Genomic DNA, 144,179 nt, shown 5'->3' with positions numbered 1-144,179 from the left:
GGTGGGAGACTTTGTCCCTTGTTTCACTTCTTTGGCTGGACTATTTAAATCCATATCCATAGCATTTTTCATTGTCTCCTCTTCACGAGAGCACTCCTTCGCTGTTTTATTCAGCCTTTCGGCAAGTTCCATTAATGCTTTATCCGGTGTAAAAACCTGTGTCATGAATGGATTGTTAGTAAAATTTTGAAAATTAGGATCTTCCCTATGTTGTTTTTCTATGCTTCTCATAATCTCCAAAATTTGTTGTTCTTCCATCTTCATCTCTTGGCTAGTTTGAACAATTTTCTTGCTCTCTACACTTGAGGGATGTTTTGTCGCTCCCTTAACTGCATATTTTCCCACTGGTTTTTTCTTAATTGTGTTATGCGTGGTGATTTTTATTTCCCGCTTTTGCGTGTTTTTGCCTCCTGTATTGTTCCGGACTCGTTCAGTAGTAGCATGTGCGCGTTCATTCGGTTGAAAACAAGCTTTTACTGCACTGTCATTTGAAGAGTGCATTTTGGAGGAATTAATTTCCTTATTTTTCTCTTGAGGTAAGTGCTTGTCACTTGATTTGATCTTCTAAGTGACTTTCCAGTTGTTAATTAATCCCGTAAAAAATTATAAAGTTAACTAATTACTATTTTTTCTTTTGCAATGGTAGCTCAAACTATTAATTTTGGTAAAACATTTTTCTAGATAGATTTAATTTATTTTGTGTGTAAATTTTTCATATTTTTGTAAACTGTGTTAATTTTAAGTGGTTTTCAATAAAACTTGCTTGTTAAAAAAAATGCTAACTAGATAAAAGATTTTTTAAAACAAAATATTTTTAAAGGTAAAAATGTAAAATGATCTGCTCCCCCGCTTGAGGTTCCATATACGCCACTGTCGACTATAAATATATATATAAAAATATTTGTGACATTTCATAATAATATACATCTTGAATATCATATACAAAATAAAAAATAAAATTTGATGAGATGATTTTAATTATTTAATTCTTCTCAAACTATGATTGATTAAATCATATATTTCCAATGCCAAATATTATCGCCAATTTTAAAATGTACGTGTGTGTGGACACATATACATATACGTAAACATACTTGAAGATTGGTATATGTTCAGAAAACCTTTGCTAATCAAAAATATTTGAGTACACGTTATTGTTTCCGACAAAGTTCCAATGACGTAACAGTTAGATTTTTATGATATGAATTTCAGTTAGATTTTTATGATATAAACTAGTAATAGATCCGTGCTATCGCAATAGTCGTAACGTTACGCTGATATTTTTTGCAGTTACACTTTGCTAATTAAAATTGAAACAATAATAATTTATTTAATCAGTATTATGAATCAGTAGTATAATTTGTCTCATGTATGATAGTTATTCAAGTTTATGATAGTTAAAATTTATGTCGGTTAGAATTGCCCCATATATCATAGTTAGTTTGAAATTCATATTAGTTAGAATTTATCCCGTATAAAATAGTTTTTTTATGAAATTTTTATTAGTTATAACTTGTGTCGCATATGATAATTATTTTGAATTTTTTATCAGTGATAATTTATCTCGTATACGATAGTTCAAATTTAGGCATCATAATTTATCCCGTGTAAAAGAGTTTTTTTAAATTTTTTATTATTTATAACTTGTCTCACATATGATAATTATTTTGAATTTTTTATCAATGATATTTTGTCTCATATACGATAGTTAAAATATTTGTTTAGAGACATTCAATTGAATAGAATTTTGAATAAGTGAAGAGAGGGAAAAAAAATTGAATTTGAAATTTGGTGTCATACATTGGAAACCGAAATTGGAAGAAGTTAAAATAGTCAAAACCAGTGATGTTACATGTCATATGGTTCATTTATAACTTGAAGTGTCATTTTCATGTGGTTGGCTTAGATGGTTTGGTCCAATCTCAATGATACCTTTCTTTTTCACTTACAAAAATGTCATATGGCTTAGATGGCTTGGTTAGTTTTGTACTTTTAGTTTAGTTACCAAATTTTTGGACACCAATTGCTCTTACTTTGAACACATGACAGCATCTTAAATAAGGGCAATTGAGAGTTTTCCAAAACAATCAACTTTCTTATATAGATTAGATTTCACGCCTTAATACAAAAGAATACATTAAAGATTATCGCTTTTGAAAGCATGGAAGTTCGAGAGATAGAGAGGAGTAAGGAAGACAATGTTCGTGAGATAAATTATTCAACTTTCCGATACCGAAGCCAGCAAGAATTTGAGCCAAATATTATCACGGTATTACCAATTTTCTTTCTATATCTTATGAAAGTATCGGTGAATATGTTTATTTTCTATAACTTGCGATTATTCTCTGCTGACTGATTGGTTTTTAACTTACAACGCATTGAGACAATTTTATTGGTACTCGAGTCTTTTCAAGCCACCTTTATTATTATTATTATCCTTGTTTAACCACTTTGACAGTAAATAAATATATATATATATATATATATATATATATATATATATATATATATATATATATATATATATATATATATATATTTCCTTTCGGTGACAAACCACATAATAAGTCTAAGACCTGAAAAATAAATACTCCTATGTTTACACTCCTTGGAGTTAGGTAGAAATTTTAGTTATCTTGTCTTGGCATCATTATATGTTTGGGGTTCTCATGGGAGTAACAACATCTAAGTTTGAGGTAGTATACAAGAGAATTGTCACAAAAAAAAAAAAAAAAAGAGACAAAATTCGTCAAAAAAATTAAAAAATATTATGTCTCTTCAAAAAATAAAATAAAATAAAATAAAAAAGAGCAAAAGAGCAAAATTTGTGATAGACAAGGACCACAAAAAGACACACCACGTTATTTCAAAGAAAACATTTCTCTTGTATAATATATTATCAAAGGTATACAGGTAAAAGGTTGCACACTTAAGAAAGAGTAGTAATACCTAACTCCACTTTTAGCCTACATTCCCAAATATATCCCACACATTTACACAAGTCACGTTACGATCCTTAAAGACCTCCAAAAATGCGTGTTTGTTTTTAACTTTGATTGGTTACTTAGAATATTTTCAAGCCTATGGTAAAATGACATGTTACACGTTGATTGAGAGAACAACCTTTCAATATTAATGAGCGGATATTGTACTTGCTATTATTGACGTCTCTTGAGCCAAGTGTTGATTGAGCATAATCGTTGCAGTGAAGATCAGTGGTACATTACGGACAAAAGACAAGGTTGCGAAATTCCTATCATCTAAGTTTAATTGTTAATTCACTGACGATTTTGTTTGACAGACGTGTTATTTGAGGACAAGCAACAATTTAAGTTTGGGGTTGTGATGACAAGAATTTATATGATGTACTTAGTTAGTTTTTAAGTTAGTTTTTATTAGTTTTAGTAGTTTTCAAGACCAAAACGCAAGCAAAACACCTAAGGAACAAAGTTACATGACCAAGAAATAACGAGTAAAAGAAAATACATCAAAAAGAGCAAAAATTAAAGAAATTTGATCAATGATTGTGCCACAATAGAGATGCATCATGCCACGATGGACAGGTTATTTATTTGAAGAAAATCTGTGAAATTTGTGAATAAAATCTGAGCCATTGTGCCACGATAATTGGCATCGTGCCACAATACAACATTGTGAGACATAATGCCACAATGGGAAAGTCAAAGTCCAAGAAAAAAAGCTATAAATAGAGTCATTCACCAATCACCACAACAATTAAATATCTCAAAACACTCAAAGCTATAAGCAGTTGAAACAACTTATGCAAATAAATAAATTTTTATGTATTATTATAAATTTCAAAATTTGTCAAAGTAGTTTATGATAAAAATAGCTTATCAAAATACAATTTTCAATAGTGGGAACTTATAAAATAGTATAAAATGTAATTTATATTGCGTAAGTTATTTGCATAAACCATGAGTACTAAAAAAGTATGATTATTTACGCATTTGGATATGTCATAACTCATAAGGTTCAAACGGTTAGAAATTTTCTTTGTAAAATCCTTAATTTAATTGGACATTACAAATTTCATTTTCATATATCATACAACTTTAAAGGAATGCTAGAGGACCAAGAACAGCTTTGCATTGTGGGTTTGATATCAGTTTAATTGTCAATGGCAATTATAGGGTTCATCCTGACATCATAGATAGTAAAGAACAACAGTATTACATTAGCTTGGTCCTTGTTTGAAACCGGAAAGCTAAGGTAAGGTAGCCATCGGTTATATTGCAACTGCGACAGCTTGACCAACTAGGAACACATGTGCCATTGGTTATCTAATTTGTGTTATCATTGCAAAACAAAAACACAGTGAAAGGTTTGTTTAAGAGAAAACATAACTAAGGATCATCTCATACATGAAGCAATAAGCAACAAAACTGAATAATTAAAACCTTTCACTGCAATGCAGCCAGTGAACTAAATATCTCGGATAAGTTCACCATTCAAAATAGCACCATAAAAATCTTGTAAAACAAAACTGGAATTAACAAATACAATGTCTTAAGCTGGATAAATAATCTTAAACAACTCCGATATTCAAAAACCTAATTCATCCTTCTAATGAGTTCATTGATTTTGTCCTCCCTGTTTCCAGCGTCGCCGCCTTCAACGTAATGGTTTCTCTTCTTCTTCAAACCACCCAAAGGAGCTTTCAGCTTGAAAGGCCATAGAAAGTTGTTTGCCTCTCTGAAGTGAGGTCCAACGGTCAAGATCTCATGAATCAGATCTTCAATGCAAATAATGTCGTGTTTCCCAAGAACCTGCAATTGAATATTATGTCAGACAGCAACACAAACATTCAACAATAAGATGAAGAAAAACACAACACAGGACATCAAAAGCTCGAAAAATCACACATTAGACAGTCAAAAAATCTGAACTGTCTTGTCAAGTATAAACAACTCGCATTTTGACTTTAGCAAATTGAGTAAAATACAAAGTCGGAATTAGGAGTGACTGATATTGTGTGAATGCATGAAATCCAAATAAAAGACAGACCTGTTCAATGATAGAGTTGTCGGTCAAAGGAATTCTCTGCCTATCAACCTTTCCATAGCCTCTCTTGTAGATCAATTCCCGGACACTCTTCAGATTAGGATACCTGGAATAAATTGGCAATTATTAAGAACCCAAGCTGTGTACAAATGACCAGTGGTAATATGAACTTATAATTTGAGATTTGGGATACCCGTATGTAACATAAGGCTCTACCCTGTGAAGCATGTTCACAGTGGCTTTGTTAACTTTGAGAAACACACCATTGAAGACCTGCATTCAAAAGAAATGAAAGAATAAGGCTACACTAATATATAGCATGGACTCTAGCAGATAGATTTGATGAAATGGACAAAAGAGATTCAGAAGCCAAAAAATAGACACATCACAACTTAACTCTAAGCTAAAATTCAACATCTTTATCCAGAAAAAAGAGAATGTCAGGGATGGGGATCTAAATCACTTGGTTATAATCGGTCGAACAAGTATCTATTCTATAAAAAGATTAGTAGTCAAGTGCAAGGTTATCGTGCATGCAAACCATAACTAGTATCAAATAATTAGTATAGACACACAAAGAATATAAAAAAGATCATAAGTCAATGCATAAGGTCTTACATATTAACTTATATTCATTTCAATAATATGTATCATATACACATGTACAACCTAAATAACACAAATAAGCAAAAACAACTTTAACCTCTCTCATGTATTAAACATTTAGATTTAGATAGTGGAGTAATTTTGCAGAGCTTATTATTTACTAGTTTATCACACAAAATAAACAATAACATATTGTTGGATACACTTAGCCAATAGCTGAAAGCCTAATTCAACAAGCTCAGCATTTTAACTTGTATGCTTCCTAGAATAACTCAATAAATAACACGTAAATCAGAAGTGCATTGCATGATATCTGAAACAACATATTCAATAACAGAACTAATCACTTAAACACTTGCAAAGTGCATCCACAATCGCAGCACATTCGAATACATGGTAACAAAACAAGTATATATATATATATATGTTTTCCTATATACCAAATGTGAAACACAGCAACAACACAAGTTTATATGTTTTTCTATGAAGTAAAAACGAACATGTGACTATAACTTTATAACTTTAAATGGTACGCAAATAGCCCTAATCTTTACCTGTCTCAAACGCAACAGCTGCAAAATCTTCCTTGATTTTGGGTCCATACCATTGATACTGAAATTATAAATATTAAAAAGTCCCCATTAATAAAAACAACAATAAAAAATGACCCACAAAACATAGTATACATAGATAAGTAATAGTGTACAACAAATTTTCTAGTCCTACCAAAAATTCACATTTTTCTAATACTTTATATAAATTGAATTAAAAAACTAAATAAACCACAGTTTTGTAACATTTTTCAGTCCTTAAAAAAAATGAAATCACCCAAGTAGTTTACTATAATTAAAAAGATAAATTACCCTCTGATCCTGACAATGAACAAAAGCTTAGCTTCAGGATTAACATAAAATCCACCCTTAAGCTTAGCTTCACGTTTCAAGCTAATCAACTCCTTTTGCTGAAAGGAAATTAAACAAAAATAATCAATTAACTATACAAATAAATGATTAAATGAAATTAACTTAAAACTAATTTGCTTAAAATTACAAAACCTGATCATGATATTCCTTATCATACTGTTTAGCTCTACTCCAACTGAGTTTCCTTGTTTCAGATCTCTTCTTCTTGGCTACTGCTTGTTCCTGTTTCTTCACCAAAGCCCATTCTTCATTCCTTTTCTGCTTCTTCAAAACGGATTCAGGAACAACGGTTTTCACTTCCTCTTTGGCCATTCTACATAAACAATGAAATTGATTTTGATTAACGAAATGAAAATCGGAAAATGAAAATGAAAATCGATCGAAATTTCAGAGAGAGAGAGAGAATTACTCACTGGTTGTTGTGATGGTGAACGGCGGAGGAAGATGAATGCGGAATGAAATTGGAGTGTGATTTATGGTTTTAGGGTTTTCTTATTCTTATGGATTTGTGTTGTGGGTTTGTGGGCTTTTGGGTTTTGTATTGGGCTTTTATGAATCTATTGTAGGTTACTACTTTTCTACTATCCACATCCCCTCTTTTTGCATTTACAACAAATATATATAAGAGAAGTGATTGCAATTCAAGGTTCAAATGCTTGGACTAAGGTTCAAAGTTACATTTTCAACTAAATACTAGATTCGTGCATCTGCACGGGTCAATTGATTTTTATTTGATATTTGAATTTGTCAATATATTAATGTAGAAAATTAATTTAAAATTAAATATTTAAAAATTTGTTATATAATATTGTTAAAATATAAATGAAATTATTGTGTTATTTATTTCTTGTAAACCTATTTATTCAATTTTTTATGTTTTAGTGACAAATAATGATCCCATGTATATTCTTAATAAAAAATTAGAAATTTTGTTAGGAATATTTAGTGTAATTTAGTAAGTTTGATACTAATTAACTTAATTATATTATTATTAACGGTTAGTAGTAAACTTTGTAGTAATATTGTTTATGTTTCGTTTATAAAAAAAAAAATTATGTTTCTTTTTTTATAGAGTAATTTTTTTTATTCCTATTTTAATACGGTTTCTTCTTTTTTTTCTATATTCTTTCAATAATTTTTTTTATTGACTAAATTTTCTATACTTTTTATTGTTTTCTTTTCTTCCTATTATAGATTGTTCTGTTTTGTTCCTATCAATGATCTATTTTGTTCCTATTTTTAAGCATATCATCTTTCTATATTTTTTTAATTTACTACCTCCGTCCCTAATTATAAGACATGTTTGACCATTGCACGTACGCCAATACACAATTTTGATCGCTAATATCTTTAATTGTATATTAGTAAAAATTATAAAAATTTAATATTTTGAAAATACTCATCAAAACAAATTGAACAATATCTTATATGCTAATATTTACATTTATATATTATTTAAAAAATACGGTCAAAACAAGATAAATCAATAGTACATTTTTGTCAAATAGTGTCTTATAATTAGGGACAGAGATAGTATTTTTTAGTGAAATTACAATGAAGGATATAAAACTTGCAACGTGGTTAAAAGTAATAAGGATAAATTAGTAACTCTAATGATAATTGATTTTAATATATTAGTAATAGATATATATTTTTAAACAATACATAAATAAAAATAAATAATAAATTGGTTAATATTTATAGTTTTACACTATTAAAAAGATTCTTACAAAAAAAAAAAAACTAGTAAAAAGATTAAATGTTACTCCGTATATATATGTATTAGATATAAAAGTTGAACTTAAACTCATTATCAAAAAAAAAAAGTTGAACTCAAACCAAATTAAAAATTGCATTATAACTAAGTTCAACAACATAATATCCTGAGTATTACATTCAGAGTATTACATTTAGTTAAAACACATATTGAATGTTACGGTTTACGCGTTATTATTAACTTAAATAATTAAATGACAAACATTAAGAGTATTACATTTAATTAAAACATATACCATATGCATGCACAATTCATGTATTAGCAGTTTAGAAAACAAACAAAATATCATATATTCAAGCTGAATTTTATACCTTTCTATCCTCTCCATTATATACCCAAATCATTCAATTGAGATTTTCTATGTTAATAAAAAATAGTGATATGTAGATGTAAATAAGGTGTTGAATGAATTTTGGGGTGTGTATGTTTTGGATTCCAAACCAAAGGAATGAGCCTAGACCATCAAAATGGAAGTTACAATTTAAGACAACTGAGCAGTGCCATTGGTCTTATATATTTCAGGGACTTGGATTGGATCGCGATACGGGATTTTCGCTTTATGGCCTCCAGGTTGTGGTAAAACACTAATAGCCAAAGTTGTTGCCAATGAGGCAGGAGCTAATTTCATTTATATTAAGGTCGTCTAAATATTCCTTCCATTTCTCATTAGTTTTGGCTTATAGGATGTTGTTTTGTCTCAAATGATGAATTAATTTTGAATAATTGCCTTCTTTGGTTTTTTAGGGTCCTGAGCTTCTAAATAAATTTGTTGGAGAAAGCGAGCGTGAAGTTCGAAAATTATTTTATCGTGCAAGGGCATGTGCACCATGTATACTTTTTTTTGACGAGGTTTGTAGTTCTCTCTTAACAAAAAAGCAAGCAAAAATTCCTTTATAAAATGTCGGAAAAGTTGTAATACATAAATGATCCATTTGTCCTAGGTTCTCAAGCTGGGTTAGTTTATTATGTCAAGAATAATGACAGTGAAAATTGGTATACTGTGGTAAAAGTCAAATCAAGAAATGTATTTGATTTTCCACAAGATGAAGATGACTCAAAGCCGTATCAATTGAATGAGTTCAACAATACATATATAGCAGGTGAAGCTTCATCAGTGGACCAAGTTGAGATTCTAAATAGAGTTGATATAGATGGAACATACTTAGATGAACATATTGTTAGCCAAGAAGAGAAGCTCAAAGAATCAGACGATGCAAGTGACTTTGATACTGATGATGATTATGAAGATGAATCTTCTACATACGGGGATGATTATGTAGAGAATGTAGACTCTGACTTAGAATAAAATGATGTTTTTAGTACTATTGCTTATGTAATATATTTTGCTTAATTTTATCTAATTAAATAATTGAATTTTATCTTAGAATAAAAGAATTGGATGATTCTATTCCTATACCTGTGAATGGCAGTCTGAATAAATTCTTTGTAGTGGCATATTGTGGCATTGTGGTTGTATCTCAAAATCCATATCACGTTGAGTGTGGATCTGCAGAAATTGTTATGAATTTCTACTTGCAGTCAGCTTAGCCATACGTTTTTTGGACCAGAGGGATTCAGTCTATTATTAAGTGTCGTACTGCAGATGTGATTATTCTGGAGCTAGTATGCTTGCTTGCCTGGGCATGGAACAAAAAGATTAAGGATTGAATCTTTCTTTTATGCAGTTTGGCAGACGCATGTCTGTATTCAGTTTTTTTTTTTTTCTGTTATGCAGGATTGTAGAGAGGTGCTGGTGCGCAACTTGCTTGAAGTCGTCCGGTGTTTATTTTCATCTCAGTTGAGCTAGTATGAGGTAGGTGAACTTATATTTATTTTTCCTGTTTTCCTTGGCATAACTTATGCCTCAAGATCAATAAAATTTTCTTTCTTTTGCTGTTAAAAAAAAAGTAAGCATTACCTCTGAGGTAATATATTAATTCTTTATCTTTTAATTATTCCAACACTTTGTAAAATAATTGAGATTGATATTTCCAAACATCAAAATGACAATAAAAATTAAGAGTGCCAAAATTCTATTTGATGGAAAAAAATTATGATTTCATTATCCAAAAATAAAAAAATATATGATTTAGATTGGCTGTTCAAAAAAAAATTCTCTTTAGAAAAAAACATTTTTTCAAGAATTTAGATTTAGATATCTCTTTAGAAATTTTAGGATTAGTTTGTTGTTTTTAAAATATATGATTTAGAAGTTTGTTATTTAATGATTTAGATATCTTTTAATATAACAATCTCATGAGAGTCTTCTCCATATAAATATATCTCACAAAGTTCCGCAATACAAAAAGATAAAAAAAAAAAATCATATTAAGAAAGCGCCGGAGGAATCAGATCATTAAGCCCTTTTAATTTCTTTCAAAATCAGATAAATTAGCGATTATATTGTTTATCGACGGGTTAGTGCAAGCTTTGATTTTGCTGTGTTTTTGCTTGATCAGTTTTGGTTAAATGTTTGATTGAATGAATCATCTCTTTATGAGGTTTGTTAGGAACTAGTCTTTAAACCCGTGCTATCGCACGGATGTATTTTATATTTTTTTTGAAACCATTTTAATTTTTTTTACTAACATTGTCTTTAAGTGCTAACTATTCATGTGACCCAATAAATAAACTCAACCCATCAATCGTTAGTTGGTTCAGTGATGATTGACGCTGAACTTGATAGGGAGAACCACGGTTCGATCCCCCGCAACTGCGATCGAAAAATGGCTGGAACCACTTAATGCCAGAACTGACCACCGAACCAGATTAAACTGGTGGTGAAAGGAAAAAAAAAACCCAACCCCATCATACATGATAATTCAGCAACAATACATAGAAATGATTACTCTTGCTTAGCATGCCAATACATTATAAATACAACCATGAGAAACTGAATATTTTATTCAAATTTTCTGAAAAACTTCATGTTACACAACATCTACGGTCGACGTCTTTGTTTTCTCATTATCATGTGATAATAATTTGAAGGCTTAATTAGTAAAATGGTCCCTTAAAGACATTTTTTGTTTCACATTGGTCCCTTAAAGAAAAAAAAGACCAAATAGGTCCCTTAAAGAAAAAAAGGTCCGAATAGGTCCCTTAAAGATATCTCCGTTAATCAGTTTGAATAAAATATTTATAAAGTTCGTATCCGCAGGGATTGTTTCAATCTCGACAAAACAATTGAATTGTATTTAGGTCGTAAATATAAGGGGGTATGCTTGGCATATATTTGGTTTATAAAATAATTAAAATAAAAATTGCAATAAATTGACGAAGACTTTTTAATGGAGTGAAGCGATTAAGGATTGTTTCGAATCCTCTCTGTATCCCTATTTGGTACTCTAGGTTCTAATTCTCAACAACCAAACTCTAATAGTTACGATAATTTAACAAAATAGATTAAGTCCAATTCCTTGGCTCATGATCCCTTTTATCTAATAAAGTACCCTAATTCCTTAGGCGAAACTAATATTATCAAAAGCGTTATTGAACGTTAAATTCTCAATCATACCAACTAATTCTTTATTCCTAAAGCAATTACGATTGGCAAACAATTAATTTAGTTCTAGTAATAAAACCTAGGGTCAGTAGTGGATTATTTCTTGAAATCAATTCGATATTGGCCAAATAAAGAAAAGCATTAAACACAAAATTAACTGAATAACTATTAGTTTTGATTGCATAAATAAGAACACGTAGTTACATGGTTCAAATAGTTCTACAGAGAATCATCTAAAATCCCTAATCTGATGAGATTAGTTACTCATAATAATAATTGACATAACAATTAATAATAAATCAATGATAAAGCACCTTGAAATAAGACTAAGAATTCTTCTCTCCTTTTGGTCAAAGCCGTAATCCTTTTTTCTTCCCGTGATGCCTCTGCGTGAATAGTCCCCCTTAGGTTAAAAAGCTCATCTATATATATCCTCCCAAAGAACAATCACGTGCAATTAAAAAGGGATCCAGCCATTAGTGCACTGACACATCATCAAGGAATAAAGTAAAATGCTGTACGCGGCACTGTAGCACACGTTTTGATCTATCTGGCATTGGCAAAATCGCGCTGCGATTGAGATAAGTAGCCCCACGAAAAATACAGTAGCTCCAGACATAAAATGCTTCAAAACTTCCCATTTTTTCTAAGTATTTTTCTTCTTTTCAACTTTTGTCTTCAAACTTCTTGCTATGTCAATTTCTTTAAATATTCTTCTCTTTGACCATGAATTACTACTAAAAACTAATTAAAAACACTAAAATTGGAATTAAAATTAGCAAATGACTGTTGTCATCACAACCCCAAACTTGAACTGTTACTTGTCCTCAAGTGACATGTCTGTCAAAACAAAATTGTCAGGGAATTAACAAATTAATTTGAATGATAAAAATCTCATAAACCTTATTCTCTTCATCCGGCAATAGACCACCGGTCTTAACTTCAGTGATTTTGCTCAATCAACACTCTGGCTTCTAAGACTTCAATCAGATTAAGTCCAAATGACCATTCCACACGATGTCCAAAGTTCAACCTTATCTCTCACTCACCATTTCACTCAATTTGACAGGGTATTCACTCCATCAACATGCAAATGCTATTTTACCATAAGCTTGAAAAAATTCTAAATGTCAATCAAAGTAAATACATCACACACATTTTTGAGGTCTTAAGGGTTATAACTTGGCTTGGATAAATGGTGGGATAATTTTGGGAAAAGTAGGCTAAATTGGAGTTAGGTGTCCACTACTATTCCTTATTGAAAAATCACCATTATCGGGGCTCGCTTCATTGTTAATAAGGTACTTAGAGAACTTATCTTTCAAAAATTTTTTCTTTTTTTTTTGAAGACGCCACTATTTTTCATGATTAATGGCTCTTTATTATTATTTTTTTTAAGAAACTCCATTATTTTTGTGAGTCTCTATTATTCTCTTTTTTTTTTTTTTTTCAAGTTCTCTAGTACCCTACCCCAAACTTAAGATGTTGCTAATTCCAAAAGCAACCCCAAACGTAAAATGTTGCCATGACAAGAAAATTGAAAGCTTCTACCTAACTCCAAGGAGGGCAAACAAATAAAAAAATTTAGGTCTAAAAGGCTTATAATTTGGTATGTCACCGAAAGAAAAGGGAAATTTTTTTTTTAGGCTCAAAATGGTTTAGCAACGGATAAATAATAAACAGGGTAGCTTGAAAAAGGCTCAGAGTACCAAACAAATGTGCCTCTATGTGTGAAAATGTAAAACCAATCAACAGTAGAGAATAGTTGCAAGTTCTAGAAAATATACAAAGCATGGATACACTCATAAGATCTGAAAGGAAAAGTATACCATGGAATTTATTTGGCTCAATATGCTCACCAGCTGAGGTATCTGAAGATCGAACTAGTACACCGTGCAAAACTCCATCTTTCTTATTCGTCTCTTTGTCTCTTGAACCATCGCACTTTCATGAGCAGTCACACGTTAGTTATTCTTTTATGTGCAAGTCTAAGAGATTCTCATCATGCAAATTCAGGTGTTAACACACTGACAATTCTGAAAAGACATAAAAACATTCAACTTGATAATAAACAAAGTAACATAAGGATGAAACATAGGGGATTGTCAGCAAACAACAACCATGACTGACTCTTTTTTTTTTTTTTTTTTTTTGAAAAATTAAAGACTGAAAAAAAAAATAAAAAAAAAATAAAAACATATCTGATGGGTTGCCTCCCATTAAGCGCTTCTTTACAGTCATTAGCTTGACTCATCACCAATCGTTAGGGTGGCATATATGACAAAAAGAACACATCATCCTTCTTCTTCCTCTTGTTTGGTAGGAATTCCATGAACTTGACATAAAGAGTCAAGTGCTCCCATCCTCTAACAGCCAAGCCTTGGTAATATGTGCTCTTCCACTTTAGAGAAGAATAATGCTCCTTTTTCAAGTGACATTTCTTTTTACTTTCCATTGGTGGAGACTCATATGTCGCATAGAGATCAACATTCTTCACTCTTGAATTCTCTTTCATGCCATTATTTTTGTTTTTCGAATTTCCTTCTTCTACCACAATGGCATGATGTTTCATCTCCATCTCAACCAACTTCTCACACTTATTTGCCTTTTCAACAAGATTACCACATTCAACTTCAAATCCATCAAATGAACCTTGAATTGACCTCAAAAATTCATCCAAAATCTTTTCGAGTTGAGAGTTGAAATCAACCTTAATCTCTTGATGTTCTTCTTCCTTTAAGCAAGACTCCTCACAATAGCCATTGTGATGATTCACCCCGCAAAAATCACTTCTCACCTTCAATCTTGAAATCTTTGCATCCAACCTCTCTTGCTCATAAGATAGTAAACATAGTTGATAACAAATGATAGCTATTTCTTCGGAATCAACCAAACTATTATCAATCAATTTCATTGCTACAAAACTTGGAGAAATTTTTTAGTAGCAAAGCAAACTAAAGAAGACATAAAGAGAAGATTTTATATATACAAGAATAAAATGAAAATAACAAGAAAAATAAAATAAAAATCCTAAGTAAAATAAATTGTCTTGTCAAAATTAATCAACAATCCCCGGCAACGGCGCCAAAAACTTGATGACAAAATTAGCAAGTGTACTAACTTATCGTTAAGTAATAATATTTATAAAGTTCGTATCCGCATGGATTGTTTCAATCTCGACAAAACAATTGAATTGTATTTAGGTCGTAAATATAAGGGGGTATGCTTGGCATATATTTGGTTTATAAAATAATTAAAATAAAAATTGCAATAAATTGACGAAGACTTTTTAATGGAGTGAAGCGATTAAGGATTGTTTCGAATCCTCTCTGTATCCCTATTTGGTACTCTAGGTTCTAATTCTCAACAACCAAACTCTAATAGTTACGATAATTTAACAAAATAGATTAAGTCCAATTCCTTGGCTCATGATCCCTTTTATCTAATAAAGTACCCTAATTCCTTAGGCGAAACTAATATTATCAAAAGCGTTATTGAACGTTAAATTCTCAATCATACCAACTAATTCTTTATTCCTAAAGCAATTACGATTGGCAAACAATTAATTTAGTTCTAGTAATAAAACCTAGGGTCAGTAGTGGATTATTTCTTGAAATCAATTCGATATTGGCCAAATAAAGAAAAGCATTAAACACAAAATTAACTGAATAACTATTAGTTTTGATTGCATAAATAAGAACACGTAGTTACATGGTTCAAATAGTTCTACAGAGAATCATCTAAAATCCCTAATCTGATGAGATTAGTTACTCATAATAATAATTGACATAACAATTAATAATAAATCAATGATAAAGCACCTTGAAATAAGACTAAGAATTCTTCTCTCCTTTTGGTCAAAGCCGTAATCCTTTTTTCTTCCCGTGATGCCTCTGCGTGAATAGTCCCCCTTAGGTTAAAAAGCTCATCTATATATATCCTCCCAAAGAACAATCACGTGCAATTAAAAAGGGATCCAGCCATTAGTGCACTGACACATCATCAAGGAATAAAGTAAAATGCTGTACGCGGCACTGTAGCACACGTTTTGATCTATCTGGCATTGGCAAAATCGCGCTGCGATTGAGATAAGTAGCCCCACGAAAAATACAGTAGCTCCAGACATAAAATGCTTCAAAACTTCCCATTTTTTCTAAGTATTTTTCTTCTTTTCAACTTTTGTCTTCAAACTTCTTGCTATGTCAATTTCTTTAAATATTCTTCTCTTTGACCATGAATTACTACTAAAAACTAATTAAAAACACTAAAATTGGAATTAAAATTAGCAAATGACTGTTGTCATCACAACCCCAAACTTGAACTGTTACTTGTCCTCAAGTGACATGTCTGTCAAAACAAAATTGTCAGGGAATTAACAAATTAATTTGAATGATAAAAATCTCATAAACCTTATTCTCTTCATCCGGCAATAGACCACCGGTCTTAACTTCAGTGATTTTGCTCAATCAACACTCTGGCTTCTAAGACTTCAATCAGATTAAGTCCAAATGACCATTCCACACGATGTCCAAAGTTCAACCTTATCTCTCACTCACCATTTCACTCAATTTGACAGGGTATTCACTCCATCAACATGCAAATGCTATTTTACCATAAGCTTGAAAAAATTCTAAATGTCAATCAAAGTAAATACATCACACACATTTTTGAGGTCTTAAGGGTTATAACTTGGCTTGGATAAATGGTGGGATAATTTTGGGAAAAGTAGGCTAAATTGGAGTTAGGTGTCCACTACTATTCCTTATTGAAAAATCACCATTATCGGGGCTCGCTTCATTGTTAATAAGGTACTTAGAGAACTTATCTTTCAAAAAATTTTTCTTTTTTTTTTGAAGACGCCACTATTTTTCATGATTAATGGCTCTTTATTATTATTTTTTTTAAGAAACTCCATTATTTTTGTGAGTCTCTATTATTCTCTTTTTTTTTTTTTTTTCAAGTTCTCTAGTACCCTACCCCAAACTTAAGATGTTGCTAATTCCAAAAGCAACCCCAAACGTAAAATGTTGCCATGACAAGAAAATTGAAAGCTTCTACCTAACTCCAAGGAGGGCAAACAAATAAAAAAATTTAGGTCTAAAAGGCTTATAATTTGGTATGTCACCGAAAGAAAAGGGAAATTTTTTTTTTAGGCTCAAAATGGTTTAGCAACGGATAAATAATAAACAGGGTAGCTTGAAAAAGGCTCAGAGTACCAAACAAATGTGCCTCTATGTGTGAAAATGTAAAACCAATCAACAGTAGAGAATAGTTGCAAGTTCTAGAAAATATACAAAGCATGGATACACTCATAAGATGTGAAAGGAAAAGTATACCATGGAATTTATTTGGCTCAATATGCTCACCAGCTGAGGTATCTGAAGATCGAACTAGTACACCGTGCAAAACTCCATCTTTCTTATTCGTCTCTTTGTCTCTTGAACCATCGCACTTTCATGAGCAGTCACACGTTAGTTATTCTTTTATGTGCAAGTCTAAGAGATTCTCATCATGCAAATTCAGGTGTTAACACACTGACAATTCTGAAAAGACATAAAAACATTCAACTTGATAATAAACAAAGTAACATAAGGATGAAACATAGGGGATTGTCAGCAAACAACAACCATGACTGACTCTTTTTTTTTTTTTTTTTTTTTTGAAAAATTAAAGACTGAAAAAAAAAATAAAAAAAAAATAAAAACATATCTGATGGGTTGCCTCCCATTAAGCGCTTCTTTACAGTCATTAGCTTGACTCATCACCAATCGTTAGGGTGGCATATATGACAAAAAGAACACATCATCCTTCTTCTTCCTCTTGTTTGGTAGGAATTCCATGAACTTGACATAAAGAGTCAAGTGCTCCCATCCTCTAACAGCCAAGCCTTGGTAATATGTGCTCTTCCACTTTAGAGAAGAATAATGCTCCTTTTTCAAGTGACATTTCTTTTTACTTTCCATTGGTGGAGACTCATATGTCGCATAGAGATCAACATTCTTCACTCTTGAATTCTCTTTCATGCCATTATTTTTGTTTTTCGAATTTCCTTCTTCTACCACAATGGCATGATGTTTCATCTCCATCTCAACCAACTTCTCACACTTATTTGCCTTTTCAACAAGATTACCACATTCAACTTCAAATCCATCAAATGAACCTTGAATTGACCTCAAAAATTCATCCAAAATCTTTTCGAGTTGAGAGTTGAAATCAACCTTAATCTCTTGATGTTCTTCTTCCTTTAAGCAAGACTCCTCACAATAGCCATTGTGATGATTCACCCCGCAAAAATCACTTCTCACCTTCAATCTTGAAATCTTTGCATCCAACCTCTCTTGCTCATAAGATAGTAAACATAGTTGATAACAAATGATAGCTATTTCTTCGGAATCAACCAAACTATTATCAATCAATTTCATTGCTACAAAACTTGGAGAAATTTTTTAGTAGCAAAGCAAACTAAAGAAGACATAAAGAGAAGATTTTATATATACAAGAATAAAATGAAAATAACAAGAAAAATAAAATAAAAATCCTAAGTAAAATAAATTGTCTTGTCAAAATTAATCAACAATCCCCGGCAACGGCGCCAAAAACTTGATGACAAAATTAGCAAGTGTACTAACTTATCGTTAAGTAATAATATTTATAAAGTTCGTATCCGCATGGATTGTTTCAATCTCGACAAAACAATTGAATTGTATTTAGGTCGTAAATATAAGGGGGTATGCTTGGCATATATTTGGTTTATAAAATAATTAAAATAAAAATTGCAATAAATTGACGAAGACTTTTTAATGGAGTGAAGCGATTAAGGATTGTTTCGAATCCTCTCTGTATCCCTATTTGGTACTCTAGGTTCTAATTCTCAACAACCAAACTCTAATAGTTACGATAATTTAACAAAATAGATTAAGTCCAATTCCTTGGCTCATGATCCCTTTTATCTAATAAAGTACCCTAATTCCTTAGGCGAAACTAATATTATCAAAAGCGTTATTGAACGTTAAATTCTCAATCATACCAACTAATTCTTTATTCCTAAAGCAATTACGATTGGCAAACAATTAATTTAGTTCTAGTAATAAAACCTAGGGTCAGTAGTGGATTATTTCTTGAAATCAATTCGATATTGGCCAAATAAAGAAAAGCATTAAACACAAAATTAACTGAATAACTATTAGTTTTGATTGCATAAATAAGAACACGTAGTTACATGGTTCAAATAGTTCTACAGAGAATCATCTAAAATCCCTAATCTGATGAGATTAGTTACTCATAATAATAATTGACATAACAATTAATAATAAATCAATGATAAAGCACCTTGAAATAAGACTAAGAATTCTTCTCTCCTTTTGGTCAAAGCCGTAATCCTTTTTTCTTCCCGTGATGCCTCTGCGTGAATAGTCCCCCTTAGGTTAAAAAGCTCATCTATATATATCCTCCCAAAGAACAATCACGTGCAATTAAAAAGGGATCCAGCCATTAGTGAACTGACACATCATCAAGGAATAAAGTAAAATGCTGTACGCGGCACTGTAGCACACGTTTTGATCTATCTGGCATTGGCAAAATCGCGCTGCGATTGAGATAAGTAGCCCCACGAAAAATACAGTAGCTCCAGACATAAAATGCTTCAAAACTTCCCATTTTTTCTAAGTATTTTTCTTCTTTTCAACTTTTGTCTTCAAACTTCTTGCTATGTCAATTTCTTTAAATATTCTTCTCTTTGACCATGAATTACTACTAAAAACTAATTAAAAACACTAAAATTGGAATTAAAATTAGCAAATGACTGCTGTCATCAAAAAGTATTTGGACCCACTTAATATCATATTTTTACATTTGTATTCCCAAAACTATATAATAATGGAGGAAATGGAAAGAATGAGAAATGGAGAGTATCCTAACTCAATGCTATATACATGTTTTATAAGAAAATAAACAATATCAGTGTAGAGTAGTTAGAAGCTAATTATCATAAGAGTGACAAATTATTTGTCTATAACTTGTATCACAAGCAGCAAGAGTGATATCCCAAGCGATTATCTGAAATAAGTATATTAATTAGATGGAATAGATACCCATGTATGCTCGGTCATACTGAATGCAAAACCTTTCAAAGCTTATATTTAAGTTGTCGAACAATATCTAAATTACTACTTATCCTTATTATGATGTCTAACCTAATGTGAAAGCCTATAGACTCACCATGTTATTGGACTATCAAACTTTGTTCAGATTTCAGATTGGATGCACAACTTAACAATAATGAAATAAAACACCAAATTGTCCTAACAGGAAAAATTCACACTGATATTGAACATAATTGACAGCAAAGTAAGTTTCAAAACAAACCAAAACTGCAGTCTAATAATCACACCAAACATCTGAAATTGAACTATGAAATAAATGGCCAACACATATACAACATGCCCAAAGATCTATAATAAGGAAAAGAAATCATACCTCTTATATACACTATCATCAATGCACCATGAGCCTATATTTTTTGCAAACTTTCTCAATCTTCTTCAAACACAAACCTGCAATACAAATCTGTTAGCTGAAGTCTAGAAATAGAGTTGGATTATAAGATAAAACAACCTGTCGCTTTCTGCAACATAACATGTACACATGAAAATTGAAGATTCAGTACATCAAATCCTAATTCAAACATGTTAAAAAAGTTCTAATTCAAACAAATTGATGAGAATCCACAAAAAAAATTATCAAACACATGGTGGGCATGTACAAAATTGAAATAGATGAGTAATTAAATTATAAGACAACAAAGAAACTAAGAAGAAGAAGAACAACAACAATGCAAGAAATAGCATACACGAGAAGAAATTGGAAGCGATGACAAATTTACGGTCCTCTTACCTTCCATCCTCAACCCAAATTTATAGATGATGAAACTGTTTATGAAGGGAAAATTGGAGCACCAGATAAAGCATACATGACGACAAGAGCATATATGAGGAAGGTGTATTATAGAAACACAAAGGCATCCAAGTTCTGCGGGTCTTGTAAAACCAAGGAACGAAAAAAAAAAAAATCAAAACGGATCGACTTGGCACGAATGATTACAACCTACAGTGCCCAAATCCCGTTATCTATGTGTCAAGTGTATAGATATCACCCATAAATCCTGATACATCATTCCCAATTTTGTGGAAAAAGAGACATAAATCAAGATGAAGCTACTATGAATAAGAAAGAAAAACTACATAAATGAAAAATAGAATGAAATAGGAAACAAATTAATCATCCCTCACCAGTTCTTTCTCAATTGTTCTCAAAGCCACTGTGAAACTCCCCCAATACATTCTTGCTGCCTTTTGGTTCAAACCTGCAAGCCAAACAACCTGTTGTCGAGCTAATAAACAAATTAGTGATAAATAATCCCAAATAGAAACCCTCATCACAAAACTAAATTTGTGAAAATTTTTTCAATTAAGAAAATCAATAAAGAAGTTAAAGCAAAAATTAGGGATTACAAATACAAATGAAGAAAAATAGGTATTAAAGGAAAGAAAGTTAAGGGAAAAGAATCATTGACGAAAAATTTGTTGGTGAACCATCCTGTCAAAGCCAAACTATAATTTGTTGGTCCAAATTTCTCCATCCTTAATTTATAGACAACTGGATACCAAGAAATTCAATCGGGGAAAATTATACTACAGATTTCAAAATTCAAAACCAAAGAAACTTTGTTTAGCCAGGAAAATAAGACACCATATATAACCTACTACACCAGATGAAAACAATCAAGAACAACCTAGCTCTGTCTAGGAGGGAAAATAAGAAGAGCACATATCACCCACAACAGATGCATCCACACCAGTTGAATATAACATAAATTAATCAGTATAAACCATGAATACGTGCATGATATCAAAATAAGAACTTAAAACTGAGAAGCTACAATCAAAACTATATTTTACCTTGGACAAGAACCATCTCAACTCAATAGAGCCAGATTCATTTGGATTGAGAAAAGCAGGAACCTTCCACAACCGAACAATCCTGGCCTTAATCCGAACCCTTTCTTTGCCAGGAACGAGATCATCGATATCATCAAACGCATAAGACACCAAACCTTTCTCCATATGTGCGATCACCAGCTAGATGAGTGACACAACCGTGGCTGAATAAATATGAACAATTATGTCGAATTTATAGAACCCTAAAAATTTCAAATTAGGGAATTTCAATTGAGAGGGAAAATCTCACCACTAGTTAACACCCACACCAGAAAAACCCACAAAGAATCAGGTAACACCCACATCATATAAACCGAGGCAAAAATCTGTACCAGAAAACTATAATAGAACCAGATTCAAAGAACAAAAAAAAAAAAGCTATCTTGCAGAGGAAGCGTGGAGAAGAAGAGTCAATACTGTTACAAACAGTACCACAAAAGGACAAAAACAAGACACGATCGATAAAAAACAAAAACACCAGTTAATAAAAGAAATTTTATTAATTAAGTAATTAAATTAAATTAAATTAATTATGATTAACGTGGACGAAGGATTGCAATGAACAGTGCTAAAAACGCTGTTACGCTTTGTTAGGTGTATAGATTTTTCTAGGGTTTTTTTATTTATTATATTGTTTGTTGATGTTTTGTTATTATTGGTTTGTATACCATGCACGTTGTTGTTGGTTTTGGCCTATTTGTAGTGTTGTATTTGAATCTCTATCCTGCTATATTGTGCATGTTTTGTTAACTTCCAAAGCACTACTAACTTACATCTTATTGAACTTACATTCCATGATATTCTTCCTACTCTACTTAAAACTCTCTAATTCCAAATATTCTACTCAACTTGCATTCCATGGTACTGTTTTGAGTTGTAATTCTTGTGTGGATTGGATTTAACTAGTCTCGTCTTGTGTTTTTGCTGCTGTTACATGCCAGATTTGCTACTTTCTTATTTTGTTATGACACGCCCAAACCGTGGTCCAGATTTACAACTTTCAATTTCTTCAAATACTACTATAAGTTAACAACAATGTACTTGTTTGATTGCTTAACTTTAACTTTTCTTATTCATATACTATTTGTCAAGGTTGTCAGAACCGGACCGGTCATCGAACCGGCGAGCTCACCGGTTCAAGGTTCAATTGGTCGGACCGGGTTCAATCGGGGTCGAACCGTTTTTAATTAAATATATATTTTAATTAATATATAAATAAATATATATGAATAATTGTTGAATATTTCATAATTTCACATATTAAAAAGATAAAATGTCACAAGTCAAAATAAAATAAAATTTATAATTCAAACAAAATGAAAAATAGATGAAAAACAAAAACATTTCCTATTCCTACAACGTCGTTGTTTTGTTTCAGATTTTTTTAAAAAAAAAAAATTAAAACGACGTCGTTTTGCCTTTTTTTTAAAAATAAAAATAAAAATCTGCAAAACCGCTTGAACCGCCCGGCCGGTTCGCCGGTTCGACCCCGATTCACGCGTTTTTTTGCCGGTCGGTTTCCTATCCGTTTTTTGCTCAAAACCGAACCGTTTTCATGACCGGTTCACGGTCCGACCGGTCCGACCGGCCGGTTCGGTCCGGTTTTGATAACCTTGTTCTTTTCTTATCTTAAAGTTTCACATTATACTTTTCATAAATTTCTCATTTAGGTCAAAATGCAATAGAAAGCACAAATACAAGAAAAAATAGAAGAGGACGAACTATTGGCTTAGGTGTCGCAAAAAAGAAAAAGAAGAATGCTACTAGAAAATTGAATGTTCATATTCCAATTGATAAAATGGTAGCTGTTGGACCAGGAGCTGCGGATTTTGTGACTGGGATCTCAACCATTGTCCTAAAGGATGCTCTTTTTAATGTCAAAAATTGGAGAAAAATACCAGAACCTATATTTGACAGGATTGTTTTCCAAAGTTTTGGTAAATTATAATCTTGTACAATTTTATTTTATTTCTTATTTTATTTTATTTATTCTATGGAGAACTTACAATAGTTTCATTTTTACAACAGTTTCATTCTTCTATGGAGAACCTATATCTGACATTGATAAGACAACACATAATAGTGAAGTTATTCTTGATACTGCTAAAAGACTCTATCGAAATCATAGATGTAGATTTCATCGACATTTTAGGCAATACAAAACAAATTAGAAGTTCTTGGTAGATTATTTTTCAAGTCTAACTATACGGTATGTTTGTATTAAATCTACTATAAATATAGATGATTTATGTAAACAATTACTATATTTTATATTTGTATTATTTTTAGGCAATCGGTAAAAGGAACAAATTAAATAAAGCAATACAAGTTATTGGGATGTTACATTATTAATCATAGATGTGGAAGAAAGTCATTTCAAGCTTTGAGCTATGATGTGGTAATCAATAACATTATGAACTATTTTTATTTTATTTTTTATGTATATTGTTCATTGAATTGACAACTTATATGTTTTGTGATGATGTAAATTTGTTTATAGAGAGATCCTGAAACTCAAAAAGAGTCCAACTTTCAAGACTTGTGACGAATGACTCACACAAATAGCAATGGAGAATATATAAATGATGCTTTTAGGGAAGTTCATGTATGTCATGTTTAAGTGCTAAGTAATTTGCAAAACATATATAATTGTGGTTAATTTGTTATTTCTAATTATAAAACATTTTTTATAGACAAAGGTTCAAGAAAAATATTCATATCTTGTAGAAGCTGAACACGTGGACAAAGATAAATACAAGCTTACAAATATTGCTTTTAAAGTAGTTGTAGGAGAGAGATTGGGATATAGTCGTGGGTTAAGTGCTGGAATTAAACCACAAAATAGAAAAGCTACTACATGTTTACATGAAGAATTGAAAACTGAGTGTGAAAAGAAGCATGATATAGAAATGAAACTAAAAGATGTAGACTCAACTCCAAGAAGAACGAAAAATGAGGGAAGAAATGATGTAGAGTCAAAGACAATTCAGAGAAAAAAATGGAGAAACAAGTTGAAGCAAAATGACAACTATGTTACGTCAAATGCTGAATATTTCAGTAAGTTGAAGCAGATTTTTGGATTTTGTCTAGTGTTGGCTTTAGTTTTTGAGGTCTTTGGTTTATCTGTTATTAATGGTGTTTTGTGTTTCACTACTTGTGTGGCTTGTTTGGGTATTAATTTTCAGTTATTTTTATTTATTTATTTTTTTTTTGAACCAAACAAACTTAATTCATATCATTAACTAATAAATGTTCAATACATAAGGGAATAATCTCAAATCTATGAAAACTAGCTTAAACATTGGCCGCCCTAGAAAGAGTATGAACAACCAAATTCGCTTGTCTCCTAACAAACTTAACCTCAAAGTTTACAGAAGATGACATATGAATAATAATGTCGTTAACAATTAAAATAAACTCCGAATTGCCCCGTCTTCTCGAATGGATGGCGTCAACCAACAATTTTGAGTCACTTTCAAATTGGACTCGCTCAAATCCACGATGAATAGCCTCTTTCATTGCATGTAATAGTGACAATGCTTCGCCTTCCACTACGGAATAAAAAGTCTGTTGTCATTGAGTCAAGCCAGCCACAAAATGCCCATTGGTATCACGAAAGCAAAGACCTATAAATGTAACACCGGACCCACCTACAAACGCAGCATCAACATTACACTTTATCCATCCCGCTTCTGGTTTCTCCCACCGAACCGACCTAGGATCCTCAATAGGAACAACATTATGACGCTCCAGTTGGTGGACAGTAAACCATTCATTCCAGACGACGAACACCATATTTCCAACTTGGCCCGGGGACTGAATAATGTCATTCCAAATCTTTTCGTTTCGATTATGCCAAATGCACCAAAATAACAATGCAACCCGTCCTATCATTGCACTGTCCTCGTTTCTGCACATTCGAAATACCCTGTATGCGACAGTCCCATGCTGGTAAGTTGCATTATGCAGCAACTGTGACAGGCCTGCGACCGCCCAACATTCGCGCGTTGCTTCGCATCCAAAAAACACATGAATATCATCTTCGACCTCAACATTGCACACAAGACAACTTAGTTCACATTCTACATAACGTTGTCTCAAGAGAACTCGCGTCGGCAAACACCCCTACACAACCTCCATAGTAAGTGACGTGTTTTGTGAGGAGATTGAGCTTTCCAAATATCATTCCAACTGCCCTCTACATGGTGCCTATCGCTTCGAATAATACATCTCATGGCTAGATTGTAACCAGATTTAACTGAATAACACCCATTCCTTTCCTCCTCCCAAACCACGTTATCCTCTTTAACCGAACTAATAAGAGGGGTTGCAATAATCTCGTCCACTACCCGACCTGTAAACAAGTTACGAATCTTAGCTATATCCCACGCTTTATAATTCTCAAGTAACAGGTCTTTAACAACTAAATGATAAACATCTTCCACTTGAGGTGAGGACACCCATCGATCAACCTTTCCAGGCAGCCATGGATCATACATAACACGGGTTCTGTCGCCACTACCAATCCGCCACCGACACCCGTGTAAAAGAATTTGTCTAGCCTTCCAAATGCTACGCCACGCAAAGCTAGGATTATAACCCAAAGATGCTTCGAGTAATGATGAGCGTGGAAAATACCTTGCTTTAACTAGTTTAGCCGCCAACGAGTCCGGATGTTGAATGATGTTTCATGCTTGTTTAGCCACCATAGTCATATTGAACGCTTCAAAATTACGAAAGCCTAAACCACCCTTCGCTTTAGGGCATGCAAATCCGTCCCAAGCTAACCAGTGGATCCCTTTATTGTTGTTACCTCCGCCTCCCCACCAAAAGGCATTCAACATTTTCTCGATATCATCAATGAGTGAGGAAGGAAGGATAAACATACTCATAACATATGATGGGATGGCTTGAAGCACAAATTTTATCATAACCTCGTTACCGGCCTTAGACAATGCTCTTCCCCTCCAAGAATTCATTTTCTTCCAGATACGATCCTTGATGTAAGAGAATATTGCTTTCTTGCTCCTTCCTATCATTGACGGAAGACCAAGATATATACCTGTTCCTAAAACATGACGGACACCAAGTATACGAGATAGGTCTTCTTTATCGACAGGGGACAAATTGCGACTAAAAAATACTTCGGATTTGGCCAAATTAATTTCCTGACCAGAGGCTAGTTCATAAGTATGAAGAATGCTCATAAGCTGATTTACCTCTGCTACACTTGCCCATCAAAACAAGAAACAATCATCCGCAATTAGTTATTTTTATTAGAACAAGATAATTTGTAATTTTTTCATTTTTGATATTGACAAGGATAATTTATGACATTTTATATTTTGATGTTTATATTAATGTATTTATTCTTGGTACATTTTTTAATGTTATATTAATTTGTGTTTGTTTCTTGATTTAAAATATTACAATAAAAAAAACAATAAAATTACAACGTAAAAGAATTATTTTTGTATACTTATGATAATTTAAATTAAGTGATTCATTCTCCACAAAAAAATTCCACAAAAAAAAATTAAGTGATTGGTGCTAATTATTTTTTATAAAAAATAAAAAAATATATAATTACATTTATAGTTGGGAAATCTAATTTATTGAAAAAAAAATATTTTTGCAGCGACTTTAGTTGGTGACAAAAATACATTTTTCTAGCGACTTTAGTTGTTGACTGCAGCAACTTTAGTTGTTGGCAAAAATACATTTTTGCAGCGACTTTAGCTGTTGACAAAAATACATTTTGCAGCGACAATAGTCAGCATACGACAGCAATCTTTGTTGTTGCGAAAACATTAGTTATGGCAGCGACATTGATTGTCCTTACAAAACTTTTCGCAACGGCACGTATGCCAATGACATGCAGCAACAATTTTGTTGCTGCGAAAAATACATTTCGCAGCAATTTTGTCTTTTTCTCAACAAGATTTGTCGCTGCCAAAAACCTTTTTTCTTGTAGAGTGTGCAATCTATGCAAAGTAAGAAAGGTTGTAGCAAATCTTGTGACTCAATTTCTAACCAACTCACTTTTCATATGTGTCACGGGATCCACTTCGACTCTAGTTACTAACAAAATATGTGGTCATTCATATATGAAAGTTTATAAATAAGCAGAGACAATAACGGATAATAACTAAATAGTAATTGTATATAGTCTTGTTCGAACCAAATTACATGCCTGAGCGTTCATAATGGAGTTCATCTACTCGACCTAACCTAAAGGGACTTAGCTACTATTAAGCATATTGAACAATAAAGAAAACATGCATAAAAATAACATCGATTCCTTGCGGAGGAAGTTTCGTCTCCCGATGGTGGGGGAGAGTCTCCTTCCCTTGAGAGCTCCGTAGCCCTCCTTTGCTCCTCCTCCTTTGCTCCTTAGAGGCTTATAGCTCTCTAAACTTCTGAATGAATGATTGTGAAGTAGGAGAGCTATATTTATAGTGTTTTTGGGCTTGGGCTGTACGCACCATCGTACCGCAATGATATCCATCGTGGCGCGATGAGATTTTAACTTGGCGCACAAGATTTTCTGATTCTGCGCAGATTTTCAGCATTTTCATTGTGGCTCGATGTAACCCAGCGTGGCGCGATGTCGTGCATAATTAGATTTTTGCTCCAACACAAAAGTTGTAGCTCATTGTCTTACCTATTCATAGAACTTACTATTTCACTGAAAATTTAAATATCTTGTGTTTGGTGGAAATTGATAACCTCCTTCGCCACAATGGTAAATCACTAAAGGATTATGAGTGCTTGCCAAAAGTCAGCTATAATGATGAATTCCATGAAAAATATTTTACTTGCGATCAAGATAAAATGAAGTTGTTGCATGCACAACACCTTCAAAATTCTTAAGTTCAAAAACTTATTTTTTACTATTGGACCAAACCCTTGAAATTTTAGTTAACTATCTCACTACTATTGCTTTCACCCACTTTAATTAGCAATATCCACATTATTAAAAAATTAGCGAATTTTGATTTTTACCTCTATAAAAAAATTACATATTCTTATCTCATAACAATTACGGTTTAATTATTAATTTATGTTCATTTTAATATCAATGTCATGAGCATTTTATGTTGCAAATGTGTCTATTTTATATCTATATATTACTAAAAGTTTGTATTATGTTCAAAACATATCAAAATTTTATCTATTATAAATTTTAAAAAAAATGATATTTTTTAATTTTTATAGAGACAAAAACCAAAATTTGTTAATCTTATAGACACGAAAAATATATCTAACCCAAAAATACACTTATAAGTTATAACAGAATGGAAGTATTTTTTTTAATGGAGCTAAAGATCGAACCTACGGCCTCCAGCATACTACTCATCAAACCCCTCACCATTAGACCAAACATAGTCGGTAACTTGTTTTATGTGTTTTTTATTAAGATAATTATATTTATATTCGGTCTACCTTTTCATTTGGAGTTACATAGTATCGGTCCATTGGGGACACTAATTACTAGTTGGTTTACATTGGTCCATAGGCGCGTGAGCATAGTTCAAACAAACCCACTTAAAATCTTTACTAAACTTTGACCGGCCATCATATTAGCAAATAAACGTATTGCTAAGATAAGGCGCTAATGACGGTGGGACTCACGAAAAATATATCTAACCCAAAAAATACACTTATAACAACACTGAAGTGTTATATATTTTTTTATTAAGATAAATAAAATAAATAAAACCGAAGTGGTATGATTCATCATTGTTGTTTTTTATAACAAACAAATTTATTAAGAAAAATAGCAAAATCCCTTAAAAATGAAAAGGTGCAAATTCCGGAAGAAAAAAAGTCCAGTCGAACAAAGTTGGGCTTATGAAGAGCTCTTTAGCATGGCCATAGACAACCCAATTATATATAGACGGTTAACAAATTTAATGTGAGATTTACTTTTGCCACCTACTTATTTTTTTGCGCGCCTTATGAATTTACCAAAATATTCCCAACTGCTACTAAGGTAGCGGATACTCCTAAAAACACCATACTTTTATAACGTCCACTACTTAAGTAGCAGAAGTCTATTATATATAGACGATTTTTATACCATTAAACATAAGCTATGATAAAAGAAATACAATAATTTTAAAAAAAATATATGAATACAATTGATGCTAATAATAACGTAGTGCAAAATATGTTAGTATTATTTTTAAAATAAAAAAAAAACCATACACATGATGAGTCATGCATGGTCTAGAGAGTCATTCAAATTGAGCGAAGAGCAATCATATAAATTAGTTGATATTAAATTTATAGATACTCCACTTATAAAATACTTAATATCCATTTTTTTAATCAATATGAAACTTAACTCATCTTACACTACCACAACAATCTCGTGGTTATTTGTCCCACTTAGTGATTTGTCGATCTTCGTTGCATCGATCGCAACACCAACAATCACATGTTGTATATTCATCAATGATTTGACACCGTTTCTCACCCGTATGAATTCTTATTTGTATCACTCTAGCATACTTTATTATCATGAAATCTTGTCTCCTTGATTTTAGCATCAATTGTTCGTTAATGCAAGGAGACTATGTTTGACTTTATCAATCCCAGATATTGTCTAACTCATCAAACAGTATTAAATTTCTATCGAGATTTAACGATGTTTAGTCTCAGTTGGATAACTTGAGGAGTACACATTATGTGTTCTTCCACTCTCAATCAAATTTTCTCTATAAGTAAGAGTTAATTAGAGTCGAACCTCTAACCACTTACTTAAAAGTTCAAAATTCTTACAACTTAAATGAATCCATGGTTGGTGCCTCTGTTTGTTTCTAGCAAGATATTCCCTTTTCACAAAACCACGAAAAAATTACCTCTTTAAACCACCATACACTTACCAATAAAAAAACACCACCATACACACGTCTCTTGCTACTGAACATGCAACCAAGACTATTTAAAAGTCTTTATAATAAGTACGACAAATCTTTTACCACATTGAATCAATAAGTATCATCATTTGATCTAATATTTGATCCAATTGATCAAATATTAATTCAATAGTAATAATAAACTTTTGCGTGATAAAAGTCTTATTTCACTTATTGTAAAAAAAAAAGAAGTCTTATTTCACTTATATACCATTAGAGCTGTCAAATGGACTGACCTGACCCAGTCAATCCCGGCTCATCCCATCTCGTTGGGTTGGGCATAAATATGGGCTAGACCGGCCCAACTATTATTGGGCTACACATTTGTGAGCCCGACCCAGCTCGTATGGGCCATGTGAGCTAATGGGTCTGGCCCGACCCATTTCATGTTATTTTTTCCCATTTATTCAATATTTTTTTACATGACTTTGATCTATTAGTTCCTCATAATTATCAATTTTATTGAGATATAATTGTATGCAAGTGTAAATAATTTTTACATCAACACTAAATATCAATTAAACTCAAGCTTGATTCTTATAAAAGAAATTAAATCAAATTAATAAATTATAAACTTAAGTTTTTAAAGAGTTTTAGGTAAATATGACCATTTTTATCATGCTTACACATTTAACTATATTTTTTATAATAACTTGTCAATTAGATGATAATTTTTTATGTTTTAATTAATATTATTTTGACAAAAATGACATAAATTTTTCGATAATGGGCCGACCCAAAGTCCAATAGGCTAGCCCAGCCTAGCCCAATTTTCATTCGGGCTACATGAGCTTGGGCCAAAAAAATTCGATTTCATTGAGCTAGATTTTTTGAGGCCCGATCCGCTCAAGCCCGTAGGCTACCCCGATTTTGACTGCTCTATATACCATTGAAAGGTATGATGTTATCAGTTTATCACAAATGATATAGATTCGTAGATTGGGGTACCAGTACCATAATGAGTTTCCACGAAATTTCGTGGTACCAAAACTTTGCATCACTGGTGGTACTACTACATGTACTACAGTACATGTTATGCTGCCTTATGATTATGAGTGGAGTAATAACGTCGACCAAATTTGCGCGTTAATACATTATTATTACATAAGCATATATTCTAAACTTTAGCAAATGGTAATACTAATAACAAACCCATTGATGTGGATATGTAGTATTTGATTTAAAGCTTTAATAATGGCGTTAGTTGTGGTTGTTTAATGGTCACATATCCATTTTCTCTTTATAGTTTATTAGTTTATGGTGGTGTGCCCATGACGTACTATATATGAAATTATGTACACCATTACTTCCAAGAAGACTACTCCTACCGTGGCTAACAAGCTACTTAGTACTAATATTAGGGCTCGTTTGACTCAGTCTTTTTTAGAGCTTAGACAAACAACTTATGCAATTTTATATATTATTATAAGTTTGTTAAGGTAATTTATGATAAAATAACTTATAAAATTACAATTTTCACTAGTGTGAACTTATAAAATAGTATAAAATCTAATTTATATTGTATAAGCTGTTTGCATAAGCTCTAAAAAAATGGGCCAAACGAGCCCTTAATACTCTATAATTACAGATTTAGGAGTACATTTTTTTAGGGATAACACTTTAGTCAATTAATCAATTAATTATAGGAAAAACTCTTACTAGCCGGTAAATTAATCCTAATACTTATTGGTAGTTGATTAATCTTTTTTTTTGACACATGTAGTTGATTAATCCTAATAATTATTCTCAACTATAAAAAAAAAACTATGATAAAGTTATTTTTTTAACAGCAAAAGAATATATTAATTAATATAAAAGAGGTAACCGTACAAGACGGACTTAACCTACTCCTCTAGATAAGATATAGTACTACACCCAATCAATACAAGAAAAATCAGTGCTAATAATCTCTATCCCCACCAAAATGACATTACCTAACATACAGTCGAAAGGATAAACACACCATTCGCAAAATAAACATGGTGACTTAGCTTTTTTTGATAAAAGTCATTTTCAAGAAACTAATTGTATATTTTCAAAATTGTCCTCCGGCGATCGAACCTTTGCCTTAAAAATCCTTTCATTTTGTGCACGCCAAATAATTGAATGCCAAACCAACAAAACGCCTTCAAAGTCTTTCTTACCTTTTTCTATATATTGAAAAGAAGCCTTCCAATAAAGACGGAATGGAATCCGACAATACCTTAGACAAACCAAACCATTACGGATACGTTAACATATTTATAACTTTGATTTATGTGTTATAAGTAAATAAATAAGCTATATAGTGCTAAGTGTGTATATCAACCAACTTATGTTGTACATATTATGTCAGGTTAACATATACTCCCTCCGTCCCAAAACTTTAGTCTTTTTAGAGTTTTGCACGGAGATTAAAAAAATGATAAGTAAAGTCATTTTTATCTTTACAAATATATTTAATTAATGCTTTAACTTTTGTAAAGGTACAAATGGTAAAGTATCACTAAATGTGCATTGGTTTTTTAAAAAGACTAAAGTTTTGGACAAAATTAAAAAGCTAAAAAGACTAAAGATTTGGGACGGAGGGAGTACGATGTTTCTTATTTGGCATTTTACTCTTTAAATATATTTTTAAGCAGTCAATTTTAAGTTGTTAAAAAAAAATTAAGTTTCATACATAACATTACTGTTAAAAGAGACACTAAAGATATTTGTAATTTTGATACATTGAATAAGTCATAGATGATTAAAATGACTATATGTACGTCCATATATTTTCATAAGTTAAAAGACCAAATTTACATAAATTAAGAATTTTTTTTTAACCGCAAAAGTATATATACATAAATTCTCAAAACGAGAATAAGTAGAAGTACAAGTAATACTAGACCCACAATTGGGTAGAAGTACAAAAAGTACTCAACCAGTATATAAAAACGCACAAAAAAAAACATCTTAGGTCCTAAAATAAAACACCCAAGATACCACCACTCCAAGAAAAACAAGCCTACATAAATTAAGAACTAAATTGACCAATTTTAAAGTTAAATGATCAAATTACATTAACTTGCATAAATTAAAAAAATCAAATTGACCAAATTTGAGAATTAAGAGACCAACTAAACATGTAAAATAAAGAATTTAATTTATATGCACAGTCAGTATAAAGTTATTTTACACATACATATTCAATAATATACTGACACATTATGTATGTAATTTAAAAACACATGATGTGTCACATTCATTAAATGATGTGGCAACACATCATTAGATGTATGTATAAAAAATCTTTATACCGACAGTTAGGGGTGTACATGGGTTGGGCAAATCCGGTCGACCCGGTCAAACCCACCCAACCCAACCCAAAAAAGTGGGTTGGGTCGGGCAAGTGGGTGGATATGGATTTCAAAAATGAAAAACCCATTAAAAAAATTGGGTTTCGGGTAAAACCGGACCCAACCCAAAAAACCCACTAACCCACTAGTGCTATGTTTCTTGAAATTTTTTTATGAAAATACTAAAGATTTTTTCATTTGATTATTAAATATTTTTTATATTGAAAATGAGTTATACTATTTTTTACGAAAATAAAAAAGATTGAATAATTTTTATAAACAAATATGATAAGTTTTCGCATTTTTTTTTAAAAATTTAAAAAATTTGAATAATTTTCATAAATAAATATAGTGATTCATGGTTTAGTCATTTGATATTAAAAAAAGCAAAAAAATCATTTGGATAACACGCTATCCAACCCGTAAATTAGTAGATTTACACACAAAAATGAGTGATTATTTTTTATAGTGAAAAAAAGTTACCCTATTTTTCAAGAAGATACATTGATTGAGTTATTTTTTATGAGAAAATATGATGATTCAATATTTAGATATTTAATAAAAAAAATAGAAAAATAATTTGGGTAACCCACAACCCAACCCAATCCAACCCGGAAATTAGTGGATTTACCCAACCCGGCCCAATGTTATAACGGGTTGTTATTTTATTAAACCCAACCCGGAGTACCATATGTGGTTTGGGTTTTGGTTTTGGCCAAACCCAACCCAATCCGGCCCACGTACACCCCTACCGACAGTACACAACAATTAAACTCTAAAATAAATTAATAGACCAAACACGTATTACACCAATATCATTTCTGCCATAGTATATGATGTTTGGCACTGGCATAAAATATTTTCAAATATTAATTAAGGTAAATTTTAATCCATGGTGGACTAATATTTAAAAAATATTTAAAATATTTTTGATAATATACACTTTTTTTTACGATTTCGATAATATACATGTATATATATATATATATATATATATATATATATATTTGAAAGTATAATTTAATGGTTATTTTTATTTTTATGATTAAAATAAATACTTAATTGACATCGATTTTTTTTTTTTGGTATTCAACGGGGCCTAAGCTCAAAGGAAGAAAATTGCATTGAAATTAAGCCGGGAAAGAGACACCCCTATAATCATCGTCAACAATATGAATCATCTCAGAAAGGGGGTGCTAAAAAATCACGGTACTACCATCGCCTTCACAACCTATATTAGCAAGCATATCTGCACATCGATTGACCTCTCGAAATACATGGTTAATTTTCACCTACTGAAAGTCTTCAAGGAGTTTACAAATCTTCTTCATGAGGTTACCTCCCATAATGCTTCCATTTTTGTTGTCTTGTAAATTCCTCACTATCACTTTTGTGACTTGTGAGTCTACCCTCAACTCTAGCCTGCTCACTCCTCATCTTTTAGCAAGAAGAAAACCTTCAAAAATAACATATATAATAAAGATATCACTCGTACTGAGTTGACATTAATAATATTATTTTTGTAACCGTAAAAATGAGAAGGGTCCTAATTTTTATCTTTTAAAAACATCATAGACGGTCGTTAGAATTTCTGATGATTTTAATCATTGGTCCATGGTGGATGTAATGAACAACTTTTTAGTTGTTCATTAATTTACTAATTTACTCTACTTCGAGGGTAGAGAAACCTCCTAAAACAAAATAAAAACTAAAGACTAATTTTTCATTGATTTGATTGATAATTATTACATTCACTACTACTCAATATATAGGATAGATAATTAGGGGTGTGCAACAAATTTGGCTATTCTTAACCAAATTACTAACCAATCCATATACAATCTTAGTTTGCAAAATCCATTTAAAAAAAACCCACACCACTCTAATAAAAAAACACCAATTATAAACCATAACCATATTTTATAATAGTTTTTCGACTCGTTCGATCTCCTCCGAGTTAACTCACCTCTCTAAGAGTAAAGGAATAGCAGAAATCACGATTTCAATGCAACATACCAGCTCCGATTTCTGACCTAACTCTCACGATCTCGATTACAATCGCTGCCAAGAAGTGAGTTCGGTTCTCATCAGCTGTTGGTCGCCGTCATCACTGATTTGGTCGCCGTCGAGCCGAATTTTCTCTCTGTAATCATCAAGTCCTCCTCCGCATTTATTCACGGTATTATCATGCCTCTCAAGTTTTAATTTTGTTATTACGGTCGTCGCTCCTGAGTTACTCTATTAGGGTTCTTCTGTGAGTGTTTTGGTCGTCGATTCGACAGGATTCCTTTTCTCTTGTGATCCGATTCCTGTTGTGGTCGCTTGATTTCTGTCTTAATTGACTGTTAGTGTATTCAATTCATGGTTGATTTGCTTACTGTTGGAAGTTACATGTGGGTGGGATTTGTCTTCTTTTCACATTTTGGCAATTATCCCAATCGTGTTTGATACCAATTCAAGGAATGGTGAGGATGAAGGGGATAAAATATTGTAGCTAATTTTTTTTTCATTTGAAGAGGAGTTTGTTGACTATGAAACAGATTGTGTAACCAAGGTGTGTCTATGAATACCACTACTTTGCTTTGTGAAACGGTAATGACAGAAGGTTTCCAAGTTGTTGAAGAAGATGAGTATCATTAGCTGGAATTGTCGAGGCTTGGGCAATCTAAGCTCAATCCCAAAATTTAAGTACCTCATTCGGTACTATAATCCGGATGCAATCTTCTTATGTGAGACCCTAGTCCACCGTAATAAAATTGAAGAGTTACGCATTCTACTGGGTTTTGACAATTGTTTTGCTGTTGATAGAGAAGGTAGAGGAGGTGGTGTTGCTTTACTTTGGAAATCCACAATTCACTGCAATATTACTAATTATTCGTCCAATCATATAAATGTTGAGATTGATGATGCTCATAGAGGTACTTGGAGACTCACAGGATTCTATGGTTACCCCGGTGGTAGTAGACGACGAGACTCGTGGAATTTCCTTCGAAGACTCTCCCAAAGCTCTCAACTTCCGTGGTGTATAATTGGAGATTTTAATGACATCTTGGATGCTATTGAAAAGAAAGGTAGAAGTGAGAGACCAAATTGGCTGATCAGCGGTTTTCGTCAGGCTGTTTTAGATACTGGTTTATCAGATGTTCATATGGAAGGGTACCCATTCACTTGGTTTAAGAGTCTAGGCACCCCTCGTGCGGTGGAAGAAAGGTTAGATCGTGCTTTAGCTAATGAAGCTTGGTTTCAGCTCTTTCCAAATGCAAAATTAGAGAATTTGGTTGCCCTTGCCTCAGATCGTTATCCTATACTTCTTGACCGTGATCCTATAATAAGAAGTTGTAGGGCCCGACGCAAATTCAAATTTGAAAATGCTTGGTGCATTGAAACCGAGCTGGATGATGTTGTTCATAGGAGCTGGTTGTCAACTTTGGAGAGGCCAATCATGCCACGATTAGAAGTGTGTGCGGAAGATTTGTCCCAATGGAGCAAAAATCATTGTCACAACCTCAAAAAAGAAATTGAAGATTGCCGAAAGAAGCTACAACATGCTCGTGACCAAGGTAGTGTGAGTAATGCTAATTATGTTAATGCTTTGCGGAAACGAATGACACATTTGTTGGTTCAAGATGATCTCTTTTGGCGTCAACGTGCAAAAAATCATTGGTATAGAGATGGTGACCTTAACACTCGCTTCTTTCATGCTTCAGCCACCTCTCGTAGGAAGGTAAATCGTATTTCTTATTTGAAAGATGATAGTGGCTTAAGGACTACTGATATTTCTGGAATGTGTAATTTGGCCAAAAATTATTTTGATGAGTTATTCCAAAAACAAGCTAGCACTCGTGGTCCTGTAATTAGTACCATAATGCCTACTATCTTTGATGATGACAATGAGAAGCTTACTTCCCCTTTTAAAATAGAGGAGTTTAAAGAGACTTTATTTTCTATGCATTCTGATAAGTGTCCCAGTCCCGATGGGTTCAATCCTGGGTTTTATCAGCATTTTTGGAATTTATGTAGTCAAGACATTTTTCATGAGTGTTGCTCTTGGCTTCATTCAGGACAGTTTCCCCCTACTTTAAATATGACCAATATTTCTCTCATTCCTAAAGGTGAAGTTCAAAGTACTATGGAAGATTGGAGACCGATTGCTTTATGTAATGTTCTTTACAAGTTGGTTTCTAAAGTTCTTGCTAATCGGCTTAAGAGGGTCCTAGATAAGTGTATCTCAGACAATCAATCAGCCTTTGTGCCTGATCGGTCTATTCTTGACAATGCTATGGTGGCTATAGAGGTGGTCCACTTCATGAAATCCAAAACTAGAGGTAAACTGGGTAATGTTGCTCTCAAGTTGGACATCAGCAAAGCTTATGACCGCATTGATTGGGACTATCTCAAAGAGGTGATGATTAAAATGGGCTTCTCACACCAATGGGTGAAGTGGGTGATGATGTGTGTGGAATCGGTGGATTACTCTGTGATTGTAAACGATGATATGGTTGGTCCCATTATTCCGGGGAGAGGTTTAAGACAAGGTGACCCTTTATCACCGTATCTTTTTATCATATGTGCGGAAGGGCTCTCATCTCTTATCAAACAAGCAGAAGCTAGAGGCGATATTCATGGCATCAAGATATGCAAAAATGCTCCTATTATATCTCACCTATTATTTGCAGATGATTGTTTTTTGTTTTTCAGGGCTGATGAGCATGAGGCTTATATTATGAAGAATATTTTGTCCACTTATGAAGCTGCATCGGGACAAGCTATTAGCCTTCCCAAATCAGAGATCTTTTGTAGCAGGAATGTATCACAGGTTGTCCAAAATTCCATTACCAATATCCTAGGTGTTCAAGCAGTCTTGGGAACAGGTAAATATCTTGGATTACCGTCGATGGTTGGAAGAAGCAAGAAACAAACTTTTAATTATATTAAAGACAGAGTCTGGCGCAAAATTAATTCTTGGAGTAGCAAGTGTCTGTCTAAAGCAGGGCGTGAAGTTTTGATCAAATCAGTTCTTCAAGCTATTCCATCATATGTCATGAGTATTTTTCTAATTCCCAGTTCTCTCATTGATGCCATTGAGAAAATGATGAATTCCTTCTGGTGGGGCCACGATGGGTCTAATAACAAAGGTATACACTGGTTGGCTTGGGACAAACTCTCGGTGCACAAAAATAAAGGAGGTATGGGGTTTAAAGATCTTACTGCGTTCAACATTGCCATGCTTGGTAAACAAGGGTGGAAATTTCAATCTTCTCCGAATAGTCTTGTATCACGCTTATTCAAAGCTAGATATTTTCCCCATAGCAATTTCTTGGCATCATCACTTGGTCACAATCCAAGTTATGTTTGGAGGAGCATATCAAGTGCTAAATTCCTTGTTCGTGAAGGCGCTCGATGGTGTATCGGCTCAGGCGAAAATATCGCTATACTTGGGGAACCATGGATTCAAGGTGGCACGCCGATCTCAGCTTCTAATCCAAGTGTCATGCATTTACAAAATATTAAAGTGAAGCACCTTATTAGCAACACCACAAAGGAGTGGGATAGTCATGTCATAAATAATTTATTTGATCAAGGTACAGCTGATGCTATTTTGAGAACACCTTTGTTTCAGCAAGTTACTTCGGATAAATTGGTTTGGAAAGCGGAGAAAAAAGGGAATTACACGGTCAAGAGTGCATATAGGTTGTGTGTTGAAGAACTTCTTGATACCTCTCATCTTAGTCGTCCCGGGTTTTGGTCCGGCATTTGGCGTCTCAAAGTTCCTCCCAAGGTGAAGAACCTCCTTTGGCGAATTTGTCGAGGGTGTTTTCCAACACTTGCTCGGTTGAGAAACAAAGGTATACAATGTCCATCAAATTGTGTGGTGTGTGATGACAATTATGAAGATACTGGCCATATTTTTTTTTATTGTCCTTTGTCTATTCGAGCTTGGCAATCCATTGGCTTGTGGGAAAAGGTGGAGGCAGCTGTGAAAACCACAACTACTGCGGCAACCTCCATTTTTCTATTGCTGCAACAACTCGATGAGCAGCAAGCAACACACATGGCTGCACTTATGTGGAGTATATGGAAGCATAGAAACTTAAAGCTTTGGCAAGATGTAACAGAGACAAGTTCTCAAGTGGTGGCCAGAGCAATTAAGTTGATTGAGGACTGGATCAATGCGCACAAAGCAGCGGCGAGGCAGCAACCAGAGGGTACTCGGTCTGACAACAGTAACGCTTCTGAATTAAGGTCTATTAACAGGTCGGTACAAGCTCCTATTTGATGGAGGAAACCGACAACAGGGAGATATAAGTGTAACATTGATGCGTCATTTTCATCTCACAGCAACCGGGTGGGTATTGGAATCTGTATTCGTGACGACGAAGGCCGGTATGTGCTTGCTAAGTCTATGTGGTTATCACCTATATGCAATGTGGATATTGGAGAAGCTTTGGGTTTGCTTCATGCAATCAAATGGGTTAGTGAGTTACAACTTGATGCAGTAGACTTTGCTCTAGATTCAAAGTTAGTAGTGGACTATTTCAATAAAGGGGGATGTGATATCAGGGGCGTCTTCGAGTTTTAGGAGGCTCTGTGCAAAATATAAAAGTGACCCCTTAATAAAAAAAATTAAAAAAAATTATCGATTTAAATTGCATATAATATAAAAAAAACATTCTTGTAAACATATAAATTATCAATATTAAATCTTACATTAAATTAAATGGAACAAGAAATACAAAATAATTATCTTTGAATATAACGTCAAAAAGGAACATCATAATCTAAGATTAAATTTTATGCAAAGATTAAAATGGACTAGAACTATATTTACGAGTATAGATAACTAATATATTGATACTCATGATATTTATGAACATTAACAATATATAACTATTATTTTAGGGCCTAAAAATTAATCTATTAATATACATCTGATATTTTATAGGTATAAATAATATATAAGTAATATTATAGGACCTCAAAATTTTGAGTTGAGACCCTTAAAATTTTGAGGCCCTATGCCGTCGCACACCTCGCACATGCATGCGAGCCTCCTCTGTGTGATATTACGGAATTTGGAGACATTATAGGTGAATGTAAACGCTATTTTTCATTATTTTTTACAAACTCTCATGTTGAGTTTAATAGGAGACAAGCAAATGAGGTAGCTCATGCTTTGGCAAGGGTAGCCACATCTCTAGCTAGCTCCAATATCTTTACTGATGTACCGACATGTATAAGTCAATTGATTATGAATGAAATGTTATAAGCATCTTTTTCTCAAAAAACCATATTTTATAATTTAGTTTGGAATTAGTTTGAAAATTCAGGCCCAATAGCTAATTCAGACCCAATCTCCAATTTTTTAAATTTTTTTAAATTGTTTATTATATAATAAAATAATTAATTAAAAGAGGTGGTGGAGGACCGGTGGTCAACGTCGGACCACCGGGGCCAGCGCGGCGGCGCTCTGACCGGCACAACGGCGGGCGGCGGTTTCCGGCGGACGTCCGGTGACTTTCACGGCGGTCGGTGGTGGTGCTCCGGCGGCCGGCCACCACCAACCACCCATACTATTTTATTATTATTTTATTTTAAAAATAATTAAAAAATCAGTTTTTAATGTTTTTAGTTTTTAAAAAAAATCAGTTTTTTTAAAAAATAATTAAAAAAAATCAGTTTTTTTTTTAAAAATAATTAAAAAAATCAGTTTTTTTAAAAAATAATTAAAAAATCAGTTTTAAATGTTTTTAGTTTTTCAAAAGTTTAGTATTTTAATTTTTTTCCTATAATAAATATTAGTTTCTTTTGTATATAAAAATCATATTTTTTAATTTTAAAAATTACTCTTTTTTTAAATAATAAAAAATATTTTTAAAACAATATAAAAAACAAGTCTTCGGCTAAGTAAAAAATAATTTGGGTTTAGAAAAAAAACTTTGTGGGTTGATTATAAACCAATTCAATCATAAAATTAATGAAAAATTATGTTTTTAAAATAATTAATAAATCTATTTTTTTTAATCAACTAATAAGAAAAATTAGTTTAAGTAAAAAACCTATTTAAAATTGAATCATGTGAATAACCTAAAATTTATTACAAACCGGTTATAAATTGGTTTCGATCCGGTTAATAATCAAATCCAAATTAGTTTTAAAAAATAATCGGTTTATCATTGAAATGGTTTTGGTTTAGAACCAAAACCATCAATTAGGTGTGGTGTGGTTTCCAAACCATACACACCCTTATAGATAATTGGCATATTCCCTAGCATGTTTCATCCTTATCCTAAAGACTTATCTAGAAGATTCTAGAAAATAAATGACTCACTATAATAGAAGAAGGATCTAGAATCCATTTTCAAATGACTCACCATAATCTAAACTATGGGGCTATTCTCTTGAACCTATAATAATTCATTACAGGGGACCACTTGTTAAATTGGTCCACCATAACATTATGCTGTTAATTAGATGACCGATTTCATATAAAAACCTGTGAGCATGTGTGATCCCATTTTTTTTTGGGTACAATGTGTGATCCCAATTCTTACCAAGCAACCAACTACTCATTACTAGACCTAATACAATAATTGAAAGTGAACTTACAGGTACTTTCCTTTGCATTTTCATGTTAAGAGAAGTCGTTGTAAATTCCTTGCTTGATCCTCTAGCACAGTACGTGGAGCCAACAAACAAAGTTAAAACTGGACCCATGCATATGTTTATGTCATCTTGTATATTTAATTAATATCTATCACTTTTATTAAAATAATATGTTAACACCAACGATATATATGTAAATGTAAAAAAAAATTTAGCACCTCTCGGCGCCGGGTCTCAAACCGAATTCCTCCAGGTTGAAGAATGATTCATCAACCAAATGACCTCTCGGGAAACAGACAAAGATTTTAGGACCTTATAATTAATAAATAATTATGAGTTCGATATATTACATTTGCATAGGATCAAATGACACTAAGGTGTTGAATATCCCTTAATTTTATTTTAATCCAAATGTTTTAAAATAATCACTAAAAAATTACACAAAATAATTTTTTTTATTTATTTATCTAACCATATATTTCTTTAAATAGAAGATTTGTCCTCTTTTTTGGTACAAGATTTTTTCCTCTATAAATGTTTACAACTTGGAAGGGACTATAGGGATGGTAATTGACCTCATATTTATTGGGTACACGTAAAAAATACTCACAATGGGTAGGGTAAAAACTCGCATTTTGGGTACAGACCGGGGACGGGTATGAGTAATTACCCGCAAAAATAAACGAGTATGGATGCAGGTACGAGTACCTTAGTACCCACCCCGCCCCACACCCATATAGTATATATTTATTTATTTTATTTATATTATTATATAGTAATATATGTATGATCAATTTTTAAAAAATACAACACTATAAAACTATTACACATTTTTAATAAAAATGTTTATTTATAATATAACGCAAACACAATATGAGCATGTCAATAAGGATATGAACTTTAGCACGAGATTAGTAATAATTTTATTTATAATTTTCATGAGTCAACACTAAAATCTTTGAATCTTTATTAATTCTATTAAAATGATATGATATTTTATAATTGATCGATTTATTTTTAGCAAAAATGCGGGTAACGGGTACGGGTATGGGTACTTGAATACCCATAGGGTATGAGCACGGGTACAAAGATTGTTACCCACGCGAGTATGAGGATGAGTACGGTATTTTTTAAAATTACGGGTACAGGGATGAGTACTATAGTACCCTACCCATACCATATCCATTGTCATCCCTAAGGGAGTAGCAGTAAACAAGAACTACGAAAAATTGCTTGAAATTCGATCATTGATGTTCTGAATTTTAATTTGATTTTGACATAATTAATTAATTTTAAATTAAATTGCATGCCTTTGTAGAAGATAAAAAATATTCACCATAGCCTCTATGGTGCTCTTCCAAACATGATAGATTGAGGGGGGAAATTGATGGACATTGTGGCACGAACAAGAATAAACTAGTGATAGTGATGATGAAATTATGACACTTGGTTTGGTTTAGATAATAAAGACCAATATATGCTATATTTGGAAATATTGTGAGACAAATTTAAAGATCCATTTGATCCGTAAAATATAAGTATTGAACATAACAGTATAAAATAGAACAACACGAGATAAAATTTAAGATGTTAAATAAATTTTGTCTTTGTATGATATTTGATCAACAAAAAGTTATTTAGATGTTTTAGACAACTTATACATAGCAAACAATTTATATAGTATCGAAGTCAACAAAGAAAAGTCCATTTTAATTATGTAACAAAAGTATGAATAATTATATGGTCAATTGAACACAAATCTTTAAAAAACATTTAAAATGGACTCTTATTAATCTTTTTTTTTTATGAATCTTTTTTTGGCATGTAAGAGCATCCTTTATAAGTTGCAATCCCTAGCGTCTTGAATACTCTTAATATTCATTTGCAATAAGGAAAAAAATGAAATAAAGATAGTAAGAAAATAAAATATAGGCGAGCAGATGATATGATGCATGAGTGGGTAGTAGGTAAGCATACATGTGTAAATTTTTTTTTTAATAAGTCAAAATGAGATATATTAACAAACAAGCCTCCTTAGTACAAGATGTGTCAAGATAGACTACCAAAGTTTACAAATAGTGACAGAAAGAAATAAACAATCATACAATGCCCAATCATAATAAAAGACTAGACCACCAACTATGGTAGTTTGAGACTAAAGTAATACTTGTCGTCTTCAACCACCTATAGGAGAAAATCTTGATTTTGTCCAACAACTGATAAATAGTACTGATTGCGTCCGATACTAGCAATTTCAACATTTCTACTATAGTTGAACTAGAATTTGTGGACAAAAAAAGAACTCATTCTATTGTTTGAAAATAGGCCAAAAGGTCTCTGCACTTACGGGTCATTTGAGTTTTAGTCATTGCATTTTAAAAACCTTTCATTTTGTCACCGTACTTTCTTTTTATTTTAAAATAGTCCCTGAACTGACTTTTGTGTTGACGTGTCATATATTTTAACAGGTGTCACCGATGAATGGGATCGGAGGATGTTGGACTCACTAAAAAATAATGTGGAAGGACAAAATTGCCCTTAAATACCATGAGAACAAACGAAGGGCAAAAGTGACATTTTGTCAATTCCAATATTAAGGAAAATTTCGTCGTTCCATGGTATGTTTTTATGAGCCAGCATCCTTTAAGCCCAGTCATCAATGTCACATGTCAAAAACTATGACACATCAACTAAAAAATGGTCTCGGGGATTATTTTTAAAATAAAGTGAAAGTGCAATAGCAAAATGAAAAGGTTTTTAAAATTCAGCGACTAAAACTCAAATGATCCATAAAGAATTGGACCTTTTGCGTATTTAAGCCTTGAAAATATGAGAGACATGAGATTCTAAAAAGTTCATATATAAATATACTTGTGATTATCATCTACTACGTACATTTTTTAAAACTTTTTCAGAATACAAATTAAATTTAGTTTTTTTTTTAATGCAAAATTTACTAAAAATATTTTCTTAATCAAACTCATGTGGTTAATCAGTTGATGAATTCCGATTATCCGAACCACTTTCCTTTTAAAATTGAGTAAACTATCAAATTAATCTTTTTACTTTGTAAAATATTTTTAAACAAGTCCTTTTATGAATATTTCAAGAAGTTCTCTAACTATATTAAATTGTGAAGTTAGTCTGTATAATTAACCACTCCACTATCAATTTGATTCTTAAGTTTATTCATTTGTTCTCAATTTAGTCCATAATATATTTTTTGGAAGATTAATTTGAATATAATTTACCAGTCAGAGACCTTTTGAAATATTTATAAAGTTAGAGATTTGAGAGTATATTGCAAAGTGGAAACTCATGGTTTACTCTCTTAAAATTTGATGGTTAAATTTAAAAAGTAAACACTGTTTTTCTTTTTCAAAACATATATTCTTCCTTTATGTTAGAAGTCCCACATTGGATAGAGATATGGCAAAGATAGCCTTTATAAGTGTAGTGCAAACCTCAACTCTCAAGCTAGCTTTTATGGTTGGGTATAGGCCTCACAAATTCTAATATGGTATCAGAGTCTATCCTAAATCCATTTGTTGTTTGTTGTGGAGACCTCCCATATTTGGGGCACCCGTTGTTGTTGATTCCACGTTCCAGCTTGTTCAGTCCTGGACGTGAGGGGGTGTGTTAGAAGTCTCACATTGGCTAGAGATACATTGGCTAGAGATATGGCAAAGAGATAGCCTTTATAAGTGTAGTGCAAACCTCAACTCTCAAGCTAGCTTTTGTAGTTGAGTATAGGCCTCACAAATTCTAATACTTTAGTCAAAAATAAAAACACATATATATATTCTTGGTTTATTGTGTTACCATTCAGTCAAAAGATCAAAGCGACTTTTAGATGAATTCAGCTTTAAGTTAAGAATCAAGCAATGAAACTACCTCTCAACTACTATTTCATATTCTTGCTCTCTTTCCACGACATTTACATATTTATATATCTGCATCTATACCTTCAATTCACATGCAATAACCATCATTCATTTTTGTTACATTCAAGTATCGAGGAAATTAAGATATATACTTGAAGCAATATATCCTTTGTGGCTTCTGCAAAGACAATTAACTATCAAGGTTAGTCATCTCTTGTCTTGACTCTTAACTCGCCTTTTACTATATTGTTGTCGGAAACTGATATATCATATATCCAGTTACTGCGTTAACACAGTGAGCGTATTTTACCGTTCAATCAGAAATGAACGACTGAGATCGAAACTGTGTAAAGCTGTACTGAATGAATCAAAATTGTTTGATCACTTTTCAATGGTTGAGATTAACTACTGTGTGAAACTGCGTGCAACTTTTACGACAAATGATCCGTTGGAATAAATACCTTTATGAAAAGCGATCCTAAAAAATGTGATTAAGAACAAAATATATACTTAAAAGATTTATTTTGTATTGGATTATTAGAAAGGTGTGGAATTGAAAACAATTGTGAAGTTTCACCATATGCTTGTTTGTTCTTATCCCTCTCATTCATTGTTCCAAATGATGCAATTCCTTCTTAAGTTCAAGCTACTACTTGAATCATCCCTCTTGTGTGAATTAAAAGAGGGAATATCCAATTTAGTGATTGAATCATTATGCACTTTAAAAGTGCAGAGCAGAGGTTCAGCATTTTCAATGTGCTAACACATTTTAATTGTCTAAAAATGTGTGGTGAAGTTAGTGTAAAAAATTTATGCTTGTCACACATATGTTGAATTTTTAGATTAAATAAGTTTATGTTCCTTCAAAAATTAGAGCCATGATGTATCACATAGTAGTATTTTTAAATAACCTTCTTAATTAATGGCCTAATTCAGATACATGCCTTTAATTATTTAAATAAATCTTCCAACATGCTTAGAGGCATGAGATATGGGGCTACTTAATAAAGGACATTTGGATTAACTTATTTTTGAGTTTATGTAAAATAACTTATGCAAATAATAAATAATATTTTATGTTAATTTATAAGTTTCCATTAATGAAAATCGTATTTTTATAAGATATTTGATAATAAACTACCTTGAACTTATAATAATATATAAAAATTTATTTATTTACATAAGTTAAAAAAATAAGTTAATTCAAACGGACTCAAAATGTTGAAATGCTGATATGGATGACATTAGACTCATATTTTGTGGATATCTGGAAAAAAAAACCATCTACACGCAAAAATAAGCTACAAGTACAAACATGAATAAATCCACATGCAAAAATAAGCTGATAAGGATTTGGGTACGGCTATCTTAGTACACCATGTCCCATACTCACATGATATATATATTGACATTATTTTATTTATATTATATATATACAATTTTTTTTAGATAAACTAAAGGAATAGCGGACATCAAATAATATTTAGAGATATCAATTAGGTTGTAAGTTCAAAACCATCATTCTCTACTATATTCTCATAATAATATATATATATATATATATATAAAAGAAAAAATTACAAAAAGTAAAAAAATGGCGGAACACAAAATCTAACGCAGTAACACCACACAAGTATAGGTCAACCCAAAATTGTAATAAAACATTCACTACAAGAAATTCGATTTTTGTCAGCGCCTGTTTTTGTTATAAGTCGTTGGCAAAAAATACCTTTCTAGAATAAATTTGGACAAAAAAAAAACTAAGAATGATCCATTCCACACACATCCTTCAAATCTTGTTCAAACCATCATCTTCAATCTTCATCAACGTTTTTGAAAATAGTTATCAAGATGATGATTGATGAAAGTTCAAAGAGAAGAGAGCGATTGATTTAGGGTTTTAATTTGAGGGTGATTTTGATGTTAATTTTCAATCTGATGGTCTATCTCGTCGTTTTAGTCTAACTCATTGTTCTTCACTTTCATTTCGGTCCCTCAATGTTACTCTTCAATTACTGTGCTTCCTTTTCATTTGGGTCCCCGCCTATCTGGACTTGGTTTTTGAATTAGAATTGCCACATCATGATAAAATTAGTCAACTAATGGTACATCTAATCAAGAACAAACGATTTTTTGATCAAAGATAACATCAAGGACAATTTTGACTAGTAGAATTGAAGTAACATTTAGGGACTTTAAAATATATTTTGATGATTCAGGGATTACTATAACAGCGAGTGACACTTTCAAGAACTAAAATGACTATTTACTCATAACTATGCTATGTGTTTTGGTGTAAGGGTATGGTGAATACCCTTGTACTCATTTTCTAATACCATCCATTGCTTATAAAAATATACTAATTATATATTTAAGAGTTAGAAGTTCGAACTCAAAAATCTTCACTTATGAATCTGAAATTTTTAGTCACTAAATTATTTTAAAAAAAAAAAAAGAAATTTAAACTCTAATAGAAGGAAAAGAAAAAAAAACTAAGACAAGAAGTCATTTGAAAACACCTTTGTCAATAATTTATAAGTTGAATATATTAGTTTCTTTTTTGGACTTATACCAGGTTGTATTTGTTGGTGTGAAATGTTGATATGTTGATATTGATTGACACACATTATTTAATTTCTCCTAAGAGCAGATTGTTCACATTATTAAGTCTAATTCATGCATCTGGCCAATTTTGATGCTATATCATTGATCACAAGACATTGTTGCATTTGCACCGTATTCTCAATTAATTTTGATGCTATATCTGGTCAAAATAAAAAATCATTCACAAGACACATGTACTCACGTAGGGACTTGTTGCATTTGCACCGTATTCTCAATTAATTTTTCATTGCTCAATTTAATTTAATCGGTAGAAATATTAGATTTTATATATAGATTTTAAAGTTTGAATTTCAGACACTTCTTTTATTCACGTTTAAAAGTGAAACTTTTAGCCACTATATTACTTGATAAAAATGAGAGTGTAGACCACATCATAGTGAAAACAAGAGAACAAAAATTACAATTAAACCTAATATGTTTAAATATAAATCACTCTTGTAAATTTTATAAAATCAATGTTTATCTCACCAAAACCAACGAAAGTCCTTTTGAATTGACTTACTTTTAATCTTATTGTAAAAATAAATAAATTTTATGTATTATTTATAAGCATTGTCAAAATAATTTATGAAAGACTTTTAGAATTTAGAAGTGGGTCTAACTTGTTTCTACAAAATCGACTATAAGGTGATGATTGTCTCTATATAAATTCATACATAGGCCATCTCACATTTGATGCGGGCAATCATACATCCGATGTGAGACTTTTTAACGCACTTTCTCACGTCTAACACTATTAGGTCTGATGCGTGTGTATAATGATGGGTGGTCCGAGTGCGAAAACTTGATAACATGTGACCTAACGGATTTCAGAAGGTTTTGATATACCATTTTAAAATTGAAAGTTGACTAATTCAATCTTACAAAACTATTTTGTAAAATGAATGATGTCTCTTACTTATAAATCCTTTTCTAAAGCGGTAAATATACTACTCCAAAGGGCCTCTAAATTGAATTTCACATTTGCTCTTGTAGACCAAATGAATCTTTCACTTTTCAATATATTCATTCCCTCGTAATCATCTCAGGTATTATTGATACTCCTTTACAATTAATTAGTCAAAAGTTAATGTCACTTGTAAAAAAAGCAATCTCTTGACTTATCTTACAAATTATGATTATTATTATTGTGATTATTATCAAAAGTTTCGAATTCACATCGTATGCCTTTTTTAGCTACACCTACAAAAAAAACTCCGACTCATGTCGACAGTCGACATAAAAATTAAAACCATTGTAAAGGGTTTAACGTGCTTAAGACAAATCATCATGCATGTGGGTGTACAACTGTCGTTACGTGGTAGTGACACATAAAAGCTATAGAAGAATAAAGCAAATAAGCACTTATTTAAATAAACCAAAAATGATACTACACAAAGAAGCAAAGAAAGGAAGCCAACACATAGAAGCAATTAAAATGCACGTTACACCCGTCCAATATATAGGACACCAAACCCACCCTCCGCTTACTGCTGTTCCACTCTCCTATTTTCACGCTTAAAATCAAAATAAAATCACACCGATTTTTTATTTTTCTTTTTGGTTTTCACCCTCTAGTTTAAAGAGAAAGAGAATCCCGTTAATTTACGGTTTTGATTTTCACTATCATTTTAATCTGATTTCATCAGTTCTGACATCAAGTAGTTTCAATTTTCATCCGATTGCAGCAATCGAATCGTGATCCTCTCTATCAAGTTCAGTATCAATCACTACTAAATCAACTAACGATTGGTTTGCTAATTTACGGTTTGACTATAAAGTAAGTGAAATTTGATTAAAATTGTTTCCATTATATATTAAACTTAAATTCTTTCGAACAAATCTAAGAGGACATCAAACACTATTTATTTTTCTTATATTAATTCTTTGGTTCTTTGCTTCTAGGATCTTTCACACTTATATATATACTCATGCCCACTCTCTTTATTATTTTTGCAGGTTTTTAGGATTTAATTCAGGTAACCAAACACAACAATTACGGAATTTTTTTTTTTTTTTTTCATTTCTTTGGTAAGTTAAGTTACTCTTTCACGCTCACTGTGCCTCTTTGATTCTTTCCCTTATCACACGGCAATTAGTCAAATAAAAAAATCTTTTTATTTTTTGACGGTGAGATATTTTATTTTCCCTTTGTTACTTTTTCTCCCTTTTCTTTTCTTTTTCAAAATCATTTCAAGAAAATTAATTTTTTAACAAAAATCGAAAACCGTGTTATAGTGTAGCGAGGCAATTATTCCGTGATTGGTTATTGCTTAAATTGAAACTAAAAAACTCAAATAATTTACTTTCTTTCCAAACATGGCCCAGCGTTAATTTTCAAACATTTTTTCTCTTCATCTATATATATTAACAGAGTGTGATAGGGTGAAAAAAATTTGAGTGATTATTTTATGATTTGGTGCGAAGAAACTTTATCACTGTAGTGTGAGTGACGGTTTCATCTCTCCTGCGACAGTTATTTTCCGATGAGTTTCCAGAACGGTTCTTCTCCTCGCCGGACTCCGCTGCCGGAGAATACTGATATTGAAGCTGGTCCGTTGTCTCGCCGTTCTTCTGACGTTGATGACGACGGTGAAATTTCCGATCCGTTTGATATTGTTAGAACAAAGCACGCTTCTATTGATCGACTTCGCCGCTGGAGAGTACGTTTTCTCTTCTTTCTCACTCATGATTTTTTTGTTGTTGTTGTTTTGCTTTGTTTTTGTTTAGTTTATCTTTATCTTTTATCATTTTGCTTGTTTTTGAAGTGTTTGTTCACTGATTTTACTGATTTTTGTTGTTGTTTCTATTTATGGAAATTTATGGAAGATTTAGGGTTTATGAGACTGATTTTTTTGTATTTCGTGATAACAATTTGTTGCTTAGGGTTTCTTTTTAGTTTCGTTGCGAGGTAACAATGGAATAGTGTAATGTGTTTGTTTGATGAATATTGATATAATCTATGAAATAGATGAAATAGTGTTGGTTCTTGGATTAGGATGAAGTTTCTTGAAGAAACTCAAGCGGTTTACGGATATTTTGTTCATTTATGGAATTTATTTGAAGTGTTGTGGAGGAAGTTTCGACGAAATAATGATGTTGGTTTCTAGTAGATAAGGATTTTTGTTGTGGTTGAGTTGAAGTGAGTTAATGGTGAGAGGAAAAATGGGAACAAAATTAAAAGGAAAAAAATAAAAAGGTTGAATAATTTAATATTTTCTTTATTGTTGAAGCAAACATTATAGAAAAAAAGTTCAAAAATAAGTTATAAAGTAATTTCCTAATTTACATTGTATGTACATTGTTGTTAAACTTTTTTTGACATAACACTCTTGTTAAACTTATTTATCAAAACATTTGTAATTGCTCTAACCACATTATAGTACATATTTTCATCTTGACACTAATAAAATGTAGTTTAAATGTCAAACTCTAAAATTATAATATTCAATAAATAAGTGAAGTAGTAAGATAATAAATAATAGATAGGAAAACCTATTTTGTTTCTTAATAGTACAACTTTATTTATTTTTTTAGCCCTATGAATCTTGTTTTCTTATTTACTGATTTCAGACAATAGTTAATTTCATTTTATTATTCTGTATTGCTATTACTGACGTGGGAGCAATCCCTTTTATGTCTTTAGCAAGCAGCGCTTGTGCTGAATGCTTCCCGTCGATTTCGTTATACCTTGGACTTGAAGAAAGAAGAAGAGAAGAAGCAAATACTGAGAAAGATTAGAGCGCATGCACAAGCCATTAGAGTACAGTTCCTTCATTGGACTTTCTTTGTTATGGTTTACTGCATATGTGAAGTGCACTACTTAATTATTCATTTTGCCCTAACAGGCAGCATATCTTTTCAAAGCAGCTGGGGGGCAAGCACAACCAAATAGGGAACGGCAAGGGCAAGTGGGTGGTGAGTAATTTGATGATGCTCATTTGTAAATATATTTGCTTTACTATTTGGTATAATTAGTCATTCTGTAACCAATGTTATTGTCTCTTTTAATTGTTAACATTTTCTGCTTATAACTTATTGCTCTGTTTTTGACTGATAAAGTTTGAGAGAAAACATAATTTGAGAGAGTTTATGGTAACTGAATTTTCATTACCTGACTGTATGTTACTGAAATAGGTAATGTGCTAAGCAGTGAAGATTCTAAAATTGGCAATGTTTGCTATAACACCTACTCATAACTAACTGATGGCTACTTAGCAACTATTTATAACCTTTTTAGCACTGATACTTAGGTTGAAGGTGTGTCTCACACGCGTCGAAGTCCCACACCTGTACTACCTTTACATGTGATTACATTCAATCACTTCTATTTTCTCTTATTGTTATCTGTGTCGGTGTTGGTTGGGAAGATTACATTCAATCACTTATTATCTTCTGTACTCAGAGACTTCGCATGTAAGTATTGATACTGTTATCATTCCCCCCTCAAACTCAGAGCGGTGATGATGATAGCATAACCTTGAGTTTGATATGAGTGAACCAGAGAGTGAACAGAGGCTTGGTGAGTGATAGCATCTGCAAGTTGATAATGTGCTGGTAAGTACAGGACAATGAGCGACTTAGTTAGAACTCGTTCTCGAACAAAGTAAAGGTCTAGTTTCATGTGTTTTTTCCTTGAGTGAAGCACCGAGTTGTATACTGATTGCAACTGCACTTTGACTGTCACAGTAGGCTACATGAGTTGTGCACTGAATTTGCAATTCAGAAAGAAGAGACTGAATTCCAATAAAATTTATAGCCATGAGAGCAAGACTACGAAACTCTTCGTTGCACAAAAATGAACAACAATTTCTTGTGTTTGTGTTCACAAGGACACCAAGTTTGGCCAAAGAAAATGCTAAAGCCTGAAGTTGATTGTCTGTCCTCAACATTTGAGGCCCAATAGTATCATATAACGCGTTTTAACAATTTTCCATTGCTCCAAACACGGGCACATTTTTTCTGTATTGAATATGTAAAATAGAAATATTGTATTGATTTATTATCTTGCTAACTTGATGACTTTTTCTGTTTTTCCTTATTCAATATTAATAATCAATTCATTTAACTGTTAGAAGCTATAAAACCCCCTTCAACAACCTCTACTGGTGAATTTCCAATTGGACCAGAGCAACTTGCTTCGATTTCAAGGGAGCATGATACTGCTTCTTTGCAGCAATATGGAGGGGTATGGTTGCGCCAAGAACATTTTTTTTTAACTAGGTGTAATATTATTGATGAAAGTCATAAAATTCATGTGTTTTTTCTGAATCACTATCAGGTTGCAGGGGTATCGAATTTATTGAAAACTGATTTAGAGAAGGGAATTAATGGTGATGACGCTGACTTGCTGAAACGGAGGAATGCGTTTGGTTCCAACAATTACCCTCGAAAGAAAGGAAGAAGTTTTATGGTAAACAAGTTTGACTCATCCGCTCAACGCATAACAAGTCATTTTTGGGGGATTGGATTTCATTACATATATTACTGACTTATTTCTAAATAGTGTCAACCTGCCAATTTTTATGGGTTGGTGATTGGGCTGAGTCAACTTGCATTGCAGCGACCTCATTATGTTTTACTAATGGAATCTTGTAGTGACCTCTTTGTTTTTTATGCCTTATCAGATGTTTATGTGGGATGCTTGCAAGGACCTGACCTTGGTTATTTTAATGGTAGCTGCAGCAGCTTCATTGGCATTGGGGATAAAATCTGAGGTGAGGTTGACTAAGACAGTATAGCACAATTCTTGGCGCTTAGTTTGGGACAGTGACTTTTTTTTGCTTCCATTTATAATTTAGGATTAATGGTATATTTGTATTAATTTTGAAAATTGTCTCCATACCATTCAAAAATTTATGTTGCAGGGTATTAAGGAAGGTTGGTATGATGGAGGCAGCATTGCTTTTGCGGTTGTTCTTGTTATTGTTGTTACAGGTATCATATTATCTTTTTTGGGTACTAAGGTTTATGATGGATGCAACATGGAATTGGATCCCTTAAGACGAGCCTTCACTTTAGAGGGGAAAATAATGTAATTCAGTTGTTGGTGACAATCTCATTGATTGATATCTACATACACATGTAACAAATCATTGACATGTTAAAATATCAACAGTTGGTTTTCTTATCAACAGTTTGGATTTTTTCTTTCCCCTCAAAAGTGCATGAATCATCTGAGAGGTGATAAATTCACAATGCACAAATGTTCCCTCCTAAACCAACAAGCCACCTTATCTCTTATTTCATTAATCATATCTCCCTCATTTTGTAGCTGTAAGTGATTATAAGCAGTCTCTTCAGTTTCGAGACCTAAATGAAGAGAAGAGAAATATACACCTGGAGGTTTGTCTTTTTTGAGACTTATTTTGTTTGGATGCTTGGTTAGACTTTTTTATATTTTATTATGTTTTTCTTACAATTTCTGTCACATTTTTAACTTCATATCTGAAATTGTGCATGAGAAGGTTGTTAGAGGTGGTAGAAGGGTTGAGATCTCAATATACGATCTTGTTGTTGGGGATGTTATACCTCTTAATATTGGTAACCAGGTACATGATCTTTTCATTTGGTGTTTTGCTTTCTATTCCTGGCAATCTTTTTGTTTTTAATTTTTCTGTTATTTCTAGGTCCCTGCTGATGGAATTGTGATCACTGGTCACTCTCTTTCAATTGATGAATCAAGCATGACAGGGGAGAGCAAAATTGTAAGTACTTCTTTCAACATTGTCAGAATTTTAAAATATTCCTTTATTGTAATAATTTTTTTTTTGCAGGTCCATAAGGATTCCAAGGATCCCTTTATGATGTCTGGTTGTAAGGTTGCAGATGGCAGTGGCACTATGCTGGTAAGTTAGACTTCATTTTTAGTTTCTCCTCAATTTCATGCTGTCCTAATTTAATTTATGTCAGTTTTGAAAGGATCATTTAGGTAGTTATGGGCATGTAATAGTTGCCTTGCTAGAAGTGTAGGTGGTAATTTTCAAAGGGAAAAACAATTGTGCACTAACTTGTTTCTGTGTTTTTGCAGGTAACGGGTGTTGGAATTAATACTGAGTGGGGCCTTCTAATGGCTAGCATTTCAGAAGATACCGGTGAAGAAACACCTTTACAGGTCTTCTTCTTAGCTGTGGTTTCTGGCTGTGTTCTTCTGTTTCTTATAATTCAATCACCCTTATAAATTCTCATTACAGGTCCGCTTGAATGGGGTAGCCACCTTCATTGGTATAGTCGGACTCTCTGTTGCTGTTCTTGTCCTGATTGTGCTACTAGCCCGGTAATTAGTGGGTTGCTCATGTTTGCCATATTTTTCTTAGCGTGAGTCATCAATAGTGTTGTTTTGCATGGTTCTGAAGTGGAAACTTGTGATCAGATATTTCTCTGGGCATACGAAGAATGCTGATGGGACAAAACAATTTACAGCAGGCAGGACTAAAATTGGGGATGCTGTTGATGGAGCAATTAAGATCATAACTGTTGCGGTAGGTGTCTTGATAAATACTAGATTACTAGAGTATGAATGGTGAAGTGAAAGTCGCACACCCATATTTATTAGTTGATTGGTTTTCAACTTTAGTATGTATATATTATGGTTGTAATTTGTAACCCATTGAATATGAATATTTAGGTCACCATTGTAGTTGTTGCAGTGCCTGAGGGGCTTCCACTTGCAGTTACTTTAACGTAAGTAATCTAGTTCTTGTCCAAGCATCTTGTTTTACTTTGTTTGTTGTTGTGAAGTCTTACTAGTGTGTGTTTTAACATTGCTGCCATTGCAGTTTGTGATAAATTTGCCATGGTTCTTGTCCTTCATTATGATTTGAATTTGCTCTGTTAATTCTTTCAGTGGTATTTTGGTAAACAATAACCCAATGGCCAACGCTGGGTCCAATATATAGAATATATGTTTGCTGCTTAATATCTTCAGTAGTATTTTATTTTTCTTATTTTTCTATCAATTGTGATCTGCATTCATCTTAGAATATAGAGATGCTCTTTCAGATCTGTAATATATTTGTTTTCTATTCTTCCTCAATCCTCCTCTCATATTTTTAAAATATACTAACACATTTTTCTTGTCAATTTTGTTATAGACTTGCCTACTCGATGCGGAAAATGATGGCAGATAAAGCTTTGGTATGAGAATTGATGTTTGTGCTTTGACAGACTTTTGATATGATTATATGAGTAACATAACATTGAATTATAGGTGAGGAGGCTTTCTGCCTGTGAGACAATGGGCTCTGCTACAACCATATGCAGTGATAAGACTGGCACATTGACTATGAATCAGGTTGGTTGTGCTGCAGTATTTGAGCCATTGACAAGTCACTTAAACTAGTTGCAGGGTACTTCTTGCAAATGTTTTTCACTTTAGTGGCTTGCTTGCCATCTTATACGATAAATCACAATAAATGAAGAGTTTTACATGTCAACTATTTTATCAATATGATGTGATATCCAATAAAACTTTGTTTAAATCTTGATTGGCATACATTTATGTCGGCTTTGGTTGGCATACATTTATGTTTTTACAGAAGGTTCTCACGGATTCTTGATTTTTATGAATTGTTACAGATGACTGTGGTCGAGGTTTATGCCGGGGGAAGTAAGATTGATCCTCCTCACCAGTTGGAGAGCTCTCCTAAGCTACGGTCTCTACTCATTGAAGCTGTTGCACAGAACACTAATGGCAGTGTTTTTGTCCCTGAGGTTTGCTTGAATTGATTTTCACGAGCTGGCTTCCCTCCCAAGAAATATTCTTCTCAGCAGAAAATTAGCTGGTTCAATTACTTATTGCATAATATTGTCCTGTATAGGGTGCTAATGATGTCGAGGTTTCTGGATCACCAACAGAAAAGGCAATTTTACATTGGGGAATTAAGGTCTGTTTTGGAAAATCAGTTTCTTTCTGTTTTTGTCAGGGTTATTTTTGTGCTTACAACTACTTGTGACTGTTGTATTGGAATCTTAGGTTGGGATGAATTTTGCGACTGATCGGTCAGAATCATCAATTATACATGTCTTTCCATTTAACTCTGAGAAAAAAAGAGGCGGAGTTGCAATACAGACGGTACTGTCTTATTGGCATTTTAGTTCAATTATGTAGATATTTTACTTCTTTGAAGATACACTGTTACACTATTAGGTAGCTAATTCATTGCTTAATGATACACTATCTGCCAAATGATATAGTTTTATACTTCTTTACAGGATGACTCCGATGTTCATATACATTGGAAAGGTGCTGCTGAGATTGTTCTAGCCTGCTGTACAGGAGGGTATATTGATGCAAATGACCGGTTGGTGGAGATGAGTGAGGATAAGGTTTGACAAACTAATTATGCATTATTGGAGTATATTGAATATTGATCTTTGGTTAATGCAATTTCTTCTGTTTCTATTTCACAACATTGTAAATCTGATTTTCTGTTTAGTTGGTCATTTTTACTGGTGACACCAGATGCATTACCATAAACTAACTGAAATACAATCATTAGTGATAGTTATCTCTGAGGTTGAACCTCAATATATGAGCTTCTTCTCATACAATTTTTTTGACGGTAACTAACTCAGTTAGGCTAAACAGAAAGCTAACTACTTATTACAATAACTAACTAGAAGCTTCTTAGCTCTAACGCTATATACTCTAACACAGATGATTTTCAAAGTTGACATTTATAGCACAGGAAACAAGCACAAACAAATTAGTGTATATTAAGATGTTTTGACGACCTCTTTGATGCGCTTACCAGTTATTTTTGCTAAATTTGAGTATAATTTTCTGGGCTTGCAGATGAATTTTTTCAAAAAAGCTATTGAAGACATGGCTGCCGAAAGTCTACGTTGTGTTGCCATTGCATATAGATCATATGAGAAGGAGAAAGTTCCAGATAACGAGGAACAACTTGCTCACTGGTCTTTGCCAGATGATGACCTTGTTTTACTAGCTATTGTTGGTATCAAGGTTTGTATTTTCTTTAAAAACATGCCTATCATTGTCATATTTTTTATTCTTTTTAAATTTATGTATGATATTATACTTGTGGTTTTGTTTTTCTCTAACTTAAAGGTGAAGCTCCTTATCTACCGCTCATTCATTCCTGAATGGCATTTGTACTCTTGTTGCATAATTTCTGTACTTGGGACTTGGGAGGCTGCAGGGAATTTTTATTGTGATTATTTGTTGTGTCTTTCTCCTTGCTCTTGACATTAGTATATACTCGGAAAATTTTCTACCTATAATTTATGAAGGAGTTGTCTATCTGTAAATTTCTCACACAAAGAAATGTTGAAAATTATAGTTTCTTTCTGACAGCATGTCTCTGGAATATGCTTCCACCGGTTAAATATACATGGCTTTTGAATTTTTTTTTTTAATATTGTGTTAAAATACAGGACCCTTGTCGACCTGGTGTCAAGGATTCAGTACAGCTTTGCCAAAAAGCCGGGGTTAAGGTATTATAAATCTCTGGTTTTGAATGTTTTTTAGTGTCCCAAAAGGCTCTTATTGTTGAATGAACATGTTTAGTTTTTTCATTTCGAAGTGTCATCGTTGTCATGATGCTGGTGCAGTGATCGTAGACAATATGCAAGTTATGTTAAAATTGTGAAACGTACAATAGGACTGGCATACTAATATAACTCTAGCCACTTAAATTGAAAACTGTCAATTTTGGGTATTTGTGAGGACATTGCTCCTGTGGACCATCATTTGATGGACTGTGTCAACATATGCATTGTATTTTCTTTCTAATTTGACCCCAAAGATTTTAAGGATCCAAATTCATATTATTAAACTCATTTGGTTTTCAATGGCTTGTAAATTGATCATCTGAAATTTCCTTATGCAGTTTTTATATATAATTTTTTAATTTCACCGTTTGGATTTCTGATCCCAGGTAAAGATGGTCACGGGTGACAATGTGAAAACTGCAAAGGCAATTGCTGTGGAATGTGGAATACTTAGTTCACTTGCTGATGCTACTGAGAGAACTGTCATTGAAGGCAAAACATTTCGAGCCTTGTCAGATTCAGAAAGAGAAGAAATTGCGGACTCAATATCGGTAGAGTCTAGCTACTATGGCATCCTTATTTTTGTGCTCTTAGTGATATACATTATTAATGAATATTGTCTATTAGGTTATGGGAAGGTCATCTCCCAATGACAAACTATTGTTAGTACAAGCATTAAGGAGGAAGGGTCATGTTGTGGCTGTTACTGGGGATGGAACGAATGATGCTCCTGCACTTCACGAGGTTTGTGTAACTTATTATTCTGGCCTTTTATTTGTTTGTTATCTCTATTTATAGTACACATTACAATGATAATCAAAACCAAAATGATACATAACGAGTATATGTGACTTCTCTTTCTATCTTAGAATGGAAACACATAACATTGTTTTTTTTTTCTTCCCAAATTTCAAGTTTGACTATATTGTTAAATGTAAAACCATTCATGTTCTTTGTCCCCAAGGGCTTAAACTTTTCAGATAGTTGGCTCGTGATATGGTATCCATTCCAAATCTCTAAGGCCAAGTGGTCATGGGTTTGATCCTAGTTGCCCCATTCTCTTATATAGAACATTAAATTTCAGTACAATGTATGGTAAATTTCAAACCCAAAGGATAGTTGGTTGAGGGTAGATGCTTAATGAAATAGCTCAAGCTTCAAACCCTTGTTGTGCTTTCATCTGACAGCTTGAGCTTTTGGAATAGTTAGTTCTAACTTCTAATGACACATGCTAATACTACATTCCAAAGAAGGTGTTGTTTGTTCTGATGAATTAGCTAGATTTCATTTTTTGTTTGTAATTATCTATCTTTTGGCATATAGGCGGATATTGGTCTTGCAATGGGTATTGCTGGTACAGAAGTTGCCAAGGAGAGCTCTGATATCATTATTTTAGACGACAACTTTGCTTCAGTTGTGAAGGTGAGTCCTTCTGTATTTGGGTACATGCACAACACACTTGATTTAGTTTATTCTTAATGAATCATGAGTTTTGGCTCTTCATAGCATCTTGAAATGCTATTTATGTTATTAATAGAAGGTATAAACATTTTTTAATATCAACCGGAAATGTAGGGTTTGTTGTGAACTGATGCGTTTACATATTTGCATAGTTTTTGATATTTGGTTAAAGTTGGTTATAAATTGATATTTGAAGTATAACTATTAACGGCTTTCATGGTTTTCTGCAAATTTAGGTTGTCAGATGGGGTCGGTCTGTTTATGCGAATATTCAGAAATTTATCCAGTTTCAGCTGACAGTCAATGTGGCAGCTCTTGTTATAAATGTTGTTGCTGCAGTTTCCTCTGGTGATGTTCCACTGAACGCAGTTCAGGTATACTCTCTCTCTCTCTCTCTCTCTGTGTGTGTGTGTGTGTGTGTGTGTGTGTCTTGTGCTTGCTTACATATTTGGAACATTCTTATACCTCTTTGTTTTTAATATCTGCTACTTTGTTTTACAGCTTCTCTGGGTGAATCTTATCATGGATACTCTGGGAGCACTAGCCTTGGCAACTGAACCGCCAACTGATCACCTGATGGATCGGACTCCTGTGGGTCGAAGGTAAGGATTTTTATTTTTCTGATTATTACTTGGTACTCTAGATCATATTATTCTTGGGTTACACGGTGCTTTGAAAATTTGGGGGAGTGATTTGGTAAGATTAGGAATTCGTTTCTTGTTCTGTTTCAAACTTTTGGGTCATTTTAGTAGAAATAAATTTTGAAATATCTGCTGGGAAATAGAACTACTGTTGGTATAACCATAACCATTTGAAGCACAATCAATTTGGTGTTGTTACACAATCTCACTTCAGAAAAAAGAAAGTTTCCCATAGCCATGGAGCTTCTAGCAAGTGAGGGCAGAATTTGTGTCCACGCATTTGCTGAATGCATCTGTGAATTATAGGACAATTTCGTTCTGGGTTTATTTATAATCTACACAATAGATTTGGACGGTGAGGGTATTTTACAAAACCATAGAGGAGATGCTCTAAAACGAATACAAGAACATGAGGGTATGATCAAATGAAAAACGCTTATGGTGAAGCAAGCATGTAGATCCTTCTAGACAGTGAATTTCGTATATACAAGCATGTATTTACATCATGTAACCGTAAATAATTTCCAATATTTTTTTTTAGTTTGCTGTTCTTACATCAAAATAATAGATGTGTTGGCAATTTGCTTTGATTTTTTATTTCTTTTTATGATGTACTTGACATGGCTTCTATGCTTTTCAGGGAACCTCTCATAACAAATATTATGTGGAGGAATTTGCTGATACAGGTGGATTCTGTTTCTCATTTATTAGTATTCCCGTTTTATATTTTGTTGGATATGGTTGGAACTTGCCTGTTGGCTTATCCACAAGCCGCCTGCTAAATGATTTAAAAAAAGTCTTGTATCATTATTACTGCTGTTTATGCGAAACATTCTTTTGGATCTAACTCATCAATAATAATTGGAAATTTTCAGGCAATGTATCAAGTAGCTGTCTTACTTGTTCTCAATTTCCGAGGTATAAGCATATTGGGTCTGGAGCATCAACAGTCTCAACATGCAATCTTAGTAAAGAACACTTTGATCTTCAATGCATTTGTTATCTCTCAGGTAAGTTATTACCTTCCCCCTTTTATTACTACTAAATCCATTTTCACATAAAAAAAGGTTATGGCATTGGATATTATAATGTTCAGTTCATTTTATGATTGTCATCACGTGGGATGTTATACTATTACCACTATTTCTCTCTTGGTTATTTTGTCATTGATGACAAAAGAAGTATGCTTTCAAACTGCAGATCTTCAATGAATTTAATGCACGTAAGCCAGATGAATTCAACATTTTTAAAGGAGTCACCAAAAACTACCTCTTTATGGGGATAGTGGGATTTACTGTTGTGCTTCAGGTTAGTTTTTTCAGGTCTTCTCTCGTTTTTTAGCTTTCTCTGTAATATGTTTTTAGCGCCGCCATATAACCGTTACTGTTCTTCAGGTTATCATTGTTGAATTTCTTGGGAAGTTCACTACAACTACTAGGCTTAATTGGAAGCAGTGGCTCATTTCTGTCGTTATTGGATTCATTGGGTCAGTTGATGATACAAACTGAAATTCTATTTTATCTTGCAGTTTGCGTTAATTTTTGGTTGTCTTTTGGTTGTTTAATTTGTTCCAAGAGCTAACAGAATTACCCCCCTCCTGCTGTCTTTTTTTTCCTATTTTTCAGTTGGCCCCTTGCTGTGGTTGGGAAATTGATACCAGTACCAGAAACTCCCATCAATGACTTTTTCCCTAGATTCCGAAAAACTGAAAAAAAGAAGGAAACTGAGGCTTCTCAATAGTCGTGTCTTTCGTACATAGGCATTCTGCTGTTTCAGAGACAATGCTGATTCATCTGTTTTCTTACTGATGGTTTGTAAAGGAAAATAGTATACCACGACAAAACATGTTTCTTTTGCTACTAGCCAACATTAACCTGCTAATTTCTGGAGAAATTTGGATTTGTCTTACTCCTAGGTTCTAACAAATATACGAAATTTCGGGTAGTTTTGGTTTTTGTCGATTGTATATGTTCGACATCAATACTTTTACTGATTTGGTAAGTTGAGAAGATATTGTGGTTATCACTTCAAAATTGGTGGCTGGTTATTGATTGTTTGTTTTGATTTTGATTTCTCTTGTTATCCTTGATTGTAAGGATTTGTCTTCTCGTAGTTGATTGCGTTTAGTTTGTTAGTAGACTCTGTAATGAAGCTGTTCGTGTTTTTGCTCAGACTGCGAAAACTATTGGGTCACTTACCTAGGTGGGGATTGACCCCAACCTTATGGTATGGCCCTTATTCTATGTTGGTTTGCTCTCTTAATAGATGTTGATTTAAGGAAAAAGAGTTGGTATTTTTATAAAGACAAATTGCTTTTAAATTTAATTCAATTAAATTGAGACTCAATTAAATATTAACTTATAAAATTAGCATAATGCTAACGTCGTAGTATGAGTTTTTGCCAAATGTGTGCGATGAAATATGCAAAACACAGATTTTTCTTCCGTGTATTGTATTAACAGTGTGATCACAATTTTTATTTTTGTATATAAAAACTCAATTGCTTGGGGAGTTTAATGGAGGTATGTTACTAGTCTAAGTATATTTTCATATTCTATTTTGTCAAACTATGGGACTCCGTCCCAATAAGATATTTTTGCAAATTTTGTTGTCCCATTTTATAAGACATTTTCTTCTAAGTTCTAACAAAATTTCCTTACAAACAGATTTTTAGAACGCATAGTTTAAAGTTAATTTACTCCCAAACATTGAAGTACTAAAATTTCTTCTAACAAAATGAAACTATAAAATCATATTGGTAGTCACTGTCTTGTTATAACAATAACCATTATTACCACCATCTTAAACATAAAGCTCTAGTGAGTTGATTCAAGCATAATATACATACAAATATTATACATAGCCAAACTTAGAGCAAGTTTAATTCAACAAAAGCATTTATAAGCAAAATGATTCTTCTTGGTCACATAAGGAGACATGAATTCTGAGGCTGAAGCTGATGGACTTGCTATTTCACTTGGAACAAGGATTTGATTTCTCCCTGACACAATTCTCATTCCAGCAACATTTTCATAGAAGAGGTTAGTAATTGATGGCACAAAGATATCACTCTGAGAACATATGTAGAAATCAATTGCCTTCTCAAATTCACTGCTTTCTGAGCTTAGAAGCTTTTCTTTCTTAATTTCTGACATTATGTTTTCCTGTTGCAGCATAAGATATGCAGAATTCATTCAGTAATATGACATTAAAAAACTGAACTTCAAGGAAAAAAAAATCAGTTACTCCCTCCATTATATATATCTTTGTGGTAATTTAAGGCTTTTGCTCATAGATTAAGAAATTGTTTAATTGATGTCTGTTATCACCAAATTTCCTTAATTGTTTTACAAACTCTCACCTTTTAATGTAGAGTCCATAAACACTCGCATTTGGATTTTCTATGGTCAACAATCCAGGCATTCATTCAGTCAGTCTAATGGTGGTCGTTGGGTTGAGATCAGACGGTTCAAACTTTAAGCTTATATTTTTAATTAAAAAAAACCTAAATATGTACCGTCCAATCTCAATTTTACGACCACCGATGTGTTGACTTTTGTGGAATTCCTTAGGCAATCCAATTCCTAAATACTCTAAAGTATATTTTAAAAATAAATGTCAATTATATCTTGGATTTCTAAAAACCAATTATTTTAGAATGAAGGAAGTAACAAACCAAAATAACTTAAAGAGAATTAGAATTTGAGCATAGGAAAATTACCTTGGTATATGTTTTAGGGAACATATATCTGAGTGAATTAAGATCAGGACTCCATTTAGTCTGAGTGACATAAACAACAGTTTCTTGACCATACCCAAGTTTCTTAAGAAACTCACCAATCTCATTTCCTTGGTAACATTGTTTTCTTCCCTTTTCATCTTTTCCATTACACTCATTTTTCAATACTTCAGTTCTTAAATCCACTGCAACAAATTGTCCATTTGATTCTTGACTCCAAGTTTGTAGATTTTGTACTATCGACTCAGCTACTTCTTGTATCTCTGATTTCAATTGAAGTGTTCCAAACATTGCTTGGCATGCAAGTAAGTCCAAGTTGTTGGTATTTCTTGAAATTGTTGACGAGGGAAAGTTTGATTCAATCTTAATAATCCCTTTTGCTTTGTAGATTGGTTTGATTTTCTTGATAATGTAATCTTGTGAAACCTTGTTTGGTATTCTTACTATTGGTGTGTTTCTAGTTGAAACTTCAGGAGGAAGTGCTTTTGTTACTCTTACTAACCCATTTAACTTATTTGAAATATTTTCAACATCATAAATATCTCCAAGGTTCCTGCAATGAAATCAAATATGTAAACATTAGATATAACATATAAATAATTAATTATAATGTTAAGAACATGTTTGTATAAATAACTTATTTAAGTGCTAATAGCATAACTGCTTATCAGATAAGTGCTTGTGTATAAGTTATTTTAACAACAAAAGATAAAATAAAATCAAACTGTTTTCATACAAGTTAAAAGTTGTTTACATTAACTATTCTAGAGAGCTTACTAAAATAAGCTCTTTCAAATAGTCTCACAAGTGCTTATATCAATAAATAAGCTCAATTAGCCAATCTTAATGAATCTTGAGCAAATTATTTCATATGCTAAATGATGAAAATAAAAAAAAAATCAACAGATGTGCCTTAAAGATGGCCTGATTTATGAGTAAAATTCTGCACCATTGAGAATCTAAGAAGGAAAAGTAATTTGAGAGATTAAGACTTGACTTAATTGATTTATATGAACATTAGTGACTCACTCTTTCTAGACACTCCTTTGAGAAAATCTCTCATAAAAATTATGCCTTGGTAATTTGTTAAAAGGGTAAACTAACTTTGTAGGGATGATTTGTGATATAATATTACACTCATCTCTCCTAAGTCACGGCTATAAATGATAAACACACAGTCTCTATTTTGTAAAAAATATCGTTCATATCTGATGAGATTTCGAGACCCAATTCATCTAAACTTTTATTCATAAAAAAAAAAATATATTGATCTCTACTCAATTACACACTTATATTTCTTCTATTTTTATGATGAGCGTTCGAGATCCAACTCACCTAATTTTTATTCATAAAAAAACACATTAATCTCTACTAAATCACACTTGGCGTTTCTTCTATTTTGTAAAAATAGAAAAAGTGGAGTGGTATATGTGCCATTTTAGCATATCTACCATGTATGAGTCATATATGCATAAATTAAAATTATTAGTTACTTAAAAAACAAAAATATATAAAAAACAAAAATCAAACTAAAACTTATCATGCCACATAAAAGCACACACATGCTATTTCCCGATTTGCTACTCTTGATGTCAGGAAGCACAAGAGTGGCTCCTAGGTATTTGGCTACCACCACTGCATCTGCAATCTGTGAAAATCATCTCAAGGAATGGTAAAATCAAACAAAAATTGTCTAGAAAAAAATAAATTAAAGAAAAATCAAAACCTTAGTAATGTATAAACTCCAATTAGAAAATTCAAGTGGTGCAACAAACCTGTAAGATATGATACTCAGGACCATTTGTTAAGGAAAATATGATGAAACCTTTAGATTGTTCTACTTCCTCTGCAGATTACATAAAAAAAAGTCACAAATAATAGCTCTTGTGTCAAGAATTTTTAAAAATGGTGCACGAGTTCGGTTGTGGCCGCAACATCAATTTTTTTTGGTACTTCACAAATTCTAAATTGCGCTCTCCAACTGCAATTTCGGCCGTAATATAATTTATTTTAAGGTTTCTAGAATGACATCGTAATTGCAACCACAACCTCATCGGTCACATTTCTTCGTATTTTGTTTCAATGTCAAAATTTGAAGTATGACCGCAATTTAGAATCATGACTGACTTATTTGATTGTGTTTCTCAATAATACATGACATCGACCACAATTTAGTAGTAACTGTATTGTTCCTACTATTGTGGGGTAAGTACCTCTTATACTTTTTTTTCATTCCATATATATAAATATATACTCTTTTCTGTTCAAAAAAATAAAATATAAAAATCATGAAGGTTGAAAACTTACTTAGTGTAGGAGCAGGAGGACTCCAACATGGTTTTAGTCCTTCAACATTTTGCTTCAAAGGCTTTTTGCTTAGATGTGAAACTGTGGCCAAACTTTGTGGAGTAACTGTTACAGAGTCATGTTGGGAAACATGTGTAGCTTGAATTTCAACCTTCACATGGTTTAGTGCAAACAAAAATTCAACGGTTATTTTTGGTCTATGATTCAAAATGTGTCTTATATAATTTTGGCTTACATAACCATCATATTAATATATCACATAATCCACCAATAATGCATTGGTCCAAGTGATAAACGTGAAACTTAAAAGGAAATCGGATGTATATAAAAAGGTTGTTTAGTGTAGGGCTATGCAACACAAATGAGCATACCATGAATATAATATGATATATTTTTAAGCAATTGAGGAGTATGAAAAGGGAATGAAAAAATAAAGAAACTAATGTTTGATTATTTGTTTTTTTTTTTTTTTCTTTGCCTTTTAATTCTTTTAGCCATGTTGATCTGCCAACCCATGATAAAAGAGGAGAGAAAGTAGTTAATTTGGCTAGCTAGGTCACTTTATTTCTCATAAAAAACAATACATTTTTTTGACAAATAAAAAAAAACATATATTGTCATCTATTTTTGACATATCGGTGACGTTGATAATTATTTAACTCATTTTACTAACTCTATTCTAGTAGCATATAATGACATTTAATATTTTGAGTTTTTTCGATTTTAAGATAAGATGTTAATTTTTGTCAAAAAAAAAAAAATGTTAATTGTTATATTCATTTGAAATTAGTGAAGTTGGAGAAATTCTTAGGTGAATCTTCACCTAAGCATTAATGATTAGGCACAACCAATCACATAATTACAACTCATTATTATATTAAATAATTACAAATAATTAGTAGATACTCATAACTAAAACTAAATCTCTATAAATAAGGAAATGAAAAAATGAGTTATAAAAACATGTGTTGTGCATAAATCACATCCTTCCTTTAAAATATCATCATATCATATTAAATATATTCCTCATAAAAGTTTTTATCTATAAAATCCTTAGTTTAGTAATTGGGAGTCGATAGATCGATTTCTATAAGATTTTATTTATCTTTTCAACACAACTTCAAATTATTAAGACCATTTTTTTATTAAAACTTGACGGTTAAGAACAACAAATTAGTCTCGTGAATAAAACTGAGTTAGTATGCATGAACTGAGATTCGAACTTGAAATTACCCATTTATTCACTTCCAGGAATGAATTTTTGGCCACTAAATTATTTAATTTGATAAAATTTTATGAAAATATTTGTTAGGACTTAGGATTAAACTTGATAATAAGTAAGTATCGTATAGAAACTATAAAACTATATTGAATCTTAATAAAAATAAGCACTACCATTCAATTTTTTTATAGTAAAAAATATGTAAATTCATACCTAAAAACTTTAGCTCATTAGAAGTACTAACTAGCAACAAGTATGAAGTCTGTTTTGGTACTACTTGATCGTTTAATTAAATCCTACACTACTAGAAATTCTTCATTTAGCTTTAAATAATAGCGTCGGCCTCCAACACCGACACTAAAAGGATTGATTTAGCGTCAAATAAACTCACGCTAGTGGAGATGATTTTTCTATACCACAGCTTAGCTTATACTTTGCCCTAGTTTTCACACTATGTCATATTTGTCAATGTATACTCATATACCAACTTTAAGACAACTCAATCATCTGTAAACTTGCATAATAACAAATTAAACCCTCTTGTAAGAGTTATCTTCAAATCTTAAAAACACATTTGATACTCATATAAATAATTTGAAATCCCTGCCGACATCAAATTGAATGGTTTAACGCAGTTTAAATGTACTATATATTTGTCATAAAAGGAAAATTGTTGTTAATAACGTTCAAAATTATAGTTATCTATGTTCATTCTGATCAATGAATTATGACAAATTGTTAATATTCATTAACCATCTAAATGTAATTTACTATATATTTAAATTGTGTTATCTATGCAATTTGAAATCAAAATTTCTCCACAATGTCAAATTCTTTCATCATGCTGCAGGATCGAAAGTTATATTACATGATCCGGGCTTAGGCCCTCATTGCTATCCAAAAAAGTTATATTACATGACTTATGCAGTCATGACAATTTCAACGAAGTTTCAAAGTAGATAACTATTTAAAAGTGTCAATCGAGTATTTTACATCATCTCTCTATCTCTCCCTATTTGTAATTTCTTTATAAAGAAAATCACGGACTAAGAGTGTGGGATAAGCAAATGAAATCGATCACACGAGTTTAGGAAATCCCAATCCATTGATCTCACACTAATTATTTCCAAGAAAGGAAAGTAAAATACTTTCCCAATCAAATCAAATATATACAAATTCACATCAAAATTTAAATAACCAAACCTAATGCATACTTTATTAAAATGAATCACCAATCAATCCAAGTCATACTTTCAAAAAGAAGGAAGTATATGTTATCAATATTTCAAAGAATCACAAAAATGAAACAATGAAAACTCATCACATCAAATAATATGTATAATTTAAAAAATAAAAAAATGGAATCAAGCTTATGATAAAGGTGGTGGAGGTGAGTGACTTACATCATCAATTGAATAATCAAAATGGTCCTTCTTGATCATATTACCAAGCATTATGAACATTGAGAGAGTGAGAAGGCCAGCAAAAGCTTGTCTCAAATCCATTGAATTCATTTTTTTTTCTTCAATCACAAACCTCTCACCAACTCTCAAAAACTTGAGTCCTCTATAGAATCACAAAGTCTCTATAAAAAGCCCTCTTTCACCGACTCAAGAGGAAAATAACATCACAATAAAGCTAGTATGATAAAATAGAAAGATATGAATAAGGAAATATTGTTGGAGATATAGCCAAATAAAAAGAAGAAGAAAAAGAAGATAATTCTTGAATCATTACCCTTTTGCTCTAAAATACATGCAATTGTAGTAATACCCTTTATAAGCTCAAGGTTGCTTGAGCTTGATTCACTCAAAAGAAGAGGCTTTTAAATTTATAAATTCTAATGCAATTTGGTGGAGGTGACACGTTTGAAAATAGTGATGCCATTTTGCTTAATTACATTATTTATAATCAAGAGGCACATTTTAATTAGTTTCATTCATTCATGTAGTACAAGCTAGATCAACTCAACAATTTTTTGTTCACACATGCATCTACATTTTGGTTTCATTTGCAAACTCTAAACCTCACTTTGCTTGTGCTAACCTCTCTCTCTCTCTCTCTCTATATATATATATATATATATATATATATATATATATATATATATATATCTTGATGTGGATTAGTTGTTGGATAATTGAGGGGAGAAAATTCAGGGGAAATAAACTATTAGATGGAACTAGTTGTAAAAGTTTTCAAACTTAAACGTCATCAATACTTTATAAAAATGAGATAACTTTTTCATTTATTTTAACATTTTAAGTGAAGTACTCCTTTAGTTCCATATAAACTTGTGATCTTTTAATTAAAAAAAAAACATTTTTAAGTGATATGTTATATTTTAATAAATTAAATATTGATCGTGTTATTTTCAGTTGTATTTTCAAATATTCAATAGTAAGAGTTTAACCTTATAATTTTAAGATATAGAGTTCAAATTTTTTCGAAAACGGTTGTAAAATTACTATTAGTGTCACTTTATTTAATTTTATTTTATTTTTTTTATAAAATATTTGTATTTTCAAGTATACAAAATAAGTTGGTTCAAAAAAAAAAAAAAGTATACAAAATGTGTATCTCCCAAGTAATTGTCTCCACCATCTCCCAAGTAATTATTGTATTTTTTGTAAAAAAAAAGTATAATTATTGCTTCAATATACTTTTATTGATGATCAAATTAACAATTTTTTTTATAAAATTATTGTTACTTATTTCTATTTTTTTAATTCTTGTATAAATAGTTTAAATGTCATTAATTCGAGAAAAGTACTAATAAATCGATCAGTGATTACCTTTCCTGTCGCATATCATAAAATTTTGGAATTTTTTGTCGCTTCCATTTTCTCGATCGGTCCAATAAGAATTCGACAACTTTTAGTTTTTATTTTTAGCTTTTATGCATCTCATTAAAATAATTTCTTCTGATTAGTTTTGTCTAAGTTTTTTTTTGGTTAAAGAAAAGATGTATTGAAAAAATATAAAGGATATTCAAACCCTAATACATATATATGGGACACAAGTAAAAATTAACGATTTAAAATTTCATAAAAGCAAAATAACATAAACAAAAGAAAGAAGAGTGTGGTACCAAATTTTTTTTGAGTTGAATTAAGAGCATAATGATAATGATATTAAAGAGAATAGAAGGCGTGCCAAGAATGAGACACCTTGTAAGTCTTAATCTCTTGCCAAGTGCTCTCACAATTATATAAAAGGAAAAATAACAAGTACAAGAGGGCGGGCCAAACCTAACCCTCAAGAAACAAAGTAAAACAAAAAAAAAAGTCACTAGGTTTGGTTTAGTGGTGAGGAGTTTGGATAATACGTTATAGATTATGTGTTCGATCATCAGCTCATTGTAAACCCAAAAATAAAGTAAAAAAAAAAACACACACCAAGGGAATCTTAAAATAGAAAATCTAAAACGATTCCAAAAAATAAAAACATGCATCTCGGATAAAGCTGGTGAATGAACCAACCGTCAATACGGAAACGTCCACGTACCATCAATTCCCTGCAACAAACGGTAACAACCAACATCTGACTCTTCCAGCCCATCAGTTCGACATGAATCCCCTAGATTGATACAAATATTTTTTCCTCCTACGGAGAATGATTTGACCTCCAACACAGATCGATTCACGTACCTACAACCCCCTGCGATAAAACACAGTGCGCATAATTGGCTTTTTTAAGCACAAACGGTTCTAGGCTTCAACCTCACTAGATCGGTTACTACCATCAGAACAAACCACCACACACTCAAGCCGGCTAGAGAGCCACAGATCTGGCGAACGACCCACAACGCAAACCTTCATAGAGAGGAAATACTTGCCACATAAACTTGTACCTCTGAGGGAGAAGAAAATTGACGGTAGGTGAATATAAACATCAAATGAAAACAAACAACGAAGAGGTCGTTAATAGAATTAACCAATCACCAAGTGGTGGCGAGAGATAAGACCAGTCTCAACAGCGCCGACGATTGAACAAATGATGACACCGCCATAGAGGTGGGAATAGGTCAGACCGGCCTACATGGCCCTATGGCCTATCCTACATAGGCTCAGGTCAGGTCAACCCATTTCCTTAAATAGAGCAGGCCAAGACTTTTTTATAAGCCTATTTAGCTAAAAAGGCCAGGTCACGGGCCATTAAAAAAAAAGCCTTTAAGGCATATTTAAGTTAATATGAATAATATTTTTACTACGATTATTGTTTATATATTAAAATTTGTACTTTGATTAAATTATAAATCTATTACTTCATCCGTCCAATTTTATAAGACTCACTTTGACTAAATGCATTATTTATATGTCTTGTTTTGATCGTATTTTTCTAACGGGGATCAAATTACACCAATGTAATTTTAAAAAAGTTACACTCATTAATAACCCTTGATTTTATTTTGATCTAGTGGCTATTAAAGAGTAGTGTATAGACTCACATTACTCGATTAGTAAATGAAAGAATTTCCTTTAACCTTCATTTTTTACTTGACTAATCATTATTTTCAAATTTCATTTTAGGTTTGGTAATGAAGAATTTAAACACTATGGATTTTTCTGACGTGATGATAGAGGTTGTTACTGATGATTTTTATTATTTTTTAAAATGGCTAAAATAAATTTATAATAGTGATCCTGCGCAAGAAATGTTAGTATCACCAAAAGATAGAAGGAACAGAGCATGAAACTCTAAACAACCGCAACAATAGAGTAACACAACAGAAAAATACAACTGAGGAATACAAAAACGATGAAAAAAATAAGCAACCAAAACACAACAATGTTGTTTCTGATGATACTAATTAATTGGTAACCTCTTATGATATTATGGCGAGCCACAAATTACTATGTTGCTGAAGAGAAATATATCAAGCCTCAAGTTAGAATGAAATTTAATTCGCTTATCAAAATAAAATAAAAAAAAGAATGAAATTTAATTCATTGGGAAAGGCTATAAAATTTATAAACTATTTGCTAAGACAAAAGAATTTGTGATTCGTATTTGTTCTAAAAAGCCAAATTGATACATAATAGGGAAGATAAACTACCTGAGAGAAGTAAATGAGTTAAACAATCACCCATTTATGGTATTAAAAATAAAAAGGAAAGTAAGAAAATAGAAAAGGAAATTCTTTTAATTATTAATTGAGTCATGTGAGTCTATAAACTAATCTTTTATAGCCATTAGATCAAAATAAAATCAAATGATATTAATGAGTGTAACTCTTTTAAAGTTACACCAGTGTAATTTGATCTTTCATCCCCTTTTCTAAAAGTATATAAATGTAAATATTATCATATAAGATCTTATTTGATCTTTTTATGATTTTTACTAATGGACAATTAAAGATATTCGTAATTAAAATTGGGTATTGATATACGTGCAATGGTCAATGAGTTCTTATATTTTGGGACGGTTGGAGTAATTTTTAAGTAGTTTAAGTTTATTAATATACATTAGTTTTGAATATATATAAATGTATTATTATAAACTAAAATTGAATATGATGACATATATAGTCAAATTGTCTAAAATATCATGTTAAATATCAAAAGGATTATTAGTTCATAAGTATATTTAAAAATAAATATAATTATTTATTTAAATATGTTCATATGAAATAGGTTTTTCAACAGGCTAACATGTTACATCAGACTTTCAAAAGGTCAACCTCAGGCCTAAAAATTAAGTCTATAATAGGCCATAGACCAGACTCAGACCTTCGATTTTTTAACAGGCCAAGAGAGATAAGCAACAAAGTAGTCTGCGGTAAGCAACCCCAAGAGAGGTTTTTGGGTGGTGCAGCCTACTTACAAATTCTATTGATAACACTATGTTAAGCGTGCATTTGTCATTGTTGAATTTATATATAAGTTTTACATAACTATAATTTTATTTTTAGACATACACATTCAATAAACTTTAAATTTTCTCAAATTTAAAAATATTGAATAAATTAATGAGATTTGAAGATTGTAAATAGTAAAAATAAAAACAATATAAATATGAATTACAAAAAAAAATCAAATTGAGATAAAATAATTTCTATTATAAAATCATAAAGACGCTAAAATATTTTATATTTTACCTCCACTTGTATGTGTATGCGTGTGAATGAATTTTCAATGACTATTGCCATTTTATTTATCTGTAAATACAAAAAGGAAAGAATCGCATAATAATTATCACATTTAAAATAAAAAATTGTCCTAAAAAAATATTTAATTTGTAGTGTTAAGATTGTGTTGTAGTCACAATTGTTTTAGAGATCAAATATTTGTCCTAAAATTATCAAATTTTCTTTTCTTCTTTTTTTGTGAAAAAAAGGAGGATGGCTGGCAGTTTTTTTGGAGTGTGAAGATTGTGCTGTAGTGAGGCGAAATTTTCTCTTCCCACCCCTGTATTTCTTTTTTACTCCTCGGATTTCCATTTTTGCCCTTGAATAAATATTTTGAGATGTGTTTTCCGGATTTTTTGTGCCTTGGAAAAAATTTCGGAATGTGTTTTTCGAATTTTCTTCAAATTTGAACTAGAAAAATTTTGGAAAACGCGTTCCGAAATTTTTAAACAAGGGCAAAAATTGAAAAATAGAGACGGTAGTAGAAAAGAAACACGGGGTGAGAGAGAAAAATTCTAGTGAGGCTTAGAACAAAAAAGATTTTGGCCCATAAATTTTTTTCCATAGTGGCCCATTGCCTTGAATTTCAAGAGTTTTTATTCTTCATGCTCCCGTCTCTCTCGCATGCCTCTTGCGCTTCCAATTTTATCCCCTCACTATTTAACCAGCCTCTGTGAAAATGCTTTTTTTTTTTGTAAAATATTTTTCTCTAGATAACCAGCAAACTAAGTTTGTATTTTAAAATTCGAACATGAACGATGGTCGAAATTCATGGTCTTGGACGGTGACCAATTTTGATCAGCCATCGGAGCGGCTGTTAGCCTATCAAATGTCAAAAACTCTCTAATTCGATGTCTCTTCTTTCCTCTCATTCTTCTTTCCTCTCATTTCTTTTCTACCATTCATTCTCTCATTTTTCTTAGTTTAGTGTTTTTGTATTTTCGTTATTTAAAGGTTAAACAGTCGCATAGCCGTCGTCGATTAGTCACAACGATCCCCTATAATATTTAACTCCTCTATTTTGAAATCCGGAATTTTAATCCTCCTATTTTAGAATTTTTTTGGATTTTTCCTCCCCTATAATATTTAACTCATATTTTATTATAGGTTTAACTATACATTTGATCATTTACGTTTATTTTAAGTTTCAATTTGATCCCTTATATTTAAAACGTTTCAAATTGGTCCCTTACGTTTCTGACGTTAATATAAGTTAGTCTTTTCCGTTAAATTTGAACTGAACTCTATAATTCTGAGCTGGCTAACAGAAATGCTGACATGGATATTACTTTATTTAAAAAATTAATTATTTAATTTTTCTCTTAGTCATCAATTTCTTTTTTTTAGGGTATCAATTTCTTTTCTAAAAAAAAAAAATAAGTTTTTATAATTTTTCTCTTTCACTTCCTCATCTTCTCCTTCCTCTCGTTGAACATTTCGTTCAAACTTAGAAACAATGCCATTTCTGACTATCCATCTCAACCTACGGTGATATCTCCACCATCTTAGTCTTCAAACCAACAAAAACAAAAAACCCAAAAATGGTTCAAAGTGTTTTTTATTTTCAAAAAAGAAAAATCAATTGAAAAACATTCACAGATCTACTTTCTTCAACTCAGATTTCTTGATTTTATGGGATTAGAGTTTATGATTTTCTTGAATTGGGTTTGTTGAATATGTAGTTTGTGTTGTTGGAGTTTGTTTGAAGTCCTACATTGCTTAGGTTCTCGAGATGTGAAGTGTATAAATATGTGAGGGCAACCTCACCCTTTGAGCTAGCTTTGGGGTTCAGATCCAAGCATATTTAACATGATATCAGAGCCGGGTTAAGGACTGCAATGTGGACATTTGACCCAGGACCACGCTAGGCGTGAGGGTGGGTGTTGAATATGTAGTTTGTGTTGTTGGAGTTTGTTTGAAGTCCCACATTGATTAGGTTCCTGAGATGTGAAGTGTATAAATATGTGAGGGCAACCTCACCCTTTGAGCTAGCTTTTGGGGTTGAGATCGAAACATATTTAACAGGGTTTATGTTGCTATGTTGTACTTAGCTTGAATTATTATTATATGGGTACTTCTAAGATTTGTATGGTGCTGATTTTGAGGAAATTGATACAGTTCATGAATATGGAGGAGAGCTTACTGATCCGAGAAGAAGACATAACTTATGCTAAAGCCAGAAACGTAAGGGACCAATTTGAAACGTTTTACATAAAGAATTAAATTAAAATTTAAAATAAACGTAAGAGACCAAATGTATAGTTAAACCTTTATTATATGTAACTGATGTGGGACTCTAGTGACAAATACACGCTTAACATAGTGATGGTGGCTCTGCAAGTGCACAGAATCGCAACCAAGTAAAAAAGTAGTAAGTTAACGATTGTGCCAAAATTACTAGTTTTGATTAGGAATTTATGCAATGAAAGTAAATTAAAGTAAACGACTTTGCATTCGCTTTGTTTGTTTGAAGGAGTTTTGAACAGTTTGAAATAAATGACAATTAAAGTAAGAGTAATTGCAAGTAAATATTTAGTTTCAGATGAGAACAATGGTTAAGTACTTTCGAATCCCTCCCCTATTTCGGCTTGGTAACTGGCGATATATCTGCTCACAATTGAAGTATTATCTGGAGATTAATTTCTATTAAAATAAGTCTAGATGTACTATTCTTATTTCTATTGCAATCTGACTTAGGTCGAACCAATAAAGCTTCGATAGGTTTAGCCTTCGTTATTTCATATCATTACCTTTAATGGGTTCAGCCTCCCTGGAATACGTCCTAACCTTTAGAAATTCAAAATTTAACAAGTTCTCTATATCCGCTCGGTTTCCTAATATCATTGCAGAATTTAGCTATGTGCGATTCTTAATCTCAAACCTAACCACAGATACTGAAATTAATGGTCTCATATAGGTAGGTTTAGAGCTGGGTATGCAGGCTAGCCCGACCCGTTTAACCCGCCCCGCATATTAAACGGGACGAACAAGCCCGTCGGCAAATATAAAGAGTTATAATATTAAGCCCGAGTCCGGTCCGCATAAGCTCGCGGGTTAAACGGTTAACTCGCGGACTATTACCAAAAATAAAAATAAAAAATCACTTTTTTCAAAAAATAAACTAAATTAGTAAAATATTGATATAATGAAAGCTTAAAAAAATATATTATAATAATTTTATGTTATAACATATAAATTGTAACTAACAAATAATAATAAATAAAGTTTGTGATATCATTGAGTTTATCTATCTTCTCTTTGTAAGTAATGCAACTAAAATCAAATTCAACTGATTCTTAACGTCATTTTTGTATCGTCCATTTTAGTGAGAAAAACTTTATACATGTACCCAAAAAGGCATAAAAAGATTAACAGATTCAACTTAACTAAATCACATCAAGGTAACCAAATTATTCAAAACATAATAGCGGAAAATACCCCCAAGAAAAATAACTACCCATTTGGACATGTATCTTTTAAATACTAGCAAATGTATATACAACTAAGACAAAGTAAAAGATAGTGAAAAAGAACAAAAGATTATAAGTAGAAGAACATGTCTGAATCCTGATGTTTTGTGTTGTTGTCTACTTGATTAAAATTGGAGTGTGTTGTTGCTTTTTATAATTAGGGTTTAGACTAAGTCTTTTTTTTTTGGTTAAAAAAGTTAAATTTGGACATGGACCAAGTTATTTATATCTGATAAATTTTGTAATTAATTATATAAAAAAAAGAAGGCGGACCACGGGCTAACCCGCAGTTTTAACGGTCCAACCCACACGGGCAAAAATGTAAACGGGCCAAAACATTTGGTCTTAAGTCCGTGCGGGCTGCGGGTTAAACGGGTCGGCCCGCGGACCTTGGTCCGTATACCCGGCTCTAGGTAGGTTATAGTATCTCTTTGATTCCGTAGTCTTAGATGTGTCACGGTATCCACTTCGACCCTAGTTAGTAACAAAATATGTAGTCGTTCATATATGCTAGTGTATAAATAAATAGAGATAGTAACATACAATAAATGAATAGCAATTGTAAATATTCTTGGAAAATAACCAGATTACATGTCTCAAGCAGTCTTAGGGGAGTTCATCTACTTGACCTAACCCTGATGGGTTTAGCTTCTAAATACCAAAACAAAACAATAAGGAAAAGAAAACATAAAGATTACCACTATGCTTCCGGAGCACCTTAGCCCTCCTTGCCTCCTTCTTAGAGTTCTCCTACTCTCTTTTGAGTATCACTATTGTTGAGTGATTTCTGAATGAATAATTGTGAAGGAGGAGGGCTCTATTTATAGTTTTTCAACTAGATTTGGGCTTTTTCTGCGCACCCATCGTGGTCATGATGGCGTTCAAATTCGCCTCATCGTGGCTGGCTACAATGGGTCATATCGTGGTACGATGAAAGATTTCCTCGATTTTATGTTTTTCTTCGACCGCCTTCATCATGCCACGATGGTACTTCATCGTGGTACGTTGGAAAGATTTGTTGCAGATTTTCTTCAATTTAAACCGCATTTTCATCGTGTCGCGTTGGATCTCATCGTAGGTACGATGGTGTGCGCGTTTTATTACGTTTTTGCCCTTTTTATGCTTTTTCCACTTTTCTAGCTTCTGGGCCAATCAACTTCACTTTTCCAGGTATTTGCTTGTTTTTGGGCTTCAATTGCTATTAAAACTATCCTAAATTACTACTAAAAACATCGTATTATTGACTGTCACATAGTATTACCAGTAGAGTTTGCAAGTGGCAAAATCATATACATTTTAATTTTTAGTTCACTTAACAAGTGAAATTACTACTTCTATTTGATGAAATCATCAAAACTTATGTTGAGATTAAGTACTCAAGGTGATTTATGAGGTAACTTATGAATACTTGTATGGTAAATATGCCTTAAACTTCTTGAATGAGTTTATAAGTATTGAATACGTGTTTATCATATGCATTTATATGACTCAAATATTATAGGGGGAAAAATCCAAAAATTACAAAATAGGAGGGTTAAAATTCCATATTTTAAAATAGGGGGGGGGGGGGGGGGGGGGGGGTAAAATTTTGATTCAATCAAAATAAGGGGTAAAACTACATTTAAGCTTATTTTTTCCTTCTAGTTTTTATGTAACTGATCGGTTTGCTAGTTAGCCAACAACTCCTCCAAATTGATTCGCCAGTTAACCAGCGAACTGCACTTAGACCAGAATGCAGTCAAAATTGCCTCTTCTACACAAGGATACAAATATTAAAAAAATATTAAATAGATAATATCAAAATATTATTTAATATATAATAATCTGAGTTGTCATATACGTTGTGGATTTTAACCATTTTACATAAAAAAAATCAAAAAGTGGTTAAAATCGTTATTCTAATGATATACATTTTCTAATTAATCTAATTATGTGTTCGTTCCACGGTTTCATCCACAAAACTTTTGCACCTTGACCGTCTAATGATATACATTTTTATTGTAATGAAATCAATAAAAATATTCTTATTCAAATTCAAGTTATAATGTTACTTGATGTTTTTTTTCTTCTATTTTTTTTTTTTTTTTGTAATTGACTGGTTCGCTAGTTAGCCAACGGAATCCCCCAAATTGATTCGCTAGTTAACCAGCGAACAACACTTAGACCATAATGCAGTCAAAATTGCCTCTTCTACACATGGATACCAAATATAAAAAATAAAAGGATTAAATATTTTTTTGGTCCCTATAATTTTTTAGAATTTTTATTTTAGTCCCTGAAGATTTTTCTCACACTTTTTAGTCTCTGAAGTCATATTTTTGTCCCCCACTTAACCACATGACAACTTTTTGTCCTTAACACAAGTTATGTAAAATATATACCTAATAACATTTTATCCATCAAACATCGTATAAGACAAAATTTGTATAATACCGTAAATTTTGTCTTGTGTTGTTTTGTCTTGTATTATTCTGACAACTAGCGTTACATTTAAAAAAGGTAATTGATATGATAGTAAACAAATGAAAAATGATGTTTTTAGAACTTAAAACAAACACATCCATAATGTGATGAGACATCTATATCTCTTAAAAAAATATAAGTAATTTATTATATGATCAATGAAAATTAGTTATATAATAAATTTATAAGTGCTATCTACAAATTAATATAGACTCTCTTGCAAGTTATCATTTGGTTTTGCATACGGAATGGATCGCGGTCATTTTAGTCATTGAACATGCGTTGGAACGGGGTTGAATTCATTTTTGGGATGAAAATGACTCTCAAGTGATCACTCAAGCCTATAGTCCCTTGGAACCTCAGAAATTGGTGGGACAATTGGTTTTCTCATAATATGCAATTATTGTTTTCACACATTTTTAGGGAAGACAATTGTTGCGCACACAAGTTGGCGAACTACAATCATAACATTTCGGGTTTTCGTTGGTGGATTCCCTACCTCCTTTCTTGTAGGAAGATTTTTTTCGTGATAGATTTTGTGCTCCTAATTTTAGTTAGCTTCGCTTTTCTTTCTTTTCTTTTCTTTTTAAAAATAAAACTCATATGATATTGTCACATAAATGGTAAATGTAGCTGTAATTCAAAAATAACCGTAAATTACTTGATTTATATATATTGAACGTCAGTAGCGTACAATAATTTACACGTATAATATATGTTCTATTTTCTATTATGATGTGAAACATAAGTTATCACATATTTTCAAGCCTTGCATCATAGTTGACATATATTCAATTAAAAAACGTAATGACATTCGTAAGGTTTTGTACCTTGTACGATATGTTTGAACTTTCTTGTTTTTTTTTTTTTTCTTCTTGTAAAATATCTTTTGAACTTTCAATTAAACTAGTTTAAAGTAAACTAGTTTAAAGACTCGTGCGAAGCATTCGCACGAATCATTGACTTTTATTTTATATTTAAGTTTGTCATATTAAATATAAACGATAAATATTTTATTGTCAAAAAAGTTAAAATAAACGACAAATAGTAATGCAGCAAAATGATGATTTAGGCCCTAAAGAGAATAACAAGTTTGATTTGAACAGTACTCCAATATATTTTGTTGATATGAACAATACTCCACAAAAATAAAAGAATGAAATGCCAAATATCTTCTGAAATTTCAAAATTCGTCAAATATCCTTATGAAATTTGGAAATAGGCAAATACCTTACTGAAATTGTATAACGTCAATCAAATTGCCCACTGTCCTGTTTACTCCGTCTATTTTGAGTCATCAAAAGCACATTGTTTGAGTGTTCAACCTCCTTGCAACCAGGTGAATAACAAGGAACCAAAATACCAAAATTATCATCACCAGAATCATCCTCATCATATTATTATCATTTCTTTCAAAATCAGAACCAAGAGGTGGTTCTAACCACCAATAGACTAATCTGAGTCATCAAATTCAAAACTAGACAAGAAACACCAATCACCAACATCATACTCTTTATCAATTCTTGTCTCGTCCATCTTTTCCTCATCTAAATAGACGGAATAAATAGAGAAGGGGACAATTTGATTGACGTTTTACAATTTCAGGGGTAATTGCCTATTTCCAAATTTCGGGTGGAGTATTTGACGAATTTTGAAATTTCAGGGACGGTATTTGACATTTCACTCAAAATAAAATGAATGATTCTGATGCTACCGGAGAAAAAATATGTTGGAGAGGATCTCCTCCCCTGGTAGATAGTTTTAGAAACATTTATGTGTGGTTTGTAAAAAAAAAAACATTTATGTATGTGAAAGTGGATTTAAACAACAATTCCCTTAATTCTTCATATTTAAAATGTATTTTTTTTGTTTGCTTAACTAAAATTTTAAGTTTGATCTCCGACTTGGGCATGCAACAAAGTTAAATTTTTTAAGGAGAGTTTACCGTCCAGATCCCACAAAACTCGAGAGATTGTCTCTGCAGTTGCACACGCAGAGAATACCTGATTTTCGCTAAATAAATGTGTATTTGACCCTTCATTGGTGAATTCTCATACCATAGACACTTCATTGGTGACTAAACTACTTATAAACAACCAAATTTCAATAAATTAATTGGTTAAGCCCGTACTCCTTGTATTGTTTATAAAAGAAAATTTACGGATACTATTTATATTATTATATATATAGTCCATATCTTAATTATGATTGAAAAACTATTTGAGATGCTTAGTCAATGATAAGTGCTTAGCTTTATAATTTTATTTTAAGGTGTTGAGTTCTAATATTTTAAAAATGATTGTTAAATAATAATTATTGTTACTTTAATTAATAATTTGTTTCTTTCTCAATTACTTTTAAAGAAAAATTATGATTGAAAAACAAATTCAAATTATTATATAAATAAATTACAATAAAGTTTTGACCTTAACAAAATAGGATAGGATAGTGAACCAAAATAAAATAAAATAAATAGGATAGGATAAGAAATTCAATGTAAGGGAATAAGCTGTCCTAGATTCGCTGGTAGTTGAGTACAGAGCATAAATGCCTCTTTCATTACAACTTGATACTTATTTTTTTGATTCATATTTATAATTAGGCCAATGTTAAACAATGCACCAGGTGCACTGATTAAGGAAGATTAAATGTTTACGAGACTCACTTACTTTACATAAATAGAAGAGAATAAATAAATTCATTAATTAAAAAATTGAAAATAAGAAAGAGAGTCTAGGACTAGTTTCTTTTTTTTTTTTTGAGTTGTATACACGCGCGTTTTTTAGTTTTCCCTTTTCTTTCACATTACCAAACCACCATACATCATTTCGCCATCCCAAATCGCTCTGCCAAAACCGACCACCGTACAGCATCATCTCCACCACACAATCAGCCCTCTCTCTTTCTCTCTCGTAGGTGTTACCTCTCTTTCACGGTTACTCTTTTTCTCTCTTTCCTTTCTTCAAATTTTTGTTTGTTCTGTTACTATATATTCAAGCTCAAATTTTTGTTTGTTCCCATCGTGAATGTATGTTTTCCATCGTGATTAACCCAAAGCCCCAAATCATGGGCTCTACTGAGATTGAAAATAAAAATGATTTTTTTTACATTCGTTTTTTCTTTATACAATGATTGAAAATAAATATATGTGTTGCAATTATTAAAAAAAAAAAAAACTAATATGGAGGTGGCTAAGGACGCGCATGTGTTGGTTGCAATCTTTTATATTATAAGCTTGTATACACAAGCAAACTTTAAACCCTAATTTGTTTTCCATGTTTTCCCTCCATTTTATCTTGCAATTTTTATTAAAAATTAATACAATTTTGTCTTGACTAGAATTCGAACACGCAACCCTTCAATGCAAGGCAATATTTCCAACCATTATGGCAAATATACCAATTGTGATTAAAATTATGTGCAATAATTGATAAGCACCATCAATTTTAAAAGTATATCATATCAAAATTATTGTTGACTATATTATTCATCATGAAATATTTTTATGTCTTTCCTGATCAATGATTTTTTTTCTACCGGATCATAAATTTAGAGAATAATTATCATGTGAGATTTGAAAAGTTATTATCACGTGTAATTTGGAAAGTTATTATCAAACTCAATTCTACTAAATCAATTTTTTTTGCAATACAACCAAACATAATCATAGTCATGTCACTAATCACATTCATTATTTTGATTTTAACATTGCAAATTTAATATTAACCGATGATCAATTGATACAATATGCACTAGCAGACCAATTGTGATTTAAATTATGTCCACAAAGTGTTAAGCTCCATCAACTTTCATAGGAAATATTTCATACGACAATTAAGCACCATCAATTTTCATTGCACAATTTAAACAATTAAAAACCGATAATCTCTTATATTATAAGCTTGCTAACATAAACTAACCCTAAACCAAATTTTTTTTCCCTCATTTTCTCTTTCTTTTTATTGCAGCTTTATATTAAAAATATACAGATTTGTCATCGAACCTGCATCTCTTACTTACAATAAAACCTTTCAACCGCTAAAACATGTGCTTCAATTATGAAAGAATTTAGGAATCCTAATATGTTAACACTGTTTTCAATAAATTTGAACGGCGGAATTAATCACAATTTTTATTTATTTATGGATGTCTACTTAAGTTTATGTTCTTGATTACGTCTTTAATTTTTTTTTTAACCTTTAATTATCATCAATTTTTTAACCTTTAGTTATCAGCAATTTTTTTTTAATAAGTAAACAAAACGATGGGGTTCAAAAATTATTTAAAAAATATATAAAATATAAAATAAGCACATAAACAAATATAGAATAATTAGTCCATGAAATTCCCTATACTACTCTTATTGAAAATGCTCTTAGAATTTTTGTATTTTATTTTTTATTGTTATATATTACACCTAATTAGACCCATGCACCGCATGGGTCAAAGTTCTAGTTGAAAAGGTATTTGCATTTTTTTTGCTGATATTAAGGAAATAATAAAATTAGTTTGTAGCTAGCAAGTAATAATAGTGGAAACTATTCTGTCCCTACAAATTTTAGAAACTTAATTACTGTAACAATTTTTTTTCATAGAATGTTTATTTTTATAATAATTTTTTTACAAATTTTTATAATAATTTTTTTTTTTGGTGGGTGTACACAGGCGTGTGTCGTACGCACACTGAAGTATGCAAAAGTGTGACATGGTTCGAAACAAAATATTCCAAAATAAAAACAAAACATAATAATAATAATAATAATAATAATAATAATAATAATAATAATAACAACAACTAGTCACTATGCCATGTGTTCGCACGGGTCAAAAATTGTAGATCAATTATATTATATTTCTTTGGGCTAATAAACAAAGTAATTCATACGCGTAGTAACCAAAAATATTTATTGTCTAATTTTTTCCACCAACTTATATAAACATGAAAATACAAACAATCCTACAAATTATGGAAAATTTCTTTAATTATAAACTACATTTGAAGTGGTATTTGTAAGGTTGTCGTTATCATCAACGACTAAAATCTTTAACTCATTTCTCGATGTGACTCTTGACACAGCAACGTATAACTGACCATGTGAAAATATTGATTGCGGAAGATACACTCCAACATTTTTAAGTGACTGACTTTGACTCTTGTTAATAGTCATGACAAATGAAACAACGATAGGAACCTGCCGACTTTGAAATTTGAAAGGAATTTTGACGTCAGATGGTGTTAAGGATAATCTGAGAATAAAAACTTTGTCGCATATATTGCTTCATGATATTATCTTTCCTTCTATAATTAATTGTCCCATCCTTGTAAAAATCAACTGAAATCCATTGCACAACCCATGAGATTGATCCATATTTCTCAATACCATAACTGCAACTCCATCTTTCAATTTTAACTAGTGATTTGGAAGGCTCGAACAGACAATTGTATTTAAAAATTCAAGAGTGTGTACTTAAAAATACAATTGTTTGTACAGGATTGGTGACTCTCACAAGATTGGTGACTCACACCAACCAGGTGAAGAATTGTGGAAGCAATCTTGCAGTAGAAGAATTTGTTGAAAAGGTCCTCAAAACTTTAACCCCTAAATTTGATCACATTGTGGTGACAATTGAACAAACAAATGACTTAAGTGAAATCAAGATTGAAGACTTGCAGAGTACACTTGAGGCTCATAAGTTGAAGCATGGTGGGAGAAATCATGACAAAGAAGATGAGCAAGCTTTGTTTGTAAAGTTTAAGAAGTATCAAGATGACAAAAAGAAATGGCAGAATAAGAAACAGTCAAAGAAAGGGAAAGAATGTGTTGAAGACAAGCCTGAATCCTCAAAAGAATGAGGAGGAAAAAGGAAGAATAGTTCAAAGAAGGATAAGAGCACCATTCAGTGTTACAATTGTGACAAGTATGGTCACTATGCTAATGAATGCAAGGCTCCAAAGAAAAAGAAAGGTCAAAGCAGTGAAGAAAAAGCAAATGTGGCACAAGATGATTCAACATCATAAAATGATGTGAGTTTCATGGTGACAATTACAGATGAAGAAGATGATTCCATGGTTTGGTAATTTAATACAGGGTGCTCAAATCATATGATCGGGAATATAAGCATCTTAACTGAATTGGACAAATGTCTCAACACAAAGATCAAGCTAGCATATAGCAATTCCATTGCAGCTGAAGGCATGAGAAATGTAGTGATTCAAATGACTCATGAGCCTCAAGTGTACTCTGCAAGTCATCAATCTTGATTTCACTTAAGTCCTTTGTTTGTTCAATTGTCACCACAATGTGATCAAATTTAGGGGTTAAAGTTCTGAGTAACTGATGACAGTCAATTATATGACTTTTTTAGTAGTATTTTAGGGTAGTTTTAATAGCAGTTGAAGCCCAAAAGCAAGCAAATACCTGGAAAAGTGAAGTTACTTGGCCCAGAAGCAAGAAAAGTGGGAAAGCAGCAAAAACGTAATAAACAGCGCGCACCATCGTACCCACGATGAGATCCGGCGTTGTGTGATGAGAAGGCGGTTTAAATTGAAGAAAATCTGCAACAAATCTTTCCCATCGTACCACGATGACGACAAAAGCACGCAGAAAATCTTCCATCTTACCATGATATGATCCATCGTGGCCACGATAAGGCAAAATTACACGCTATCGTGGCCACGATGGGTGCGATGGACGCGCAGAAAAGCCCAAAACCCAGCTGGAAAACTATAAATAGAGCATTCCCCCTCCACTATTATTCATTCAAAAATATTCAGAAATATTCAGAAACATTGAATATTCACTCTAGAGTTAGGAGAATTCTAAGGAGGAGGCAAGGAGGTCAAGGAACTCCAAGGCCAACAAGGTTCTTTTCTTTCTGTCTTTGTAATTTATTTTTCCTAGGTTAGGTGGAGTCGAGGAACCCCCTTACGAATGCTTGATTTTCTATAATTTGGGTATAAATTCAATTGTTTCTACTTTCAAACTCTTTTATCATCTGGTTTTATATTTATTTTAATACTGATCACATTAGAATAAAATATAAGGGCCTAGTGGATATCGCATAGGAAACAAAGCTAGTAATCACGAACGAAGGACGATGTGTTGTGGCTAAGATGAAACCATTAAATTCAGTATCTGAGGTCTTAGTATAGGATTAGAACGAACGATAATTTCTACCTGAGGCAGAGTTAGGACTAGTTAGAGGCACACATGACAGCTTGTGATACATGGAGCTACTTAGGTAATGATACCAACGTTTGTAACAAAAAAGTGGAACTTGGGGCAAGGATATTTAAACAGAGTAAGGGTAACCACTAACTAGGCTATGAACATTTTGTAATAGAAATAGGGAACGAGTGCTTCTGAACCTATTTTTAATAGTCTAATTCTTGATAGAGGGAAACAAGGGAATAACCACCAAGCAGGAGTAAGGGAGGGATCCGACCACACTTAACCATCCCGCGTGGACACACACACACACTTTTATTTACTTGTTATTTAGTTATTCAGTCATTTATTTTCCTGCAATTTATTTTGTCAGCACAACTACCTCCAAAAACCAAAGCGAATGCAAACTATCTAAATTCCTAAGCGAAACTAGTAATTTTGCACAATCCCTGTGGAGAACGATAAACTTATCACTTTATTACTTGGTAGCGATTCTGTGCACTTGTAGAACCACCGTTAGTACCTTTTCAACAAGTTCTTCTTCTGCAAGATTGCTTCCACAATTCTTCATCTGGTTGGTGTGAGTCACCAATGTTGTGAAGTAATCTGCAATTGTCTCATCACTCTTCATCTCCAACAGTTCATATTGTCTCTTCAAGGCTTGCAATTTCACTTTCTTGACCTTTGCATCACCACCATAACTCTTCTGCAAAATGTCCCAAGCATCCTTGGAGGTAGTGCAATCTGCAATCTTCTCAAACACCTTTGCATTGACACATTGATGAATGAGAAATATAGTCTTGCTATCTTTCTTCTGTGCTTCTTTGAACGTTGTTCTCTGTTGTTGTGTTGCATTTGATGGTAATGGATCAAGAACAGTATTCACTTGTTCATCCACTTCTTGAACAATAAATATCACTTTTATCTGTTTGACCCATGTATCCCGGTTCTTTCCATCAAGAATTGACAAATTCTCATGAAAATTACTCTTCCCATCCATGATTGAATCACTGCAACCTTTGAATCTCTTTCTTGGTGAAAGATCTGAATCAAAATCCCTTAGATCGTGAAAGCTCTAGATACCACTTTGTTGGGGAATTAACCCAAAACAAAGAACACAGAAGAATGAAGAATGAAATATGAGAAGAGGATGAATTGAATAAGAAGAAATTGAATAAAGGAAAAATAAAATCTTATTCTTCCACAAAGGGCATAGATTGTTTATATACAATAGGTTGTTACTTCAAATGCAAGTAACTGCATAACTACCTAGGACAAACAAAAATAACAGAAAATACAAATGTACAAACTACTAACCTATGTAGCATGGGTACTCCTAAAATGGTGAAGTACTCGTACCGGGTACGTACCAGTACTGGATACTTCATGGTACTCGTTTGGTACACACTGATTCCATACCTATTTTTATTTGGTTGATTTATGATGATGAATACGAAAAAAACATATTGACTGTTGAAAAATCTCTTAAAATATTATAATTTTTTATTATATATCAATTATCTCTCATTTTTTATGAAAATAGTTGAGACGGTGGACAAAAAGAAATTAAATCTTCAAAGCATGATGATAATAATTCACTTAAAATAATTTTTCTAATATTTTATAATAACGTAACCGTACCTTAAATTTTCTAAAAATGTTGCACTGCGTACCGGTACACGTACCCGTACCTAGGCAACATAGCTACTAACTAACACAAGTGCAACTCCACTCAACAACTAACAACTAATAGCTAACTGACTCCTAATTGTTATAGTAGAGGAACTGAACAAATACTTCAGCATCTGGTGCAACATTTGAATGAGAAGATGCTACAACATCTGGTGGAGCATCAGGAATAACAGAGTTAAACCAATAGGCCTGTAGGGGGTAGGGATCATAAAAAAAACCAAAACAAAAAAAAAAAACTTTTTCGTTACTAATTTTCCAAGCAGAGTAACTTGGGTGGATCTAAGAATAGTAAAAATATTTGTACCCATGAATATTTGCGGATAAAATCCACCACAATACAAGACGGGTGGTTTATTGAATTCTGCAAATAAAATATATGGATATTTTAATTATCCTTTATTTAATTGATACATATGCTGATTTAATGATATCTATACCCGCGGATATCCGGACACATTTTTTTATTTTTTTTTTAAGCAAAATAAGAAGTTGGTAGCAGCAAGCTAACCAACCCAAAATAAGAATAAGAATATCACTTAAATATCATTATTTATTTAAAATAAATGATCCTTTTCAATTCATTCATTAGAACTTTGAGATAAAGTTTGTTTTGAAATATAATATATATTTGTTGTTTCTTTAAAAGAAATTGAGGTAATTAAAAAAAACTTTTAAAGTTGAAATCACGGCTTATTCATCCCCTCTAAAATATAAATGATAGGTCACACGTGTAACCGTTACACTGCTCATGAGATTGACAATTCTAATACGTACACAAATAATGTCTAATATTAAAAAATTAATAAACATTAATTATTATTTTTTTGATAAATATTATCTTAATTTTTTTCCTGCTCAACTAGTTGAGCTACCCATCCCACCCAATAAACATTATTTGTGAATCTATCGCAATTGTCCACTTCAACAAACCAAAATATTCACCATTCTTTTTTCTGAAATTCGAATTTTTACGTAGACCATCCGATAAATATGAATGAAAGGTTACCAAGTTTTAAAAAAGGTCAATGTTTATATCTTAAAGAACTAATTTAAAAAAGAAGAAGAAAAAGTACTAACCCGAAACTTTAACTTAAGCTAAAGAATTGCCAAAGTAATTTTATTTAACTTAAGCTAAAGAATTGCCAAAGTAATTTTACTTTTATGTTTTTTTTTTTTTTATAAGCTTTTACTTTTATGTTTTGAGTGTTAATGGAGCATAGCAGAGGTGGGGAATACCCTCATTACTGCAGTAATTAAATGACACAGATACAGCAGTAGTAAATCAAAGACATCCATTTTAAATCAGTCGATTCAAATTGCATCTTAATAAAATCATTACAAATCAATCTCAACCACTAATATTAGATCGAACAGTCCTTATTGAAAATTGTGGGAAAACTGTGTGGATTTAAACTGCAGCAAATCCTGTTCGCATTACTTCCGTAGCTATAGCCCCATCTTCTATTATTATGTGTCATCATTCTTGTCCCCATGATGACGACCTTGGTAGGAAAAATATTTCTCCATCATCTCATTTTACATGTTTCAAATGAGTTTTGTACATTATGATAATAACTTTTTTTCGAGGTAATTAGTGTTTTAAATAATTAGTTTTATTAATTTTAATGAAACACGCTTATTAATATTACCTCTATGACAAATATAACCCCTTTAATAAAAACATGAGGATTAAAGAAAATAATTTTGGTATTAAATTTATCAATATTAAATATTTTTTCTAAAATTATCATTTAATTATTAAGAGTGATAAATGATTTATCTTTTCATTTTTTAATTTAATTAGGAATATTTTTTGTAAGAATTTAATTAATATGTCTTTACTAGGTATTTACTTAAAGACTTAGATTATTGTAAAATTATTGTTTATCTATAAATCTTAACTCAATCGATAGAATTGTTAAAATTGTTAGGTCGAACACTATTACCTGAATTTGAACCTTGATCTCCACATTATAACTTGTCATTTTGTTTATCTACTTATAAAAAGTTTCACTTCCCCAATTTTTATATTTATTTTTAGTAAATTTTACGGGAGTTTTTATTGTACATTCAAATATTCGAATGTACCGGTAAATTAAGTTAAAGTTAATTTTTATGAATAAAAAATTATTTGTCAGTTAAGATATTTTAAAGATAATAATTTCTTAAAAAACCAATTTTATTTTTTACGGGCATTACACTAATTATTTTTTACGGGCATTACACTAATCTTGTTTTACCTTTTATATATAAAAAAAAAAATCAATATTAACTATTATGAAGAATACAAATCCAACAAAAAGTCAAATTTTATATTCTTGGCAGTTTTGATAAATAATACTAGTATTTAGTTATTATAATTCTTTTAATGAAAGAAAAAAGATTTCTTTATTATTAAAAAAAATCATTTCTTTCAAAAAATACTTATTTACATATTAATTTAATAACCTAATATATCAGTACATTTAAAATTTTCAAATGTACCATAAAATTTTCCAAATTTTTTGATTATTTTAGGTTGTTTTTTAAATAAACCAGTGTAGTGTTTATCATGAGCATGTGTAAGCAAATACGCAGCCATTGACTTTTTTTTATTTTTTGTTTTACTTGAAAGAACAGTTTTCTGACTTTCTCTTATAATAACATTTTTTGCGTAACACAACATAATTTTAATGAAACTTAATATATGTTTTTTGATGAAAACTTTCACTTGATATAAAATAAATAATCAATATGGTTAGGTCGATAAAATCAAAATGTGAGTAACGTGGCTTAGCACACAAACCCTGACTATACGGTTCTTGTACTTTCATAATACGTCACTATACTATCCCTCAATTCTCATCCGTACATATCACACATGATATATCGTTTACTTTTTCTACACCTCCCCCACTTCTTTGCAACTTGCACCATCTTCATATATTCTTCATCCTCTCTATAAATTTCCATTTCTCTCTTCTATCTCTTTCACAAAATCTAGTTATATCTCTCCTTAACTTCTTCTTATAGAGTTACTAGGGTTTATTATATTATTTTCTTCTTCTTGATCTTATAGAGTAACTAGGTTTGTTTCAGTTAATTTAGATGTATGAAATGGAACAGTTTCAACTTCATCGTCAACATGATAATCAGTTGACGGTAAAGATTGATATGACGAAAAAGAGGGAGAGGAAAAAAGTTGCGGAGGAGGGAGAGAAGCGTCATGTTGTGGACTTGAGTGGTATGTCTTTGGAGTCGCTTCCGAAATCTTCGCTTCATTTAGCTATCATTAGTAAGCTTGATCTATCTAATAACAATCTCCAGGTATATATTTCTCTTTTATTTTTGTTGAAATGCATGTATATATGTTTTTTTTCTTCCTTTTTTAGACTTTATATTATCATGTTCAAGTTATTATAAGCATATCTCAATGACAATTTGAATTAGTCATATAGTTTGCACAAAAGGTTGAAACTCCTTAGATACAAATTATACTATATTCATTTGCTTCTGGAAAAATATTTTGATAAATTTTAAGACCAAATGTTAGCTTTGATATCCCTATAAAACAAAAATATATTCTGAATTTCACAATTAATTGATTGTAGTATATATACTTCACGTATAAATGTTTATCAAGGGTCAACTAATTAATGGTAAGAATTTGATCTTATCATATTAAGGATCCTAGTTAAATATCTTCAATTACAATTGTAAAATAGTAATTAGTTTCACGTTATAAAATAATAATTTCCGTTTCATTATAGTATTGGTAAATTAATTAATGTGAATATTCTAGATGCAACAAGATATTTTTTTTCCTGTCACATGAAAATGACATGGTTTTTTTTTATATACTTCAAAAATAAATAAATAAATTAAAAGGATGTGGTCGGCTACTATTTATTCGTTGAATCGTTGGCTTCAACATTTTTAATTTTCTTCCAAATTGCATTAAATATTTCTTATATTATACAAATTTTAATTATATGCAATATTTTTTTTTTTTTAAACTATGACAGAACATTCCTGAGTCCTTAACGGCAAGATTACTGAACTTGGAAGTGTTGGATGTGCACTCCAACAGGCTCAGATCCCTACCCAACTCCATTGGCTGTCTCTCTAAACTCCAAGTTTTGAATGTCTCTGGCAACTTCATTGAATCCCTTCCCTCAACCATTGAGAATTGCAGGTTTATTTTCTCTTCTTTGTTTTTTTCTCAAATAATTAAGTTAAGGTTTAATAGCAGTTGTCCTCTCAATTTTATAGTTTATAAACTTATTCTATATTTTAAAATTTAATAGTTTTAGTTTCTCTATCAAATATATTTAGTTTAAAATATAATGATACAATATTTTTTAATGAAGTTTTTAAGAAAATTTTCTTAAGTTTAGGATAAACCATTATTATGATACAACATGTCATATAGCGAATTCTTAAAATTTAGAGTTCGTATTGGATCCGATAGTATATGGTTACTGTGTTTACCTGTTTCAACAAAAAGAACATATAGGGGTGGGATAAATAGCTCAACTGATTTGAGTTAAGGGTGAAAGGATTTAAGGAGTAGGTTCGAGTTCTGGCGAGGTGAAAAAACTAATTTTGACCGTTTAAAAAAAAAAACTAACTTTGACCGTTTAAAAAAAAAGTGAACATATAGAAATGTTGTTACACCACGTCGAAACTCCGATGCGCGCACACATACACAAATCAATTAAGTGCTTTCGTAAATCTACGTAAAATTGGAAGGATAGTAAAACCTAGATATTCATGTGTATGTGTAATTGACTACATAGATCATTCTTCTAACATACATGTGCATGCATCTTATTTTTAACTCACCAGAGACTTAGAAGAACTGAATGTCAACTTCAACAACTTGAGCAAGCTACCAGACACAATAGGCTTTGAGCTCATAAAACTTGTGAAACTTTCAGTCAATTCCAACAAGCTGGTGTTTCTTCCTAGCTCCACCTCTCACCTAACAGCTCTAAGGGTTCTCGATGTTCGCCTAAACTGCCTCAGGAGTCTCCCTGACGACCTTGAGAACCTCATCAACCTTGAGACCCTAAATGTGAGTCAAAACTTTCAATATTTGGAGACATTACCCTACTCCATAGGTCTCCTATTATCCCTCGTCGAATTGGACGTTAGCTACAACAATATTAAGACCTTGCCTGACTCAATTGGGTGCCTCCAGAAGCTTCAGAAGCTAAGTGTGGAGGGGAACCCGCTTATTTCGCCTCCAGTTGAGGTGGTGGAGCAGGGATTGCATGTGGTCAAAGAGTATATGTGTGACAAAATGAACTCAAGCCATCATATCCCAACTAAGAAGAGATGGTGGATGGTGAAATGTGGGACCTTCAATGGACACATGAAAAGTGGGAAACGACCAGAACATAAGGGTTTCAGCATGCTTCAGTATCAACCCATGAACGGTCTTGCTTCACCAGGCTTCATGGGGAGGTTCTCACCTCTTCGCCTCTTCTCACCCCGCCATTCCATCGGTTGAGAAGCCACAAAAATATTTTTGTAAATATCTGTATAAAATCCTAGTCTGTGAAATCATTTTAATAGCTTCAAAAAAACAAAAAATAGCTGTATTGGTTTTGAATTACAACAATCAGGATATGGCTACTGTGAATGAGAATAATTGCTGGTTAGGGTGTGTGTGTATGCAGAATTTTGTGTATCATGGATTTGAAAATGGTGGGTTTGTAAAACTTCGAAAGCTTGTTTATGTAAAGATTCTCGTTCTTGTGTAAACTAATACTAGCTCATAACGATTATTTTTTGGTTCTTTCATATTTACAATTTGATATATGCCTAGTACTTGACTTTTTTAATGCATTGCTATTTTGCTATTGAATGATGAAGGTAAGTGTTTCACATAATCATCCATAATGGAAGGAGAAACTCTAATGGCACATAAAGTGGTAAGTTGCAGATATAATGTACGAGAAAAACTCGGTAAATTTGTGATATATAGCAGTTAATATACGTTTAAACCCATGCGAGCGAACAAACATATAGGACAAGCTTCCGAAAATTTGAGATCAACAGTAGCCACAATCATGAAATATTCACTTACTGGTAGGATTCCTAAATAGTGAACAACAACCATCACAAAATGGCTAAACTTTGATTGCATTTCTAGGAAAACTGGAAATTGGTTAAGGGATTAACACACAAATAGCAGAAAGACGATCAGTAAAAGCAAGCATACCACCAGAAAGGAAAACCAATTTCATCATTTCATATATCCATTAGTTCAAAAATATAGTATTTCAACTTTATTAAGCACAAACAGAGCACAGGGCATGCCATTCAAACACAACAAAAAGATCAACAAGTTTAAAAATATGGAAATACTTTCCCATGAAGCAAACCTATCATTGGTACTTCAAATATAACGTTGAGTTTCACGATATTTGACAGAGTATCAACAGCTAAGGTGTATAAGATAATAAGATATGACAGAGTATCTTGCTATAGAAGTATACCAAAAAATAACAATATCCTGAAAAATGAAAATTTACAAGAGCATAAAAGGGCAACTTCTGTCTTAAACAAAGAGAACAAAGACAAAGGTATGAGGAAATTCAATGACATAACCAAATGCCATGTAAGCAATAAAAACAGAATGTAGGGATAGTATCGGTTGGGATATGAGGGAAGAGAAGATAACAGAACTATATAGTAGAGACAGGTGGGTTGAGAAAAAGTGAGAGAAAACCAGACCTATCAAATTTCCAGGGACAATTTTTTTTTTTAATCAGCTAATTGTATTATGAGAAAGTTCAAGTACAAGGAGTACAAAGAACCCAAAGGAACAAGAGCAAAACAAAACCAACACATGGGAATATAACCCAAGTGGCTAATTCCAGAAAAATAAAAACTACAGGCCCCAACGGCCGATTAGCAACAACACCAAGCACATGATGCCAAAGTCAAAATACAAACACTCAAAACCCAAGCTGCAAGCAACTGCACATATTCTCCCGTCCTTCAGGTTTCTGAATTTACCCTTCTGTACAGTTCTCTGCTACTGATATTTACCCATATCAGTAACCAAAGTTCAGTAAATATATCACATTTGATTCCTGTTCTATCACGTATGCACCTCAAACACCTAAGCTAATCTAGAACATAGACCAACAATCTTTCAATCTTTGGGTGTTACAACTTATAAGGGGTGCTAAGATTTCGTCTGAGGTGGACAGAATTGTTGTCAAATTACTAAGGTTGTAGATTCGATGGTGTGGAGCTGGTCTCTAGTAAAAGCAAAGTGAATTTTTTTTTCAAAATCCACAATGAGGCTAACCCTTTCCTAACCCACTCTACCGTGCGAGTTTTATAGCTGTAAGTTGCCATTGTTTCACAAAACCAACAACTACATAATATTAAAAATAAAAACTTGTAAGCAAAACACACAAAAAAAAAACTGAAAATGACTTGTGCCGTGTTAATGGCACCGAACTCCTTGAAACTATCAACCTCAAAGGAGGAAACTGTGGTCTATGGCAACCTTTCTTACCTTCTCTCCCAAGCTCATGGCCTCCCTGTCAGAGCCAATTGGCGGGAAAGATATTTGAACTCTGAAGCACCGACACCAACACCGATGACCTTAACTATCTTTAACTGCTCAAGTGCTCCTCTGGGTTCTTTTCTATTTTTAAAAAAAATTTCAAGCCCATCTTGTATGTCCAATGTGTATTATTTTTGTATGACGAATTTTTTCTTAGAGAAAGAAACTATACAATTTTAGTCAAAGTACCGATGTATAATAAATATAAACTAGAAACAAAGTAGCCTCAACGGGGATCGATCCTGAGATCAAGTTGTCTCCAAGAGCATGGTAGTCAGAATCGCGATCCAAGTCGTAGGATAGGACGATTCTGCGATCCTGCAACCCTCCTCCGTGCCAGAGTATGTCCGGAATCGTTTTTTGGTGGGGCGGCCGGCATCGCCGTGAAAACTCGCATAACCGCCGAAATCGCCGTTCTGAAACGACCCTGTTCCTCTCCAGAAATCCGGGTTCGCGGGTAGGTTTTGCAACCCGGAACCTTTAAACTACAACCCGGTTCTGGAAACTGCATTTTTAACCCTTTTCACGTAAGAGTTGAAATGTTTCACTTGGAAAGTTTAAACTTTTTTACTGCCAACTAATCAATAATTAAAACAATTAATTGTTTTAAACCTTTCCCCAATAACATCCATAATTTTTGCAACTTCCCAATACACACCATCATTTGTGGAACTTACCAGATTGGCATCCTTACTCCCTCTCTCACAGATTAAATAGTGTCATTACTGCTATATGCTACTGTTCGAAAGTTGATGTGTTTTGAGTTATTTTCTACCAATATTATGATCCTAAGTTTAAGTTTTTTAAGTAATTTTAGTGTTACTTGAAGATTTTTCGGCCGTCTCCGAGTATTTAGAGGTCCAGGGCAAAAAATAAAAATGGACCCCTTATAAAAATATAATATATCTAAATTGTAAACAATTTCAATAACATCAAAAATAATCATTCATTGTTGTGACTAATAAAAAAAAAGTCATATTGTAATCAATATTATCAAAATACATTTTAGCTACTTAAAAAAAGCTCTTAGTAGACCTGAAATTGAACCTAGTAGACCTGAAATTTTCAACAAGTAACAACATCCTTATTTAGTAACAGACTATTAGCACAAATAACCTCATGTTCAACAATTTTCGTCAAAAAAAAAAAAAAACCTCATGTTCAACAACAATAACATCATCATCAACAACAACTATGATATGAACTATCATTTCCTAATAATGAACAAAGAAGAAATTAACAATTTAAAAACAAAAACAATTGATCAATTAAATACTAACCTTGAATTTTGATTTTTTTTCTTAGGGTTATGATTTTCCCCTTTAGTTTCATTGAGAGAGATCGAGAAAGAGAGAAGAAGGGAGGACGAAAAATTTCCCTTTAGTTTCACGGTGCGGTGACGAAATTGGTGATTCGGTGAAGGGAGGAATCAGAGGATGAGGAAGTGAAATAGCTGAAGTTGATCAAGGGTGAAGAAGGGGTGAAAGAGAAAGTGTTTAGACGCAATATACCCCTTTTCTAATTATGTTTTTTTTTTTTTTAAATATATATATATTTTTTTTTTGTTGATCTAATTATGAAATATATTTTTGTTTTTTTTTTTTATCTAATTATGAAATATCTAATTATGATTTTTTTTTGTCTACTTATGTTTTGTTGGGCCATAAATGTTGCTGGGCCACTATTGTTGCTATTTAAACCCCCCCCAATATTACTACCTATTACCATTTTTTTTTTTTGTGGCCCCCTTTTTTTTGTGGCCCTGGGCTGGAGGCCTGGAAGCCCAGGCCCAAAACCGGCCCTGATTTTTTCCTACTAAATTATGTTGTTTCATATGCATATTATGAATCTATATGCAGTATATATGAAATTCTAAATTAGGTAGGATCTTACGATCCGTGTTACGATCCCCCGATTCACGATCTTGTAACCCTTCCCCAATCTTGCGTAGGATCTCGACTCTGACTACCTTGTCCAAGAGACTTGGTGCCATATGTGAGCCAAGGCTATGTTAACAAATTATTAATAAATGAAAAGAACTACCAAAAATCAATATCCTTAATCACAAGTTAAATTAGAAAAGGAAAAAGAATGCTACCACTTCTTAGAATTCTATTCTAAGTTTTCAGAAATATTAGCAGGGTAAGACACATTCACCATCTAAAAGTGGATTCTGTCACCTCTTATTTGTCGGGCTTTTAGGAATGAGATATCCTTTACATCAAATGATATAAAATCCTACTTTGCTTTAGGCCTTTAACAGTTAAGGCAAAGTTGTGCAATTTATCAAGCATATTTATGTTTATGATGAAAGAATGGGTATCATAGGGATGTTTCGCAATGAAGATGGTGCATTTTAGAGAACTGCTATGTCTGTGTTTCTAGGATATATGGCATTACATTAATACAAAGAAATTGAAGTTTGAAGAGAGCAGCAGGACCTCGGGAAAGGGATTAGTACAGAGGTATAATGCCGTACGGGACGTAGCAAAAGTGAGATCATCACTCAAGTAATCAAGAAAATAATAAAATAGAAATCACATAAACACAACACAATCAACCTATCCATAAACAAATCTGCACACTCCTTTTCATGCCTAATCTTTAATTCACCCGAATTGCTTGTAACCTATAGTCTGACAAAATCAACTACCACAAGAAATATTTACACATCAAACACAATCGGTAACAAACCAAAACATCCAAGTACAGCATGCATGCATACACACATACAAAAGGAAGCCATAGTACACCAAGCAGCATTGCCCTTGGCAAACAACCTTTAATACACAACAAATAATATAAACCAATGTTGTCAATCGTGTATTGCGGTAAATAGAGGTTTGTTCAAATTCAACTACGCTACAGCCGCTATTTATTTTATATTTTTTTATGAACAAGCTACAACCACTATTTGACAACACTTTATCGCTATACTAAAGCGCTATACTGTGGTTAAAATGAAGCATGGACACGAACACGGACACCGGACATGACACTAGCACGTCGACACCAATAGTAATTTGAAAAAACGACATAATTCAATGTAAATTATGTGTCGGTGTCAGTCACTGACTCAAGTCCGACGCCTAATCTAAAGAGTGTCCGAGCTTCATAGGTGGCTATAGGTTCTATTTTACGACATTGACACAAACCACAATTCAACCACAGATAAATCATCGAACATCAACGAAACAACAAAAAGCACATATAATACATCTACAACAATCATATGCTAAAATGTTTACCCCCAATTTCAAGTATACCAAACCAACTAAAGTACTTAGAATATAATTATGACAAAATCAAATCCAGTAACTACGCATTTCAATTTAGCAACCCTAAACTATGATCATAATCGGGAGCCATAAATAAAATGCCAAAATCTCAGATACAATAAAACTATAAATTCAACAAAAATCCATAAAACTGAAGCAAATTCATCTAAGATAAGCAGGAATCTTGATACGAATGAAGAGCATACTCATAACATAAGCAAGAACAATCGACGAAATACCAGCAGAAGCATAAGAAAGCTTAACAGATCTATCACGATTCCGATCAAGAGCAAGATCCAACATTATGATACCAATTCCACCGAGAACGAACATGAATCCAGAAGAAAGACCTTCAATGATATACTGACCGTTAACACGGCCGGACATGAAAACAACAGGTCGTACAGCTCCGGTGTATGGATCCTGCATTGAACCGATACCGGGAGGCTCGACGATGATATCGTAGACGATGCCGGAGACGACCATGAAGTAGGTGAGAAGGACGAGGGCGAAGACGACGTTGGATGAAGGAAGGGAGATGGATGGAAGCTTCAAGCGGAGACGTGGTGGACGGAGGAAGCTGAAGGGGAGGATGCGAATGAGGTGGAAGATTGGATCTATTGATGCGGCGGAGGATGAGTCAGTTACGGTGGTGGTTGAGGTTTGTTGAACCGGGTTCTCCGATTTGGTTCGCATTTTCGGGTCGGGGTTAATGTGGAAATGAAGAGTGGTGAATTTATGTTAGTTTGTGAGTGCTGGTGTTATTTCTTTGAAGTAGAAAGATGGAACCGCAGGTGGAAAGTGATTTTTTTTATTTGTTTTTTTTGTCTTTTTATTTTATTTTTAACAAATTTATTTTTAGTGCGTCAAAAAATTTGAGAAAAATGTATATGTATTATGTATTTACGGTCCGAATTAATTTTACACCGTAATCAATATCAACTGTATATTTTGTCAAATCATCCACTATGCCCCATTATAATTGTACTAGTCCCACACCCGTGCGATGCACGGGTGTTATGCGGTATTTTATATTATAATGTTGAAAAATCATTCGTATAAATTGAAACAATAAGTATTATGAAAATTATAATAATAACATCAATAAAAACAAAATAATAATAATAATAATAATAATAATAATAAAGTGATGTTCCTTAAAAAAATATATAATAAAGTGATGTAAATATAAGATAGATATTAAAGATGTGTTTATACATATCGAAAAGATTACAATGGATCATATTGCATCTATACCAAAATAAGTTGGTAATCCATAAATTGTCATGTCACTATGAAAACGGTTTATGATCATACTCATACACTGTGGTTAGATTAGTGGTTGCACAACTATCTAGGAATTATATATATCGATGCTTATACATTTAAAAAATTTATTTATACATCAGATTTGAAGTTACTTTGGTATCTTCTTCATTAATATTGATTAGCAATATCTTTAACTCATTCTTCAAAATAACTATGGAAATGACAACATATAATTGACCATGGAAAACAATCGATGTTGAAACATAAGTTTTTATTTATATTATAAATCTCATTGGAGGATTCTGAGTTGGATAAACTACTTTATTATCTCTTACAAAAAAACTACTGTATTATCGAATTTGACATTTATATTAATTTGAAACTTATTGGAGCAAAAATAAACCAACTTAACTCATACTCAAATATCGAATATGATAAAAATCATACAGGACATAACAACCATTAGTAAACTTTATTTTATCTATTTTTTTTACTAACATTAGAAAGTAGTCCTGACAATCGACCAACTCTTTATATTTACAAAGATTGGACAAAAGATTATTAGCAAAAACATTAACCTTTTTGAAAAAAAAACAATAAAATACAAAAAATAATAAAATGAACAAAAAAATGTAAATGAATAATAAACCAAAATAATAATAATAATAATAATAATAATAATAATAATAATTACAATTAGTACCCCACATTAAATGAATGTAAGTGGATGATATGGCTAAATGAAAAGTTTTCATTGGTTTGTGGATTAGGGTTTAGATAGACAATTCCACAACTATCTAGGATTTATATATATAGATGACATGGACAAATGTTTGATTCCTATTGAATGTCATTGTAAAAATTAATTTACATTGACAGAAAATATTCATTAAATACGAAAAAATTAGAGACTTTATAGAATATTAAAATTTGTTTTATAATAATGGAAAATAAGCTTGTACCAAAAAAAATGGAAAATAAGCTGCCGATTCACTTGGTTGGTATGGTAAATGTATGAGGACATGATCTGCCTGGCATAGGTTTGAATCTGCCATTTGCGGGGGGTGGTGGTGGAGTGTGTGTTGTTGTTGTTGATGATGATGATATTTATTGTATACTAGCGGCACGTTTGTGTGATCCGCGTTTTTTATTCTGTTAACGTAAATAAATTGTAAACACTGGTTTATTATAAGTTTGATTTTTATTTAAACTAATTTGTGTATTTTCAGGTTCCCTCAAAATAAAAATTGTAATTTACGTGTATTGATCGACACCATAGGTAAAATAACAACTTTGAAGAAAAAAATCATAGCAATGTGTAAGTTTTCTGATAGAAGGAAAACTAAAGTAACAATGTTGTTATGCAGTGATATTGGTTTCAGTTTAGGAACGACTAAAAAGCACCGATATTGGTGCTCTTCGTGCGGTACAATTGTGACGATGTAATCGTAAAAAAAATTGTGAGGATGTAGTACACTAAAATTTTGGCACTATATTGATTTTGTTTATGATTTTGCAATAAATTCTTTTAATGAGTACAACTTATTTTTTCACTATTCAAATATGAATTGATAAAATATATTAATATATTAATTTAATTATTAATTATTGTAATATTCCTTCCGGTCCTATATATAAGGAATACATTTAAAAAAAACACACGTATCAAGGAAGCTTTTTTTTTTAAAAAAAAAATTAACATTGGGAATATGTTTGTGTAATTAATGCATAACATTGGATTAAATTGTATTTTATACAATTTAATAAGGGTATACAAGAGATTATCTATTTAATAAAAAATAAAATTAAAGACTTTTTTTTATAAAAAGAACAACAACAAAAAAAATCAAAGTGTTCTTTATATATATGACCGGAGAAAGTAATAGCATTTAATGGCAAATGCATGAGAGAATAGAGTGGCTAGATTATAGATTATAGATTTATAGATTTGAATGCTCACAAAAAAAAAAACAACGAGGAAGAAGATTAATTATGGGTTTTAGCTCTGGGTTTCTTGATCCCAAGTTTTAACAGGATGTTGATGAAGAACGACGATGTTGTATTTTTTTAATTGCATTGTGATGTTATTTTAATTGATTTTTCCAATAATAATTTAAGTTAATAAACAATATAAAGATTAGGTCAATTGTGAAAATAACAAAAGTATATACAATACTCTGTAAAATAATAATTAAAATGTGAGAGAGATAAATAATACAATTGTTTAATTTTAATTGGATCCACATCATGGTGCTGGTTGCACACCTCTTTGTAAAGGTAACCTAGAAAAAATCATATATATATATATATATATATATATATATATATATATATATATGGGGTTTTCTAACTTAGACCCTAGTTAGGTCTAAGTTAGCAAGGTGCACCTTTTGAGTTGGACAAAAATACCCATTTTTTTTTTTTGAAACAATAGAGCAACTGGGGCATGTATGTAATTTGCATCATAAAAATACCCTTTTTTTTTTTTTTGAAACAATAGAACAACTATTACATTTTTTAAATTTCTTCCAAATTTCGACCTCATTTTACGTGCGAATCGAACGCCTATTTCAAAAACTAATACCGGAAACCTTTGTAAAATTGAAAAACGATCAAAATCCATATAAGGAACGTCGAGTTTCGTTGAGTATTGAGGGAGATCGAACCGGGTCAAAAACCGGGTCGCACGACCCGTTTCTGCATAAAACGGGTGGGAGGGACGATGAACAGTGCGCGTCGCCCACGCCCACTCTCACCGGCGGCGCGTGGGGGCGCGTGCGGCCTCAGGGAGGCTCTATTTTTTTTTTTTTTTTTCATAATAAAATAGTAGATAATATTCTGGAAATTATGGTATATTGTATGAAATTTTTGGAGACCCGAAACTATTTTTAGTTAATTAAATGAGTAAAAAGGTAATTAAAAATATTATAATTCCATAAAAAATTTCCAAAATTTTATGTAAAGTACTATGAATTATTTAGAACCCTCTTGTGTACCTCACTCTCCCTAGTTCAAGTCATGAAATTATTTTCACAAATTCCGCTAATTATTTAAAACCATTTAACAAATAATAATAATAATTTCATAGATTTGTACTCTGAAACCAATTGTTTTTTTATTTGTTTCTAATAAAATATTAGATAATATTCTGGAACTTTTGGTATATTTTATGAAAGTTTTTGAGACCTGAAACTATTTTTCGTTAATTAAATGAGATAAAACGGTAATTAAAAACTATTGTTTGCTTCTGAAACCATTTAGCTGGAAGAATGGTTTCAAAGAGTTATACTGTGAAACCATTCTAGCAGTAAAATGGTTTCAGAAGCAAACAATTAAAAATCAACTCCCCTGAAACCATTCTATCAGTGAAATGGTTTCAAAGTACAACGCTCTGAAACCATTGTACCAGCTAAATGGTTTCAGAATGGTTTCAGAAGCAAACAATTAAGAAATTACTCACTGAAACCATTCTACCAGTAAAATGGTTTCAGAGAGTTATACTGTGAAACCATTCTACCAGCTAAATGGTTTCACAGTATTATATAAAGATAATTAAAGGTAGTGAAAAATTGAGTTTTTTTTTTTGTGTCCAAATCAAACGAACCAAGTCTCTATTTGTAGACAAAAAAAAATTATGAATTTTGGTATAAAAATAAAAAAATAAAAAATTAATTTACAACGAAATAATTGAGTTTAAAGTATTAAATGAAAAAAAAACACGCCAACCACCCAGCAGTTGACACGTGTCCTGCTTTTTTAAAATGAAATTTTCTCTCTCCAGGCGCAGATCTAGTGTGGTGCACGCGCTGGCTTATCATGAAGATGGATGATCTGGACTGTCTGATTGATCCGACAGCCATGATGAGATCATATCTTGGCCGTCTGATGGAAATCAACGGTCTGTAACGGTGGTCCTGCGGTAGGCGCGCGACACTTGATCAGCGCCAATATGTTTTTTTTTTTTTTTAAAAAAAAGAAAGGGTATTTTTGTCCAACTCAAAAGGTGCACCTTGCTAATTTAGACCCAACTGGGTCTAAATTAGCAGCCCCCTATATATATATATATATATATATATATATATATATATATATATATATATATATATGGGGAGGGATCAAATTACACCGGTGTAACATTTGAGTAATGTTACACCGCTCAATAACGCTTCAACGAATACAAATTTTACAAAATCCACCGTTGGATTGAAAGCTTATATCGTCTAGATCATCTATGTTAAATTTTATAAAATTCTAAAATCGTTTGATATGTTTTTTAGATAGATCAAAATTAATGGTTTATGCGTTTTTATTGAATACCGTTAATTTTGATCTATCTAAAAAACATATCAAACGATTTTAGAATTTTATAAAATTTAACATGGATGATCTATACGATATAAGCTTTCAATCCGACGGTCGATTTTATAAAATTTGTATTCGTTAAAGCGTTATTGAGCGGTGTAACATTACTCAAATGTTACACCGGTGTAATTTGATCCCTCCCCTATATATATATATATATATATATATATATATATATATATATATATATATATATATCATTGGTTTTCATTTTGACTAAAACATCATTGGTTGTTGTTACTAACCCAAGCGCAACAAATCTTGTTCTTCTCGATTATCATTCATTCATCATGGGGCGTATGCACAATCGCGGTAAGGGTATTTCAAGTTCAGCTCTTCCTTACAAGAGAGCACCATCAGGATTTTTTTCCCAAAATATACCCCTCTCCCTCTCTTATTTCCCGTAATACCCCCCTCTCAATTTTTTTTCCCGTAATGCACCTCTGACAGAAGACCAACTGGGTAGCACCATTTGAAATGGCGCCATGGCCATGTGATAGCGCCATTCTGAATGGCGCTATTGACTGCTTTTCTGCTTTTTCTGTGTCCCCTGTACCAGACTGCTTTTCCCAACATCAAGCCATTTGAAATGGCGCTATCACACATGCATCAAGCCATTCAGAATGGCGCTATGCTCCTTGCTGTTTTTTCCAGACGCGTGCGTGGCTTGCTGCATTAGGAGGAGATTTGAAATTTTTTTGAATGCATGGGAGGGAGAGAAAGAAAAGAGTTTTGTTTGAAAATTTTTTAATTTTTTTTTTATTTGATTTTATTTATTTGATGAACAAATATTCGATGAATAAAGAAATTGTTTTTTTTATTTGATGAAAAAAAAATTATTACAAGACGATTATATAAATAAATAAATAATTACGAACAAAACACTAAAATTCCTAATGTCTACGATGGCCTCCGGTGCCACAAGGTGGAGGACCTGCATTCCTCGGATGTCCTCGTCCATATAATTCCTCTTCCGCATTTGTATCGTCCCTGTTAAGAAAGTTCTCGAGTTGATTAAAACTTTGAGACATCGAGGAACCTTCACCAGCAGCCCACGTTGAATTTAACATATCGTCCGGTACAGCAGAACCCCAATGTAGGGGGATATGTTGGGTTTGTTGGGTTTGTTGGGGTTCACCGGGGTGGTAAGCATTTTCATTGAACCGTTGAGTTCCCGGTGATTGACATGATTGGTCGTCGAAAAAATTTCGGGTGTATGGCAATGGGGTAAAAAAATTGGATTGGCTATTTGGATATTGGTCGGTAAATGGTTGTTGGGTAAATGGTTGGGATGTATGTTGTTGTTGAGGGGAAAAAGATGGTGGGTCTGGGATATCGGTATGTTGGGTAAATGTATTCTGCTGCACATCAGGACGTGGGCGTGGATCAAATAAATAATGTTCTGAAGAGAGATATGGCATGTTGAACCTTGTATAATCATTCAAGAACTCCGTTGAGTGCATAGGTACACCATCCACCTGATCTCCAACGAGGACACAATTATGACGATTATTCCAGTGTTGGATTTCAACCATAAATTTGGCTGCCCAATCATGAACCGATGATCGCATTGTTGTATTGTGGTAACTCGTCATGACTTGGGGAACGCCCTGAAATCTCGCATGTTGAAATCCAAATTGAAGACGGACCCTGTCGGTCTGATGAAACTCTACAACCTCAAAGTTTATGAGAAATGTGGTTGCTGACCAACATGCAACGTCCTCTGGATATAAGCACTGGCTGACGTCATAAGGAGTCCAATTAAACTGATATTTTTAAAAACAAATTAGAGATTTGTTAGTGTATGAATTTAATTAGTTTAAAAAAAACAAATAAATATTAAGAGAATATATATTACCTCGTTGTCCGTTAAACGGTCGAGCACGTTTGTTGCGCCTTGTACGTCGTGGTCCGGACCGCCAGAGTACCTTGTTCCGGATGCAACGTACCTAAAATAATATTTTCACGATACGATTAATATCATAGTAAATATACATATTTATTATTAAATTCTAATAGATTGATTCAAAAATAAATAAATTAGTAGATACTTACTTTAGAGCCAATGGCCTATCGGACGCTGGATTTCTAGTTCTCTCGTGGTGAAATTCCCTTATTCGGCAACGTGCCCATGCCTGTAAAAGTAAGGCACATCCGGACATGGTTTTGGTTGGTTGGTTTTGATCTGCGAGATCACACATGCCCCTATACAACGTTGCCAAACAAGCTGAACCCCAACTATATCCTCTTATTGTTTGTGTATCTTCCAACAATGGGAGGTACATAGTATGCACACGATCGCCAGAGGTGTTGGGCAATAAAAATTTTCCCAAAAAATAAAGAATATATGCCCTTAGGTGCATCAAGAGAATTTCGTAGGTGGGGTTTTCGGGCATTTCGTTAAGATATTCTTCCAGCCATGATAGCTTAACAGAATATCCTGATCGGCCGTTAGATGGAGGAATGGCTCCCAATAGTCGTGGGAAATCTGTCTCCCATATGTTACTGGAAGTTCCGGTAACATACTCTAAGACTGCGACACTTTTTGGAACACGCGGAATGGATGCAATGGCTGTGTTAGCTTCTGGTCAGGTGTATTCTGTGCCATGTCAGAAAAGGCTAACAGATGCAATGACTAAGGCCCACTCACATGTAGTCACTCGTCATGATAGGCAACGTTTCGCAGTGAAGGAAACTGAGGATCCCCGCGAAGGCCGACCAAAGGATACATTTAAAGTACACTTGGAAGAAAAATGGTGTGACTGTGGAAAATTTCAAGCATTACATTTACCTTGTTCACATGTTATTGCTGCTTGTTTTCACGCTCATTTGGACTATCAAGTGTACATTGATGATGTGTTCAAAGTTGCCAATGTATGCCGCGTTTATGAGAATACCTTCCAAGTGGTTCAAGGCCAAATGTATTGGCCGACATACGAAGGCCCGAAACTTTTTCCCCGTCCTGATATGAAAAGGGTCAAGAAAGGTCGTCCAAAAAAGAACCGCATTAGAACCGAAATGGACGAATTCGGCAAAAAAGAGCGCCTATGTGGTTTATGTAGAATGCCGGATCATAACAGAAATAATTGTCCTAATGTTGCGGGACCCTCGTCGTAACTTTTCCTTTTAATTTTATGTAATTTTTTTCCATGTTTATATAATGAATGAATGAATCCATGTTAAGTAATTTCTAATTTTTTTCTATGTTTATAATTGTCCACATTCATACAAAATAATTAAAATCACATTCATACGAAATAATTAGAATAAAATAAAGACTTACATCATTTTTAAGAAACTAAAGTTCACGTACATAAACAATAAAATGATGACTGTTGAGGCAAAATCCACTTTTGATGTTTTAAAGATTACAAACATCTTTAATTATATTTTAAATGATTCTGATCATTTTGTTATCTAACAAGTGCTTTTGAGTGGCATAAGATTAAATAGATTCTAACAAACCACTTGCAAAGTAAAAATCCTGCAAAGCTGTTTCAAGACCATTCTAAGAACATTCTTAGCAGACAGACTGCAGTTTTGACAAATAAGCACGTTTTGGAATAAGTGCTTTCTGGTTTTTCAAGTCAACTAAGAACAAAACAAATAAGCACTTTACAATGGATTTATGGACCAAATCACTACAGGAGATAATCTCTTTTGGGATCAACAACATTTGATGGAAAATAAGCATATGCTTTCCTAGTCACTTATCATAAAGAAAACCATGAGCTTGATCAATTGTGGTATTGGCCAACCAATGAATACATCTGATATAATATCATGGACCAATCACAAAGGAACAACCAGATTTAAACTATGAGTTGTATTGTACTTATGCAAAAGTACACAAGTGGAACATTCTTCAATGTGGTGTCATAGAAGTACATTTTTGTCTTATATCCTCATGTACTATTCCAGCTGGTTTTATTCTCAAGCTAAGGCTACTACTGATCAGCCCTTAGAGCTATTATACAGCTGCATACCACAAGAAAGGAAGGATGAAGGTTCATCTTATTTGCTGGTGCAGTCAAGACTGTTTCAAGACTGATGCAAGACTGATCCTGCACACAGTTTTTCAAAACCATCTCCAACTGTCATAAGTCCTTTTCTGAGCATCCAAACGGCTATATCTGATACATGACAGTGGAAGGATGTAAGAAACAACTCATATACACTTGGCAACAGCTCATACTTATTTGGATCTTATGGATCAAAGCCTAATGGAAATCAAGACTGTTCCAAGACTGAACAGAGAATCTGCACATTATGCAGAAGTTGTCTGCTGAAGGTAGAGCACTGAGTAACAGCTCTATTTTGCCCTCCAACTGATATACTTGAAGGCCAAGCTTCAAACTTAAGCAAGCATCTATAAAAGGCAATCAAGTCCAAGGGAAAGAGCAAGAGTTTTCAAGCAATTCAAGTGATATAAATCTCATTCAATCTCTTTAGCTCATAGTCCTTTTTAAGTCACTCTTTTGTATCATAATCTGAGTTCCAATCTCTTTAGAGTGCTTTCATCTAAGCTTCTCTTTTATAGTGAGTCTGAAATCAAGCTTAGAAACAAATCATCTATATTGTAATTGCTCAAGTCAATACGTGACTATTGATTGAGTGTTGATTGGTCAAGTTGACTAGGAAAGTTCAAAGCTCTAGGAGCTTTGGTAAGTTGTTGATCTTAGGTCAAGATCAAGGTGAATTTGTAAGTATTGGATCTGTAACTTTTAAGTGATTCTAGTGGACAAACTCACAGGAGGTGGGGACTGGACGTAACCCAAAGATTAGGGGTGAACCAGGATAACTCTTTGTGTTTATCTTCTTTCCCTTAAACTTTTATTTTCCGCAACTGTTTTTACACAGCACAGATCATTCTTAGAACGATCTCACTGAGCACAAAAATAATTTTATTACTAACCATTTATTTTGTGACTTAAGTTTAATTTTAAAAGGTTCACAATTCAAACCCCCCCTTCCTTGTGAAAAACTTTGCTACTTCAATTGGCATCAGAGCTCTGCCTCTAAAGGTTGAGCATCTAACAAGTGCTTAGAGGAAAAAGATTCAGGAAGGAAGTATGTCAAAACCTGCAAAGTTTATCTCAGAAGGTGGATCATCAACTAGGCCTCCACTATTTGAAGGGAATGACTACTACTATTGGAAAGACAAAATGGAGCTGTTCCTAAGATCACAAGACAATTACATGTGGTCAGTGGTTGAAAATGGAGAATACACACCTTTGGCAAAAGACTCCATCACTCCAAAGCCTCAAGCTGAATGGACAACCACTGAAGCAGATAGGGTACTCTTAAATACTAAAGCTCAATTATTTATTAAAAGTGCTTTGTGCAGGGAAGAATATGATAGAATCATGCAATGCAAAAATGCTAAAGAAATGTGGGAAACTCTCAAAACTCACCATGAAGGAACCAGTCGTGTCAAGGAAACAAGAATTGATATTGGTGTAAGAAAGTTTGAGTTATTTGAGATGAAAGAAGATGAATCCATTGATCAGATGTATGGACGATTCACCATCATCATAAATGAACTCAACTCTCTTGGAAAAACATATACCACACATGAAAGAGTAAGGAAGGTACTAAGATGTCTACCTAAAGAATGGAGGCATATAGTAACAGCCATCACAGAGTCAAAAACTCTCTCTGAAGTTAAAATGGAGGACTTGATTGGTTCTCTTAAAGCTCATGAAGCAATACTTCAAGAGGATAAATCTCCAAAGAAAAAGATGATTGCTTTGGACTCTCAAACAAAAGAATGTCTTCAGCAGAAAGAAATTCTTTTTAGCAAAGACTTGCTTGATGAAGATAATGAAGAAGAATTTGCTCTACTCTCAAGGAGAATTCAAAGACTCATGATGAGAAGAAATCAAATGAGAAGAACATTTCCAAATAAGAGAAATAGTGCAAAATCTGAGGTTGACATGAGCAAAATTCAATGCTATGAATGCAATCAATTTGGACACTACAAAAGTGATTGTCCAAAACTCAAAAAACCTTTTGCAAAGAAATCAATGATGGCAACCTGGGATGAATTAGATGAGCTCCCAGAAGAAGAAGAGGAACAAGAAGCAAATGTATGCCTTATGACAAGATCAGAAACACACGAGGTAAATGCTGAAACTTGTTCTTCTTGTCAAAAAACTGAACATCTGTTTGATAACTTATTTTATGATAGCTTAAGTCTAAATAAAAAATATGATCAGCTTCAAGAAGAAGTAACCAAAATTTCCAAAGAAAAGGATGAATATAAAACTGAAAATGAGACATTAAAAGAGATAATCAAAAACATGGAAATTGCTCACAATAGAAAATTAGAAGAACTTAGAGAAAATCAGAAGGAACAAATCAAACCTAACATACAAATAGAAAATAGAATACTAAAAGAAAATATTTCAAAACTTGAAAATGACATAAACAAATTTGTAAAGTCTACTAAAACCTTTGAAAATATTCTAGGATCCCAAAAATGCAGTTCTAGCAAAACAGGCCTAGGTTTTGAAAATTACAATAATCAAAAATTATACAAGAAACTTTTTGTTCCAAATAAACCCATATACAAATGTTCATACTGTCATAAGGAAGGACATCTTGAACCCTTTTGTTTTAGAAAATCTAGACAACAAAATTATCACAGGAAATATTTGTTAGAACGTTCTCAGAACAATCTTAAAAAATCAACTCATAAACAAACATATAGGAATTCTTCTTACCAACATAAGAAGAGTCATTATAACACTAACCATCAAGGACCCAGAAAAATATGGGTACCTAAAAACATGCTAAAAATAAATGCAGGAATGTCTTCTCACAGTCAAGAAGAAGCCATGGTACTTGGACAGTGGTTGCTCCAGACATATGACTGGAGATAGACAAAGCTTTCTTTCCTTTGAAAAGAAAGAAGGAGGATCAGTTACTTTTGGCAATAATGAGACAGCTACCATCAAAGGTAAAGGTACAATTGGTAAGATAAGCTCTGCTAAAATTGAAAATGTCCATTATGTAGAAGGTCTTAAACATAACTTAATAAGCATTAGTCAATTATGTGACAATGGTTTTGAGGTTATATTTAAACCTGATACATGTGAAATCAAACACTCATCTTCTGACAAAATTCTTTTCAATGGATCAAGAAAGAAAAATGTTTATATCATATACTTAGATGAACTCCCTGATGAATCATGTTTTGTGTCTCTTGAAAGAGACAAGTGGATTTGGCACAAAAGGGCAGGACATATAAGTATGAAAACCATTTCAAAACTTTCTAAACTTGATCTAGTAAGAGGATTACCAAAGATAAGCTTTGATAATGATAAGTTATGTGAATCATGTGCAAGAGGAAAACAAGTAAAAAGTAGTTTTAAAATAAAGGAATTTATTTCAACCAAAAGACCTCTTGAACTACTTCACATAGACTTGTTTGGACCAGTCAGAACCACAAGCCTTGGAGGTAAGAATTATGGTTTTGTTATTGTAGATGATTATTCCAGATTTACTTGGGTGTTGTTTTTAAAACAAAAAGATGACTCTTTTGAAGCTTTCAAAAACTTTTGCTTAAAAGTTCAAAATGAAAAAGAAACAAAAATTATCTCCATTAGAAGTGATCATGGAGGTGAATTTGAAAACTCTCTGTTTGAAACCTTTTTTAATGAAAATGGTATTTCTCATAATTTTTCTTGTCCTAGAACTCCACAACAAAATGGAGTTGTAGAGAGAAAAAATAGAACTCTACAAGAAATGGCAAGAACTATGATAAATGAATCAAATGTGGAAAAGTATTTTTGGGCTGAAGCCATAAACACTGCTTGCTATATCTTGAATAGAGTAACTATTAGAAAAGTTTTAAAGAAAACACCTTATGAAATCTGGAAGGATAAAAAACCTAACATATCATATTTTCATATTTTTGGCTGCTACTGCTACATTCTTAATATTAGAGATAATCTGGGTAAGTTTGACTCAAAATCAGACAAAGGAATATTCTTAGGATATTCTTTAACTTCAAAAGCATATAGAATTTATAACCTAAGAACTCAAGCTATGGAAGAAAGCATGCATGTAAAGTTTGATGAGTTTGAGGAACAAACAACCATAATTGCTGATGAGGAAGAGGAAACTACAAATCAGAAAAGGAAAACTAATGAAATAGAAGAATCCTCACAAGCTCCTCCAAGGACATGGAAAATGGTCAATTATCATCCACAAGAACAAATCATTGGAAGTACAGCAGATGGTGTAAGAACAAGAAGAGCTACTCAGAATAAAGAAAACAATCTAGCTATGATTTCTCAAATAGAACCAAAATCCATAGATGAAGCAATTATAGATGAATCATGGATTGAAGCTATGAAGGAAGAGCTTCTGCAATTTGAAAGAAATGAAGTATGGAAGCTAGTACCTAAACCTCAAGAAAATTCAATCATTGGTACTAAATGGGTCTTTAGGAATAAACTTGATGAAGAAGGAAAAGTTATAAGGAACAAGGCAAGACTTGTGGCTCAAGGATATAATCAACAAGAAGGCATTGATTATGATGAAACATTTGCACCAGTGGCCAGGTTAGAGGCAATTAGAATACTACTTGCATATGCATCTCATAAATGTTTAAAACTTTTTCAAATGGATGTCAAAAGTGCTTTTCTAAATGGATTTTTAAATGAAGAAGTCTATGTTCATCAACCACCTGGTTTTATTGACCAACATAGACCAGATCATGTTTTTAAGCTAACTAAAGCTCTTTATGGGCTTAAGCAAGCTCCAAGAGCTTGGTATGAAAGATTAAGCACTTTCCTTTTAAACAATGGTTTTTCCAGAGGAAAAATAGATACCACACTTTTTAGAAAGGAAAACCAAAATGATCTTTTAGTAGTTCAAGTTTATGTTGATGATATCATCTTTGGAGCCACAAATGAAACAATGTGTGAAGAATTCTCAACCCTCATGCAAAGTGAATTTGAGATGAGCATGATGGGAGAACTTAGATTCTTTTTGGGTCTTCAAATCAAACAACTTGAAGAAGGAATCTTTATAAGTCAAGAAAAATATGTCAAAGATCTCCTCAAAAAGTTTAAGATGAATGAGGCTAAAATTATGCCTACACCAATGCATCCATCAACAAGTCTGGACAAAGATGAAAAAGGAAAGGATGTATCTGAAAAGGAATATAGAGGAATGATTGGATCACTCCTTTATTTGACTGCAAGTAGACCAGACATTGTCTTCTCAGTAGGGTTATGTGCAAGGTTTCAATCATCTCCAAAAGAATCACATCTCACTGCTGTCAAAAGAATTTTTAGATACTTGGTGGGAACACCAGATACTGGTCTATGGTACAAAAAGGGTTCACATTTTGATCTTATAGCATATTGTGATGCTGACTATGCTGGGGATAAATTGGAAAGAAAAAGCACAAGTGGAGCATGTCAATTTCTTGGAGAAGCACTTGTAAGTTGGTGTTGCAGAAAACAAAATACCATAGCACTTTCAACAACTGAAGCAGAATATGTGTCTGCTGCAAATTGTTGCTCTCAAGTGATTTGGATCAAAAACCAACTTGAAGACTTCTCATTAAGGTACACAAATATTAAAATTTTATGTGATAATACTAGTGCTATCAATTTATCAAAAAACCCTATTCAGCATTCAAGATCAAAACATATTGAAATAAAACACCATTTCATTAGAGATCATGTTAATAAAAAGGAAGTTGAATTAACCTTTGTTGATACTGAAAACCAGTTAGCTGACATTTTTACTAAACCCTTGGTTGAAGAACGTTTCAATTTCATTAAAGAAAAATTAAAAATTACGAAATGTCCTATCTGAAGAACAGTCTTAGAACGTTCTTTGTTTTAGGTCTAAAAACACTTGCTCAACTTTAATTAAAAATTATTTAAGTATTTGTAGGTAATAAACTTATGAAAACCGGTAGTACTCCCTACACATTTTAAATTACTGTATTAATTAATAGACAAGTACAATTAGTGTAAGAACTAGTTAGGTTTTCTTAGAGTCCCAAGACAAATAGTGTACTCAAGTACACCTACTCCACTCTTAGCATTCTCAAGACAGTTTCTCTTATCTTCTCTCCTTAAAATCTCTTTGTAACCGTTACTTCTTCACTCATCCATCTCCTTCAAAAATTTCGCAATGGCTAGAACCAAGAACACCGGTCGTGTCCCTGCTCCCATTCCTCATCCAACCACTGAAACTGAATCACCATCTCAACCGCCTGTTCCACCTCCTTCTCCCATCTCTGAAACCATCTCTGAACGATTCACAACCGCTCCTAACTCTGATACGGAAATTAACCAACAAAATCCAACAAATTCCTCAGTGGAATTAGGAAATGCTGAGAAGATTATTGCTGAAACAATCATGAAACTGTCTCAGGAAGATGTGTCAAAATCAAACCCTCAACCCTCTAATACTGTTCCAAAACCCTTCATTGTTTACACAAAATCCAAATCCAAATCAACCAAAATCCCTCAAGTAAGAAGATCAGCTAGATTGTTATCTAGTGGTGGAACTAAGAAACCTGTCATAGACAACACCATTTATGAAGTAAATGATAGTGACTCTGAAGAATTGGAAACCACCTCTCTCACTCGTCACACCAAACCCTTATCCCAAATTGTTGAACCGTCCAAATCAACTCAAACCACCAAATCTGCTTCTGTCAAAGCAAGAACTCCAAGCAAAGCATTTCTTGATCATCTGGAAAAATATGTTGCTGAAAAAGGAAAAACTTCAAGCTCTGAAGAAGAAGAAGCTGAGAAGAACTCAGATAATAATGGAGAAAAAGGGAAATCTCCAGAAATTGAAGAACCAACTTTGACTCAACTGCTGCCCAAGAACATGGTAATCCCTCTCATTCACTACTCTGAAAGAGAAGATTTTGATTTATTCTGGAATGGGAAACCTGTCCCTAGCTGTAGGTATTATGATTTTGCAAACCTAGCTAGTGGGGGTATTGATGTGATGAAGCTTACTGAATCACAGGGTTGGACTCACCTGTTTAGAATGAGAGAAACTGTTTACCCTAGAGTAGTTCAAGCTTTCTATTTCAATGCCAAAGTTGATCCTGAGAATGATCAAATTAAGTCAACCCTTAGGAATGTTGAAATCAAACTAACCCCTGAGATCTTAGGAGAGTATCTCAATCTACCCATTGATGGAGCCAAGTTGATTGGAGACACTTGGTACTCTGAAGCTCAAGTTAAAAAGGAGGATTTAATTCAGGAGATGTTTGTTGCTGAAGGTGCAAAATTACCTCAACCACCTGCTTCTTACCTGAAAACTGAATACAAAGTGTTATTCAATATGGTCCAAAACCATATCTTCCCAAGAATAGGAACTAGAGAGAAGGTTTATGATGGAGATTTAATGGTGATGCATCATCTGGGAACTGGGAAAAAGCTGAACCTACCCTATGTTATCATTCACAACATGATAGAGGCTGCATCTTCTGGTTCTAAGAAAATCACTCTACCCTATGGAATGCATCTGACCAAGGTTTTTAGAGAATGCAAGGTAGAACTCAAAAAGGAAAAGAGTTTTAACAACTCTAAAGTATTTGATTTGAAAAACTTATCTCACATGAAGAAAGCAGCTGATGAACCTACTGTAGGTGAGAAAAGAAAGAGAGAAGTTTTTGAAGCTGACAAAAATTTAACTGCTACTGGTATTGTAGAACAGTCTGAGAACGTTCTCAACCTTGCTTCCTCTGCAAATCACAGTTTGGAACCTACTCCAACAATTTCTGTTCCTTTTGTTAATCTTGATGTCTCACTTGGATTTGACTCAAGCTTTGGATTAAGCAACCAACCCACTCTTTCCCAAAATGCTGCACATGTTCTTGAAGGATTATCCACCAATCCAAGGTTCACCAACAAAGCTCTTTTTTCTCCACCATTCTATGATTCTCAATCAAGCTCTGATTTTCTTAAGAGCCTGCTTAAAATTCCAAGTCCTGAACCTCCCCAACTTCAAATTCCCTTGTACTCTGCTGGTAATTCATTACCCTCCTTTCCACCACACTTTGGCTCACTAAAATCCTTTTGCTCCTCTGGTCAAAACATTGAAGATTCTGCTCCACATGCTGATAATCCTGCTGCTGCTGGTCCTAGCACCAGACCTAAGAGAACCAAAATGGAAAAGGATGTTTCCAAAACCAAAAGAGAAACCACCAAGATTTTGGAAGCTATGATGCAGCAGAACAATCTGCTTATGCATATCATGCTTGAACAACAAAACTATCGCACCTGGCTCTGTGAGCATGTTTGTCCTCTTCTCAATATTCCTCATCCTCCAGCTCATCCTCCTCCACACATCCCTGAATTTCCTCAGCCAGAGAATGATCCATCATCTGATGCTTCCAGCCCTACTGTGTCGCCTTAAAAGCCTTTGCAGTCCCTCCACTTTTTGTGATGACAAAAGGGGGAGAAAAAGAAGAAGAAGCTTGTTTCAAGAATGCTAGGATTTTTAATATTTCTGCTTATGTATTGTGTTTGTTTTGTGTACTGTGTTTATATTTTGAAAACTTTTGATGACTAGATATTGTAGGAAGTTTTAATCTTAGGATAGAACTTCTAGCATTATGTAATCTAAGTCTTAGGTGTTTGTTTCTTGTTGTTCTGAATCATCTTTTGGTCTTAATCTTGCTGAACACATGGTTTGTAATGCTTACTTGAAGTATGAATGATTAAGAATATGTTATGATTCAGACTTCTTTTATCTTGCTCAATTTTATCTTGATAATTTGAAATTGAATGCATAAATTGAGGGGGAGCTTTTTGATAAAAACACTAGTACATTTATCATTTGATTAAATCAGAAATCATTTTTAAAATCTAAATTAAAGAAGTTTGTCATCATCAAAAAGGGGGAGATTGTTGAGGCAAAATCCACTTTTGATGTTTTAAAGATTACAAACATCTTTAATTATATTTTAAATGATTCTGATCATTTTGTTATCTAACAAGTGCTTTTGAGTGGCATAAGATTAAATAGATTCTAACAAACCACTTGCAAAGTAAAAATCCTGCAAAGCTGTTTCAAGACCATTCTAAGAACATTCTTAGCAGACAGACTGCAGTTTTGACAAATAAGCACGTTTTGGAATAAGTGCTTTCTGGTTTTTCAAGTCAACTAAGAACAAAACAAATAAGCACTTTACAATGGATTTATGGACCAAATCACTACAGGAGATAATCTCTTTTGGGATCAACAACATTTGATGGAAAATAAGCATATGCTTTCCTAGTCACTTATCATAAAGAAAACCATGAGCTTGATCAATTGTGGTATTGGCCAACCAATGAATACATCTGATATAATATCATGGACCAATCACAAAGGAACAACCAGATTTAAACTATGAGTTGTATTGTACTTATGCAAAAGTACACAAGTGGAACATTCTTCAATGTGGTGTCATAGAAGTACATTTTTGTCTTATATCCTCATGTACTATTCCAGCTGGTTTTATTCTCAAGCTAAGGCTACTACTGATCAGCCCTTAGAGCTATTATACAGCTGCATACCACAAGAAAGGAAGGATGAAGGTTCATCTTATTTGCTGGTGCAGTCAAGACTGTTTCAAGACTGATGCAAGACTGATCCTGCACACAGTTTTTCAAAACCATCTCCAACTGTCATAAGTCCTTTTCTGAGCATCCAAACGGCTATATCTGATACATGACAGTGGAAGGATGTAAGAAACAACTCATATACACTTGGCAACAGCTCATACTTATTTGGATCTTATGGATCAAAGCCTAATGGAAATCAAGACTGTTCCAAGACTGAACAGAGAATCTGCACATTATGCAGAAGTTGTCTGCTGAAGGTAGAGCACTGAGTAACAGCTCTATTTTGCCCTCCAACTGATATACTTGAAGGCCAAGCTTCAAACTTAAGCAAGCATCTATAAAAGGCAATCAAGTCCAAGGGAAAGAGCAAGAGTTTTCAAGCAATTCAAGTGATATAAATCTCATTCAATCTCTTTAGCTCATAGTCCTTTTTAAGTCACTCTTTTGTATCATAATCTGAGTTCCAATCTCTTTAGAGTGCTTTCATCTAAGCTTCTCTTTTATAGTGAGTCTGAAATCAAGCTTAGAAACAAATCATCTATATTGTAATTGCTCAAGTCAATACGTGACTATTGATTGAGTGTTGATTGGTCAAGTTGACTAGGAAAGTTCAAAGCTCTAGGAGCTTTGGTAAGTTGTTGATCTTAGGTCAAGATCAAGGTGAATTTGTAAGTATTGGATCTGTAACTTTTAAGTGATTCTAGTGGACAAACTCACAGGAGGTGGGGACTGGACGTAACCCAAAGATTAGGGGTGAACCAGGATAACTCTTTGTGTTTATCTTCTTTCCCTTAAACTTTTATTTTCCGCAACTGTTTTTACACAGCACAGATCATTCTTAGAACGATCTCACTGAGCACAAAAATAATTTTATTACTAACCATTTATTTTGTGACTTAAGTTTAATTTTAAAAGGTTCACAATTCAAACCCCCCCTTCCTTGTGAAAAACTTTGCTACTTCAATGACTTGCGTCATTCTTAATTAACCATAGTACATAAACCATAAAAATAAAAAATAAACCACGTACAACAACAACTTAACCACTTTTCTTTAAGGTCGCGTACAAACGATGTGGTTCATTTTCGTTTTCAACAAAGGAAAACATCAATTGCACTTCCAAATCACCTTTTAATTTGTACCAATATTTTGTTGTTGTAGCTTCGATGGAGTCACTTGTGATGTCCGTGCATGAATTTAAATAAGCCATATGCTGGATTTGTATATGTTCATTGTTTTTTAACAAGAACATTTCTTCAATCTTATCCTTTAAAGCTGCAAGCGAACTCAATTTGCTAATCGGTAACTTAAAATGTTCTTGGCGGCCTTCAAATTTAACAGAAAAATTATGGCAATCATTGGACGAAGATGCCATTATTTATAAAATAAAGAGAGTGAATAAGATAATAAAATGAATAAGATGAAGTTAGTTGAGTGAAAAATGAATGTGTGAGATGTGATATTTATAGAATGAGATAGTAGAAAAAAATTAAAAAATTTTCAAACAAAACTCTTTTCTTTCTCTCCCTCCCATGCATTCAAAAAAATTTCAAATCTCCTCCTAATGCAGCAAGCCACGCGCGCGTCTGGAAAAAACAGCAAGGAGCATAGCGCCATTCTGAATGGCTTGATGCATGTGTGATAGCGCCATTTCAAATGGCTTGATGTTGGGAAAAGCAGTCTGGTACAGGGGACACAGAAAAAGCAGAAAAGCAGTCAATAGCGCCATTCAGAATGGCGCTATCACATGGCCATGGCGCCATTTCAAATGGTGCTACCCAGTTGGTCTTCTGTCAGAGGTGCATTACGGGAAAAAAAAATTGAGAAGGGGTATTACGGGAAATAAGAGAGGGAGAGGGGTATATTTTGGGAAAAAAATCCACCATCAGCTTGGATATCCAACGTCTCCACTAAAGATGTTGATGACACAATCTGCAAGTTTGCCAAAAAAGGTTTAACACTGTCTCAAATCGGTGTTATTCTTCGCGACTCCCATGGAATTGCTCAAGTCAAGAATTTAACCGGAAACAAGATTTTGCGGATATTGAAGACTCATGGACTTGCTCCTGAAATTCCTGAAGATTTGTATCATTTGATTAAGAAGGCGGTATCGATTAGGAAGCATTTGGAGAGTAGGAAGCATTTGGAGAGGAATAGGAAGGATAAGGACTCTAAATTTAGGTTGATTTTGGTTGAGAGTAGGATTCATCGTCTTGCTGGTTATTATAAGAAGACAAAGAAGCTTCCACCAGTTTGGAAATATGAATCTACAACTGCTAGCACTCGTGTTGCTTAAAGAGAGGTGATGATATTAAAATTAAATTAGGAGTAATCATATTATAGTTGTGCTTTAGGTGTGCTTTATTTTTGTTAATGAATTGCTATGATTTGATTTTCATATTTTTGAGCCTTTGAAATTCATGTTAAGACTCTTTTATGATTTTAGGTTTGATATATGAATTTTGTTCCTTTAAATAAAAGGTTGCTTGAAAAATATCATTATACCTATAGTTTTAAATTGATCAACATTGTTTTTTTTTTTTACACATCTCTAGCCCTTGAGGATATGTTTGAAATGCATCTGTCTAAGGAGAGTAAAAGTAAAGAAAAAAAATCCATTTGAACATGTGTTGTACGAGTGTCGGAGTAAAGGAAAAAAAAATAATTTTTGGGCACGTGTTTGAGTTGTCCGACACATATTGTACGAGTGTCGGACACATATTGTACGAGTGTCGGACACCGACACATGTCGAACTCAAGTCTCCAATTGTGTTGGACACCGACGCATGTCGGACACCACAACACACCAAATAATAGAGGTGTACATGCTTCATAGCCAATACCGCATCACACCGCAATATTGCGGTGTGAGCTTCAATCACATATACGACTGCAACGTAACTATGTCATGAACCGCATCAGACGATTTTAGACATTTTATTTTTTAAATTTTCTCATTGAAAATTAAAAATGAGAACCTCAAATTCAAAAATGCTTCATATCCGTTGACAATTTTACTTTTAGCCGTTTCTCAACATTGTATTTCAAGCATATTCCGATCATTATTTATGGAGCAAACTAAGATTAATGTTATGGGTAAATATAGTAGTGCCATTTAGTATAATTTATAAGAGTTAAAAATCATTTCACTGCTGCAATGCACATCACAACGACTGCAATAACCACATTCGTAACAACCGAAATTACGATCGCATCAAAACTGCAACCGCAATTTAAAACCATGAATTTATACCCTTTTGTTGGATGTTTCATTATGCATTGTGGTTCACGTTCTACTTGTTAATTAGTTCATTTGTCAATGTAGAAAACAATAGGAGATTTCTTTCTGCTAGAAAATTTTATTAGCTAGGTATCAGTATATTCTATAGACATAGTAATTAATTTAAAATTTAAATTTATTTTAAAATAATTAAATACAAAAGCTGCATACTTTTAAATCATTTGATCATTAATAAACACGATACTAGAATGTTCTCGAAAAACATATATAAATAACGATAACTATTAAACCCAAAAAAAAAAAATAACGATAAATATATCATATTATGAGTAAGAGGTGGAACTTGTTTTGTGTTTTGGCCGATAGGAGTTTGTGAGTTGAGCCATCTTTTATGATTTCGTCTTCCTCTTATCGGCTAGGGGCATGGAAGTGTGTCTGATAGGAATTGGTGTAATGAAGAGAGAGAAGAAGTGGGTCAATTAGAGATGTAGAATTAGTGTCTATGGGATCTAGATTAGCTGCAATAGTTATTTAACATTGTTTGGCGCAGTAAGTAATCTGATTTTAAATCCGACGATTTCAATTACATAGTGAAAAACACAACTAAAAACAATCTCGACCATTCATTTAAGATTGAACGGCTAAGATTAGTTATTATGTGCTACTGCATCCAAATCAGGGTCCACGGCCTGAGTTAGTATTTACTATGAGATTAGGAATAAGAGTAAGAGTGTAACAACCAGAATTATAGAGAGAAGGCTTTTGCAAGTAAACTTGTGGTTTTCATTAATTTACAAAGGAAAATACAATCAACAATGTATCAGAGCAGTTTGCTCTCTCAGAAGATAACTTCTTCTGGCCAAATAACTTTCAAATAACTTCCAACATAATAATAAAAATAACAAACAGCAAACTTAAATATAATCCACAACCACAACCAATAACTAACATAATGTAGTTAATAATTAAAATAATAAAATTTTGTCAAAAAAAATTAAAATAATAAAATTGTAAAAATGATCGTGTGTAAAAACAGGTCGAGGTAAATACAGTCTAACTTTAGAGAGAGATTGTTCTTGAGACTTGTTTATAGTCATTGCAAAACATAAGCATACATGAAACTGTCTTCGCTGAAACTTAAAAGGCAAGCCAGAATCTGAAGGTACCAAAGTCATTCTAAGAATAAATACCATATCACCGATATTTTTTCCAGCTATAACAGTAGCTGTTATAACTCTATTTCCTAACTCATTTGGCTGCAACCTTGTACCATTACAAAAAATAATCAAATTTTTTTCATAACATTTCATTTAAAAGATTGTTTTATTTTGAAAAATGTTTCAATTCGTTTGCACCACTTTTTGACTCATTTTTTTTTCCTTTTCAACAATTATGTTTTTATTATGTGTTAATTACTTTCAACGGACGTTAATAGTACCCGATCAATATATCTATATATTATATGTTTGAGAGTTTTTTTCTCATGAAAACTTTCTTACATGTCATTCTCTAGATTGACCAATTTTATTTTCATCCTACATGACGTCTTCTCAAGCATCATTTGCTTATGTGTCGTTTGGTTAAAACTCATTAAGGTTTCACAGATTTGGTTCATTTTGATCTTCTTATCACGTTTAAAACTCTTTAAAACTCCTATTTAATTTTTTAAATTCTCTTTCTTTATTTGGTTAAAATTTCTTAAGGTTTATGTTCACAAATTTGGTTCATTTTGATCATCTTAGAGCATCTCCAATAAGGGTATCTAAGAGAGTTTCATAGACTAATGATACGGTACCTTATTTTTTTATCATTGGAGTTCCATGACGTGGCACATAGGGTATCAAAATTGATGATACTGATACTTTAAATAAGGTACCGTATCATCAATTTAATGTTATTATTAACTTCCATATATGTCAAAAATATTACCGTTGACATTCAATGACCAAATTTTTTTTTTTTTACTATAGGAAGGTTTTATTTTTTTATTGCCTTTCATTTCATAAGTTTTCATTCAATTTTGTTTCTTCAACAATAGTGCAGAAAAGAATTTTTTTTTCTTGTAGTTGGATGTTAATTTGATGATATTTCATATTATTCTATATATTACACAATTTTTATTTGGTTTGTTCTCAAGTCATATTTTATTTGTTTTCTATCAAATGAATCATAATATGTATAATAATAAAAATTAATTATTATATTTTTCATTATATATTTCTCGTCATATTTATGCATTTTCACTATTTTTTATTTTTTTGCCATGTATTTCTCATTATTTGATTATTAATTTATTTATCTATGTATTTATTAAATTAAATTATTTTTATTTTTATTTAGACAAAATAAAAAATAAATATAGAAGGGACCACTTGTTATTAATGTATGATACTCAAAAAATGGTATCACCATTAAAGCAAAATATGAATGAGTTGCATGACATTGTAGGGACAACTTATTAATAATGTATGATACCCAAAGTGGTATCACCATTGAAGATGCTCTTATCATGTTTAAAACTCCTATTTAATTTTTTAAATTTTCTTTCTTTATTTGGTTAAAACTCCTTAAGATTTATGTTCACAAATTTGGTTGAATTTGATCTTCTTATCACGTTTAAAACTCCTTAAAACTCTTATTTAATTTTTTTTAATTCTCTTTCTTTATTTCTTTTTTCTAAACACGTTTACTACTAGTTACAATAATTCTTGCAATGCACGGGTCGCTTATAATTTTGATGATTGAAATCAATCTGAACAATAATTTCATAAAAATTGCAATCTATTTTAAAAATTACAGACCATGTTCAAATTTAACATAATAAGATCATACTATAGATATGTCAAAATATCATAATAAGAGCAAACTAATATCCAAATTGATATGAATGTTAGCAACTAAATGTTAAATACAAATAAGAGATCTCAAAAAATAATCATATTTGAATACAAATATTAGATCTCAAAAAATACAAATTCATATATGCTTCTTTTATTATAAGCTCGGTTAATTCCTATGAAAATGTAACAGTTTAAATGCCACCAAAATACTCATCAGTCCAGTAGAGCTCCAAATTCACTATGAAAAATAACACATAATGTAGTTAATAATTAAAATTGTAAAAATGATCATATTAATAATAAAAATCACATTTGTAAATAAATAAACAATAATCTAACATGATTATTACCTTTGTTGTAATAACGGAACACCTATAGATGTTCAAAAACTTCATGAAACACAACATTGTTAGTGGTGTTGCATGGTTTTCCCTCCTCTTCCAAAATTAACATCTTCAAACCTTTTGTAGTGGTAACTCTCGAAACAGCAACATTCAGTTGACCGTGTGTAAAAACAGATCGACGTAAATACAGTCCAACTTTAGAAAGAGATTGTCCTTGAGACTTGTTTATAGTCATTGCAAAACATAAGCATACATGAAACTGTCTTCGCTGAAACTTAAAAGGCAAGCCAGAATCTGAAGGTACCAAAGTCATTCTAGGAATAAATACCATATCACCGATATTTTTTCCAGCTATAACAGTAGTTGTTATAACTCTATTTCCTAACTCATTTACCTGCAACCTTGTACCATTACAAAGTCCTTTTGCCGGATCAATATTCCTCAGTAGCATAATAGTAACCCCAACTTTTAAATTCAAACGGTGATTTGGTATATATCATAACATTTAATATCATTTAAAAACTCTGATGTAAACCAATCACCTTGAACTTCATGTTCCTCATCAGACTTGCACGGTGTATCCGCACTTAAATATTCCTGTGACTCACCAGGAATTAAAGACAAAACCAAAGGAATATATTCCTTTGACTCCATCATACAAAGCACTCAAGGAATTCATTTCCTATTTTAAAAAAATGTTATAGTTAGTGTAATTGAAAGCTGCTGTGCTAATGAACATGTTTATAACAGTAATTATAAAATATTGTTGACTCGCATTGGCATTTTTAACAAAGACAGCTTCTTCATGTGTCCACTTGGACTTAAACCGATTAATGATAACCATATCGGTGCAGATTTTGCGCACACGGAATGACTGATCAAATCTAGTACTAACAGCAGCTTTGTAGTCAACTTTAAGAGATATGTGGAATTAACCAATGCTTGAATTTCAGGAGGAAGAACCCCATGTCCAGCCCTCTAAATTAATAAAGATAGATACATATTAATTTGATTGTTATAACATATTGCGTGTAATAAATTAATATTGCTCCAAATTTTAGTATAATAATATTTTATATCTATGTAAATAAACAATTAAAATATAAGTGTGACAAACCATGTCGCGATTGCGCAAAACTTCAGCACAAGATCTATTGAAAAGCATAGCAGCATCACGATTAAATATCACCAAGGTAGCACTATCGGTATCATCCATGACACGAGCCTTGATGAAAAATCTAAACATAAAAAGATTCCACATGAGTTATGTATTTTTATTACAATAAAAGATAAAAATAAGTTAATCTATATTTTATGGTAAGAACACTGCCTTGGAGTCACAATTTTCACGTGCTTATTGCACTTCTCGCAGAAAAACATGTCAGAATCTGGATAGACAGATTTGTTGCACGCACAAGCAGTATAGTACCAATTATCATTGTTGACGATGTGCTTGATAGTACCAAGCACTACATAAACAACATCTTACCACATATAAGGTAAAAACATATTGATTAATTATAATTGTTTCATACGATTAAAGGTTGAATAAAACAGTTTGATTTAACATCTGTTGGTGTTTTGATTGGCTACATTTTGCAAAAGCCAACCAGCCAGATGCTGAACTGAGATGCTGTAGCATTATAGTACAGCATACTGAAGCTCTGTTTTCGTGCAGAATTTTTATTTCAAATCTGAGTCAAGATTTGCTTCAATTATATATTCAGGCACGTGCGTCTAGGCAAGACGAGACTTACTCAGCAAGTTTTATTGAAGTCGGTCAAAGGAAAGTGATTTAAAACAAAAATATAATCATATTATATTTTTGGCGTTTTTTTTTGTTTGGTACAACATGAAACAATCAAATTATATTTTTGAAATTAATTTAGGGTTGGGCCACAATTCTCACAGCTGTACAAGTCTGAAGACCTAACTTGGACATCAAGACAATTGAAGACTATAAATATGTGAAGCCTCAAGCTATTCTACTCATGCATTCTAAACCGTGTTCTTTACAAAGTGTGAGTTTTTAGGGTTTAGAGTTTGTGTCTTTTGTCAGCCTTTCTTGTGTCAATTTGATGCAAGTTTAGGACTGTGTTTTGGTTGTTAATTGTAAGCTACTCCTAAGTTTTGAAGCACGGAGTTAGCGTGTGTGATTCACTCAAGAGCTTTTAAGCAAGAGTGTGGTCTAGTTTCTAGGAGAGTGTCTCCATCTTGATTATTATTATTGACAGCAACATGGTACGTGTTGTTAGAGGGAATTTGGGACGGGGTCTCATTATCTAAGAGGTTCTTAGGTAGGATTGCACGGGTAGTGTCTAGGTGATAAGTCAAGTACCGGGTGTTGGTCGAGGGCTTTGAACTAGAGCTATTATAGTGGATTCATTCCTGGATTGGTATCCCCCAGAGTAGGTGACGTTGCACTGAACTGGGTTAACAATTATCTGCGTTATTTATTGTTCTGCAATTTATTTATTTATTTACTGTGTTCTGCGACTGTCTTGCTGCAACGTGTGCTATAGCATCTTGTGCAGCATTGTGTTCACTGCGTGCCAGATTTCAATTGGCATCAGAGCAGGCACCCTTTCTGGTTATAGGGTGAGCTCCAGGGAAAATGTCTGGCAACATTGAAAAGGAAGGAGGGCTTGTAAGCAGACCACCGCTTCTAGTTGGTGTCTCCAACTATGATTATTGGAAATCACGCATGATTGCTTTCCTAAAATCTATGGATAGCAAAACATGGAAGGCGGTTCTGAAAGGATGGGACCCCCCTGTGGTCATGGACAAGGATGGAAAGCCAACACTTGAACTAAAAGCTGAGGAGGACTGGTCTAAAGAAGAGGATGAGCTTGCTTTGGGAAACTCAAAAGCATTATATGCATTATACAATGGGGTAGACAAACACATCTTCAAACTAATCAAAAAATGTGTCTCAGCAAAGGAAGCTTGGAAGATTCTTGAAACTGTTCATGAAGGTACTCCTCAGGTAAAAATGTCTAAATTACAGATTCTTACTACTCAGTTTGAAAATTTACGTATGAAGGAGGAGGAAACAATTCAAGATTTTCATATGACTATTCTAGACTATGATAATCAATTTGATGCTTTGGGGGAGAAAATTCCCGAAGAAAAGTTAGTAAGAAAAATGCTTAGATCACTTCCAAAGAAATTTGATATGAAAGTCACAGCTATGGAAGAAGCCAAAAACATATCTCAGATGAAGCTGGATGAACTGGTTGGATCACTCCAAACTTATGAAAGTGTTGTAAATGGAAGAAGTGAAAAGAAAAATAAGAGCATTGCTTTTTCATCCAAAAATGATGAAGAAGATCTAGAAGAGGATGAAGAATCTAATGAAAGTATCTCTGAAGCTATGGAGTTGCTGGGAAAACAGTTCAACAAAGTTCTAAAACAAATGGACAAAAGACCCAGACCAAATTCTAAGAATGATGCTCCAGGCACTATGCGCAGCATTGTGAATCAAGGAAAACCTAAGAGTGATGAAAGGTCAAGCTTAAACAAGAATATTCAATGTCACGAATGCGAGGGATATGGTCACATCAGACCTGAATGTCCAACATATCAGAAAAGAACGAAGAAAGGACTAACTGTCAGTTGGTCTGATGATGATGACTCAGAAGATGATACAGCATCTGTGACTGCCAAACATATCTCAGTCTTAACAGGTACTATTACATCTGATACAGAATCTTGTGATGGAGAGGTAACCTACGAAGAACTTGCTGAATCTTACAGAGAACTCTGCCTCAAGAGTGGAGAAATATGCAAAGTCATTGAGAAACAAAAGGTAACCATCAATCAATTGAAGGCAGAAAAAGTTGAAAATATATCAAAGATGGATGAGCTCCAGAAGAAGGTAAATTATCTATCCTCTGATCTTGATGAAGTTAAGGAAGTCATTGAAAAATTAAATGCTGACATTTGGCGTTTGAGAAAATTCTCTGACATGTTGTATAAAGATGATGATCATCTTGATAAACTTCATAAAGCTGATGGTCAACTAGAAGAAATCTTAGAGAAAAATGTTCTAAAGCCTAAACATATTGGGCTTAGTTATGATAATGTCAACAAACACAAAGGTTACAGCCCAGATCTCACGTACATGCATCCAAAAGAAACTCATAAGCGAAAGATGCCTCAACAGATGCTACAACATCATAAGCAGCATCCCTTGTCAAAGAACAAAAGAAAACATCACTCTTGGATATGTCACTACTGTGGCAGAAAAGGGCATATAAGACCTTTTTGTTACAAATTGTTTGGATACCCTAACAGGCATCATCAGCCTAAACCAGTTTCCACAACTGCCTCCACTCAACAAGAATGGAAACCTAAAGGTAAGAATGTGAAGACCAGTGATGATACTCAACTTGAGAAGAAGATTACTGCTCTGATTGCTCACACATCACTTAGAGCTTCATCAAGGGAAGACTGGTATTTTGATAGTGGTTGTTCAAGACACATGACCGGAATTGAAAAATTTCTTGTTGATTTAAAGTCTTACTCAACTAGTTTTGTAACTTGTGGTAATGGTACTAAAGGAGAAATTGTTGGTATAGGGGAGCTCAACAGTAATAGCTTGCCTAAACTAAGCAATGTGTTGTTAGTAAAAGGATTGACTGCAAATTTAATAAGCATCAGTCAATTATGCGACCAAGGGATGAAGGTAAACTTCACCAAGTCTGAATGTTTGGTTACAAATGATGAGGGTGAAATTTTGATGAGGGGCGTCAGATCAAAAGACAACTGCTACTTATGGGTTCCACAAGAAGAGGCAAATGTGTCGACATGCTTAATCACGAAAGAAGATGAAATAAAATTGTGGCACCAAAAACCTTGTCATCTAAACCTAAGAAGCATGAAGAAAGCTATACCTGAAGAAGCCATCAAGGGCTTGCCAAATCTCAAGATCGAAGAAGGAAGCATTTGTGGTGAATGTCAAATTGGAAAACAAACCAAGAAGCCACATCCAAAGCTGCAGCATCTTACCACTACCAGAGTTCTTGAGCTTCTACACATGGATTTGATGGAACCTATGCAAACTGAAAGCTTAGGAGGAAAAAGGTATGCCTATGTTGTTGTAAATGATTTCTCTAGATATACCTGGATAAATTTTATTGGAAAGAAATCAGAGACCTTTGACGTATTCAAAGATCTATGTATTCTACTTCAAAGAGAGAAAAACAATGTTGTGTTAAGGATCAGAAGTGATCATGGAAAGGAGTTTGAAAACTCTAGATTCTCTGACTTTTATGCCTCTGAAGGCATCATCCATGAATTTTCATCTCTCATTACACCACAACAAAATGGTGTAGTAGAAAGAAAGAATAGAATTATACAAGAGTCTGCAAGAGTAATGTTACATGCAAAGAAACTCTCTCATGGTTTTTGGGCAGAAGCTATGAACACTGCTTGTCATATTCATAATCGTGCCACCTTGAGATCTGGAACTACATCTACTCTGTATGAATTGTGGAAAGGTAGAAAACCTACTGTTAAGTACTTTCATGTGTTTGGAAGTAAATGTTATATCTTGTCTGATAGAGAACCAAGAACTAAAATGGATCCTAAAAGTGATGAAGACATATTCTTGGGATACTCAACAAATAGCAGAGCCTACAGAGTATATAACTACAGAACCAAAACCATGATGGAATCTATAAATGTAGTAATAGATGATATTTCAAGTGAAGTTGTGAAAGATGATACAGAAGATGCTACAGCATCTATCCCAGGTAGTATAGATTCTGAAACTATTGAGGAATTCAAGAATGATACAGAGATTACTACACCTGAACCAATCTTTTCTACTTCAAAGAAAGGGTCATCCATTCGTACTCAAAAGAATCATCCTACAGATCTGATTATTGGTAATCCTAATCATGGAATTACTACTAGAAGGACACTTGACTTAGTTCCTAATGCTTGTTTTGTTTCTAAGTTTGAACCCAAAAATGTGATGGAAGCCCTCACTGATGAGTTTTGGATAAATGCTATGCAAGAAGAGCTAAATCAGTTCAAGAAGAATGAAGTTTGGGACTTAGTTCCTAGACCAGAAACTACTAATGTGATTGGTACCAAGTGGGTCTACAAGAACAAGTCTATGCTAGAGGGGTATTGTGATGCTGATTGGGCAGGTTGTGCAGATGATAGAAAAGGCACCTCAGGAGCTTGTTTCTTTTTAGGCAACAATCTAATATCTTGGTTCAGCAAGAAACAGAACTGTGTGTCTTTATCTACAGCTGAAGCTGAGTACATAGCTGCTGGTAGTAGCTGCTCCCAACTATTATGGATGAAACAAATGTTGCTGGAGTACAATGTGGTACAAGATGCTATGGCATTGTACTGTGACAATCTTAGTGCCATCAATATTTCAAAGAATCCTATCCAACATAGCAGGACGAAGCATATTGATATTAGGCACCATTTCATCAGAGATCTTGTTGAAGAAGGTATTATAACTCTTGAGCATATTGCCACTGAAGAACAACTGGCTGATATTTTTACTAAGGCTCTAGATGCGGTCCAATTTGAAAAATTGCGAGGCAAACTTGGGATTTGCCTATCTGAAGAGTTATAGCAATTATTGCAAGTGTGGCGTGCAGTTTTCTCTTCAACTTATTTAGTAATGCACGCTGTTATGGGTAATGTTGAAACATCTGAAGATTTGGTAAGAATTGTGTGTTTGTTGATGATAAGGATGTTTCTTGTGGTGAGAAAGTATGTGTCAGAGAAAGTTATGTGGTGTTCCCCCCTGCTGTGTTTAACATTTGTTGGTAATGATATTAGCGCTCCAACTGAGGTCAAAGATGACTTTGTGTTGGAACATGTCAAGAAGAGTGTTCCTGAGAAAGATGCTGCACATGATGCTACAACATCTGCAGCACGGGAAAATTTGGATAACATCGTGATACCCGAGTCTCCAGACGATGTTATTGTTCCTGACAAAGAAAAGGGTTCTGAAGCAACTACTACTGATAATGTTTTTGTTCATGATATCTATGTGATCCCTTATGTTGATGATAGTGGTAAAACTATGTTTGTTCCTTTGAATGTTGATGAATCTGCTGAGAAAGATTCAAATGTTATTTATGTGGACAATCTCAACCTTACTGAGAGGACTCCTGCTTCTAGTACTAGGAGGTTAAGGAGCAATGCTGGTAAAGGTGTAGCTGTTTCTAATGTTCCTGTCAAGACTGCCAAGGAAAAGAAAATCTATGGTCTTAAAAGACAGTGGAGTAAGATTACTGGGCCCTCTGAGCCAAAGAAGAAGCTTTTGAGGAGGAAGACTATTTCCTCTAGTGATTCAGAGTTTGAGGAAGACCAACATGCTACTGCATCGCCTACAGCATCCTCAAAGAAGTCTGTGAAGAAAAAGAGGATCCCTCAAGATGTATCCCCTGTACCCATTGACAACATTTCCTTTCATCGTTTTGAAAATGTTGACAGGTGGAAATCTGTGATAAAAAGAAGGCTTTCTGTGGAAAGGAATTTAAGTGAAGGCTTTTTACAATGCCAAAAGCTTGTTGATTTGATTAATGCAGCTGGATTGATGAAAACTGCAACTGGGCTCCAACTACTCATTCCAACACTGTGGCTACAGGTTTGGCTAGGTTTATATATGTTGTAGGGACCAGATCACCTTTTGCCTTTGGTTCTTATATTCTTGATGAAATTGTTCTACATGACTGTTTGAGGGTACACATGCTGCAGACTGTGCTGCATCATCTGTCAATCAGTCAACTGATGTTTTGCCTAGGAAGCAAATGATTGTTGACCTCAAGGTGTTTTCCAATTTCAATCCTAGTGTTCTAGATGATAATGCAGGCTGTGATACTGAGGTAGAGGAAGAGGAGGAATCTGATGCAAGTCCTTCTATGTGACCTGCTTATGCTTTATTTGCATATCCTCTCGGATTTTAATTTTGTGGGCTACGCCCTGATGCTCTCTGGGTTGTAACATGTACAATCCATGTCTTTTGGCTCTGATACTCCAGGTTCTCTTTGCCATAATGGTCTATAATATGCACTTTATGATCTCTTATGCTCTGATACTCTCTGCACTCTATGTTTCTCTATGATCTGATAACTCTGTGGAAGTTCTGCTCCTACTGTGTGGTACTGACTTTATTTGTCAGAATTTATGGCTAAAAAGGGGGAGTAAAAGTGTTTGTGTGCATGATGTGATGAAAAATGCTATAGCATCTAGTATAACATGTTTTATGTGATATGCATGTTTTGAGGGGGAGTATAGCATGTTTTATGTGATATGCATGTTTTGAGGGGGAGTGAATGTTTATGCATAAATTGAGGGGGAGTAGGTAGAATTTATTTTTCTACTACTTTTAATATGCATGCTTATATAGGAATTTATTTTTCCTATTCTCTGTGGCGTTGCTTAAATTTTAAGGAGTTTATTTCTCCGATCTTGAATCCACTATGTGAGAGTTTATTTCTCTCTATCTGTACTTTGAGGCTAAGATGTGTTATGTTCCGCTGTTGCATGCCTCTGATGCTTACGTGCTAGCTATCTATTCATCTGATGAATTCTTTTACTTTCTTTCCTAGTTGTGTGCGTATGTTGACTCGAAGGAAAGTTCAAATAGCTTAGCATCGTTCTACTTTCTTTCCTAGTTGTGTGCTTATGTTGACTCGAAGGAAAGTTTAGACTGTATCTCTCTATGCACTGGCCTAAGGTTGTTTTAGCCAAAATTTGCCAAAGGGGGAGATTGTTGGTGTTTTGATTGGCTACATTTTGCAAAAGCCAACCAGCCAGATGCTGAACTGAGATGCTGTAGCATTATAGTACAGCATACTGAAGCTCTGTTTTCGTGCAGAATTTTTATTTCAAATCTGAGTCAAGATTTGCTTCAATTATATATTCAGGCACGTGCGTCTAGGCAAGACGAGACTTACTCAGCAAGTTTTATTGAAGTCGGTCAAAGGAAAGTGATTTAAAACAAAAATATAATCATATTATATTTTTGGCGTTTTTTTTTGTTTGGTACAACATGAAACAATCAAATTATATTTTTGAAATTAATTTAGGGTTGGGCCACAATTCTCACAGCTGTACAAGTCTGAAGACCTAACTTGGACATCAAGACAATTGAAGACTATAAATATGTGAAGCCTCAAGCTATTCTACTCATGCATTCTAAACCGTGTTCTTTACAAAGTGTGAGTTTTTAGGGTTTAGAGTTTGTGTCTTTTGTCAGCCTTTCTTGTGTCAATTTGATGCAAGTTTAGGACTGTGTTTTGGTTGTTAATTGTAAGCTACTCCTAAGCTTTGAAGCACGGAGTTAGCGTGTGTGATTCACTCAAGAGCTTTTAAGCAAGAGTGTGGTCTAGTTTCTAGGAGAGTGTCTCCATCTTGATTATTATTATTGACAGCAACATGGTACGTGTTGTTAGAGGGAATTTGGGACGGGGTCTCATTATCTAAGAGGTTCTTAGGTAGGATTGCACGGGTAGTGTCTAGGTGATAAGTCAAGTACCGGGTGTTGGTCGAGGGCTTTGAACTAGAGCTATTATAGTGGATTCATTCCTGGATTGGTATCCCCCAGAGTAGGTGACGTTGCACTGAACTGGGTTAACAATTATCTGCGTTATTTATTGTTCTGCAATTTATTTATTTATTTACTGTGTTCTGCGACTGTCTTGCTGCAACGTGTGCTATAGCATCTTGTGCAGCATTGTGTTCACTGCGTGCCAGATTTCAACATCAATTTTTATCTTGATTTATAAGTGTTAAGGGTTGTTACCTCTTCACAATTAAGAAGACATTGAATAGTATTCCCATGAGTAGAATAGAGAAATTCTTGTAGAGGATCAGCTCTAGGTTGGGCATTGATTTGTGTAAGGGCAATAGGAGAAGGTGTGCCAAGATTATCAAGCATCCTAGTCCTTAATGAAGTGGCATCATCACTTATAGGATTGTAGAAAACCTTGGTTCAATTGATGCAGTTTTGGATATGCATCTTATCTACACAAACCATATCGATAACTTCATTAAAATATCAAAACTAAATATATAAAAACATCAAACTATATATGCATAAATAAAAACCAGTTAGTGTTATACCTTGAAATGTTTTGACTTTGCCAAGCATTATTGCAACAACAACATTTTGTGTTTCACCAAAAGTAATGAAATTGTTCAGTTCATCCACATAAAAACCAAAAAGGGTGCACTGAATTTTGTGGCTATTTTTTTTTAAAAAAAGATGGAAGATGTATTAAGATTATTATTCTAAAAATAAAGTAATTAACATGGCCTAATGTAAATAAGTCAGAATAACTTAATAACTTACCCATCAGTCTCAAGTTCGATGACATTCAGTTTTGCTATCTGCCCATTCCTATCATATTGTCTTTCTTCGCCAACACCGGTGAGCATTCCGATTACATCTAACACCAAATCATTTTTAAATTTACATTAGAAGATTTAATAACTATAGAAGAAACAAATCATAAACAGTAAGTATTAAGTAATACAATACTAACTCACCAACTAAATAGTCGGTGTCATAGTTTCCACCGATGATTTCAGCAATGGGAACAAACATAAAAGGAGAGATATTGGACAGGTTGCTTGGGCCAAGTGGTTGAACTTTAGATCCAAATTGAAAGTTCAGTTTATATGGATGTCTAGCACTTTTGTAGCTACCACACCATTGGTAGCCACATCCAAGTTTTCAAATGCATAAACTCCGCTCTCTTTGACATCATTCTGAAACTTGTAAAGCAGAGTTTTTCTGATGGAACAATGAACTCTTTCACCCTGCAGTTATTTTAGACTAATCAAAATTGGATATAAAAAACATCTTAGTTAACAAAATCTGTCTACAAATACGAAAGTGATGGTTTGTTACAAAAAAACAGGACTTGGATAAACATGACTTAAAAATTCCACTTAACAATTCACAAAAAAAAAAAAAATCCAATTAACAAAATATATATATCTAAATACGAAAGTGATGGTTTGTTACAAAAAACAGGACTTAGATAAACATGACCTAAAAATTTCACTTAACAATTCACAAAAAAAATAAAAAATCTAGTTAACAAAATATATATCTAAATACGAAAGTGATGGTTTGTTAAAAAAAAATAGGATTTCACGTAATAAAATATGAATCTAAAGCAAAAAATAGGAGAAGGGTATAAACCTCAGAGTCCATCAAAATCATTTCAACAGAGAATGGTATAGCATTGTTGTTAAAGTCTTTCACAACCCACAATCTAATCACTTTTCCTTTGATGTTCCAAGAAGATTTTGAAGAGTTAACATCAGTAGTTTTGTCAAAGGTTTTAGAAAGTGTTGACAAAGCCATTTTGAAAAACAATTTTGAAAAGTGGAAGAAGAGATTAGATTGTGGTGTGAGTAGCTGTTCAACACAACCCCCTATTTATAGTCAGTACATATTAGGGTTTGAAATATAAAATTGAGATTAATCAAACTTACCTAGATATAAAAAATTGAAGAATCTTAGCCAACTGCTCATCCATGGTTGCAAAGGGAAAATTTCGGATATGGTGAGAAAATCAAATTTGAATTTTCGAATAAATGAGAACAAAGGGTAATGGATATGTCTGTTAAGATGCTTTGAGAATCAATTTTTGAAATTTAGGGTTATTTTGGGATGATAATATAAGATGCTTGAAGCTTTGAATTGAATTTTGGTGAAAGAGGAGCTTGTTATGCGATTCTATGTTTGGGGTTGAGAGAGACAGATGAGCGCTGAGTTTGTTTGCATTTGGAATGGTTGACTCGCTTAGGAGATGGAAAGAATAGCATGCGATTTGTCTGAGAGTGGCTTGTTTGACTTCTTTGTTTGCTTTGAAATATTGCTTGGATTGTTTGGATTGGGTTGGTTTTGCATTGGGGCCTTGTTGAAGTTGGGCCAACATAAAACCCATCTTGCATCAACATGTTAAAGCCACATGTTGTTTGATAATCATGGTAAAGTTTTTGGACTTTAGTGGAAGGCATCTTTGATGTGGCTGCGTATGAGATTGACACGTGGAAAAGTCATCCCTAAGTGCATATTACAGTTGTCTAATATTAAGATTGCCAGCAAATGTACAACTTTAAATTATGACTGAAATTTGGCGCCTCAAACACCGTAATTTCACCAAATGCATATCGTATTTGAATTTATTACCCCTTACCTAATGATCTACTATAAATACATATCAACTCAACCTCAATAATCACAAATACACATTTCTAATATGTCTTTTTGTTCTCCATTTTTTTTTCATCACATTCACTTTCTTCACCACTCTTCATTGTTTTATTTTTGTTGGTATATTTTTAGTTTACATCTTTCTCTTGGAGTACATTATTATATCAAAAAAATTATAGCAATTTGTTGTTTGATACTTCATTACTAGATCAAAGAAAATAATAGTGATTCAAAAAACAAGATGAAGATTTGAAGATGTTATATGCATTTTTGTTTTTGTTGATATAAGCTTTGTATTTAAATGACATTTATGATTAATCATAATATTGTACTAATTTTGAGCTATAATTTTTTATTTGCAGGTTCGTTCGGAAGAACGATATTGTTTGTCATCCAAACTAGGATTAAGTATTATCAACTGATGTTAGAGTTTTAAGTATTTATTTATTTATATTTTATTGTATTTTTTTAATCACGTTTACTTATTAAATAAAATTGTTGTTCATATTATTTTTTATTGGTGTAAATCATGCTTATAATTTTTTTTTACTATTATTTACAAATGTTGTACTCTATTTTTTTACTCATTATTATTTTATTTGTTTAATTTTTCATGTGAGAATTAACAAAGGTACTGATAAATGAATAGAAACTCATAGAAAGACTATATTATAGAATGAATGAGTAAGCAAAAAAAAAAATTGACTAATAATTGGCAAAATGGAAGTGAGAAATTGAAGACTTAATAAGAACCTCCGAACAAAGATACTCACCTTAAAAAGAATATAAAAAACATATTATCAAGCAGAGAAAAACGTGTGATTGTCTGAAATATAAAAGTAATGAAGTTCTTATATTATTTTTCTATTTTATTTTATTAATTATGGTTTACCTTAAGGTGGTTTTTCTATAAAAAAAAAAGTTGCGAACAAAATATTACTACACGGAGGTTATTGATAAAAAAATAAGCAAAAAAAACTTTATCTGTGTATTCGAACATTCCACTGCGTTTATCTGTATATTTGTTCATTATATTTTTCGTATAGCAAAATAAGTGTAAAAATGTGCTAAAAGAAATTGAATTTATCAAAATAATAAATACATCTTGATTTACATAAAACATAAAATGTACAATAATATATTAATAAAAAAAATATATAAAGTATGTTGTCCTTCATCTACAAAATAATATAGAATTTAATTATTCAATTTTTTTATGTTTTATTTTTTGAACAACGAGTATATTATTAATCAGGTCTCTGCACAAGATGAACAGAGACCGGTAAAAAAGTAACTACATAACAATTTTTTTATGTTGATAAAATAAAATGTGGGTTGAGAACGGGGAGTGGAGTATCACTCTCTATTCTGTAATTCCTCTCTAAAATCTCCAAAATTTGTATCATTTATGATATATCATATTTAAATAAATTATAAAATTAAATATAAAATTAATTTTACAAATAATTAAAAAATAAAAAAATATTAAAATTTTAATAATTCATACTTTTCATGCGTCAAAAATATGATCTTATATTTTTCATTGAAAATTAACCCATGAAAAATGCACGGGTAAGTGATGATAGTCAATTATATGATGGTTTTAGTAGTAATTTAGGTCGTTTTAATAGCAGTTGAAGCCCAAAAGCAAGCAAATACCTAGAAAAGTGAAGTTATTTGGCCCAGAAGCAAGAAAAGTGAAAAAAGCAGCAAAAAAGGGGTAAAAACGTAATTAATCCACGATGAGATCCGATGTGGCGCGATGAGATGGCGGTTTAAATTGAAGAAAATCTGCAACAAATCTTTTCCATTATACCACGATGACTTGTCATCGTGGCACGATGATGACGACAAAAGTGTTGGAACAAAATTGATTTAAAAAATGTTTGCCCCTAAATCTATAAAGGTTTTGATGATAACAAAGTATTAATAAACAATTGGAAGGACTAAAAATTTATTTTAAGTGTGCAGATATAATGCTCTGAATAAACCTTCAGAAGATGTGTGTTCAGAAGTTCACGCGCTCAGAAGATGTTAGACTTCAGAAGTTACAACATTCAGAGGATGAAGACTTCAGAACTTCTTGACTGACTACAAGCTTCATCAAACTCTGAAGAGCTTCTTGAGATCTGTGAAGATTCTCTTTGCAAGTCAACTCTTCTACCAATGAAGAAAAGGACCTTTCAAGCCTGATCAGTTCAGCTACTCTCGTTTTGTCTGTCCTCTTTTGAGAACGTGGGTCTTCAGACTTGTTAGCTGAATAAGGAAAGTCTTCTCTGCTGTAGTCAAAGTACCTGAAACTCTTTCTTAGTTTTGGATACAACCAAACTGCATCAAGACAGACTGCTTGAAGACAAAAGATTATCAACCCCAACGGTTCTTTTTGCAACGACTCTTTTCTAGTGGTATATATACTAGAAGAATCAGCTACAACAATATATACATAATTAAGGATTGAACGTGCGCTGAACAACCTCTGAACTTTGTGATATACAAGCTCTGAACCGCTGTTAAGTGCTTTTGCACTTTAGTCAAATACTCTGTTCTATTTTGTATTTGTTCTCTTTAGGTTCATCTAAGAGCAATTGTATATTTTCATATACTTTACTATTACTTGAGAAAACTTAAGCTTGTGTGCTTAAGTGTGAAGTCTTAAGCTTGTGTGCTTGAGCATTGTTGAGAAGTCTCTTGCTTGTGTGCTTGAGCAGGTGTAATCTTGTGTGATTATAGTGAAATCCCTTGGAAGTGCAAGGGGACTAGACTACTCTCGTTTTGTGAAAGGAACCAGTATAAATTGCTTGTGTGATCTCTCTCTCTCTCTCTTATCGTGTTTATTGTGTTATTTATCCACTGCCGTTGTAGTTAAGTTAAGAACTTGAAAAAGTTTTCAACTTGACTAAAACACAATTCAACCCCCCCCCTTCTTGTGTTTTCACACCTTCAATTGGTATCTAGAGCTCTGGTATGTTACTTTCACTTAACAGTGAGACAGTAAAGATCTTGTGAGAACACTATGTCTGGAGGAGACGATAGTAGTACTAGAACAACCGGTGAAGCCGGTGAGGCCAGTGGAGCTGGTGGTGGTCCTAGAAATGCCTTTGGTTTTGACTACTTGAGTAATGAATCACATGAACATAGTGGCAACAGAAAAGCCCCTATATTCAATGGTGATGCATCATTATTTGAGTGGTGGAAGGAAAGACTGTATAGCAATATTACTGTTATTGATCATGAGTTGTGGGATTTGGTTGAGCTGGGAGTAACTTTTGAAAACTTAAATGAACATGGAAGATTGTCCATTGAGCATAGAAAGTTACTCACACCAGCTAACTTAAAGACCTACACTAAGCATCATAGAGTAAAGGACATTGTTGTTGGTGCTATTAGACATGAGGATTATGTCAGAATAGAGAACAAGTCTACTGCTAAATCTATCTTTGATTCTATGTGTGCTACCTATGATGGTAATGAAAAGGTTCAAGAGGCTAAAGCTAGTCTCTTGATAAGGCAATATGAACTATTCACTATGCAACAAGATGAAAACATTGAGACTATGTTTACAAGGTTTCAAATCCTTGTATCTGGTCTTAAAGCTCTTAAGAGAAGTTATTCAACCTATGACCATGTTCAGAAGATTCTGAGAAGTCTTCCTATTGCTTGGAGACCTAAGGTCACTGCAATAGAGGAAGCTCAAAATCTCAAGACTCTGAGTCTTGAAGCTCTGATAAGCAATCTCAGAAGCCATGAGATGGTTCTGGATGCTGACTCAGAAACTAAGAAGAAGTCTAAGTCAGTGGCTTTACAGTCAACTAAGACTACTTCTAAGGCTCTTAAGACTCAGCTTCTTGATATTGAAGAAGAATCTTCTGCTGATGGTCAAGAGGATGAGATGAATGAGGATGAGTTTGCTTTATTCACCAAGTTTCAGCAATGGAACAGATTTAACAAAAGAAATTTCAGAGGAGGTAACAGCTCCATAAATTTTGTCAGCAAAAAGGATGATCAGAAGAACTGCTTCAACTGTAAGAAGCCAGGACACTTTATTGCTGATTGTCCAGAAATATCTGCTAAAGACAAAAGCAAAAGATACAGCTCAAAGAAGCAACAATTCAAGAGTAAATTGAGAAAGAGTCTGATGGCTACCTTTGAAGAGCTATCATCTGAGGAAGAAGTTGAGGAAGAAGAAGAGGCAAATCTAGCCCTGATGGCTTCAACTGACTCAGATGCAGACTCAGACGATGAATCAGAATCAGAATCAGATTCTGAAGTAACTGATGAGGTATTTTCTGACTGCTCTAAATCTCAACTTATAACTGCACTTAACAAGGTCATTGAGAAACATCTCAGAGTGTTGGGTAAACAAAAAGTTTTTCAAGAAAAGCTTAACACTCTAACTGAACAAGCAGAACATTTTCAAAGTCTATATCAAGAAACTCTGAATAGAGTAAATGACTTTGAAAAGGGTTGTGCTGTTTGTCACAAACCTATTGATGAGCAGGAAATAGCTCTTCAACAGTTTGTGCATCTCAACCTTGGGAAGAGCAAAGCTGCTAATAGAATTTATAATGTTTTAAGACATAGAGGAGAAGGACTTGGCTATGAATATGGTAGAACATATTCAAAGCTAAAGACCTTTGCCAAAAAGGTTGGAAAATCTTGGGTTTATTATGTTGTTCCACCAAGTGAAGAGGGAAAGAATCCTGGTATGGTTGAAAATGACAATGATGATCTGAGTGATTTAGAAGCTGACAGCTCAGAGGAACCAAGTCCCTCAGGATCTGGAAAGAAAAGTTCAGAAGATAGAAGTTGTTCAGAACCTGAGAACATTAGTTCAGAAGTTCTGAAAGCTTCAACATCTGAAACTTCAAATTCTGGATCCAAAGGAACTTCAGTACCTGAAGCTAGTCAATCTAAAGGATCAGAAGTTCTTAAAAGAAAAAATTCTAAATCTCAGATGGAGTACAGGACTCAGATTATTTATGATTCTAGAGTCAGTAGATATAATCAATCAGAACATGGGATTGGTGATAGATACAAACCCTGGAATCATAAACAATCCAAATCCTGGAATAATAACAGATTTCAAAAGAAAAGGTTTCAAAAAGGTTATTATTCCAAACCAAGATCCTTCTCCAACACTAGACAACATAATAAGTATTTGTGGACTAACAAGCGTGGACCCAGAAGATGGGTACCAAAAGCTGAAATTATGTACCATTCAGATTTACCAACTAGGAAAGGATATGTCCTACCTAGAGTGTGGAAACAAGTCTTATGCAAAGGAAGAAGGGCTTATGTCCTAGACCAATGGCTGACAAATTCTCAAGTTAACAATCAGAACTTGATAAATGAAGAGGAAGAATACTGGGATGACTTTATCATTAACCTTGATGAAGAGTTCTATCGCAATGATTAAAGTTGTTTCTCATACAGCCTGCCACTCAAAGAAGTATCATGAAACACTCATGGTATTTGGATAGTGGAT

General features: G+C 32.7%; 10 protein-coding genes across 16 annotated transcripts in view; 5 read left to right on the top strand and 5 right to left on the bottom strand.

Moving 5' to 3' along the window:
- The window catches only part of LOC123886128, a 2,652-nt gene extending 2,151 nt beyond the window's left edge, over nucleotides 1–501 (bottom strand). The window contains exon 1 of the mRNA XM_045935468.1: nucleotides 1–501. This exon is cut by the window's left edge and continues 13 nt beyond it. Coding sequence (XP_045791424.1) covers nucleotides 1–501 — 501 coding nt within the window.
- Nucleotides 502–4,394: 3,893 nt separating this feature from the next.
- On the bottom strand, nucleotides 4,395–7,105 carry LOC123885270 (60S ribosomal protein L7-2-like). The gene is made up of 7 exons (XM_045934548.1): nucleotides 6,968–7,105; nucleotides 6,687–6,867; nucleotides 6,495–6,592; nucleotides 6,186–6,243; nucleotides 5,219–5,298; nucleotides 5,029–5,131; nucleotides 4,395–4,790 (listed from the first exon to the last, which is right to left on the bottom strand). Exons 2-7 carry the CDS (start codon nucleotides 6,864–6,866, stop codon nucleotides 4,575–4,577), a joined length of 735 nt encoding a protein of 244 aa, XP_045790504.1. The 5' UTR covers nucleotide 6,867; nucleotides 6,968–7,105; the 3' UTR covers nucleotides 4,395–4,574.
- An 18,299-nt stretch (nucleotides 7,106–25,404) lies between these two features.
- On the bottom strand, nucleotides 25,405–26,330 carry LOC123886127. Its single transcript, XM_045935467.1, has 2 exons — nucleotides 25,966–26,330; nucleotides 25,405–25,741 (listed from the first exon to the last, which is right to left on the bottom strand). The coding sequence occupies exons 1-2, from the start codon at nucleotides 26,328–26,330 to the stop codon at nucleotides 25,405–25,407; spliced, it is 702 nt and encodes a 233-aa protein (XP_045791423.1).
- A 20,172-nt stretch (nucleotides 26,331–46,502) lies between these two features.
- On the top strand, nucleotides 46,503–63,854 carry LOC123884083 (calcium-transporting ATPase 8, plasma membrane-type-like). Of its 7 annotated transcripts, none has more exons than XM_045933091.1 (35): nucleotides 46,503–46,765; nucleotides 51,127–51,146; nucleotides 51,644–51,830; nucleotides 52,814–52,930; nucleotides 53,016–53,085; nucleotides 54,246–54,355; nucleotides 54,449–54,580; nucleotides 54,795–54,884; nucleotides 55,035–55,104; nucleotides 55,442–55,512; nucleotides 55,635–55,718; nucleotides 55,797–55,874; nucleotides 55,944–56,015; nucleotides 56,198–56,281; nucleotides 56,361–56,443; nucleotides 56,540–56,648; nucleotides 56,795–56,850; nucleotides 57,261–57,303; nucleotides 57,377–57,460; nucleotides 57,745–57,879; nucleotides 57,987–58,052; nucleotides 58,142–58,240; nucleotides 58,381–58,494; nucleotides 58,964–59,134; nucleotides 59,566–59,625; nucleotides 60,069–60,233; nucleotides 60,310–60,426; nucleotides 61,006–61,104; nucleotides 61,380–61,517; nucleotides 61,645–61,745; nucleotides 62,425–62,470; nucleotides 62,660–62,794; nucleotides 62,985–63,092; nucleotides 63,179–63,270; nucleotides 63,410–63,854. In XM_045933091.1, exons 3-35 carry the CDS (start codon nucleotides 51,654–51,656, stop codon nucleotides 63,522–63,524), a joined length of 3,291 nt encoding a protein of 1,096 aa, XP_045789047.1. In that variant the 5' UTR covers nucleotides 46,503–46,765; nucleotides 51,127–51,146; nucleotides 51,644–51,653; the 3' UTR covers nucleotides 63,525–63,854. The 7 variants fall into 7 exon arrangements, with proteins under 7 accessions (XP_045789047.1, XP_045789044.1, XP_045789043.1 ...); XM_045933088.1 differs by having other exon boundaries at nucleotides 54,243–54,355; XM_045933089.1 differs by lacking the exon at nucleotides 46,503–46,765 and adding an exon at nucleotides 50,404–50,947 and having other exon boundaries at nucleotides 54,243–54,355.
- A 711-nt stretch (nucleotides 63,855–64,565) lies between these two features.
- On the bottom strand, nucleotides 64,566–71,033 carry LOC123885166 (protein MANNAN SYNTHESIS-RELATED-like). The gene is made up of 7 exons (XM_045934431.1): nucleotides 70,790–71,033; nucleotides 70,456–70,690; nucleotides 67,831–67,981; nucleotides 67,299–67,369; nucleotides 67,086–67,171; nucleotides 65,506–66,076; nucleotides 64,566–64,948 (listed from the first exon to the last, which is right to left on the bottom strand). The coding sequence occupies exons 2-7, from the start codon at nucleotides 70,564–70,566 to the stop codon at nucleotides 64,670–64,672; spliced, it is 1,269 nt and encodes a 422-aa protein (XP_045790387.1). The 5' UTR covers nucleotides 70,567–70,690; nucleotides 70,790–71,033; the 3' UTR covers nucleotides 64,566–64,669.
- Nucleotides 71,034–92,723: 21,690 nt separating this feature from the next.
- LOC123887191 (plant intracellular Ras-group-related LRR protein 6-like) lies at nucleotides 92,724–95,790 on the top strand. Its single transcript, XM_045936471.1, has 3 exons — nucleotides 92,724–93,282; nucleotides 93,981–94,150; nucleotides 94,804–95,790. The coding sequence occupies exons 1-3, from the start codon at nucleotides 93,064–93,066 to the stop codon at nucleotides 95,468–95,470; spliced, it is 1,056 nt and encodes a 351-aa protein (XP_045792427.1). The 5' UTR covers nucleotides 92,724–93,063; the 3' UTR covers nucleotides 95,471–95,790.
- A 5,017-nt stretch (nucleotides 95,791–100,807) lies between these two features.
- LOC123884544 (oligosaccharyltransferase complex subunit ostc-like) lies at nucleotides 100,808–101,607 on the bottom strand. Its single transcript, XM_045933658.1, has one exon. The coding sequence runs from the start codon at nucleotides 101,518–101,520 to the stop codon at nucleotides 100,987–100,989; it is 534 nt and encodes a 177-aa protein (XP_045789614.1). The 5' UTR covers nucleotides 101,521–101,607; the 3' UTR covers nucleotides 100,808–100,986.
- Nucleotides 101,608–108,918: 7,311 nt separating this feature from the next.
- Nucleotides 108,919–109,572, top strand: LOC123886126. Its single transcript, XM_045935466.1, has one exon. The coding sequence runs from the start codon at nucleotides 108,919–108,921 to the stop codon at nucleotides 109,570–109,572; it is 654 nt and encodes a 217-aa protein (XP_045791422.1).
- Nucleotides 109,573–111,527: 1,955 nt separating this feature from the next.
- On the top strand, nucleotides 111,528–113,339 carry LOC123886125. The gene has a single exon (XM_045935465.1). The coding sequence runs from the start codon at nucleotides 111,528–111,530 to the stop codon at nucleotides 113,337–113,339; it is 1,812 nt and encodes a 603-aa protein (XP_045791421.1).
- An 8,472-nt stretch (nucleotides 113,340–121,811) lies between these two features.
- On the top strand, nucleotides 121,812–122,354 carry LOC123886124 (40S ribosomal protein S13-like). The gene is made up of 2 exons (XM_045935464.1): nucleotides 121,812–121,857; nucleotides 122,011–122,354. The coding sequence occupies exons 1-2, from the start codon at nucleotides 121,812–121,814 to the stop codon at nucleotides 122,352–122,354; spliced, it is 390 nt and encodes a 129-aa protein (XP_045791420.1).
- The last annotated feature ends 21,825 nt before the right edge of the window (nucleotides 122,355–144,179 follow it).

Source organism: Trifolium pratense, linkage group LG5, assembly GCF_020283565.1.
Source record: "Trifolium pratense cultivar HEN17-A07 linkage group LG5, ARS_RC_1.1, whole genome shotgun sequence".
In the NCBI taxonomy this organism is placed as follows: domain Eukaryota; kingdom Viridiplantae; phylum Streptophyta; class Magnoliopsida; order Fabales; family Fabaceae; genus Trifolium; species Trifolium pratense.
The sequence above is the reverse complement of the archived record's forward strand: the minus strand, read 5'-3'. Positions and strand labels throughout refer to the sequence as shown.

What these genes read in the sequence shown, in the direction of transcription:
- LOC123884544 (XM_045933658.1), bottom strand. Translation starts at nt 101,520, where the DNA reads ATGCGAACCAAATCGGAGAACCCGGTTCAACAAACCTCAACCACCACC.
- LOC123886126 (XM_045935466.1), top strand. Translation starts at nt 108,919, where the DNA reads ATGGCTCCCAATAGTCGTGGGAAATCTGTCTCCCATATGTTACTGGAA.
- LOC123884083 (XM_045933085.1), top strand. Translation starts at nt 51,654, where the DNA reads ATGAGTTTCCAGAACGGTTCTTCTCCTCGCCGGACTCCGCTGCCGGAG. An exon ending in GCCAAAAAGCCGGGGTTAAG is followed by an intron (nt 59,626 to 60,068) that starts GTATTATAAATC and finishes TTCTGATCCCAG; the next exon opens with GTAAAGATGGTCACGGGTGA. An exon ending in ATGCATTTGTTATCTCTCAG is followed by an intron (nt 62,795 to 62,984) that starts GTAAGTTATTAC and finishes TTCAAACTGCAG; the next exon opens with ATCTTCAATGAATTTAATGC.
- LOC123886125 (XM_045935465.1), top strand. Translation starts at nt 111,528, where the DNA reads ATGTCAAAACCTGCAAAGTTTATCTCAGAAGGTGGATCATCAACTAGG.
- LOC123886127 (XM_045935467.1), bottom strand. Translation starts at nt 26,330, where the DNA reads ATGTATGATCCATGGCTGCCTGGAAAGGTTGATCGATGGGTGTCCTCA. An exon ending in ACACGTCACTTACTATGGAG is followed by an intron (nt 25,742 to 25,965) that starts GTTGTGTAGGGG and finishes TCGAATGTGCAG; the next exon opens with AAACGAGGACAGTGCAATGA.
- LOC123885270 (XM_045934548.1), bottom strand. Translation starts at nt 6,866, where the DNA reads ATGGCCAAAGAGGAAGTGAAAACCGTTGTTCCTGAATCCGTTTTGAAG. An exon ending in ATAAGGAATATCATGATCAG is followed by an intron (nt 6,593 to 6,686) that starts GTTTTGTAATTT and finishes ATTTCCTTTCAG; the next exon opens with CAAAAGGAGTTGATTAGCTT. An exon ending in ACAACTCTATCATTGAACAG is followed by an intron (nt 4,791 to 5,028) that starts GTCTGTCTTTTA and finishes ATTCAATTGCAG; the next exon opens with GTTCTTGGGAAACACGACAT.
- LOC123887191 (XM_045936471.1), top strand. Translation starts at nt 93,064, where the DNA reads ATGTATGAAATGGAACAGTTTCAACTTCATCGTCAACATGATAATCAG. An exon ending in TATCTAATAACAATCTCCAG is followed by an intron (nt 93,283 to 93,980) that starts GTATATATTTCT and finishes AAACTATGACAG; the next exon opens with AACATTCCTGAGTCCTTAAC. An exon ending in TCAACCATTGAGAATTGCAG is followed by an intron (nt 94,151 to 94,803) that starts GTTTATTTTCTC and finishes TTAACTCACCAG; the next exon opens with AGACTTAGAAGAACTGAATG.
- LOC123886124 (XM_045935464.1), top strand. Translation starts at nt 121,812, where the DNA reads ATGGCGCCATTTCAAATGGTGCTACCCAGTTGGTCTTCTGTCAGAG. An exon ending in CAGTTGGTCTTCTGTCAGAG is followed by an intron (nt 121,858 to 122,010) that starts GTGCATTACGGG and finishes TTGCCAAAAAAG; the next exon opens with GTTTAACACTGTCTCAAATC.
- LOC123885166 (XM_045934431.1), bottom strand. Translation starts at nt 70,566, where the DNA reads ATGAATTCAATGGATTTGAGACAAGCTTTTGCTGGCCTTCTCACTCTC. An exon ending in AGCAAATCGGGAAATAGCAT is followed by an intron (nt 66,077 to 67,085) that starts GTGTGTGCTTTT and finishes ATTTCATTGCAG; the next exon opens with GAACCTTGGAGATATTTATG. An exon ending in TCCCTAAAACATATACCAAG is followed by an intron (nt 64,949 to 65,505) that starts GTAATTTTCCTA and finishes ATGCTGCAACAG; the next exon opens with GAAAACATAATGTCAGAAAT.